Here is a 121,896-nt window from a genome sequence, read left to right on the forward strand (position 1 = left end):
GGTTGAGGATTGAAATTGAGGACATCCCACTGGGCACACACTGGTTGAATGAATGTTGTTTCCACGTAATTTCAATAAAATTACATTGAACCAACATGGAATAGATGTTGAATTGACGTCTGTGCCCAGTGGGATGTGGGTTCTTTCTTTATGATAGCCTGGAAATTAATTTAGAATCAGTATAAGTGAGGAAGAGGAGCACCTGCTCGTTACCTGGGCAACGGAATGGTCGGACGCACCTTTCTCTTAATCTGAGGGAGATATGACGTACTGAGAGAGCGGAGTAGAGAAGTGAGGAGGAAAGGAAGGAGAGAGGGAGGTGGAGGGCAGGGATGTTTACAGATGGAAATGTACTCTTGCAAAACACATGCACCCTCCGTCAGCCTAGAGGGATTAAATAAAATAACTGAGGGAGGGAGGGAGGAAGAGAAAGGAAGGGAGGGAGGTAGGGGAGATGTATGACTGCTCCCATTTCTTACTTGCTGTTGAACTCCGCTGATGTGGACAGTCTCCCCAGAAAGCCTCAGCAGCCCCTAGCTAGCAGGATGTCACAGAGAAAGAGGAGCTTCACTTTCGGAGCATATGGAGGGTAAGGTTGAAGCCCATGCGGACAAAAGATAACATTTACTCATGTCTGTCTCTCTGCATGCTAGAAATAGCCGGTGGGGGATAGTAATGGGGAGATGTTACAGACAGTAATACCTGGTATGGAATTCACTCCATCACTGAAGAATTGATGAGTACTTAGGCCTGAGATCTAATGAGATCCCCTGTGGAATCATGCTTTACATCTTCAGCAGGCTAGCAGTGAAAGGATAATACCAAGGTCAGACAACAGTGTCTGCTCTAAACTACAGCTTGTTAGCGTCTATAGCTTGTTAGCGTCTATGATAGGTGCTGGAAGTTAATGAAGTGGTCTCATAAGGAGGTCAATGAAACATCATTAGCTCTTAAATGACTTTGTCAATGTTTTGGTCAAGCTGCCCCCTTTCCTAGGTTTTAAAGACAAGGTCAACTTTACCAAAACAAAATAGTCATGTGTAGAAGAATCTGTTTAATTTATGACCAACTAGTGAGTTTTATTGTTTTTATTCTCAGCACCACAAAGATAGGAATGGTGGAGGTGTGTATGTTTATTAGTTTGCCTTTGAGAGGTTCATGATAGGTTTTAGATTTGATTGTTTATTTGGAGAAATAAGTGCACTTCAACCTGTTGCTTTGGCTTTTTGGGGTAGAAGGATGCTTGGAATTTGTTGCATTGATGAGGTCAAGAGTTCAAAGGACGCTGTAAAATGGGTCTATATGTTATATACGGCTTCTGTGTAAAACACACTCTGATGTTCCAATTAATTCAATGTTATTGTGGTCTGTGGATAGGAAACAGTATGGTGTATGAAGAGGTTAGCTAGACAGTGAATGTGGCTCATGCATTATACGGGTCTATTTCTACTGTAGATGTGTAAATGATACACTTCAGCACAGCACTGATGTGCATTCAATGATGTATGATGCTGTGTAGACTAGTTGCATCGAAAACCCCTTGGGACTGGAATAACTATAACTTCCATCATTATGTTGACCCTGGCCTTGGGCACTAACAGCTACACTCAGGAAAACATCTCACTCACAAGACAGAGTACAACCTCACCACTTTGGCTGACCCTTAGGCACTGTGTGAATAGAACAGTACAGTATGCGTCGAGTTCCATGGACACTGTTTGATTCAGAGTTGGATCATCAAGGCTGATAATCCTCCAGACCAGCATCAACCGATTGTTCAGGCTCTACATGCTATGGTTGGCACTGTGGTGAATTCTATGGAGAGAGGGAGATTCTTAGGATGTTGAGTTTATACAGCTATAGACGTGGGGGAGGAACCACATTCACATGATGTGTTCGCCCACATACACACACACACACACACACACACACACACACACACACACACACACAGTGAGGATGTGCTCTGAACTGTGGAGCACATTAGATAGTCCCCTGACCGCCATATGCACTCTGAGAAATGGACCTTGTCTCCTCCAAATTAACATTTTATTCTTCTATTTAATTTTTCTGTCACATCTTTATAACTGCATGCATCTTTTCATACACAGCATCCCCGAGCACATAAATGTTTAATGGAACTCAGGACATAGGAGAAGAACAATACATAGGGAGATAATACTAATACAAAGAAATGTTGTCTATAAACAAGACATAAAACACAACAACACTGTTTAGGGCCTCTTTTCTCAGAGCCTTCGAAGCGTTAAGATCATCATTAGAACCTTCTTACGATGTATCTTTGGTAGCCAAGGTGTTTTCCAGAGCCTTGGTTAGTAATGTGGCTCTTAAAAACCTTTGTAGTCTACAAGTGATCCAGACCACTCGAAGAGCAGCCAAACGGCATCATTAGATGCCTTTTTTCTCTTCCGCATCACTTTATTCAGATCTCCGCTAAATGTAGAGTCAAGATGTTTAGGCTTTCTGTCTGACTGTGACTGCCGATCAACTCAGAATGAGGTTTACTCCAAATACAAAGTTGCCAAATTATTTGCAATTGTTACAAACAAGTGAAGCATAAAATGATGCTTCAAATGAAAACAGAGATGACGGCATTAAAAGATGCAAAGGCTACGTGGGTCTATATAGGCCATTTCAATTATATTTAAATCGATGTCATGTTCAATCAATTGAGTTATATTTTGGGATTTTTGCAGCAATATGTTTCAACGCATGCACAATGATGTACCCAATCTATGATTTAGTGCATTATTATTGGGTAAGCATAATAAACCGCCTCAATAACCTATTTCAGCCATTGGTGGTAATATCTCTCTAGGGGCTGATCCGTCATCAGTAATGTGGAATAAGTCTAATGTTAAGGTACGATTTGAATGGAGAAAGCTGATCCGAGAGCTGCGCTGCTTTTCTTACGATCCTATGGGTATGGACACATGATTTAACAATGCACCTAGCGAACGTTCTCTATGCGTGTTTCTATGGGAAACACTCTTAAAAAGTTGGTGGGTAAATAACGATGCATCTGATACGACGATCATTGTACTGCTTTAGTTACATTGCAACTGACCCAGTTCAGTCTCATGGTTCAAAAGCCTATACTCCACCCTTTTGCGTACACAGTGTGGGCCTCAGGTAAAAATAAGGAATACTGTATGTCATGGTGAAAAGCCATGCTGTCATAACTGTACTGTATGTACTTGTTCAGGCTGGACAAGGTTTTCTGTTTGTTTTCTTTGACTGTATGCTTTTAGTATCAAGAGAAATCCTTGAGAGGAGAAAGGCCCTGAAAATTCAACCACGGACATCTCAACCTTCAGTTTAGCCAATAGCTGTATTGGACTCCATTCTACAGAGAAGTGAAAAGACCCTGCAGGGATTGTTTTTTATTAATTAGAAATCCTTTGAACATCACTTAATTGACACTTAATATTGAGAAACTATATGAAGTAATAAGCATGGTCACTTTGCTTTAGGGATTGTCCATTCCTAACATAGACATAGGCTACACATTAAAAGGTTTGTTTGTGTCTTTGTTTGTGACTGCACATATTTCAATTAGATCTTTAGTTTTATTCAAGGAGAAAATAGGAAGACTGTTGCTGTGACAATGCCCCAACTTTCAAAAGAAGCTGTGAAAGGAAATTACAACAAATAGCCTAGGCGACAAATGCATTGCTGTCAGGAATAGAATTCAGGCAACAAAATCATTTATCTTTATGTGTTCTGTCTTTGCGGAAATTACTTTGTCACACGTACACAAAAAAATAGAAATTGCCATTAGTAGATAATGCTTCCTACAGCATGTTCAAAACTGTAACACATGCCGTAATTTCAAACCGGAGGATTTAATCAATGTGAAACTAGAAATGCATGACATCTATTTGGGCCACGCAAAATACAATTTTTCATATGGCATTTTATGCTCTGTTTTGATGGTATAATTTAGCACAGGCAATAATTTTGAGTAGATGAAGATGTAAAAGAAAATGATCAATATTTTAAATGGGAGGAACCGCATAAACACCTAGTATATTTAAGGAGTGGTTAAAGATTCAGCACAGGGGATGTCAAAAAAACTCATCTTATCGAAAACTATCCTTTCATCTCTGACATTTGAATGTTATTGTCGGTTTACACTTTATAGTACCACACCCTCTCAACACAGAGAGGTTAGAGGGGAGAATATGAGGACATTGACCTCTTGCACATACAGAAAATAGCTCTTTGATGCAGGTTAGGTGTGTATTCTCCATTCAGTGAATAGGGCTGGAGTTGTGTTTGTAAACTGAACATTTGGACAAGTACACTAAATACTGGTGCGTGTGTTGACATCACTGTGTAAGCTGTTGGCTACTGAAAACGGTCATTGTCTAGCCAAGTGCAAGTACACACACACACACACACACACACACACGCATGCATGCATAAACACACATGCACGGACACATACAGTTGAAGTCGGAAGTTTACATACACCTTAGCCAAATACATTCAAACTCAGTTTTTCACAATTCCTGACATTTAATCCTAGTAAAAATTCCCTGTCTTAGGTCAGTTAGGATCACCACTTTATTTTACGAATGTGAAATGTCAGAATAATAGTAGAGAGAATTATTTCTTTCAGCTTTTATTTCTTTCATCACATTCCCAGTGGGTCAAAAGTTGACATACACTCAATTAGTATTTGGTAGCATTGCTTTTAAATTGTTTAACTTGGGTCAAACGTTTCAGGTAGCCTTCCACAAGCTTCCCACAATAAATTGGCTGAATATTGGCCCATTCCTCCTGACAGAGCTGGTGTAACTGAGTCAGGTTTGTAGGCCACATTTTCTATGGGATTGAGGTCAGAGCTTTGTGATGGCCACTCCAATACCTCGACTTTGTTGTCCTTAAGCCATTTTGCCACAACTTTGGAAGTATGCTTGGGGTCATTGTCCATTTGGAAGACCTGTTTGTGACCAAGCTTTAACTTCCTGACTGATGTCTTGAGATGTTGCTTCAATATATCCACATAATTTTCCTGCCTCATGATGCGAATCTATTTTGTGAAGTGCACCAGTCCCTCCTGCAGCAAAGTACACCCACAACATGATGCTGCCACCCCCATGCTTCATGGTTGGGATGTTGTTCTTCAGCTTGCAAGCCTCCCCCTTTTTCCTCCAAACATAACGATGGTCATTATGGCCAAACAGTTCTATTTTCGTTTCATCAGACCAGAGGATATTTATCCAAAAAGTACAATCTTTGTCCCCATGTGCAGTTGCAAACCGTAGTCCGGCTTTTTTATTGCGGTTTTGGGGGCAGTGGCTTCTTCCTTGCTGAGCGGCATTTCAGGTTATGTCGATATGGGACTCGTTTTACTGTGGATATAGATACTTTGTAGCTGTTACCTCCAGCTTCTTCACAAGGTCCTTTGCTGTTGTTCTGGGATTGATTTGCACTTTTCGCACCAAAGTACATTCATCTCTAGGAGACAGAACATGTCTCCTTCCTGAGCAGTATGATGGCTGCGTGGTCCCATGGTGTTTATACTTGCGTACTATTGTTTGTACAGATGAACGTGGTACTTTCAGGCGTTTGGAAATTGCTCCCAAAGATGAACCAGACTTGTGGAGATCTACCATTGTTTTTTCTGAGGTTTTGGCTGATTTCTTTTGATTTTCCCATTATGTCATAATGAGTTTGAAGGCAGGCCTTGAAATACATCCACAGGTACATCTCCAATTGACTCAAATTAGGTCAATTAGCCTATCAGAAGCTTCTGAAGCCATGACATCGTTTTCTGGAATTTTCCAAGCTATTAAAAGGCACAGTCAACTTAGTGTATGTAAACTTCTGACCCACTTGAATTATGATACAGTGAATTATACGTGAAATAATCTGTCTGTAAACAATTGTTGGAAAAATAACTTGTGTCATGCACAAAATAGATGTCCTAACCGACTTGCCCAAACTATAGTTTGTTAACAAGAAATGTTTGGAGTGGTTGAAAAACGTGTTTTAATGATTCCAACCTAAATGTATGTAAACTTCCGACTTCAACTATATACTGTTTACATGCAATTTTGCATACGCTCACATGTAAATGTGTTTTATCCATACATTTACAGACAACAACACACTAACATTTAAACAAGGTCATTTGCATAGAAATACATGCTCCCAATGCCAACATACAGCAGTCAGACACAAGAGAGTGAACACACTCACTCACACACACACACACACACACACACACACACACACACACACACGAAAGATAAAAGTGTCATGCAAGACACAGTTTGATTCCCTAGACGAACCTCTAGGCTTTGCAGGCTTTAGATATCACTGTCTAAGATATGCTCGTTGCCATTTATTTGATGAGACATAAATAAATATGTTTTTTACTCTTATGGTTGGTTTGATACCATGTTCTGTATATTTATTGTTGTTTTGATCTTTTATTGTTATGTTGGCTGCCCGGTAACATTTACAGCCAGTGTGTTATGGTTCATTATTTTGCCATTCAGTAATAGTAGTGTATTTAAAAAGGGTTGACTGTTCATAGTATATGAGTAGGCCTACATGCATGTACCGTGGTATTATGTTGTGACATTGTTTTTGTGTATGCGTGTTTTCCACTGTGGAATGTTAACACCAAAACAGAGGTTATCCTCAATCAGCAGAAAGTAGAGCAGAGAGACCCCTGAAAGACAACCTGATATTTTTATTCCTATCAGTCAAACACAAAACGGGAGAAAGAGCATGGCCATTTCCTGTTGTCACACATGACGAGGTGGGACGACTTGTTCGTATGATCAACTAATGGTACGATCCTGCAAGGTTTGTTTAAGAAATTACACAGTTGGTTCTGGTTATTGGATTGTTAAGCAAATGTTGCATTTTTTCACATTACTTATCTCATACTACAAGTAGTAAGTCTCTCGGTAGTTCCTCTTCTCCTCAGCCATAGTTACTCATAGCCATTTAGAGACAAAAAAGAGATCCCAAGGGAAACCATGGCTCTTCTCTACAGACTGAACCTTCAGCTCTACTGAGCCATCCAGTAGCACCAATACATCTAAAGCATGTTGCACCACTCAGAATTTCTCTGATTCTTTCCGTCAGAGACGGCTGGGTATTTGATTGCCTGTTTGTTATTTTCCATGATGGATGGCTTTCATTTGAGTTTGATTTGCTATGAATGACAATGTAATTTGTTTGATTGGCTTAGTATTCAGGGGGGCAGGGATAAGTGGTGATTAGCAGTTGATCGATTGACCCATTTTTAGCATTTATTCAGCATCAACCCCACGACGGCTCCTGTGATTGATCCAGGCAGAGCATTTGCCAGTTTGATTTGTATGCAGCGCTGTAAATGTAGTCAGAATTTAAACCGCTCTTTTCCTACGTGCAAACACCACAAACAAATCCATGGAAAATTTGCCAAGATGATAAAACAGGATGTTGCTCCCTCTATCTCATCAACCCTATTCGCTATGGCTTTTCTCATATCTTGGCTGGGTGGGCTACGGCTGAAAACACTTTCATTTGAAGTGTGCCGGTATTACTGAGTGGGCTAGTGTAATGATGTGCCAGCCTGCTCAGGGTATTACAGTGGGCTCTGACTGTCTGACTGGCACCTCAACCAGTCTGCCTACTCACCTAGGAGACTGTGTCAGCCTCGGCCTGAGAGCGTGCCCATCGGCTGGTTGTCAGGCAGAGGAGGGAGTGAGGGAGGTAGAGATGGAGGGAGAGAGAGAGGAGAAGTGAAAGGTGCGACTAGACGAGCAGAATGATTCTGCAGAATCATCAGACGGTAAAATTTGGCCCGTACTTCTGCTGAACTGAATTAAGAAGGAATTGGGGGTTCATTCTGTGCCGTGTTCCAAACAGGTCTGTAGCGCATGCTAATGTAGCGGGAGACCAAAGGGAAGCCCTCTGAACAGGGCTCTCGCTGCACGTCATTATGTACTGGTGAATACTATCAGCCTTTACGTACAGGCAGATGAAAATCCCAAAGTCATGAAAGCCTTGTTTTTTTAGGTTTGTGTGTGAGAATTTCTCTTATTTCTTAAAAATGAAACTAACATTGATCTGTTTTTATTAAATTCATTCATCACTGCTATCAATCATTTAGAAGGGCATGTTTGACTTACTAAGAAGGGGTTTAATCCTCAAGTCATAGGAAGGATGTCCGGACTCCATCTACATTATACAGGTCTGATAGGTGTCACTGTGTAAGACTAGCAGCTTTTCGGTCAGATTTACGATAGCAGGTCTAAATCAGACACAGTATGCCATCGCATCCCTCTTGAATCCATCATAGCCTCAGTCATCCTCTCTCAGCAGCCGGCAAAGTGTGTGTGTGTGTGTGTGTGTGTGTGTGTGTGTGTGTGTGTGTGTGTGTGTGTGTGTGTGTGTGTGTGTGTGTGTGTGTGTGTGTGTGTGTGTGTGTGTGTGTGTGCTTTTGTTATTATGGCAGCAGTGATATTGGTGGATCGTTCCGCAAAATGAGTGCCTTTTTGCGTCCCTTTGATATTGTACGGTGAAATTGTGCACAAATATTGCACTTTAAAAGCATGTTATATTAAAAGAAGTGCCCTTTAATATTAAATGAAGTGCCCTTTAATATACCACATGAAAATTCAATAAATCAGATTTATTTATATGAATAAAGACTTGCTAATGTGCCAAAGAAAATTGTCCAAATATAGATTTTGCTATAGCCGTGTTCTGTTCAATGTCCTCTACATACACTACAATGTCCAAAAGTATGTGGACAACTGCTGGACACCTCCACTAGTCTGTGGAGACTTGCTTCCATTCAGCCAAAAGAGCATTAGTGAGGTCGGGCACTGTTGGGCGATTAGGCCTGGCTCACAGTCGGCTTTCCAATTCATCCCAAAAGTGTTTGATGGGGTTGAGGTCAAGGCTCTGTGCAGATCAGTCAAGGTCTTTCACACAGATCTTGACAAACTATTTCTGTATGGACCTCGCTTTGTGCATGGGGGCATTGTCATGAAAGAGGAAAGGGCCTTCCCCAAACTGTTGCCACAAAGTTGGAAGCACAGAATTGTCTAGAATGTCATTGTATGCTCTGGTGTTAACCATGATAAACAGCCCCAGACCATTATTCCTCCTCCACCAGACTTTACAGTTGTCACTGTGCATTGCGGCAGGTAGCGTTCTCCTGGGATAGGCCAAACCCAGATTTTTCCATCGGACTGGTGATTGATTCATCACTCCACAGAACGCATTTCCACTTCTCCAGAGCCCAATGGCAGCGAGCTTCACACCACTCCAGCCGACGATTGGCATTGCGCACTGTAATCTTAGGCTTGTATGCGGCTGCTCGGCCATGGAAACCCCTTTCATGAAGCTCCCAGTGAATAGTTATTGTGCTGACGTTGCTCCCAGAGGCAGTTTGGAACATGGTAATGAGTGATGCAACCAAGGACAGACAATTTTTACGAGCAACACACTTCAGCACTCGGAGGTCCAGTTCTGTGAGCTTGTGTGGCCTACCATTTTGCGGCTGAGCCGTTGTTGCTCCTTGACATTTCCACTTCACAATAACAGCACTTACAGTTGATCGGGGCAGCTCTAGCAGTGCAGAAATGTTATGAACTGACTTGTTGGAAAGGTGGCATCCTATGACGGTGCCACATTGAAAGTCACTGAGCCCTTCAGTAAGACTATTCTACTGCTAATGTTTGTCAATGGTCATGGATTGCATGGCTGTGTGCTCACTTTTACACACATGTCAGCAACGGGTGTGGCTCAAATAGCTGAATCCACAAATTTGAAAGGGTGTCCACATACTTTCAAATGTGTGTATACAGTGCATTCGAAAAAAAAGTATTAAGACCCCATGGCTTTTTTCAAATGTTGTTACATTACAGCCTTAGTCTAAAATGGATTAAATAAAACATTTTCCTCATCAATCTACACACAATATCCCATAATGATGAAGCGAAAACAGTTTATTAGAAATGTATGCACAGATGTGGGGAAGGGTACCAAAACATTTCTTCAGCAAAAACACAGTGGCTTCCATCATTCTAAAAATGGAAGATGTTTGGAACCAGCAAGACTCCTCATAGAGCTGGTCGCCAGGCCCAACTGAGCAATCGGGAGAGAAGGGCCTTGGTCAGGGAGGTGACCAAGAACCCAATGATTACTGACAGAGCTCCATAGTTCCTCTGTGGAGATGGGAGAACCTTCCAGAAGGACAACCATCTCTGCAGCACTCCACCAATCAGGCCAGACGGAAGCCACCCCTCAGTAAAAGGCACATGACAGCCCAGTTTGCCAAAAGGCACCTTAAGGACTCTCAGACCATGAGAAACAAGATTGTCTGGTCTGATGAATCCACGATTGAACTCCAAGATTGAATTCAAATTGCCCTGGATGGTGCCCTGGCACCATCCCTACAGTGAAGCATGGTGGTTGTAGCATCATATCTGTCTAGCAATGCTCCCAATCCAACCTGACAGAGCTTGAGAGGATCTGCAGAGAAGAATGGGAGAAACTCCCCAAATACAGTTGTGCCAAGCTTGTAGCATCATACCCAAGAAGACTTGAGGCTGTAATCGCTGCCAACGGTGCTTCAACAAAAGACGGGGTCTGAATACTTCTGTAAATGTAATATTTTCTTATATATTGTTTTAGGAGATGGATCAGGTTTAATATTGTAGGTGGATTGTTGCTTCCATCAATGTAATTGTCTGCATCATTTCCAAACCCCCATATATTTTTGGGGTAAATATGTATATCCATATACATACATACGCATACCCATAAACAGTTCAAGTCGGAAGTTTACATACACCTTAGCCAAATTCATTTAAACTCAGTTTTTCACAACTCCTGACATTTAATTCATGAAATTCCCTGAAATTCCACTTTATTTTAAGAATGTGAAATGTCAGAATAATAGTAGAGAGAATGATTTATTTAACCTTTTATTTATTTATTCACATTCCCAGTGGGTCAGAAGTTTACATACACTCAATTAGTATTTGGTAGCATTGCCTTTAAATTGTTTAACTTGGGTCAAACGTTTCAGGTAGCCTTCCACAAGCTTCCCACAATAAGTTGGGTGAATTTTGGCCCATTCCTCCTGACAGAGCTGGTGTAACTGAGTCATGTTTGTAGGCCTCTTGCTCGCGCGCACTTTTTCAGTTCTGCCCACAAATTTTCTATGGGATTGAGGTCAGGGCTTTGTGATGGCCACTCCAATACATTGACTTTGTTGTCCTTAAGCCATTTTGCCACAACTTTTGAAGTATGCTTGGGGTCATTATTCATTTGGAAGACCCATTTGCGACCAAGCTTTAACTTCTTGACTGATGTCTTGAGATGTTGCTTCAATATATCCACATAATTTTCCTGCCTCATGATGCCATATATTTTGTGAAGTGCACCAGTCCCCCCTGCAGCAAAGCACCCCCACAACATGATGCTGCCACCCCTGTGCTTCACGGTTGGGATGGTGTTCTTCAGCTTGCAAGCCTCCCCCTTTTTCCTCCAAACATAACGATGGTCATTATGACCAAACAGTTCTATTTTTGTTTCATCAGACCAGAGGACATTTCTCCAAAAAGTACGACCTTTGTCCCCATGTGCAGTTGCAAACCGTAGTCTGGCTTTTTTATGGTGGTTTTGGAGCAGTGGCTTCTTCCTTGCTGAGCGACATTTCAGGTTATGTCGATATAGGACTCGTTTTACTGTGGATATAGATACTTTTGTACCTGTTTCCTCTAGCATCTTCACAAGGTCCTTTGCTGTTGTTCTGGGATTGATTTGCACTTTTCGCACCAAAGTACGTTCATCTCTAGGAGACAGAACACGTCTCCTTTCTGAATGGTCTGACAGCTGCGTGGTCCCATGGTGTTTATACTTGCATACTATTGTTTGTACAGATGAACGTGGTACCTTCAGCCGTTTTGATATTGCTCCCAAAGATGAACCAGACTTGTGGAGTTCTACAATTTTTTTTCTGAGGTCTTGGCTGATTTCTTTTGATCTTCCCATGATTTCAAGCAAAGAGGCACTGAGTTTGATGGTAGGCCTTGAAATACATCCACAGGTACCACTCCAATTGACTCAAAATGTAAATTAGCCTATCAGAAGCTATCAGAAAGTCATTGGATTTAGGTTAAAAGTTGTGGGGGAAAAAGTTCCTTTACGTTGATATGATATATACCATTTAGCAGGTGCTTTTATCCAAAGCGACTTACAGTCATGTGTGCATACCTTTTACATATGGGTCCCCGGCGGAAATCAAACCCACGAGCCCTGGCGTTGCAAGCACGATGCTCAACCGACTGAGCCACACAGTACACGTTGATGACTTGCTGCATATCCTGTCAGTTTTTCACATCGATTCAACATCACATAAATCTTTTTTGTTGAATTGAAATGCAAACAATGTTGATTCAACCAGTTTGTTCCCAGTGGGTACAAAGTAAACCCCATCCACCTTGGTTCATCCCTCAGTGTATGTGTGGTAAGTGCCCTCTAGTGGTTCATTATCAATCATCTCCATCTCAGAACGTCTACCCCTCAATAACTGTTTTGGGGTAAGCCAACATACTGTATATCTTACAGAATTCTTTCAAGATGTTGAAATTCTAACAACATAATGTTCTGTAGTGAAACAGTTGTCAACTTTATTACTCTTGATTATGGAACCGCTTACCCTCTAAATCTTTTTCACTGCCATGCTGAAAATATAACCATCTCGACTCTTCTGAATGTCATGACATTTTTAGAGTTAGTCTTAGCTGTGCTTTTGGAAATAACACTTCCCCAAGGACATAACCCAGCTATAAGCAATGGCAAGAACTTTGTCCTCAGTGTGTGTGTGTGTGTGTGTGTGTGTGTGTGTGTGTGTGTGTGTGTGTGTGTGTGTGTGTGTGTGTGCATGCTTGTGTGTATTTGCAAGTCAATGAGCCCTTTGGGTATCACCACTGACTGCTGCCAAAGCCTTGTTCCCGTTCAGACCCCAGAGCGCTGTGTCATGAAGTCATGAAGTACTTGTCAGTGGTGAGTGATGAGGAGGACTTCATTAACAGGATGTTCCTCCACTCCACCCTAACGCATGTAGGTAGTAGCAGCAGCATGTCGTGAGGGAAAAGCTGAACTGTGTCACAGTGTGTCTCACCTGTTAAACTGCTCTCTGTAGTCCCCTTGGCATCTTTAATGGCACAGAATGAAGAGGAGGACGGAATTTGCTCATTCAATTGCTAATGGGAGTGCTTAGGATCCTGATTACTTGACTGATTCTGATTATGCATTGGAATGGGGTCTGGTTATTTTGGGTACTGTAAGTCACTGAGCATGTACTCTTGGCCTCATGAGGACAACAGAGAAAGCTGAACATTCACTAAGCATTCAGTTTGTCTAACTGGTGATCCAGACGGGTGTCGTGTCTACACAAGTTAGATCGAACCCATTCTACTGTATGACCTCCATTACCACGAGGGGACACTGGTGGAGATTGTACACGCTTAGAAAAAAAGGTTTCCAAAAGGCTCATTTGCCTCGCCCCATAGGATAACTTTTTTTGGTTCCAGGGAGAACTTTTTTTAGTTCTAGATAGCACCTTTTTTACTAAGAGTGTGTCTTTACACTTCACTTTTAGTCAAAGTGCCTTTTCTGTTTAATGCATAGTAGAGAGCAGGCAGCTGGAGGCACACACACACATCCACCCATTTCCAGATTTGTAATTTACAAAAAAATAATGTCCCACCCCCACAAGTATGAAATATTATATGACCAACTTGATATCCCCCATCTTCCCTGCTATAGTTGTATAGGCTAATGTAGATACTATAGGGGAAAACTCCCCTGTCCTCAGCATTTGTCTCCACCGTAACACTTACCTTAATCATTGCAATAAGAGAAATTAGAATTTAATTGAAATCATCATCTACTTACATCATCACATCTTTAGGAAGATGATGTGTTGAAGGGTGACAAAGGAAGGGAGCTGTCTAATGCGATTTCCCTCCCCATTCCTTTTAATGACTCAATGCCAATCCATCACATTACCTCTCCAGTTTCCCCCTCATATCTGATGACATGATAATGCATGGGACTGTGAATACCATCCAATCATGCAGGTAAATGTTTCTTTACAGTGCCAACTGTAAAGTTTGGTGGAGGAGGAATAATGGTCTGGGGCTGTATTTCATGGTTCGGGCTAGGCCCCTTAGTTCCAGTGAGCCAGGCCTAATCGCCCAACATCACTAGTGCTCTTGTGCCCGCAGCGATGTTCCAACATCTAGTGGAAAGCCTTCCCAGAAGAGAGTAGGCTGTTATAGCAGCAAAGGGGTGACCAACTCCATATTAATGCCAATGATTTTGGAATGAGATGTTCGACTAGCAGGTGTCCACATACTTTTGGCCATGCAGTGTATGACTAAGAAATGCTTCCTTCGCGTGTATAGTTGAGTGGATTGAAGAGGAAACTCATTTCGCGCATCAGTGTGTTCTGTCCTCTTCATCACCTCCCTTCCATCCGTAGAGGCTTGTTATGAATTGTGTTGATTTGCGGCATCTTTCTGCATTAGCATGTGAGAGTGCATTCACTTAGCTGTGATCTAGTTAATCAGTCAGAGTCTCTCCACTAAGGTTCCATACATTCATGCAATTAATCGATTAGATGAAACTCATTGAGGGAGTAATGTCCCCTGCAGTTGTGAGCCTTCCCTATAGTCATTCTCATCTAATCAAGGGTTGTTGTAATCTGTTTAGTATGAGCTCAGGGGATTGGCTAAAGGAGCTGCCGCTAGATGAATTGAAGTGTGTGGGCTACCTCAATGAAGATACAAAGGGAATGTCAATTTCAACTTGTTATTAGTGCGTTGTCATGCCTTTGTCATTCACAGACTAATTAATGCGTCAGTCAGAAGGATCTGGCCTGGTTTGACGCAGTTTGAAGAATGTTGTCCACCCACTTATAAGTGGAACAATGAAATTAAACTATTCACAGTTCTTATATTGTTCTTATTCAAATCTCAGTGCTTTGGGCATTGTGTGCATCAGCATAACAATACCTGAATGATTCAGATCCATCTCCAACAGTTCTTTTGAAGCCATTTTCTATATTTAACTCTGCTGCTTTCATCTGGTGGTATATTCATGGTAGAATAGCGTATGGCTGGCCTTGCTGTTTGCTGCTGCTGTTGGAGTTTAATGCACTTTAGTCAGCCACTGAGGTCCACCTGGAGCACCTGCTGAGACCACTGGCTGTCCACTTAATGACAGTAATCACCCAATTAGTCACCTTGTCAGCAGAGGAAAAGCCACATAGCGAAACATCTGAGCGTAGCTCCCCCTGGACCAAGACCAGTGAAGAGCAGAGCAGAACAGTACACTGAAGCACACGGACAAAGGATCACCTGGGTTGGGCTGGGGCTCATTACGGAGCAGAGCAGCCTCGCTTCATCCCCAGAGGTCCGGGTGACTGGAGCTGACACTGTGAAATGAACCAGGATGCTGCTTCCTGCCTGTGTGTAATCACGTTGAGCTGCAGGGAACTGGGGAAATGGGCAGCATTCTGGTCTGACTCCACACTGTGTTTCCAGCACAGGGCTGCCAAAATCAATGGAGGTAGAGTTCCAAACACAATGTAATTATGAGAAGCAGAGGAGGGAGGCAGGGTTGACAGGGTTCTCGTTTGCTGTGCGGCAAGCCATATGTAGTCCTAGTCCCAGCAGACTCAGAGGGAACGATGAGTCAGAATCCCACAGCCCCAGGACAGGCCAGACAGGACTTACTTATTCTGATAAAGTTACTCCTTCAGTCACACTCAGTGAGGAGGCCATTGCCCCTCTCCTCACCCCTCTCTGCACCATACTCAATATAGTGTCTGTGCCTCCGGTAACAATTTATTTGAATAAATCAAATAAAATTGTATTTGTCACATGCTTTGTAAACAACATTTGTAGACTAACAGTGAAATACTTACTTATGGGCCCTTCCCAACAATGCAGAGTGAAAGAAAATAGAGAAATAGAAAAAAAAAGTAAAACATGTAATAATAAATACACAATGAGTAACAACAACTTGGCAATATACACGGGGTACCAGTACAAAGTCGATGTGCAGGAGTACGAGCTCATCTGGAGATGCTTCTACAGACTATCAGTAACATTTCAACTAACTATCAACTAACCCAAGCCTCTTATCCTAACCGTAATTTAAACCTACCTTAACCCCTATCCTAAACCTTATTCTCACCCTTTTGTAGGATCAATCCCCCCACAATCTTTTTTTAAAGATTTATAAAATTGCTAAATATTCTCTCCGTCCCATGGGAAAATGTGTAGAATTGCAGGAAAATTTACTCTAAAACATCAATTGTTTTCTTTTCGCTGTCAAATTATTTTGCTTGCAAGGTAGAGTAGCAACAAATTTTCTTTTAAAGCCCTGTCATGCCAAATAGTGTCCCCCTGCCAAAAATTATGCAAACAAAGCTGATTTCAGTGACAATTTCATGTTTAAACAAGTTTTTTGTTCAGCTAATATCATGAAAACATTACGTCAAGCTACTTGTGGGTACCTTGTTATTATTTTAACAACATGAAATACATGTCTTAAACGTTGCTACATTTTGGAAATAGCAAAGAAAACGTGTAATCAGCTTGACACATTGTTACTTACCTTACAGATCACAAAGTCAGTGAGTTTCCACACCATCCATATGCAAATACATTTCATTCATACACTGGCGTGTCTGGCTAGCATGTTTTTATTTTAAGCTGCCCTTCCCTTATCTACACTGAAATAGTATTATTTCAGTACTCCTCTATTATGCTGCATTTTCTTTCAATCTCTCATATCTCATTAGTACCCCCTTGTGGTTGAATATGTGCATTCGGAAAGACCCCTTGAATGTTTCTCCTCATCGATCTACACACAATACCCCAAAATGACAAAGCGAAAACAGATTTTTAGAAATGTTCGTAAATGTATAAAGAATTAAAAACAGAAATACCTTATTTACATAATTATTCAGACCCATTTCTATGAGACTCGAAATTGAGCTCAGGTGCATCTTGTTTCCATTGATCATCCTTGAGATGTTTCTACAACTTGAACTAAATTGAGCCGACATGATTTGGAAAGGCTTACACCTGTCTATATAAGATGGCGCCGGAGAAGAAGGCTGACGTTTTACGTGTCCCCAACCGCTACTGTTTCTTATGACTGAAAATAACTTCAGCACAACGATTACTCACCACGGACTGGCAGAATCCTTTTTTTCCTTTAATCCTTTTTTTCCTCTGACGAGCCCGATGTGAATGATATACTGCTCTCCCGGGACAGTCCCAGATCCCCGTGATTTGCGTGAAGAGAAGGCGGAGATAAAGGGGCCAAAGGGTGGGCTGCCTTCTGAGAATTCGTAGGCGATTGAATAAACTCCCACTCCCTTCCATTCTGCTAGCAAACGTGCAATCTTTGGAAAATAAAATAGATGACCTACGCGGAAGACATTCAAAACTGTAATATCTTATGCTTCACGGAACCGTGGCTGAATGACGACACGATCAACATAATGCTGGCTGGTTATACGCTGTACCGGCAGGATAGAACAGTGTCATCTGGTAAGACAAGGGGCGGCGGACTATGTATTTTGTAAATAACAACTGGTGCACGATATCTAAGGACGTCTCTAGCTATTGCTCATCTGAGGTAGAGTATCTCATGATAAGCTGTAGACCACACTATCTACCTAGAGAGTTTTCATCTGTATTTTTCATAGCTGTTTTACATACCACCACAGACTGAGGCTGGCACTAAGACCGCATTGAATGAGTTGTATTCCGCCATAAGCAAACAAGAAAACGCTCACCCAGAGGCGGCACTCCTAGTAGCAGGGGACTTTAATGCAGAGAAACCAAATTTCTATCAGCGAGTTAAACGTGCAACCAGACGGGGAAAAAACTCAGGACCACCTTTACTCCACACACAGAGGCGCATACAAAGCTCTCCCTCGCCCTCCATTTGGAAAATCTGACCATAATTCTATCCTCCTGATTCCTGCTTACAAGCTAAAATTAAAGCAGTAAGCACCAGTGACTCGATCAATAATAAAGTGGTCAGATGAAGCAGATGCTAAACTACAGGACTGTTTTGCTATCACAGACTGGAATATGTTCCTGGATTCCTCCAATTGAATTGAGGAGTACCACTTCATCAATAAATGCATTGATGACGTCTTCCCCACAGTGACCGTATGTGCATACCCCAACCAGAAGCCATGGATTACAGCCAACATCCGCACTGAGCTAAAGGCTAGAGCTGCCGCTTACAAGGAGCGGGACTCTAACCCGGAAGCTTATAAGAAATCCCGCTATGCCCTCCGACAAACCATAAAACAGCCAAAGCACCAATACATGGCTAAGATTGAATTGTACTACAACTGCTCTAGCGCTCATCGGATGTTGCAGGTCTTGCAAACCATTACAGACTACAAAGGGAAGCACAGCCGAGAGCTGCCTAGTGACACGAGTCTACCAGACTAATTAAATAACTTCTATGCTCGCTTCGAGGCAAGTAACACTGAAGCATGCATGAGAGCACCAGCTGTTCCCGGAAGACTGTGTGATGACACTCTCCGCAGCCGATGTGAAGAAGAACTTTAAACAGGTCAATATTCACAAGGCCGCAGGGCCAGACGGATTACCAGGACGTGTACTGCGAGAATGTGCTGACCAACTGGCAAGTGTCTTCACTGACATTTCAACCTCTCCCTGTCCGAATACCAACATGTTTTAAGCAAACCATCATAGACCTTGTGCCCAAGAACACTAAGGTAACCTGCCTAAATGACTACCGACCCGCAACACTCACGTCTGTAGCCATGAAGTGCTTTGAAAGGCTGGTCATGGCTCAAATCAACACCATTATCCCAGAAAACCTATACCCACTCCAATTTGCATTTGCCCCAACAAATCCACAGATGATGCAATCTCTATTACACTCCACACTGCCCTTTACCACCTGGACAAAAGGAACACCTATGTGAGAATGCAATTCATTGACTACAGCTCAGTGTTCAACACCACAGTGCCCTCAAAGCTCATCAATAAGCTAAGGACCCTTGGACTAAACACCTCCCTCTGCAACTGGATCCTGGACTTCCTGACAGGCCGCCCCCAGGTGGTAAAGGTAGGTAACAACACGTCTGCCACGCTGATCCTCAACTGCCTGCTCAGTCCCTACCTGTACTCCCTGTTTACTCATGACTGCACGGCCAGGCACTACTCCACCATCATTAAGTTTTCCGATGACACAACAGTGATAGGCCTGATCACCGACAATGACGAGACAGCCTATAGGGAGGAGGTCAGAGATCTGGTTGTGTGGTGCCAGGAGAACATCCTCTCCCTCAACGTGATCAAGACAAAGGTGATGATTGTGGACTACAGGAAAAAGGAGGACCGAGCATGCCCCCATTCTCATCGGTGGGTCTGTAGTGGAGCAGGTTGAGAGCTTCAAGTTCCTTGGTGTCCACGTCAGCAATAAACTAACATGGTCCAAGCACACCAATACAGTGGTGACGAGGGCACGACAAAACCTATTCCCCCTCAGGAGACTGAAAAGATTTGGCATGGGTGCTTAGATCCTCAAAAGGTTCTACAGCTGCACCATCGAGAGCATCCTAACTGGTTGCATCACTGCCTGGTATGGCAACTGCTCGGCCTCCGACCGCAAGGCACTATAGGGGGTAGTGCGAACGGCTCAGTACATCATTGGGGCCAAGCTTACTCCCATCCAGGACCTCTATACCAGGCGGTGTCAGAGGAAGGCCCAAAAAATTGTGAAAGACTCCAGCCACCCTATTCATAGACTGTTCTCTCTGCTACTGGATGGCAAGTGGTACCGGAGTGCCAAGTCTAGGTCCAAGAGGCTTCTGAACAGCTTCTACCCCCAAGCCATAAGACTCCTGAACATCTAATCAAATGGCTACCCAGACTATTTGCATTGCCCCCCCTCCCCCTTTTCACCGCTGCTACTCTCTTTTGTTATCATCTATGCATAGTCACTTTAATAACTCTACCTACATGTACATATTACCTCATCTAGTCGGTGCCCCTGCACATTGACTCTGTACCAGTACCCCCCTGAATATATTGTTATTTTACTGCTGATATTTAATTACTTGTTACTTATATTTCTTATTTTTATCCATATTTTTTAAAACTGCATTGTTGGTCAATAAGTAAGCATTTCACTGTAGATCTACACCTGTTGTATTCGGTGCATGTGGCTAATACCATTTGATTTGATGAGGTAGAAAGAATTGTCCGTAGAGCTCCGAGACGCGATTGTGTTAGCACAGATCTGGGGAAGGGTACCAAAAGATTTCTGCACAATGGCCTCCATCATTCTTAAATGGAAGAAGTTTGGAACCACAAAGACTCTTCCTAGAGCTGGCTGTCTGGCCAAACTAAGCAATTGGGGGAGAAGGGCCTTGCTCAGGGAAGTGACCAAGAACCCAATGGTCACTCTGACAGCACTCCAGATTTCCTTTGTGGAGATGGGAGAACCTTCCAGAAGGATAACCAGCTCTGCAGCACTTCACCAATCAGGCTTTTATGGTGAGTGGCCAGACAGCAGCCACTCCTCAGTAAAAGGCACATGACAACCCGCTTGGAGTTTGCAAAAAGGCACCTAAAGGACTCTCATATTCTCTGGTCTGATGAAACCAGGATTGAACTCTTTGGCCTGAATGCCAGCGTCACATCTGGAGGAAACCTGGCACCACCCCTACGGTGAAGCATGATGGTTGCAGCATCATGCTGTTGGGATGTTTTTCAGTGGCAGGAATTGGGAGAGTGGTCAGTGAGATCCTAGATGAAAACCTGCTCCAGAGTGCTCAGGACCTAACAGGACAACGACCCTAAGCACGCAGCCAACACAACGCAGGAGTGGCTTCGAGACAAGTCTCTGAATGTCCTTGAGTGGCCCAGCCAGAGCCCAAACTTGAACCCAATCGAACATCTCTGCAGAGACCTGAAAATAGCTGTGCAGTGATGCTCCCCATCCAACCTGACAAAACTTGAGAGGATCTGCAGAGAAGAATGGGAGAAATTACCCTATTACAGTTGTGCCAAGCTTGTTGCGTCATAACCAATAAGACTCAAGGCTGTAATCACTGCCAAAGGTGCTTCATCAAAGTATTGAGTAAAGGGTCTGAATTCTTATGTAAATGTGATATTTTGTGTTTTTTATAAATTTGCTAAAATTTCTAAAAACCTGCTTTTGCTTTTTCATTATGGTGTATTGTGTGTAGATTGACTAGGGGGGGAAAGGCTGTAACTAAGCAAAATGTGGAAAAAGTCAAGGGGTCTGAATACTTTCTGAATGTACCATACGTATCTATTGTAGGTGTTAGGATACAACAATGTATAATTTTGAACTAACAAATACCATCAAGGGATACCTTATAATTTGCAACAATGAACACCATCTGAAACAGCTGTGAAAACCAACCTGGCAATATTTAAGATTTAAATATATAAACATTGATCTTTTTTTGGTTCAGGTGTGTCATTATTTTATGTTCACAGATTTTTTTGAACACTTGCATGGCAAACAGAGACTGAAACACTGAATTATGGTGTGTGGAATAGAGAGGAGGGTGGGTGCTGTGTGGGTGGGAGGTTCTGCCTGTCATTTGTTCTCGGAGACTGCGAAGTCCAGGCACTGCTGCTCCCTTTGTTCTGAGTGTTTGCAATTCTAGTGTTTTTAGTTCATCTTTGTATCTCTCATATTATGTGCCCATTATGATAGACCAAGAAATGTTCCAAGCAGATAATGACAACATGACAACAACAGTAGCTGTTAATGATGTAATGAAAAGTTGGAGGGTGGTTGGTAATGGAGGACATCAGGTGGATCCACGTCTGGGTGTTAGGCAGAAAGCCTAGGTCCTGGAGAACAGGAGCAGAGTTAAAGGGAGTTAAAGGGAACCGGTTAGGAGACAGAGACATAAGATCAGGTATGTAAAAATACAGGTATTGAATTATTGAATTTAAATTAAATGTTAGATTAAACTCTGGGGTGGTGTCATGATCACTGGAATCATACACCATAACAGTACTTACCTGGCAGCGGAGGTTACTTAACGTGACCCAGTGGTTAGCCTTTAGATTCACTATCTGACAAACCCCTGTGCCTTCCACCTCCAATCTGACACAAGCCACCTGTGAGAAAATTTGATGGATTAGTGCAGTGTTATAACTGGGAGATATGTACTTTTCAACAGTTTTTGAAGGTATAGCCTACCTCAAGCTGGTCCCCCTCCGGCTCTTAGCTCAGAGAATCAGACTAATCTTAACTCACTGGCTCTGATGGATGGGACACCACATGGGGGGTTTGGACACCCGATGGTCCTAAAGTCAATTGAAGAGTTAAATTGAAGAGGTACATAATGGATGGTGACCTCAGCTTGGAGTGAAAGAGCAGCGAGGTTTCCTAGGTCTTGCCTTCCTTTCGTCCTTCTTCCAAACCGTCATTCGCCCGGATGTGGAAGCACTTGGTCCCCATCTTGATTCTCCTCTGGTATCTCTCCTGTTTCTCCTGCACCTTGTCGATGTTCAGTCTCACCTTGATTGATAACAGAAATAAATGCAATTATATTTAATATAATAAATATCTTTCATATCTCTTGGAGATAATAAATTTATAGCGGACAATCATTTTTACCTGCTCCAAAACCTCCACATCCTTCTTATCCCATGCCTGAAGATGGTTCTTGAAGGTGTTCTGATCTGGTTCGACAACCTTGAGCACCACCGGTGGAGTTTCAGTGATCTGAAACTATTTTATACAAAAATAGCAATAGACAAACAACAACAATAATTCAGTAAATCACAAATTACAGATTGCTAATTCTGATTACTAATAAAATGGCAAATTACTAATTCAGTAGTTCACAAATTTGAAAGACAACAGAGACGATATACAATAATTGTATATACAATTGCATTGTTTACCTCAGTCAACAGCTGCGGCTCCCGTCCATACAGCAGGCGATAGGGCGAGTACTTGGTGGAGGCCTGGACGCTGCGGCTGAGTGCAAAGAGAATTACCTTCAGTTTGTCTTCCTGGTACCCATCAAGGGACTCGCCCATGGTATTCTTGAGGGTTTGGTTGGGCCGTTCATCCAAACCTGGAGGAGGGGGTAGGAAAGGGATATCTATTGACACTTTTTTTTTTTTTATTGAACTTTTATTTAACTAGGCAAGTCAGTTAAATTCGTGTTTACAATGACGGCCTACCGGGGAACAGTGGGTTAACTGCCTTGTTCAGGGGCAGAATGACAGATGTTTACCTTGTCAGCTCGGGGATTTGATCCAGCAACCTTTTGATAACTGGCCCAACACTCTAACCAACCAAATATGTCTGACTAACGGAAAAACTAAAACAAATTGTGACAAAAAAAACACTCCCAAAAAAACATTGAAGACAGAATATGACCTACAGTTGAAGTCGGAACTTTACATACACCTTAGCCAAATACATTTAAACTCAGTTTTTCACAATTCCTGACATTTAATCCTAGTAGAAATTCCCTGTCTTAGGGCAGGTAGGATCGCTACTTTATTTTAAGAATGTGAAATATCAGAATAATAGCCTAGAATAATGCTTTTATTTCTTTCACCACATTCCCAGTGTCAGAAGTTTACATACATACACTCAATTAGTATTTGGTAGCATTGCCTTTAAATTGTTTAATTTGGGTCAAACGTTTCGGGTAGCCTTCCACAAGCTTCCCACAAGAAGTTGGGTGAATTTTGGCCCGTTCCTCCTGACAGAGCTGGCGTAACTGAGTCGGGTTTGTAGGCCTCCTTGCTCGCACACGCTTTTTCAGTTCTGTCCATACATTTTCTATGGGATTGAGGTCAGGGCTTTGTGATGGCCACTCCAATACCTTGACTTTGTTGGCCATTTTGCCACAACTTTGGAAGCATGCTTGGGGTCCTAGTCCATTTGGAAGACCAGTCCCTACTGCAGCAAAGCACCCACACAACATGATGCTGCCACCCCCGTGCTTCACGTTTGGGATGGTGTTTTTCAGCTTGCAAGCCTCCCACTTTTTCCTCCAAACATAACGAAGTCATTATGGCCAAACAGTTATTTTTTTGTTTCATCAGACCAGAGGACATGTCTCCAAAAAGTATGATCTTTGTCCCCATGTTCAGTTCAGCAAACCGTAGTCTGTCTTTTTTCTTGACGTTTTGGAGCAGTGGCTTCTTCCTAGCTGAGCGGCCTCTCAGATTATGTAGATATAGGACTTGTTTTACTGTGGATATAGATAATTTTGTACCTGTTTCCTCATCTTCACAAGGTCCTTTGCCATTACATCATTTTTGGGAATTTTCCAAGCTGTTTAAAGGCACAGTCAACTTAGTGCATGTAAACCTCTGACCCATTGGAATTGTGATACAGTGAATTATAAGTGAAATAATCTGTCTGTAAACAATTGTTGGAAAAATTACCACCCAAGGCAATCGAACTGTTTCCAGAGGCTGACCCAAAACAACATTGCCGCAAGAGAGGTAGACAGAGCGGCCTTCTAGGCAGATTTTGGAGGCGCACACACCACCCATCGCTTCCAAGTATTTTACTCGCTAATGTCCAGTCTCTAGTTAACAAGGTAGACGAAATTAGGGCTTGGGTTGCTTTCCAGAGAGACATTCGGGATTGTAACATACTTTGTTTCATGGAAACATAACTCTCTGGGGACATGCTGTCAGAGTTTGTACAGTCACCTGGATTCTTTGTGCGTCACGCCGACAGGAATAAACATCTCTCAGGGAAGAAGAAAGGCGGGGGTGTATGTTTCATGATTAAGGACTCATGGTGTAATTGTAACAACATACAGGAACTCAAGTCCTTCTGTTCACCGGACCTAGAATTCCTCACAATCAAATGCCGTCATTATTATCTCCCAAGAGAGTTCCCGTCGGTTATTGTCACTGCAGTGTATATCCCCCCCTAGCTGACACCACGACGGCCCTCAAGGAACTCCACTAGACTATGCAAACTGGAAACCATATATCCGAAGGCTGTATTTATTGTATTTAGGGATTTTAACAAAGCGAATTTGAGAACAAGGCTACCTAAATTCTATCAGCATATCAATTGTAGTACCCGGGCTGGCAAAACTCTGGATCACTGCTACTCTAACTTTCACAATGCATACAAGGCCCTCCCCCGCCCTCCGTTCGGGAAATCCGACCTCAACTCCATTTTTTTTCTCCCCCACATAGGCAGAAACTCAAACAGGACGTACCCATGACTAGGACCATTCAACGCTGGTCTGACCAATCAGAATGCTTCAAGATTGTTTTGTTCACGCGGACTGTGTTCCGGGTAGCCTCAGAGAATAATATAGATTTGTACGCTGATTCAGTGAGTGAGTTTATAAGGAAGTGCACAGGAGATGTTGTTCCCACTGTGACTATTAAAACCTACCCTAACCAGAAACCGTGGATAGATGGCGGCAGTCGAGCAAAACTGAAAGCGCGAACCACCGCATTTAACCACAGAAAGATGACCAGGAATATGGCAGAATACAAACAGTGTAGTTATTCCCTCCGCAAGGCAATCAAACAAGCAAAACGTCAGTATAGGGACAAAGTGGAGTCACAATTCAACGGCTCAGACACAAGACGTATGTGGCAAGGTCTACAGGCAATCACAGACTACAAAAAGAAAACCAGCCACATTAAAGACACCGACGTCTTGCTTCCAGACAAACTAAACACCTTCTTTACCCGCTTTGAGAATTATACAGTGCCACCGACACGGCCTGCTACCAAGGACTGCATACCTCCCCCTTCTTGTCCCTGACCGACGTGAGTAAGACATTTAAACGTGTTAACCCTCGCAAGGCTGCCGGCCCAGACGGCATCCCTAGCCGCGTCCTCAGAGCATGCACAGACCATCTGGCTGGTGTGTTTACGGACATATTCAATCTCTACCTATCCCAGTCTGCTGTCCCCACATGCTTCAAGATGGCCATTGTTCCTGTACCCAAGAAGGCAAAGGTAACTGAACTTAATGACTATCGCCCCATAGCATTAACTTCTGTCATCATTAAGTGCTTTGAGAGACTAGTCAAGGATCATATCACCTCCACCTTAGCTGTCACCCTAGACCCACTGCAACTTGCATAACGCCCCAATAGGTTCACAGATGATACACAATCGCCATCACACTGCACACTGCTCTATCCCATCTGGACAAGAGGAATACCTATGTAAGAATGCTGTTCATTGAATACAGCTCAGCATTCAACACCATAGTATCCTCCAAGCTCATCATTAAGCTTGAGGCCCTGGGTCTCAACCCCGCCCTGTGCGATTGAGTCCTGGGCTTCCTGACTGGCCGCCTCCAGGTGGTGAAGGTAGGAAAAAACATCTCCACTTCGCTGATCCTCCACACTGGGGCCCCACAAGGATGCGTGCTTAGCCCCCTCCTGTACTCTCTGTTTACCCATGACTGTGTGGCCATGCACGCCGCCAACTCGATCATCAAGTTTGCAGACGACTCAAGAGTAGTAGGCTTGATCACCGACAACGACGAGACGGCCTACAGGGAGGAGGTGAGGGCTCTGTGAATGTGGTGTCAACAAAACAAAGGAGATGATTGTGGACTTCAGGAAACAGCAGAGGGAGCACCATCCAATCCACATCGACGGAACAGCATTGGAGAAGGTGGAAAGTTTCAAGTTCCTCAGTGTACACATCTCGGACAAACTAAAATGGTCCACCCACACAGACAGTGTGGTGAAGAAGGCGCAACAGCTGAAGAAATGTAGCTTGTCACCTAAAACCCTCTCAAGTTCTACAGATGCACAATTGAGAGCATCCTGTTGGGCTGTTGCCTGGTACGGCAACTGCACCGCCCAGCACCCGATGTCACAGGAAGGCCAAAATGATCATCAAGGACTACAACCAACTGAGCCACTGCCTGTTCACCCCGCTACCATCCAGAAGGCAAGGTCAGTACAGGTGCATCAAAGCTGGGACCGAGAGACTGAAAAATAGCTTTTATCTCAAAGCCATCAGACTGTGAAACAGCCATCACTAACACAGAGTGGTTGCTGCCTACATACAGACTTGAAACCATTGGCCACTCTAACAAAATTATCACTAGCTAACCTGCTAACCATGTGTATGTAACCAACAAAATATTATTTGATTTGACATTCTATAATATTTAACTCTGCTGTGGTCAAATAAAGCAACCATTACAAAAAAAAATGTATTAGGGCGAAATATGAATTGTGACACTTTTTGATGGGCTTCAACTACAGCGCCACAGTCTTCACTCACTCAAACTTCTAGCAGGCTAGAGAGGTACCGACCTTTAGCCACAGTGACAAATTTAAACATTGTGTGCTCTCTGATATGACATTCATTGAAATCAAATCATTTCAGATATAATGCAATGTGATTGATAAACAAAAGGCTATTTCACTTGCCCAGCTATCCACATCCTTGACAATCCCACGCCAGAAGATGCGTAGGTTGATTTTGGCAATCATGTGCTTCACTCCCAAATGGCCAGCATGCTTCTCGGTCAGCACGGCCTCCTTCTCTTCAGTGAAAATAACCCTCCGGTGTGGCTGGGTATCCTTTCCAAGGTAGATGTTCAAAGACAAGCGTTTTCCAAATACTCAAGTCTAAGTACATTTGCACGGATTTTTCTCTCTGTTTCTCTCTCTCTATCTTTCACTCTTCACACACCTCTCTCTCCCTCTCATCCTTTCTTTCTCACTTTCTTCCTCCTCCCCCCTCTCTCTCTGTCGGTGTCTGTCTAGCCAATATACCTAGTTAAACAATGTTGGAATTACCATAATTGCTTACACCTATCCATTTGATTGATCGGGGTTAAGTTATAACTAGATACCAGTACCTCAATATGACATACATACAGTGCCTTGCGAAAGTATTCGGCCCCCTTGAACTTTGCGACCTTTTGCCACATTTCAGGCTTCAAACATAAAGATATAAAACTGTATTTTTTTGTGAAGAATCAACAACAAGTGGGACACAATCATGAAGTGGAACGACATTTATTGGATATTTCAAACCTTTTTAAAAAATCAAAAACTGAAAAATTGGCCGTGCAAAATTATTCAGCCCCCTTAAGTTAATACTTTGTAGCGTCACCTTTTGCTGCGATTACAGCTGTAAGTCGCTTGGGGTATGTCTCTATCAGTTTTGCACATCGAGAGACTGAATATTTTTCCCATTCCTCCTTGCAAAACAGCTCGAGCTCAGTGAGGTTGGATGGAGAGCATTTGTGAACAGCAGTTTTCAGTTCTTTCCACAGATTCTCGATTGGATTCAGGTCTGGACTTTGACTTGGCCATTCTAACACCTGGATATGTTTATTTTTGAACCATTCCATTGTAGATTTTGCTTTATGTTTTGGATCATTGTCTTGTTGGAAGACAAATCTCCGTCCTAGTCTCAGGTCTTTTGCAGACTCCATCAGGTTTTCTTCCAGAATGGTCCTGTATTTGGCTCCATCCATCTTCCCATCAATTTTAACCAACTTCCCTGTCCCTGCTGAAGAAAAGCAGGCCCAAACCATGATGCTGCCACCACCATGTTTGACAGTGGGGATGGTGTGTTGCTTTTACGCCAAACATAACGTTTTGCATTGTTGCCAAAAAGTTCAATTTTGGTTTCATCTGACCAGAGCACCTTCTTCCACATGTTTGGTGTGTCTCCCAGGTGGCTTGTGGCAAACTTTAACCGACACTTTTTATGGATATCTTTAAGAAATGTCTTTCTTCTTGCCACTCTTCCATAAAGGCCAGATTTGTGCAATATACGACGATGATTGTTGTCCTATGGACAGAGTCTCCCACCTCAGCTGTAGATCTCTGCAGTTCATCCAGAGTTATCATGGGCCTCTTGGCTGCATCTCTGATCAGTCTTCTCCTTGTATGAGCTGAAAGTTTAGAGGGACGGCCAGGTCTTGGTAGATTTGCAGTGGTCTGATACTCTTTCCATTTCAATATTATCGCTTGCACAGTGCTCCTTGGGATGTTTAAAGCTTGGGAAATCTTTTTGTATCCAAATCCGGCTTTAAACTTCTTCACAACAGTATCTCGGACCTGCCTGGTGTGTTCCTTGTTCTTCATGATGCTCTCTGTGCTTTTAACGGACCTCTGAGACTATCACAGTGCAGGTGCATTTATACGGAGACTTGATTACACACAGGTGGATTGTATTTATCATTATTAGTCATTTAGGTCAACATTGGATCATTCAGAGATCCTCACTGAACTTCTGGAGAGAATTTGCTGCACTGAAAGTAAAGGGTCTGAATAATTTTGCACGGCCAATTTTTCAGGTTTTGATTTGTTAAAAAAGTTTGAAATATCCAATAAATGTCGTTCCACTTCATGATTGTGTCCCACTTGTTGTTGATTCTTCACAAAAAAATAGAGTTTTATATCTTTATGTTTGAAGCCTGAAATGTGGCAAAAGGTCGCAAAGTTCAAGGGGGCCGAATACTTTCGCAAGGCACTGTAAATGCAGAGCTAGCAACATGTAGATGTTGGGTGGTGAGTGGTGGGACACAATGCAGATAGTCCGGGTAGCCAATGTGCGGGGGCACTGGTTAGTCGGGCTAATTGAGGTATTATGTACAATGTATTATGTACATTAATTTATATTTAAAGTGACCATGCATATATGATAAACAGAGAGTAGCAGCAGCATAAAAGAGGGTTTGACCCAATGCAAATGGTCCAGGTAGCCATTTGATTACCTGTTCAGGAATCTTATTGCTTGGGGGTAAAAGCTGTTGAGAAGCCTTTTGGTCCTAGACTTGGCACTCCGGTACCACTTGCCATGCGGTAGTAGAGAGAACAGTCTATGACTGGGGTGGGAGGGGTCCTTTACACTTTTTAGGGCCTTCCTCTGACACCACCTGGTGTAGAGATCCTGGATAGCAGGCAGCTGAGCCTCAGTGATGTACTGGACCGTACGCACTATCCTCTGTAGTGCCTTGCGGTCGAAGGCCGAGCAGTTGCCATACTAGGCAGTGATGCAACAAGTCGGAATGCTCTCGATGTTGCAGCTGTAGGACCTTTTGAGGATCTGAGGACACATGCCAAATCTTTTTAGTTTCCTGAGAAGGGAATAGGCTTTGTCGTGCCCTCTTCACGAGTGTCTTGGTGTGTTTGGACCATTCTAATTTGTTGGTGATGTGGACATCAAGGAACTTAGAAACTCTCAACCTGCTCCACTACAGCCCCATCGATGAGAATGGGAACGTGCTCGGTCATCCTTTTCCTGTAGTCCACAATCATCTACTTAGTCTTGGTTACGTTGAGGGATATGTTGTTATTCTGGCACCACCCGGCCATGTCTCTGACCTCCTCCCTATAGGCTGTCTCATCGTTGTCGGTGATCAGGCCTACCACTGTTGTGTCGTCTGCACACTTAATGATGGTGTTGGAGTTGTATGGGTATGGTGGTCTGCTTGAAACATGTTGGTATTACAGACTCAATCAGGGACATGTTTAAAATACCAGTGAAGACTCCTGCCAGGTGATCAACACATGCCCAGAGCACAAGTCCCAGTAATCTGTCTGGCCCCACGGCCTTGTGAATGTTGACCTGTTTAAAGGTCTTACTCACATCGACTATGGAGAGTGTTGCTTGCCTCGAAGCAAGCATTGAAGTGATTTAGGTCGTCTGGTAGGCTCTTGTCACTGGGCAGCTTGCGGCTGTGCTTCCCTTTGTAGTCTGTAATAGCTTGCAAGCCCTGCCACATAAGACGAGCATCGGAGCGGGTGTAGTACAATTCAATCTTAGCCCTGTATTGGCGCTTTGGCTGTTTGATGGTTCTTCAGAGGGCATAGCAGGATTTCTTATAAGCTTCCAGGTTAGATTCCTGCACCTTGAAATCGGCAGCTTTACCCTTTAGCTCAGTGTGAATGTTGCCTGTAATCCATAGCTTCTGGTTGGGGTATGTGCATACAGTCATTGTGGGGACAACGTCCTAGAGGCACTTATTGATAAAGCCAGTGACTGATGTAGTGTACTCCACAATGCAATTGGAAGAATCCCGGAACATGTTCCATTCTGTGATAGCAAACAGGCCTGTAGTTTAGCATCTGCTTCATCTGACCACTTTTTTATAGACCGAGTCACTAGTGCTTCCTGTTTTAATTTTTGCTTGTAAGCAGGAATCAGGAGGATAGAATTATGGTCAGATTTGCCAAATGGAGGGCGAGAGAGAGCTTTGTATGCGGCTCTGTGTGTGGATTAAAGGTGATCTTATTTTTTTTCCCCCTTTGGTTGCGCATTTAACATGTTGATAGAAATAAGGTTAAACGGATTTAAGTTTCCCTGCATTAAAGTCTCCGGGCCACGAGGAGCGCAACCTCTGGGTGAGCAGTTTCCTGTTAGCTTTCCCACTGGCCTTCTCCGGATCCTTACGAGGCACCCCACTCTGTGTCCTCTGTATCTGCGTCTCTTTCTCTTGCCAATAACGGGGATGTCGACCTTGTCAGGTGTTCGCAGTGTATCCTGTGCTTCCTGCTTGTTGAAGAAAAAATCTTTGTCTAATTCGAGGTGAGTGATCGCTGTCCTGATATCCAAAAGCAATTTTTTTGCTGTAAGATACGGTGGCAGAAACATTGTGTACAAAATAAGTTACAAATAACTCACAAAAAAACACATAATAGCACAATTGGTTAGGCACCCGTAAAACTGCCTAAATGACTATCGACCCGTAGCACTCATGCCTGTAGCCATGAAGTGCTTTGAAAGGCTTGACATGGCTCAGATCAACACCATTTTCCTCGAAAACCTAGACCCACTCAAATTTGAATTCGCCCCAACAGATCCACAGATGATGCAATCTCTATTACACAGCCCTTTCCCACCTGCACACCTATGTGAGAATGCAATTAATTGACTACAGCGGAGCATTCAACACCATAGTGCCTTCAAAGCTCATAAGTTAAGGACCCTGGGACTAAACACCTCCCTCTGCAACTGGATCCTGGACTTCCTGACGGGCTTCCCCCAGGTGGTGAGGGTAGGTAACAACAAATCCTCCACTCTGATCCTCAACACAGGGGCCCCTCAGGGGTGCGTGCTCAGCCTCCTCCTGTACTCGCTGTAGACCCATGACTGCGTGGCCAAGGACGCCTCCAACTCATTCATCAAGTTTACTGATGACACAACAGTAGTAGGCTTGAATACCAACAGTAAAGAGACAGCCTACAAGGAGGAGGTGAGGGCTCTGGGAGTGTTGTGCCAAAAAAATTACCTCTCACTCAAAGTCATCATAACAAAGGAGATCATTGTGGACTTGAGGAAACAACAGAGGAAGCACCCCCTTATCCACATCGCCATCAGTGGAGAAGGTGGAAAGCTTCAAGTTCCTTGGCGTACACATCACTGACAACCTGAAATGGTCCACCCACACAGACAGTGTGGTAAAAAAGGCGTAACAGAAATGTTGCTTGTCACCTAAAACCCTCACAAACTTTTACTGATGCACAATTGAGCATCCCGTCTGGCTGTATCACTGCCTGCTATGACAACTGCACCACCCGCAACCACAGGGCTCTCCAGAGGGTGGTGCGGTATGGTCAATGTATCACCGGGGGCAAACTACCTGCCCTCCAGGAAACCTACATCACCCGATGTCACAGGAAGGCCAAAAAGATCATCAAGGATAACAACCACCTGAGCCCTTACCTGGTCACTCTGATATCATCCAGAAGGCGAGGTCAGTACAGGTACATCAAAGCTGAGAGACTGAAAAACATCTTCTATCTCAAGGCCATCGGACTGTTAAATTGCCATAACTAGCACATTAGAGGCTGCTGCCTATATAAATAGACTTGAAATCACTGGCCACTTTAATAATGTTTACATATCTTGCATTACTCATCTCATATGTACAGTTGAAGTCGGAAGTTTACATACATTTAGGTTGGAGTCATTAAAAGTAGTTTTTCAACCACTCCAAAAATGTCTTGTTAACAAACTATAGTTTGGGCAAGTCGGTTAGGACATTTACTTTGTGCATGACACAAGTTATTTTTCCAACAATTGTTTACAGACAGATAATTTCACGTATAATTCACTGTATCACAATTCCAGTGGGTCAGAAGTTTACATACACTAAGTTGACTGTGCCTTTAAACAGCTTGAAAATTATAGAAAATGATGTCATGGATTTAGAAGCTTCTAATATGATAATTGACATCATCTGAGTCAATTGGAGGTGTACCTGTGGATGTATTTCAAGGCCTACCTTCAAATTCAGTGCCTCTTTGCTTGACATCATGGGAAAATCCAAAGAAATCAGCCAAGACCTCAGAAAAACAATGGTAGACCTCCACAAGTCTGGTTCATCCTTGGGACATTTTCCAAACTCCTGAAGGTACCACGTTCATCTGTACAAACAATAGTAGGCAAGTATAAACACCATGGGACCACGCAGCTGTCATATTGCTCAGGAAGGAGACACGTTCTGTCTCCTAAAGATGAATGTACTTTGGTGCGAAAAGTGCAAATCAATCCCAGAACAACAGCAAAGGACCTTGTGAAGATGCTGGAGGTAACAGGTACAAAGTTTCTAGATCCACAGTAAAACGAGTCCTATGTCGACATAACCTTTTACGCCGCTCAGCAAGGAAGAAGCCACTGCTCCAAAACTCCATAAAAAAAGCCAGACTACAGTCTGGAACTGCACAGATCATACTTTTTTTTCAGACTACGGTCTGGAAAAAAGATTGTACTTTTCGGAGAAATGTCCTCTGGTCTGATGAAACAAAAATAGAACAGTTTGGCCATAATGACCATCGTTACGTTTGGAGGAAAAATTGGGATGCTTGCAAGCCGAAGAACACCATTCCAAGCGTGAAGCACAGGGGTGGCAGCATCATGTTGTGTGGGTGCTTTGCTGCAGTAGGGACTGGTGCACTTCACAAAATAGATGGCATCATGTGGAAAGAAAAGGATGTGGCTATATTGAAGCAACATGTCAAGACATCAGTCAGGAAGTTAAAACTTGGTCGCAAATAGTTCTGGACAAATGGACAATGACCCCAAGCATACTTCCAAAGTTGTGGCAAAATGGCTTAAGGACAACAAAAGTCAAGGTATTGGAGTGGCCATCACAAAGCCCTGACCTCAATCCTATAGAAAATGTGTGGGCAGAACTGAAAAAGCGTGTGCGAGAAAGGAGGCCTACAAACCTGACTCAGTTACACCAGCTCTGTCAGGAGGAATGGGCCAAAATTCACCCAACGTATTGTGGGAAGCTTGTGGAAGGCTACACGAAACATTTGACCCAAGTTTAACAATTTAAAGGGAATGCTACCAAAAACTAATTGAGTGTATGTAAATTTCTGACCCACTGGGAATGTGATGAAAGAAATAAAAGCTGAAATAAAGGATTTTCTATACTATTATTCTGACTTTTCACATTCTTAAAATAAAGTGGTGATGCTATCTGACCTAAAACAGGGAATTGTTACTGGGATTAAATGTCAGGAATTGTGAAAACTGAGTTTAAATGTTTTTGACTAAGGTGTATGTAAACTTCCGATTTCAACTGTATATACTGTCTTCTACACTATTCTACTGTATCTTAGTCTATGCCACTCTGAAATTGCTCATTCATATATTTATATATTGTTCATTTCATTCCTTAACTTAGATTTGTGTGTATTTTGTATATGTTGTAAAATTGTTAGATATTACTACATTGTCAGAGCTAGAAACACAACCATTTCGCCACACAACATCTGCTAAACACAAACTTTGAAAGTTACTTCATGTGAAGTCGTAAAAACCATTAAGCGCTATGATGAAAAGTGCTATGATCATGAGGACCGCCACAGGAAAGGAAGACCCAGAGGATAAGTTCATTAGAGTTTCCAGACTCAGAAATTACAGCCCAAAAAACTCCTTCACCGAGTTCAAGTAACAGACACATCTCAACCTCAACTGTTCAGAGGAGATTGTGTGAATTAGGCCTTCATGGTCCAATTGCTGCAAAGAAACCACTACTAAAGGACACCAATAATAAGACGAGACTTGCTTGGGCCAAGAAACACGAAAAATGGACATTAGACCGGTAAAAATATATCCTTTGTTCTGATGAGTCCAAATGAGAGATTTTGGGTTCCAACTGCCGTGTCTTTGTGTGACACAGAGTAGGTGAACGGATAATCTCTGCATGTGTGGTTCCCACCATGAAGCATGGAGAAGGAGGTGTGATAACACTGTCAGTGATTAATTTAGAATTCAAGGCACACTTAACAAGCATGGCTACCACAGCATTCTGTAGCGATATGCCATCCCATCTGGTTTTCACTTAGTGGAACTATAATTTGTTTTTCAACAGGACAATGACCCAACACACATCCATGCTGTGTAATGGCTATATAATCAAGAAAGAGAGTGATGGAGTGCTGCATTAGATGACCTGGCCTCCACATTCACCCGACCTCAACCCAATTGAGATGATGGTTTGGGATGAGTTGGACCGCAGGGTGAAGGAAAAGCAGCCAACAAGTCCTCAGCATATGTGGGAACTCCTTCAAGACTGTTGGAAAATAATTCCAGGTGAAGCTGGTTGAGAGAATGCCAAGACTGTGCAAATTTGTCATCAAGGCAAAGGGTGGCTACTTTGAAGAATCTAAAATCTAGTTTGATTTGTTTAACACTTTTTGGTTACTACATGATTCCATATGTGTTATTTCATAGTTTTGATGTCTTCACTATTATTCTACAATGTAGAAAATAGTAAAAAAAATAACCTAATTGTAGGTGTGGTAACTTTTGACTGGTACTGTAACTAAATCCTTCCAGTTATCTAATGTAAGTTAACTGCTTAATGTTAACCTGAATTGTGAATTTCTCAGCCCTCTTTGAATGTTGCGCCTCTTGTCGAGATCAGTGGTGCCTTCATAGTACTTTGTCTAGTTGGAAGATAGAAGAAAATCTTCTCAAGGTATGCCATTGAAGTGCAAGCTACATACAAACAGAAAGCTACAATAACAGTTAGCTAGCTAGCTAACGTTAGCTAAATACAACTGTCTGGCTAGCTAGCTGACTAGGCAGACTGAGGTAAATAAGTACAGTAGCTAGCAATGTCAATCTAAAAACAGCTTAAATGATTTATTCCTATTTTACAATATTTTCTTATGTAAAGACCGATATATGGTAAAGAAAGAGTGTTCTCTTTCCAGTCTTTTCGGTCTTCTGAAGCAGTAGGTAGTCAGCAATTAGTCACCGTCAAAAATGCTGTCCTTGGATAGCGATTATGAGGTAATAATTTTGTGACAACTAAGTGGGCGCTTATGTAGTGATATAGAACTAAAACTGCTAGGTAAAATAAAGCCAAGCAACCAGAATAGCAACGTACGCTTTACTTCATTACGTAGGCCGGTCAGAATTTTGAAACCCTAGCAGCGGAAGCTAGAACTCATCAAATCCCATTGTGAGGCAGGGAAGGACACTTTTTGTCAGGGGGACACTATTTGACATGACAGCCCCCAAAAGGCTAGGCCCGGCTCTGAGTGCATGTGTGGGGATGGATGTGGGTACGCTGACCCGAAAGCCACTGCAACCTCTCATGATGAGTTCAGATTTTTTGTGGCCCTCGACCCCATCAAAGTTGCCCATACTTGTTCTAAATCTAACCCTACAGATGGACTATCCAGACTATCCAAATAAAGTGTGACTGTGCTTCCTCCTACATAGTCATTGTTAGTCTCTCAGCATGGAGTGAATTATCTGCAGTATGACAGTGTGTAAATGTAGAGTTTAGCCTAGCTGCCTCCACAGTTGACTGCAGGGACTGAAAAGACAGTGACAAAGGGATAGGGAGTGAACGGAAAGGGAGAACATGAACAGAGGGATGAAAATAGAAACTGACGGGAGAGAGAGGGAGACAGTAATCTCCGGTTTAATCTCCAGTCAAATGGGGTATTGTACATTCCTTTAATTAGCAGCACAGTCCAAAGAACATACGTTTTCTAAATGTTCCTCAAATACATTTTGTGGATCCCTGCCTGGGCTGACAATGAGAGTGATTTGGGATATTGACTCCCCATGAGCTGGTTTGACTCACTCATTCCCTCTGTTTGGAAACAATGATCCCCTGCTAATCCTATTGCAGCCATGCCAAAATCTGAGAGGCCCAGATTGAGATGTGTGTCTAGCCTCACACACCACGTGCCTCATCAGCCCATCCAGGCTGCCTGAGAATTGGTCTGGTCATTGTCTCCTGAGAGGAAACGTTATCTGTTTGCGTGCCAAAGTAGTTAATCTGGGAGAGAGACAGGGGGAAACCACCGGCTGTTAAAAGCAAATTGTAAAAAAGTTTTGAGAGGGGTATTCTGGATGTGCTTTAGGGAGTTCTGGACTGACTTGTAAGAATATACTCTGAACTTGGTGTGGGCAGGAGTAAGACCTAGATTCAATCAGATCAAGCATCAACTGCCGATAGCAGACACCCACATAGTGGATGTTTTGCCGGTGTCAGGACTGCATTTGAGTCGTCAAATCAACCGAGCAGCTGCTCTTGCAATCATTTTCAAGAAGCCACATCTACCCCACTCGTGTTAGAATTTAAAAATGAGACAGTGTAGGCTATATATAAGAATAATTATGCTCAAATTGAAAAATCATTAAATGAAATAATGACGATTTCTATCATCCTAATCGAAGTGTAGATTAGTTCTCACATTCCAGTGTTTGAACTTGTAAACAAGGCTGCATGGAATTTCTGTTAATGTGACTCCATGCAGCCAATGGCAATGTCCACTTTAGTTATAATGCCAGGAACAGCTTGTGGATTGACAGCTTCAATGCAGTTCCACATCTGACACCCCCAAAACAACCGCTATGCGGATGTCGGCTAAAGTGGATCTGATTGAAAAGTGTCTTCTTTCCGTCAATGTCCTTTGGTTTCCCTAACAATGGGCATCCACCATGGTCCTTTGTCTAGCTGAGTTTCAGTGGTCCAGGCAGGTCCAGGTGGACCCTCCTCCAGTGTAGAGCTGCAGCAGGCAGCAGCCAGAGATCATGCCTCAGAGCAAGAGGACAGGAGCAGGCACCATGGGCCTTGGAACCAGGAGAGGGAGCTTCTCTGATACTATCCTCTGTAAGTTGCAGCCCATCTGGTAAGGATTGATAGGGGAGGTGGAAAGAGACATCAGTCTGGCTCAGTGGGGGATGAGATAGGTTTCTAGACCTGGTAAACATAGTAGTTTAATGATGATGCGATAGAGTGAATGAGAAAGAAGATAGCGGGAGAGTGAGAGAGAGAATCTGGAGGGTCCTTTGACCTTGAGAAAGAGGAGAGAGAGATAGAAAGGAGAGAGGAGAGAGTGATAGAAAGGAGAGAGAGGAGAGAGTGAGAAAAAGAAGAAAGAGAGAGGGAAAAGAAAGTGAGCAGCTCAATGCAGAGCTGTTCAAAATCGATCCAGTATTGGCTGCAAACATCCTTTTCCCACTCTTCACTAAGATCTGGATGAAGGGAAAGATACCTTCAGATACCAAGGGTACCTAAGAAGGGCACACTATCCGATTGCAACAACTGGAGGGGCATCACACTGTTATCTGTTCCCTGCAAGATCTTTTGCAAGATGATCGTACAACAGATGTCTTCCTCTGTAGACAAAATGCTTAGGAATGAACAAGCTAGTTTTAGGGGAGGTAGGAGCTGTACAAACCAGATCTTTGCCCCTCAGGAACATAATTTAGCAATGTAGTGAGTGGCAATGGAAACTCTACATCAACTTCATTGACTTGCAGAAGGCTCTTGACAGCATCCACCGGAAAGGTTTATGGAAGATCTTGAGAATTTATGGATCCCTACCCATGTTGTTAACATCAAGAAACTGTTCTACAGCAACTTTTCATGCAATGTGGGAACGAGCGACATGAGCTTTGCTGTGAAGTCTGGAGTTCGTAAAGGTTGTGTTTTGTCAGCTGTACTCTTGTGGCGAACAGAAGATCAGGCAAGAGGAGAACGATGGACCTTGTATTCTACTCTAGAACACCTTGACTTCGCAGATTACCTGGCTCTTTTATCACACACCAACGTCTACAAGACTAAACTGACAGAGTCCAGTCCTTTGGCTAGCAAGTCAGCCTGGTTATCAACTGCAGCAAGACAAAGGTCATATCCATCAACATCAACACAGCAAAAGCAGTCAAAATCAAGGAACAGGACCTGGAGTTCACCCGCAGTTTTACTTACCTTGTTAGCACAATATGCAATAATGGAGGCACCAGCAAAGACATTTGCACCAGAATCAATAAAGCAAAATATATTTTTATGAAGTTTTGGAAATCTGGACCATACAGCACAAATAAAACCACAAAATATACCAGAGCTGTGTACTGGCAACTCTACTTTATGGTTCAGAATGCTGGAAAATAACAGAAGCAGACCTGAAAAAACAATCTTTCACACAACTTGTCTCTGGAGAATCATGCACATCTTCCGGCCAAACACAATATCAAAAATACTTAGACAAATGAAGCAGGAAGCCATGGATTCCATACTCAAGAGATGCTGCTGGAGCTAGATTGGACACTTCATGAGAAAGAGTACAGACTCTATCCCAAGAATAGCTGTCCTTTGGACTCCAGAGGGCAGACGTAAGAGTGGGAGGCCCAAGACAACGTGGCGGAGAATAATCGAGATCGAGCTTCAACAACATCAGCAGAGCTAGAGAAGATGGCCGGAGACTGGAGTGGCTTTGTTGCTGCCCTATGCGCCAGCTGGCGCAGCAGGGATGAGTGAGTGAGTTAGCACTTCACATCATGAGTCTCCGCCACTCCATACACCCACTGCACTCTCGTCACTCATATGAACATTGCCCTTTTATCGAGGAGTCAAAGTGAGAGGAATGCTAAATGAACCAATAACTAACAGCTTGGATGGACATGCTTCTCCATCTCCCTTGTTATAGTTAGAGAAAGGAGAGAGAGAGGGGGAGGGGGAGAGAGGGAAAGAGAGAATATGTGCATGTGTTGTGTGTGTACATGTGAGAGTGCGTGAGGAAAGAGAGAGAGAGGGATGGAGAGGAACAAAGAGAGATAGGGAGTATATGTGTGAGAGGAAGGTAGGGGGAGCTTTCCACAGTATCCTCTGACAGGAGAGGCTGAGCTCTGACAGCAGGTGTCAGAGCACTACGACTGAGTCAGACAGAGAGGTAGTGTCACAGAAGGAAAGAGAGAAAGTGGGAAGACATTTGGTGGTGAGGGATAGTGAAAGACCACTCTGTGAAGCAAGTAAGTAAAAGAGGGAGGGAGAAACTAAGAGCAGGTGAAATACGGAGAGAGCGAGAAGGAGAGAATATAGGTGTCTCCAGCACTTTCCATCAACGGTCTCCTGGCTAGGTTCTGCTGCATAGAGCAGTGCTGATCTTCAGCTGATTTCTTCATCCGATGCTGGACCCTGCCTCTGCGCTCTGCTCTCTGCTCACACACTGATGCCTAGAGTAAGTAACTCTGCTTTCATTGTGCATTAGCTGCTGCAGTTGATTTGATTGCCTCCTGTCTGTTTGTGTCCTGGCTGGCTGGATTGGCTGGATAAGCTCCCGGTAACTATAATGTGTGTGTGGGTAGATGACCAGTGGAATGGGGCAGAGGGAAAGGAAGACAGCAACATTAACTCTAGCTGTTGTTAGCTTTAAGATGGCAGGGGATTACTGAACATGTTGGCGTAGTAGAGTGGTTGTATACATGATAACGATCCAATAATCTGATGATAGTGCATGGATTCATGGTTTTATGTCTGTAGGCTACGTTTGCAATCTAGATGAGATAACAATTTGTGTCAGTGACACATTCAATACCTTTGAATGTAAATGTTTTATACTCTGTGTCTTGATTATGCTTTTACTATTATGCTTTGATACCTCATTCATTAAGTACATGTTGGTATCAAACTTTATAATATAAGCACTCCTCAACAGACTTGATTTTGCTGCTGAAGTTAATCACTAGATCAAATTGAATTTTTACCATGGTATCCATCTCTTGGTTGCACCAATAATGAGTGAGAATTTGCCCTCCACATTGCAGGCGTATCAATGGACTGCAGGATATGTTTATACAGTATGACTGGTATGGATTATACCCAACTGCGAGCCTTGGACTGAGGATATTGAGCTATTGTCTTGGCGCAAACATGTTCTTGCTCACTTTCTTTTCCTTCTCTCTTTCTTCTTTTCCTCACTCTCTCCTCTCTCCTTTCTATCTCTCTCTCTCCTCTTTCTCAAGGTCAAAGGACACTCCAGATTCTCTCTCTCTCACTCTCCCGCTCTCTCGCTATCTTCTTTCTCTTTCACTCTATCGCTGCAGCTCAGGGACCAAAGAAATGAATGTCGTTCCATTTTGTTGTAATACATGCAAACCTGTCCAGTTAATTTGTATTTCCAGGTGTACTCCACACCCATCAGGGGAGGAGAGCGAGCTAATTTGCATTTTCTTCTCAGAGCCCATGACCCAGCAGTACTGTGAGGAGGAAGGCTGTCCAGGTTTAAAATGCTCTCCTGACTGGAAGTTTCCACGGTCGGTGTGGGACACACAAACAAACACCCACACATAGCATTCATGGTAGTAGTGGCATCTTAATCAGTTGTGATTGAAGGTTGGTGACCTCTTGTCCTCTTCGCCTGGGGTTATTTTTGGACAGCTGTATTATGTAATGGTTGCATGACTCATTCTCTGTTTCAGTTCCCCAGATTAGCCCTGGACCAGGACATTCCCTCTGTCTGCCAATCACTCCTCCGTTAGAGAATGTTAACTGAGGCACGCATGGATGACCACCAGCACCAATCTGTCAGTTAGGCCAGTGTCACTATTAAATAAAAATAGATTATATAGTGCTAACTCAGAGGTGCGAAAAACCATTGATCTGGACTTGGTGTATCAGTGTATTTTTTAGAACATTCATCGTATGGTAGGTGTCCTGCTAATTGGTATTGTGATGTGACACATATAGGATAGTATTGGTGCTGTCATCAGTCACACTGTGAGACCATCATCTCTTATCTCTGTCAAACTCGCCTTCTGTTAAAACTCACCCTTAGTGAAATGATGATGATACACTCCCTGTATGTGTGCGTTGTTAGGTGGCTTTTAAGCTGCCATTGATAGGCACGCGCACGCACACATTCTGCTCCCGTTATCAGAGCCATTAAGCAGGCTTTGTGTGTTCCTGGGGTGAGGTGACAGGATTCAGGCTGATCCTTCTAATCGCTCCGTACCTGTAGTGACTCCCTGTGTATTAGTGCCTGGGCTTTACCCAGCCGCTATCTAAACCAGACTAATACCTGATGCCAGCGTGTTGCGCTGTTGTTGGTTGGCATAAGCGCAGCAAGACCCTGCTTTTTAATGGGACAGTATTATGACGGCCATGTTTTTGGTTTAGAAAAGCTTTTGACATGAGCTCTCTGTCTTTCTACTGTGTTTTCATATTGAATCTATGAAATAATTATAGTAAAGGAGCATTTCTGTCTAGGCCTGCCTAGGGTGACATAGAAACTGACAACCACTTTCAGCCATCTGAAAATACTATAGAGCCAAAATGAAAGAAGCAGGCAAACAAATAGCATCATAATTGCTGTAATAGGGTCATCCTATGTTATAAGAACTACTGTTCATGAAATCTCTTGAATGTCCTCTGTTTACATAGGACAATGTGAATCACCAATGCATTCTAGCCAACTACTACTATACTACCCATGTTCACTTCTGGCAAGTTTCTTCCCTGCCCCCTAATTTTGGCAATGAATGAAATGGCCTAGACATTAGTAGATCATATTCTATCCCAAAAAGATCAGACTACAGCAAGTATGCCAATAAAACCAAAAGAGATATGCATCATTTTTCATCAAGTGGTGATTGAATCCATTATACGATTGATTGGCATTATCTAATGCAACATTTACTAATGTAATGTTAAAGAAAACAGAGTATACAATTAACTTTATTTACAGGATGATCTATAATGATGCATAAACCAAACATGGGATGACTTTATGAAATGTGAAGGTGTAGAGCGAAGATGTAAAGTGAAGATGTCTCTGTTTCCACCCCTCTCTCTACCCTGGTGCACTGGAACAATGATGTATTCTGGATAGCTGAACTCCTATAAATAGTGAAAGGACATTTAGATGTCTATGGAACAGTTTTCCAACCATAAAACTGTAAAACACTCACAGTGGGCTATGAGTTTTTCTAAATCTTCTGGACCCTAGGGAGGATGAATAGGGACACAGAGATAACAACTGCAATATAATAGAGAACAAATAGGGCTGAGCTTGCTTTATGCAGGGTTGCAACGTCTAAGCACCTATAATTAAAAAGTTATTCACACAGTCTATGTCATCACTATGTTGATAAATTAATTTCAGTCAATAATTTGGAATGAAAATGTCTAGGCAGCCTAACCAGCCGAAGCTGGTAAAATTGATCACATTCACAATTTGTACCGAAATCAATGGGCTTATATAGCTAAATGCGTGATGTAGCGGCTTTGTTTTCCCGAGGCAGAGGGGACAGGGCGCATAGGCTGTAGGCTACCTGTTGTTAATCAGTAGCCTACAGTTTGTCACACTGAAAAGGATTTATCCATTGTGCCCATGTTGGGCAGAGGTGTGAATGGTATCAAGGAAAGACATAAAGGAAAGGGTTGCATTAGCTTGTGCAAGCCGGAACGGCTCATAGGATCTACTCCTGTTTCTGTAGCGTCAGGCAGCTTGATGTACAAGTATAACCCCTGGATAGGACAATAGTCTATCGCAGGGCCTCACCCCCAATCTATCTTCTTAATACTGAGTGCCAAGCAGGTCCCATTTTCAGTCTTTAGTATGAATCAGCATACTGAGAACCACAGTTAGCTATCTATATCATAATGTATCAAGCAAACACTTTGCATAAAAAGCAGTTCATTTAGAAAGCCAATCAAAAAGATGCATTGAAATCTACCAAGGTCGCACCTAACCTTCTGATCCTTGCAACAGCTTGCTCTAATGTTGTCTTGGCACACCACAGATAGCTGTACCACAGATTATCCATTATATTGACCAGATACTCAAGTGGCCTCTCATACAATTAAAATAGCAAGGCAGTCAGGAAGAAGCAAGGCAGGTGGGACCATTCTAGCCAATGAGAGGGCAGATATGCATGTGAACAAGAGGAACAACTCTGATTTAATGTGTTTTTTCTTAAAGTTGCCGGGATGTCACGTCCTACTTGTAACAACCTTAGCATTACGAAACTTCTATTCGATCAAATAAGCCTCAATTCACTAGCTAACAATCGCTAACTAGCTAGCTAAATAATGGATTTGAGCTGTCCAATTAATTAATTCACTCTGGCAGCTAACATGTTATTGATGTGTTCAATAACTTTAGCTAAATAGTAATTACATCTTCAAAGCTGACATCAAATTACTATTACTATTATTTATTTATTTTTTGTGGAATTTTTACCCCCTTTTTCTCCACAATTTCGTGGTATCCAATTGTTTTAGTAGCTACTATCTTGTCTCATCGCTACAACTCCCGTACGGGCTCGGGAGAGACGAAGTTTGGAAGTCATGCGTCCTCCGATACACAACCCAACCAAGCCGCACTGCTTCTTAACACAGCGTGCATCCAACCCGGAAGCCAGCCGCACCAATGTGTCGGAGGAAACACCGTGCACCTGGCAACCTTGATTAGCGCGCACTGCGCCCAGCCCGCCACAGGAGTCGCTGGTGCGCGATGAGACAAGGACATCCCTACCGGCCAAGCCCTCCCTAACCCGGACGACGCTAGGCCAATAGTGCGTCGCCCCACGGACCTCCCGGTCACGGCCGGTTACGACAGAGCCTGGGCGCGAACCCAGAGTCTCTGGTGGCACAGCTGGCGCGCCACCCGGGAGGCCCCCCTGACATCACATTTTGATAATATGCACCGAGTGTAGAACAACTTTGTGACAGACAAGTAGATAGCTATTTTCCAGTGTCACAGGAAGTAGGCAGACTGGCTAATCGGAATGTGGAAGTGCTGCCAAAAGTGGGCGTAGCTAAAGGCTATAGAGGAGATTAAGAAATGTATTCACACACCTCTGCTCCAGGTCAGCAGTGTATTGTCAGTGATGTTCAGTGGTGTGCACTGAGGGATGCAACAGGGTTAATGGACAGGGAAACCTTCAGAGTAGAGCTGCAATTTGCAGATAAAGTATTTCTGAGAAACAAGACCGCTTGGTAAATTGGCTTATTGAACCTCCAAACCACCCCCTGTGCCATGTGATGGAAATGTGTGTGTGTCTGTGTGTGCGTTCGTTTGTGTGTGTGTGTGTGTGTGTGTGTGTGTGTGTGTGTGTGTGTGTGTGTGTGTGTGTGTGTGTGTGTGTGTGTGTGTGTGTGTGCGTGTGCGTGCAAACGGAGTGTGTTCATGCATGTGACCGTATGTGCTGTGAGTGTGTGTGTGTGTGTGTGTATTTGTGTGTAAGTGGGATTTATATATTAGCAGCTCACCTTCCCATGCCAACCAGAGATTGGTTGTTACAATTGGTTGTGACAATCCTTATTCCTTAACTTTAACCCTTTTCTCAACCGGCTGGTAGAGCATGTTTTGACAATGGATTTAGAAGTGGATATGAAAAGAATCTTCACTTGAACTTGATTCGTCAATTGATTCGTAAACTCCCCCAGCACTCCTGCATCAATGTATATATAATTTGTATCCTTTTGGGTTGTTGTAGTTCAGTGTTGTGGCACTCTAACTTTGCCCACTCAGAGGACTGTAAGAACTCAGTCACCAAAGATATGAGCTAAATGGCAGGAATTAAATTGGCGAGTATTTTGCATCATTTCTGTTAGTAGAGACCTTGAAGAGTAGGAAAATGAAAATAAATAGTTAAAATGTAAAAAGGCTAAAAAGCAATAATTTTGCAAAAAAGTGTTCAACCAGGTGGTTGGTATGGTGAAAAATATGATAACATTTTTGACAACACACTATATTGGGCAACATAAATTGGTTTCATGACCCATGGGGTCAATTAATCAATATTCAGACTTAAGGTTAGTAGTAATATAAAACTGCTCTTTGTCATATATTATCTCACAATGTGGGAAACATGGTTTAAGAACATGGATCATTTGAAATTTAAGAAAAGCATTTTGAGGGACATTCCATTTGGGATGTGACAAATGGACAATTTTGCTTAATGTTTAAACAGCCATTTTTTTGTATTGTTTTCCTTCCTATTACGTATGTATGACCGCGAAAAGTTATATTTAACGCAGTCATATAACCCTGAAAACACCTTGGCTACAACATGTTTGTCTATAAGGGTACACTACGGCTTTTTAAATGCAGACATATAACCTTTTCTGGAGATACAATGCATTCGGAAAGTATTCAGACCCCTTGACGTTTTCCACATTTTGTTATGTTACAGCCTTATTCTAAAATAGATTAAGTAGTTTTTCCCCCTCATCAGTCTACACACAATACCTCATAATGACAAAGCAAAATCAGGAATTTAGAAATGTTTGCAAATGTATAAATAAATAAAAACTGAAATGTCACATTTACGTAACTATTCAGACCATTTACTCAGTACTTTGTTGAGGCACTTTTGGCAGAGATTACAGCCTTGAGTCTTCTTTGGTATGACACTACAAGCTTGTCACACCTGTATTTGGGGAGTTTCTCCCATTCTTCTCTTCAGATCCCCTCAAGATTTTTCAGGTTGGATGGGGAGCATCGCTGCACAGCTATTTTCAGGTCTCTCCAGAGATGTTCAATCGGGTTCAAGTCCGGGCTCTGGTTGGGCAACTCAAGGACATTCGGAGACTTGTCCCGAAGCCACTCCTGTGTTATGTTGGCTGTGTGTCGTTGTCCTGTTAGAAGGTGAACCTTCGCCCCAGTCTGAGGTCCTGAGAGCTATGGAGCACGTTTTCATCAAGGATCTCTCTGTACTTTGCTCCGTTCTTCTTTCCCTTGATCCTGACTAGTCTCCCTGTCCCTGACACTGAAAAACATCCTCACGGCATGATGCTGCCGCCACCATGCTTCACCGTAGGGATAGTGCCAGGCTTCCTCCATACGTGACACATGACATTCAGTCCGAAGACTTCAATCTTGGTTTCATCAGACCAGAGAATCGTGTTTCTCATGGTCAGAGTCCTTTAGGTGCCTTTTGTCAAACTCCAAGCGGGTTGTCTGGTGGATTCCAATGAAGTCGTAGAATCATCTCAAGGATGCACCTGAGCTCAATTTCAAGTGTCATAGCAAAGGATCTGAATACTTATGTAAATAAGGTATTTCTGTTTTTTATCTTTAATATATTTTTTCTTTGTCATTATGGGGTATTGTGTGTACATTGATGAGGGGGCAAAATAATTTAATCAATTTTAATATATAGGCTGTTTTATATAATAAGGCTGTAACGTACCAAAATGTGGAAAAAGTCAAGGGGTATGAATACTTTCCGAATATACCGTAGTTTTGAAGTGCCACTGAACTGGCATTTTACTTTTCTGTAAAAGAATGCCGCTTCTGAAGCAGGACTAACATCCATCACTAGGCATCCAGAAGTCAAGCAACTAATCTTGAGCTGCCTACACTCTCCTAAAAACGTACTTTAAAATGTGTTAAATACCGTGACTTACCAAGCTTTTTAGTAGAAAAATAACGCGTCTTCCGCTAAGAATCGACTCCTAAGATTCAGTATTTTTGGAACGGAGGAGACTGATTAGTACTTCAGAGAACACAAGCACTCGCATCTTTCATAGTGAGCTAGCAAGGGACGGAGAGAGTGGGGAGGGACACACTATAAGCATGTCAGCCACCAGGCAGATGGATTCAGAACTGTGCAGTAGGCCTATCTTCTGGCAATCTTGCAATGGAATGCTTTTTTTCATAATTTCTTGGCTTACAATGTCTCGCAACTTCAGTAAAGCAGGGCCTGTTATCAAAGAATAGGCTAGGATATTCTATACGCAACAGACCGAAGACTGAACACACACTCGCATCATTAGCAAAGAGAAAAAGCAGGCGAGCCAGCTTCACTGTGATTCAAATTTTGTGGGGGAAAAAAAAAAAAAAATATTAACGTTAAAGATCCCAATTTCGTTTAAACGTTATAACGTTAAAATATTTGTACCTCTACATTGCACTATACACCACCTGATAGCATTGCTGGTGTGACCTTCTTCTAACTGATTAACTGCCTGATAGAACGTTGTTATTGCACCAAAAAAACATCAAGATGCAAAAAAGAAATGTTGGAAATTCTTATTTGAGTTGTTAGAAATAGGAATTTAAGGTGAAATCATTTTTTCGACATGCTTTTCAAGAAGAGACAGCTAAAGTTAATAGAGCGCTTCCAGCTTAAAGGCTCAGTAATGGTGCCCTCTGCTCAAGGTTTGTGTGCAGAATGCAGAGAGGCTCATTCATTGATTGTATATGGGCCGTTGAAAGCCTGACTGCCAGTCAATCCAGCAGTTGACTGCTTTGTGAGACGTTGTGTGAAGTAACATGTTTTGACTCAGTATACAGCTCTGGCCAGGATGCTAATAAGATCCTGTCACCAGAGAAAACGTGCACAGACAGAGGGAGGGAGTAGGAGATCTTAACCTCCCTTTTCCCTCTGTGTTGTTCAGAAAATACAATTAGAATTACTTAGTAGTTATTTTTCAATGGTTCAGACATCCCAGATTCCTGACAGCCCTAGTTATAGCCTGTCCTCACCACTTCACAGGCTCAGGAAACAATACTGTGGGCTAGTGGAACAAGGCAGAAAAACAAGTCTGGTTTAACCCCAAGTATTTACTGTTGAGAGACTGGAAAGACATTCAGCTCAGTCACATGATCCACGGTGTTAGCATGTTCCTCTCTCTAATGTGGTGAGGGCAAAACTTGGAACTCTATAATGCCAGAATTCACACTACCATATATGTGATCTCTACCAGATATTTTCCACTCAAAAGCAACCTAACCTGATTTTTCAACTGTAATAGACTAATCGTACCCACATAAAGTCATGATATATAAATGTCAATGACTCTGACTTTTCCTCTGTGCCCCACAGGAAAGAGGATGGAAGGATTCCTCATATCTCTAACACACTAGAGCCCTCGCTGTCTCACTCCCGCCCTTCGTATCGCACTCGCTCGTTATCAAAGGTAAGAGGGGGGTCCAAACCGCCCACTGCACCCACCCTGTCAGCTCTTCTATTCAGCCATGACTTCTTACCTCTCTTCACAAGCCTCTCTCTTACCTGTCTCTTTATCTCCTGTTTTCTATTCATCCCCACTCCTCTCTGTGTTGTGTTCCCTTGTGCTGCTCTGTGTGCAGGTGAAAGGTGTCACCAATCAGATCGCTCCAGATCCAGTCTCATGGACAGTCTGCTCTGATATTTTTTTTCTTTCTTTTTTTGTTGTTGTTTCTTTAACCTTTACCATTTAACCATTTACCATTGGATCCCACGAAATTGGTAACATTTTTTAAATAAAAAATAAATGAAAAAGTATATACATATAGAAATACATATTTCATAGCATACTGTTTTGGCTCTCGGATCCCAGCTCATCACAGGCACATAGCTAGAGTCTCATAAAGAACATCTGTCTCTCAAAGACCCACACATTACAGAACTAGAGTGAGGTAAACAGTTCCAGTGGTCTAGATTCTAGTGGTCCTTCCTCAACCTCTGCAAACCCGCTGTCACTCAGTTGACTCACTCACTCTCATGGTGATTTATTTATGTTGCTCTATGAACACAGGTGCTGTGACTCATTTGGACATGAGGAACACTCACTGATTAGGTCTGCAGTAATGCGCACGTTTATAGGTGAGTGACCTCGTCAAGAAGCTGTCCATTATAGTCATGCATGATGTCCATGATTATGCATTGCATCCTTATATAAAACATATTCGGCAGAATCACAGAGTACTTCAGTAGAACTGTATCCGGTAAATGCTCTTGGTCTAGACTGTATTGTGTCTATCGGTCCATATTCCCACTGCTGTGTGCTGGGGCACAATGCCTCAGCCTGCAGATGTCTCTCTGGTGGTGTTGGTGGTCCTGGAGACACTGCTACCCTCTACATCAGTCAAGCCCTCTGATGGATGGATGTGTGAAGAGCAGAGGAGAGCAGACCAGAGCAGATGCTGCAGTGGAGACTGAGGTCTCTTTGTGCTCCTCAGCTCGGCTAGCCAGAGGAAGGTCATGTGGGAATCTGCTGCTGACAGCCACAATGAATGGATCCTGATGCATTTTCTCCGGCCCGTGCCAATTGGCTTTTGTGCACAATTAATACTCCTTTAGTCAATCAGAGAGCATGATTGCAGAGAAGTGGACGGAAGAGTAGCGTGGCCAAAGCATTGTCAGGTCTCTCCACAGGTCTGGGATGGGAAGTTCAGGGATCTGGTGTTGGAATAAGTGGTGGGAGTGAGCTGAAAGTTGTGATGTGAGCTATGGGTTACAGTGGTGATGGGGGATTCAGGTCCATCTTTCTCAGCCCAGTTTGTCTGATCTTACCAACATCCCTGTTCATGTCCTTGTATGCAAAAGCCTTGTAGCGATTGTAGTCATTGATTCATGGTCAATAGGGTCAATGTTATTGCTGTGTAACTCATTGGTATCAGATGAGCCACAGCGAATCGTCTCTCCCTCAGGCCCTGGGCCTATCAGGCGCCTTCTAACTGAAGCTTTGCCACACTGTTATATTTAGGGTTGGAGGGAACATCATTGCACTCACACAGAGTAGCTCTGGTAATCAAGTCAGAAAACAAAAATGGGTAGCGTGTAGACCCCCAGGCAAGGGAGGGCAGTGAGAGTGCATCAGTGGGAGAGAGGCTCCTTATTGCATCTATCCTAGGGCACTAACCTAGAGTGCTTAAAGGACTTGTAAAAGGAAATAAAGGTAAAGTGTACTTGGACTCTCAATATAATGTTGGAGCTTGAGAAAGAGAGCTCTTATCTATTCACTATGCTGGTTATTACTTTTCTACAGTATTTCCCTTTTATCATTCAGCCCACATCCCTTCTCTGTGTGTATGCATGGTTTCCACATGGTTTCCATTGAATGCTACTTGTATTTGACAATGAGCTAAGATTTTAACAGTTTTGACAGTTTTGACAGTTTTGTTTATTACATTCACTTCCCACATCCAGGGTGAATTCTAACTTCCACTTGAGTTTAATTTTTTACTTATAATTGATTCCATTGTAAATGGAAAGGAAAAGTGTTATGCAATGACCACATACAGTGCATTCGGAAAGTATTTCCACATGTTGGTACGTTACAGCCTTATTCTAAAACTGATAAAATTATTTTTTCCCCCTCATCAGTCTACACCCAATACCCCATAATGACAAAGTGAAAACAGGTTTTTAGAAATGTTTCCAAATGTATTAAAAATACATAAGTATTCAGACCCTTTCCTATGCGACTCAGAATTGGGCTCAGGTGCACCCTGTTTCCATTGATTATCCTTGAGATGTTTCTACAACTTGATTGGAGTCCACCTGTGGTAAATTCAATTGATTGGACATGATTTGGAAAGGCACACACCTGTCTATATAAGGTCCCACAGTTGACAGTGCATGTCAGATTAAAAACCAAGCCATGAGGTCGAATTACAGAGGGTAGTGCGTAGGGGGGATAGTGTGCACGACAGAGGGTAGTGCCTGCGGCCCAGTACATCAATGGGGATAAGCTGCCTGCCATCCAGGACATCTATACCAGGCGATGTCAGAGGAATGCCCTAAAAATTGTCAAAAGACCCCAGCCACCCCAGTCATAGACTGTTCTCTCTAAGCGGTACGGAGTGCCAAGTCTAGGACAAAAAGGCTTCTCAACCGTTTTTACCCCCAAGCCATAAGACAGGTATGAAGGTATGAAGGTAAGACCCAGATGCAGACCATGTTGAGGAAACAATAGTTTAATATTCCAACAGGGGCAGGCAATAGACAGGTCAAGACAGGCAGGGGTCAGTAAACCAGAGGTGAGGCAACGGTACCGGGTGGCAGGCAGGCTCAGGGTCAGGGGCAGGCAGAGTGGTCAGGCAGGCGGGCTCGGAGTCAGGGTAAGGCAGAGGTCGGTAATCCAGAGGGGAGCAAAGGTACAGGTCGGCAGGCAGCTCCATCTCTGTACCACACACATACAATTATCAGTAAGGTCCCTCAGTAGAGAAGTGAATTTCAACGACAGATTCGACCACAAAGACCAGGGAGGTTTTCCAATGCCTCGAAAAGAAGGGAACCTATTGGTAGATGGGTGAAAATACAAAAAAGCAGACACTAAATGTCCCTTTGAGCGAGTGAAGTTGTCAGTTACGCTTTGGATGGTGTATCAATACACCCAGTCACTACAAAATGCAGGCGTCCTTCCTAACTCGTTTGCCGGAAAGCAAGGAAACCGCTCAGGGATTTCAACATGAGGCCAATGGTGATTTTAATACAGTTACAGAGTTTAATGGCTGTGATAAGAGAACATTTAGGATGAATAGTTACTCCGTAATACTAACCTAAATGACGGAGTGAAAGGAAGGAAAAATATTCAAAAACATGCATTCGGTTTGCAATAAGAGGAATAAGAGGAAAATCTGGTTCAGTCTTGCTTACCAAGAAGACATTGAATCGGTTTGAAAATCTATGGTAAGACTTGAAAATGCCTGTCTAGCAATGATCAACAACCAACTTGACAGAGCTTGAATTTTAAAAAGAATAATGGGCAGATTTTGTACAATCCAGGTATGCAAAGCTCTTAGAGATATAGCCCAAAACACTCACAGCTGTAATCAATGTCAAATGGGATTCTAACATGTATTGACTCTGGGGGTTGAATACTTAGCTAACCAAGATATATTAGATTTTATTTTTCATAATACAATTCTTTTTTTTTTATTCTTCCACTTTTACATTACAGAGTATTGTGTGTGGATTGTTGACAAAAAAGGACAATTAAATACATTTTAATCCCACTTTTTTACGTAACAAAATGTGTAAAAAGTCAAGGGATGTCAACACTTTCTGAAGGCACTGTATTACCCTGTAGCCTTGCGTCTAATAATAATACACTGATATGTTCTCAGACATTTGCACACATCTTTACAATATCGACAGGGTTGACCTTTTTTAGGATATTACTGCTGAACCCAAGTTTGGTTATTTAATATAAAGTCTGAGTATACAGACTGACAAATGAGATGTAATACATTCTAAAGAGCCTATACCAGAGATGGGCAACTTCATTGGTTGTGGGGCCCACAAAAAGACTGCATTTTATAACTAATTTCATGCAATGCAATAGCTGACATGGGCTAATTGAGTGACTGCTTATGCACAACGAAATGTTGAAATTGCACCTGATGTATTCTACTACTCTAACTCCCATCAGTAAGTAGATACTCAGTCTGAATTTTTTAAATTGTATTTATAGGTCCGCGGGCCGCCAGTTGCCCATCCCTGGCCTGTACAGTGTGTTCTCCTACAAAATCCAACTTTATCTGCTGCCATTAATGCAAATGTACGCTTCGCTCAAAGCTCTTCCTACAGTACAACAGTCCTTCACAGTAAAGTGTCTCCATTTTATTTAAAGACATCAATCGGTATTAGAGGTTTAATGCTGCATACATAGCCTCCTCATCATAGAAACTCAGAACTCTCCCCTCTAGTGTTTTGTCCATTGATTTTCTCTCTGCAGAAATGTATTTTGGTGGATGAACTGACAGTGTTCATATTCTTGTACAACTGCAGCGCCATTAGAAAATTAACCCAATCAGTTTTCATTGAGAGGTTTCTGAAATGTGTTTCCCTGTGGCAGGAAGTAGGTTGGTTGTTGGTTGGTTGTAAATTAGTAAGTAGGTTGGTTGTAAATGTGATAGTGGGAGAGTACCAGAGAGGAGGAGTTCCATAAAATACACAAGTGTACACTTTCACACAATAATACAACTAGACTCTTTCCCTTTCTCTCCTCCCTCTTTCTCTTTCTCTTCCTCTTACTCACACATACAACCCAATATACTACAGAATGTTTACCCTTCTTGTTGTTCTGAAAGTTGAAGAGATGAGATGTTGATACCCTGATCTCAGACCCTGGACCTTGCAGAATCAGCAGACCCTCTTTGGGCTCATGCAGCCTGCTGAGTCATCTGAGACCAGGCCCATTAAAACTTTCACAGGGTCAATAAAGGTCCCTGGAGAAAAGGGCTGTGTGTCAATACAGAAAGAAGGAGGGTCTTACTGTAACATCAAGAACCATGGTCTTTACAGAGCACACCAATAAATTGAGCATTTGCTTCTTCAGTTCATGGAAGGCAGTTTATACACGTTATTCAGACTGGAAGGTAGAGTTACTTTACAGTGTAAATAAGCTAGTTTTGAGCACAGACTACTGTATGTACAGAATGTATATTTATGATATGTGTTTAGCTCAGAGGATGTGTGGACTATGGCACTTGTGGACTGTATGTTTGCATAGTTTGACAGCCGTGTGTATGATAGTTTAGACAATGTGTATTCTTGTTATATTCAATATAGTGTTTATTTTACCTTTATTTGAACACGGAAGACATATTGATACCTATGTCTCAATTCCAAATGCGCTCTGTATAATACTATATCAATATTTGAAATGCATACACATTTAAATACAAAAACACAGTCATTGTTAGCACAAATAAAACATCACAAATCACCAGTGTGATAATTAATTTAGCTAGACCATTTGACTTTGTAGTTGTTTGTAGTGTATGGTGGAGAAACAAGGTTTATTTGAAGTGCATTTATTGGGGAAATGCTGTAGAGTGGGAAAGGCCTCTGATGATTGTTTATGAGTTCATGGTGCTTTTGTCCTCAGATGAGAGAGAGAGAGAGAGAGAGAGAGAGAGAGAGAGAGAGAGAGAGAGAGAGAGAGAAGAGAGAGCGCGAGAGGACATTTGAAATGGCTCTATTCCTTTGGAACTTTTGTGAGTGTAATGTTTACTGTTCATTTTTTATTGTTTATTTCACTTTTGTTTATTATCTATTTCACTTGCTTTGGCAGTGTAAACATATGTTTACCATGCCAATAAAGCCCTTTGGATTGAGAGAGGGGGGGGAAGAACAGAACGAGGAAGACAGTATTTTCACCATATGAAAGGGTAAAAAGAGAACTATACAAAGCAAGAGAGGCAGGGCAAATAAGCCAGAGAGAGGCATAGTTATTAACAGTGGGAGGTGGAGAAACGCAGTGCCTCTCTCTCTCTCTACTTCCTCGAGAACAGACAGAGTGTGTGAAAAGAGGAAGAGAAGGGGAGGATCTTTACAGTCAGGCACATGCTCACACAAATATAGTACATACAGATCTATACCCACAGACACACCCATGCATTCTAATGGGCAAGCAGAGCTATTTAGTCATGAGACACAGCAGCAGTTCCTGTAGTGTTTTTAGATGCAGTAGAATGCAGAGTGTAAAGTGACAGTAGTAGTCAGGCTTCTGACCATCTGGTCACTACACACACACAGAGACAAATATACCAGTACACTGTTTTTTGGAGTCTGAGTTTTGAAGTTATGACTGACTTCAGGATGACTAAGAGTGGCCATGTGTTCCTCAGTCCTGCGGTTATTACACGGGGCCAGAGGAGACGACACAGCGATGTAAGTATTTATTCTTACTGTTGTAAATGAGTAAGAGACTGAGTGATACTGTAGTGCAGATCACTGTGATCTTAGATATCTTTCAGTGTAGTGTTATTCTAAATGCATATCTGATCGACATTACTCTGTAGCAGTCAGAACAGCTGTTCTCACTTGAAGGCACAGCTGTGTCTTATCATTCATATTAATTTGTTGATTTCTCATGTGCACAGAGATTGGTTGAACATGACAGATGTGTGATCAACTCATTTGGTTTGCTTGGTTTTGATAGGACAGTTTACAGTAGCCACAGACAATTGAGAGTCTAGTATAGGAGGCCATTAGGTCAGGGTTGGTCTTTAGTGCAGTTTCCAGTCCCATCACTGTTACTCATTATCATGTCAGCACCTCTCAATGGTCTGTTTTTGACTGGCAGATAGTTCAGTCGTCCTGCACGTGCAGGCTAGGTTATTACTGCACAGTCACAGATTTTGAGGTGAATATTTGTGCATGAAAAACAGTAATATCTTAGTTTTGGGTTCCGATACACACTGGCAATTTGATCCATGTTGGTTTGCACTTATGTTTGTTTTCAAGGCGGCAGTAGGATCTGCCAGCGTATCATATGACACTGTTTGTTCACACAGGGAACAATGGGTTGCACCCATGGCTAAATTGAGACAAGACAATGTTGGTCAGTATGTGTGTATGTGAGTAGTGTGTGTATGCACCCTTTTAGTAAGTCCTGGTGTGCCCATAGTAAATGTATGTTGTCATGTGGAAACATCAGCTTGACACCTCATTCCACGTTTGTTACATGGTACAGAGAGGGCCTCTCTGCACAACAATCTGGGCTATCATTGGCTATGTGACACTCATCATTGGCTATGTAGCTCACAAAGTGTTTAATTGGTAACTCCCCTAGCCGATGCGTTGTGGTCAGGGTGGAGCTGCCCAGCATCAGGGTAGCAGGTTCTGTGGAGAACAACTGCCTGGCTGTGGGTATTACTTCTCTTACTCTATATGAATGTCTCTTATCTGGGATAGAATGGATCCTGCAGTTAATGGGAGCTGATAGTGAATGGAGTTTGTAAAGAGGTTACAGCATTGGTGTTGATTTTTGGTTAGAGGAGTATGAATCTGATGGATCTCTGCCTCACTTCTTGCAGGAGTTGTACAGTAGACTTCTATTGATTAGAAATGAACAGGGCTGGCAGACGGAGGGTAATATTAGAACCAGTTTGTAAAGCCAGGTATCTCATTTGTTTTCAGTTGCTGACTTATATCTACTCTCCCCATTCCATGTTGATCTAATGGGCTAAGTGTATTACGGTCACTCATCAACACACCTTGAGTGTCCAGAGTTAACACACAGTGCCAGGAAGTCAGCTGAGGTGGTTAGTGGCTGTTTGCAGCCTTACTATTCGTCCACCGCCTTTAGAGGCTCTGGGCTGCACTCCTTCAGAGGAATATATATGTGTTTCCAGGAGATTGTTTTCCAGTGTGGAGGAGCAATTCAGTGAATACTGAATGGTGTCTCAGTTGGGCTGGTGTTGTGCTGGGGTGGTGTGACAGGCCTGGGAAAGAAGTGCAGCACATCGATGCCATGGAGGAGTCAGAGGCCGGTTGTAAATAAAATAGGACTTGGATCAACAGAACTCCCAGCTCCATATCCACAAATGGGTTGGGATGAACACAAGAGAAATCTCATTTGAAGAACATTGCAGAGCCAGCATATTTTACCAGTCAGTAAACCACTCTCCCTATTCGATTTGTCTCTCCCTCAGACCTCGGACCTATTTGCAATGATCGAGAGGATGCAGGTACAGTAAGTGGTCTGAGAGCTCTGCTGTATACTATCCTCACTGCTTTGTCTTCTTTGTAGTTTCTCCTCTGTGCTCTGAGAGGCCGAGATGGAAAGTGTCTTCGTCCTGTTTCCTGTTTACAACATTTGTGATTTATTTGTTGTGTAACACTGTTAGGGTTTAGGAGACAAAAGCAGCTCATATTCTTATTTATTTGATGAGCACAGCGTAGTAGCGTATATAAGTGACACAGATCTTAGATGGTTTGATGAATTATGAGTGCTACTACTATACTGCATACTGGGTCTTTGTATTGGAATATTCCCTCTTTATCTACGTTATCAGCTCAAAGAGCTATCAGCCTTTGAGAGCCTATCAATATCTCTATCTCTATGTGTAGCAAAACTAATTCTAAGCTATAAACTGTCCCTGTTGGAACAGTGACCAATTAGCTCCTTGTGTGAAGCACTGGGCCTTTTAACTGCTTCTGTTTCAGTTACTTTACTCACTCTGATTATCTCAATGCTGTGTGTTTATATGTATCTCCATTAGCTGTTGCATAAGCCCCAGCTACTGTATTCTTCCTGGGGTCCACAAACATAAAAACTTTCAAAATAATACACTATAAAATATGAAAAGATAATAGAACATAAACAATTACATATCATACATATTATGCAAATCCAAAACCAACTATATACAGAAAATGCGGGAAGTTAAGGTAGTTTGCTGTGAGGTGCTGCTTGATTTGTCTTTTAAAGCTTATCTTGCTGTTCGCTTGAGCAAGCTGCGACGGAAAAATGTTGCATGCCACCACTGCTCTATATAGTACTGTTCGATGCCCTAAACACGTTCTGAACATGGGTACTGTGAATAGACCCCTGGTCTGTGTAGTCTGGGATCTGGCTGTTGATGACACCTTCCCTGTTGTCCCCTCCCCTGTCTTTCACACTGTCACTCCTCTGCTTCAGTTGCTACCCTCTCTTTTCTCTTCCACTTACATTTGAATTCTCTCTGCCTTTGTTTCCTCGTGATGCTACGTATGTCTAGTTGATATGTTGAAACAATGTATTGCCCTTCATCTGAAAGCTTCTCATGTCTCTCTTTTCCTTTGTACCTGTAATGCCAAGGTTCGTTATAGAGGAATATTTGATACATTATGAACTTGAATATTACATTTTTTTTAAGTGGAATTGGAGTAAGAAGTCTAATATTTTGTGCAGATGTGTGAGTGTGTGTGTACTGTGTATATCACCTGTCCCCTGGCATGCCTCTATCTCCCTCCACAGGGCAGTAGAATGGACGAGCAGAGATGCATCCTCCCTCCACCCCTCAAAGTGAGTCTAGGAACGGTAGACTTTGTAACATATCCTCAGCGGGTTGACAGTCTGTATCCAAACAAAGGGATGCTTGCCAAGGCGGCAGGGTAGCCTAGTGGTTAGAGTGTTGGACTAGTAACTGGAAGGTTGCAAGTTCAAACCCCCGAGCTGTCGTTCTGCCCCTGAACAGGCAGTTAACCCACTGTTCCTAGGCCGTCATTGAAAATAGAATTTGTTCTTAACTGACTTGCCTCGTTAAATAAATAAAAAAAATAAAGGCCCTGAGTGTCACAATAGGGGATAATTCAGATGTGAATACATTGTTAAGTTTATTGTGTTGGCCACTCTAAAAAGGGAGCTGCTTTAGTTGGGTTGCACACTCAGAGTTAAAGTGGTTTCAGTCTCTGATGTAATGTAGGTTCCTTTCATTTAAGTAATGGGCATTGTAGATTGAGCATTTGTATATTGATTGATTGTGCTTTGAACACATAAGTCACATGCTGCATTTATGAGGGCACTATGATGGGAAATAGAACAATGTTGTTCATAAGTATGACATGTGATTTTCTCTGCAGACAGAGGAGGACTATATCCCTTACCCCAGCGTTCACGAGGTACAAACAATCTGAAACTGAAATCTGTCTCGCATATAGAGCTTTGTGATACGTCATAAACATTCTGTGTGAACCCACAGTGTGGTAACCCTTTATATGCTGTTGAATTTAATTCCATGTAATGGTGTTTATTTTCATGTAACCATTAACCTGTGTCATCATGGTTGATATCAGGTCCTGGGCCGTAGGAGCCCCTTCCCCCTTATCCTGCTGCCTCAGTTTGGAGGCTACTGGATCGAGGGGACCAATCACAAATCCAGTGCCACACCTGGGCCTGAGCAGCAGCCATGTGCTTCCTCCCACATCAAGCTGGAGACCAACAGCATTGCCAAGATCTACAGGAAACAGTTCATGGGCAAGGTGAGCATAGTCTTATAGGCAGCATTCTGCTACCCGTGTTTTTCTGGAGTATTCATTCTAGCTGAAATTGGAATAGATTGAAACTGAAATGGGAATAGAAGGAAGTATTGTTTTTTGCTCGCTCAGATTCCCTCAGGTTGCTTACATCACAGGGTGAGCCTACATCCATTCATTCTCCTGGGGGGAGACTGTGTTTCTAACAAATTAAAGTATTTTCTGTATTTACCACTGTTAGGTTAGCTGGAGGAGCTTCTGTCTGTTTGAGCAGTGGAGCTGAGGGGGACTAGGCCAGTCAGAGAATTAATGAACAAGTGCCTGAGGCATGGATGAGTTGTAATCTGAGGGGATCTCCTGGTAATGTCTCTATAGGAACACTTTAACTACTATTCCATGGACACTGCCCTGGGCCACCTGGTCTTCTCCATGAAGTATGACGTCATCGGGGACCAGGAGCACCTCCGCTTGCTGCTAAGGTACCAATTATCTTTATCTCTCCCCTGCCACCTCCCTCTCTACACATTACCTCCTCTCCTGTTTCTTTTCTCTATTGCCCACTGCCGTTCTCCCCCATTCTCTTCTGTCTCCAGCACTCTCTTTATTTCTCTCCCCATGTGCCGCTCTTTTCCTCTCTCTCTTTCCTTCTATTTCTTTCCCATGAACCTCTCTCTGTCTCTCTCGCTCTGTGTATCTCTCTCTCTCTGTGTGTATCTCTCTCCCTTTGTGGCCTCCTCTCAGGCTCTCTTCACCTAGTGTGCAGTACAAATACTGTTCCAGGACAGTATAGTCAATAATGGACTGCAGGCGCTTGACCACCATGTAGTGCTCAATAACACCTGACCCAGAGTAGAGGAGAGGGCATCGGTCTGCTTCAGCCTCTAAGCAGTCCTGTCCACATTTACATCCCTATCGAAGTCCACTATGTGGTCAGAGAGAGGTTAATTTAGCTCAGGGTTAGCACTCTAGCCTTAAACACAGGCCACTGAAATTCTCAACTCCTCCCCGTTATAACACTAATGATAAAGTAGCAAGGCGGGAGGCAGCACTCAACGCTCCATAAAAGCTGTGAATGAATTTTACGACCCTAGAGAGAGGACTCCAGCAGTAGCGGCTGTTTATCCTCCTCCCACTTGATGTAAGAAAGAAGCTGGCGAGCGGGTGGCCCACCTGCTGTCTAATGATCAGCTGGGCAGTTTTCATGCTTCTGGTACAGTCACCACCTCAGTTACGTCAAATACCAACATTCACTGAGGTGGCTCAAGACCTATACTGAGCAATGACCCATGAAGACAGAAAATATTGAGACAAGGCTCTCTATTCCAATGTGGCCTGAGTTTGCAGGTGGTGTATGGCTGAGAGTAGTTGTGTTAGTTAGTGTGCTCGGTTTGCAGGTGGTGTATGGCTGAGAGTAGTTGTGTTAGTTAGTGTGCTCGGTTTGCAGGTGGTGTATGGCTGAGAGTAGTTGTGTTAGTTAGTGTGCTCGGTTTGCAGGTGGTGTATGGCTGAGAGTAGTTGTGTTAGTTAGTGTGCTCAGTTTGCAGGTGGTGGTGTTTCACAAACACTAATATATTAAGTCCAGCATAAGAAAATGGCAAAGATCAACTTAATTTTATCAAATCTAGAACTGATATTGTACATTAGATCTATTTCTGATGAGTTACTTTTATTGATCGTGTCTTAGTGTTAAACATGGCTTTACATATTTAATCACTTTACATTTGTATCCAGGAATTGTTGAGCACAGTGCTCATTCCACTAACACTAATTGGAGGTAAAGCTGAACGCATTGTAGCTTGATGTAGTTTCCTCTGTCAAAAGTGGCTCGCATGATGTTACTAATTGTGAGAATGGGTGGTCTCATCATTGATTGTCAATTTCCCCAACGGTTTTGATATCCGTGCATCATGATCCATTACACCTCAAAGCATATCAAATTGTTTGATACTAATATAGAAATGTGCTTTTCATTCTTCAAACATGCATACAACATTGTGTAAAAGTATCGTAAAGTTGAACAAAACAAAATGACCCACAATCCTCTGAAAACAGAGCCACATGGCAAGTTGTTGGAAGAACTTAAAATTCCTAAGATGAAAGGAAATATTATGAAAATTGAGTAAGTTAAACACAATTTCCCTTGTAGTTGTTTTTACACACAAATAGTTATTTATATTATGCGTTTATCTTATGTTGAAATCATTTTTTTTTTTAGGTTGGTTGAACAAATGACGTAGAGTAAATTACTAATTATATTCAAGTAAATGTTTTTATGGCAAAATAATGATATTTTCAAGAATAATTTACTAACCACCTGAATAATTTTGTACAGTGCCGGTCTGAACAGTTTGTGTTGCTCATAGTTGGCTGTGGCAAGGCAGGCTATGCAAATCACCATTGTGTCTCCACAGCATTCAAGGGAAAATTCTCTACAATAGTTCTGCATCACATTTGCATCAGCAGGGATGTCAACAAAATGGGAAGGAAACAGATTTGAAATGGCACCAAAGTGTTGAAGGTTCTTTACATGGAAAACAAATATAATCCCCTCTATAGAAACAGAATGGTGAATATCTATGTGACTGTTCTAACATTTTGTCTTTTAGGACCAAATTAAAAACCCACCATGATGTGATTCCTATCTCCTGCCTGACTGAGTTCCCCAACGTGGTCCAGATGGCCAAGGTAGGATGACAGAGCCCAGAGGGCATGTTGTGGACAATGGTTGGAAAGGGACTTCTTAGATGTGGAGTTGAAACAAAAGATATTGTATAAAGTTGCAATGGCCGGAGGAAAAGTTGAAAGTACATTTTTATTTTGCAGCTGGTGTTTGAAGAGGTAAACGTGGACAGATTTTACCCAGTCCTCTACCCGAAGGTAGGCTCTGTATTCATCGTGAAATGTTCAATGGAGTAGCAAACTATTTTATTACTTTTTTATTATACACTAATATTTTGGTCCAGCAAGGAGCATTTATTAATGTTGTATTTCTCATCTATTTATGGTCCCCCCATCACTGCTCTACATTGATTCTACACTATTAGAAAAAGAAAAGGTGCTACAGTATCTAGAACCTAAAAGGGTTCTTCTTCGGTTGTCCCCATAGGAGAACCCCTTTGTAGAACCCCTTTTGGTTTCAGGTAGAACTCTTTTTGCTTCCATGTGGAACCCTTTCCACAGAGGGAACCCTTTTTTCTACGAGGTAGTCACCTTCACCTTTACTCTGCTAAATGTACTATCATTTTCCAGGCCTCAAGGCTCATTGTCACCTTTGATGAGCATGTCATCAGCAACAACTTCAAGTTTGGAGTCATTTATCAGAAGTTTGGCCAGGTGAGTGGTATATACCCTGTGGTAGTAAAATCATATAAAGTCATATATGCTGTATTTATAACAGTTGATGCGTTTCTGAATTTGGAGTATTATTATGACTGTGCTACTCATCATTGCATTGCAGCTTGGCCACTTTTAATAGACTATATATAGGTGTCTGAGCTTCTCCCTCCCCAAACTAAGAGGACTTTCTGTGCTTCCTCCTATGGAACTGTTGAGTTCAGATGTCTTACTTCCTCTTCATGGCCGTGTATTTCTCCCTGCAGACCACTGAGGAGGAGCTCTTTGGGAACAGCAACGAGAGTCCTGCTTTTGTGGAGTTCTTGGAGTTTCTGGGCGACAAGATTGAGCTCCATGACTTTAAAGGGTAAGAGTGGGCTTGCAAAGGCATTGGCATGGCAGACGATAGACTGGTCATGTCTCTTATTGATTACAATTTACTTTGACATGACTCCCTGGGTGATGACACTGCAGTCTTTCAGCCATGGAAATAATACATCTATGTTTATTACTGTAGTTCTGCTCTTATTCTCTCAATTTAGAGCAATATAATATTCTTAGTGATACTGACATTATGATTAAGTGGAAGGGAATAAATGCCCTTTGCATTTACTGCATGATGGATGAGACAGAGTGGTGTGGATGGGCTGTCTGGTTGCACAAAGACTGAGACTACCTGTGCTGCTGCTGTAACAGTCTGGTTCACACTCTGGCTCTGCAGGTTCAGAGGGGGACTGGACGTCACCCATGGCCAGACAGGAACAGAGTCAGTCTACACTAACTTTCACAACAAGGAGATCATGCTCCATGTGTCCACCAAGCTGCCATACACAGAAGGAGACACCCAGCAGGTAACTGTCTCAGTCAACTCACAGGCCCTATCCTGTCTGTCATTATGTCTGTCAGTAGCTGTAGATCGACTGTAGATTCTATCTACTTAATTTCTATTGAGTAACATAACTGGGTAATAAGTACCGGTTTGTAAAATCTGTGGAAAATATTTTTTGCCCGAGGGACTAGCCACCATGAATTATTATGCTTTTTTACTGTTATTCTTTTCTCCTGTTGGTGTCCTCAGTGACCCTGTCTGCTTTGACCTGAAAGGGTTATTTTTCATGACAAGTTGTAACTTCCGTGAAGATGGGTGTGGAGTAGCTAGGCATGAGCAACATGTAGTTTCCAATTTGATGACAGTCTGGTGGCTTAATGCTTTATCCTGCTGTTTTGAGTGATTTTACCTACCTCACCTGCCCCCCTGGGAGAATATTCCCAAGGAGAGTCCATATTCTCAGCAGACGAATGAGCAACAGAGCTGAGCCATGTGGGCACACAGAAGATAGCCTTGTAGGCAAAGACGAACAGGGATTCAGTGTGACACCAAAGAGATACAGGCAAAGATGAACAGACACAATGTGTTGAGAGGAAGAGGAAGGAAAACAACTAGCAGTCCAAAGTGGAGGTTTACTTGGCGTTGAGCCTGTGTTGAGATCATTATTGAGTGTCTGTGTTTCACCATGGTTATACATGACAGCGCTCACTCCCTTGTTGTCCATCTGCCCTCATGCATAGTAGCTGTTCTGGTACCATCTGGCCCCTACTGGCCCCTGTGTGTGTGTGTGCATGGGATTATTGAATAGATATATAGCCTCTGATAATAACAACAACATCGTCCTTATTTCTTTAGAGCTTGAAACAGATGGTTGATTGTTCTCATGTGTAAAACACAGTGTCAAAACACAGGACTATAAAGCAATTCAGCAGCTAAAGCCCTAAAAATAAATATTTGCCTTACTGTTTTATGCATACAATCAATATGCTCTGTGCTATTTTATGGCAGAGCTTAGCTCTGCAGTGAATGTCATTAATCAACAGGTGTCATGAATATCTCCCCAATGTTCACAGGGGTGTGCAGAATAACATGTCAAACTGGTGACTGAACAGTGAGTCAACACATGTTAGAGAGCAAGTGCTAAGCTGTAGAGGCCTATAATCACAGTGCAGGGAAATATGATCATCCAGTGACCAAAATGAGGTTGAAAAGAGGCCCAAAAAATTGTCAAAGATTCCAGTCACCCTATAGGCACTGTTTTAGGTGGATAGGCACTGTTTTAGATAATGAATTGTCTCTAAATTATTATTTTACGTTGATTTTAATTTCTGTGGTAATTGGCGCATGTGACAAATAAAATTTGATTTGATTCAATTTCCAGACGTTGAAATTAGGTTCATTTTTGGTTCTGATTTACAGTTGAAAATAAGTATTTTACAGAGATTGAAAATACGTAATTTACGGACTTTCAAAATATGTATTTTACAGATGTTAATTTTTTTTTTTTTTTGCGGACATTGAAAATACGTCTTTTACATTTTTTCTTATTATTGTAATGAGCTCCACTCCCAAACAAGACCAATTTTGGTCGGTCCGGACCGGAAGTCTATGTGTCACAAGTTTGTACAGCACAGTACCGCACAGTACAGTACAGCAGAACACAGTAGAGTTTAGTTCAATACAGGAGAGTACAGTACAGTAGAGTTTAGTTCAGTAGAGTATAGTACATTAGAGAACAGTACAGTAAGGGACAGTAGTGCTGAGAGATTACTACTTTTTAAGGTCGGTTCAGTTTCGGAAAATTATCACAGTTTTCAATTTTGGTTTCGCAAATGTTGTTTTAACATTAATTGTACTATGCATTATGTGGGTTGAATACTGTAACAACACAGAATAAAACAATTAATAAAAGTCCCATGATGGTAGTGACTGCCCATTACTGCTTATCACTTATTAAGCATAATTTATCACATTACTTTTAATATAAATGTTCAATTGTTGTTTATATTACATTTATTTATTTTATTTGATGAATGTATTATTTCATTCCAAATCATCATCATCTCTCTATAGGGCTGCTGCCTATGCTGTCTGACAAAATCACTATTTTAGTCGTTCTTCGAAGTAAATAAGGCATACTTTTATGACTGCTGAATACCAACTATCAATCATTTAGATCATGTATTTTCAGGTAGAGATACCTTGTGAAGCAACTGCTCTCTATCCCTCTCCATCACACTTTCTTCTGTCTCTTCTCTCCCTCTCCATGTCTGCCCCACACTAACGTAGCAGGCTTAAAATAAACATACAGACTGGACAAGTAGGCATGCAATGGATTATGGTCATTGAAGTTAATTACCACATTTTCTGCACCAGACTATGTAGAATATGTGCCTGTTGGAATCTACAACTCCCTACTGCATGGCACAGTTCGAGCTTGATCTAATTTACCTCTAGAGAAACTACGCAATGAGCGCATTGAGCTCATAGAAAAAAACTGAACGAAATGGAATTCAAATAATTAATCCGACGTCGATCAATTAGTTGTTTAAAATAACCGAAATGTTAGTAATCGTACTCTGCTGTGCTGTACTGTACTGTACTGTGGTGTACTGACAGTCCAAACTTCTGAAACCTAGACATCTATGATTTGTTCAAATTTGGTCCGATTCAGATTTGAAGGGACGTCTGTGGACATTGAAATCAAGGCCAGTCAAGGTCTTTTCAAAGTCCATGGACACCAGACGGTGCTCACTGGGCTGTCCCTTTTAGTCTCCACTCACTGAATGGGCTATAGGCTGCCCTATGCCTTTCAATAAGCATCACATGACTGCAATTGTTACTTGAAAACTGCTTTTAGAGAGATGTTTCATACTTACAATTAGTAAGCACAAATTGTTTCTGTACTATGCATTTAGTGGATTTTTTACCTGTTTAATTCATCAAGGTGTTCTTTGCTGATCTTAATGCAGTGGTAAAGTTTATGTCCATAATGGTGACACGGTTGTTTGTGCTGTTGTGTTTGCAGCTGCAGAGGAAAAGGCACATAGGCAACGACATCGTGGCCATCTTGTTTCAGGAGGAAAACACGCCCTTTGTGCCAGACATGATAGCCTCCAACTTCCTGCATGCCTATGTGGTGGTGCAGGTGGAGAATGCCTGCTCAGACACCGTCACGTACAAGGTACTATAAGCCTAGGGACACTCCTCACAGTCTATAACCCTGCTCAAGCCTGCTATTTCAATACATAGAGACTCGGCCCAAGGCAACCTACATATGCCTTACTAGATATCAATCAGTAACTGCCCATTATCTTCCTCATAAAGGTTTTTAGGGGCTAGCCAGTGTTATGTGATTTAGTGATAGCATAATGGGCTGTTGTCATTTGGATACATTTCACCGCTCTTCTTCCCCTCCAGGTGTCTGTGACAGCGAGAGACGATGTGCCTTTCTTTGGACCCGCTCTACCGGACCCGGCCATCTTTAAAAAGGTGAGAAGTCATGAATCTAAGTAATGCATAAACTAGGTGAGCCCATGAGAGGGACAACATATTCATGTAGCCCTTCCTCCTCCCCTTCCTCTCTAGGGACATGAGTTCCATGAGTTCCTGTTCACGAAGCTGATAAATGCGGAGTACGCCTGTTACAAGGCTGAGAAGTTTGCCAAGCTGGAGGTGAGAGCATGAGCGTGCCACGGCATGCTGTGCAGTGTGGGGGCGGAGTCACGCGGCTCTCGCTGCACCACTTTACTATGACGTCTGTTTGTGTGTTTGTAGATGCTTTATGTGATGATGAATGACTGGATCGTGTCGGTTCACATACTCATTACAAGTGTGTGTGTGTGTGTGTGTGTGTGTGTGTGTGTGGTGTGTGTGTGTGTGTGTGTGTGTGTGTGTGTGTGTATTTGTGTGTTGAACAAGTGCACAAGTGTTTACATACGATTGATTTCTATAGTTCTGACTGGCGTAATGTGTGTTGTTGTCAGGAGCGCACACGGTCGGCCCTGTTGGAGACACTGTATGAGGAGCTACACATCAACAGCCAGTCCATGATGGGCCTGGGAGGGGACGAGGACAAACTGGAGAATGGGGGTGGGGGGGGGGGGGGCTTCTTTGAGTCCTTTAAGGTAACCCTCCACTATACGAGGTGCAAGCTTAATCGGGCACATGACATGCATGAGAGAGGTTGAATATTATTTCCTGGAAGGGATTCTGGGTATTCAAACATGAAAAATAATGCACAGAAAAGAAAGTGCTCTCTGGCAGTGCCCTGGTGCTGTTGAAGATTCCATAATTAGCTGTTACCGTATCACATCTCACTTTTAGTGTCATGTGACTAGGCGAGGATCAGGGAGTTGGGAGCATCCCTGTCAATGTGCATCCTGCAATCTGACTCTATGTCCTTCATCAATGACCATTAGGGTGGCTGAGCGTGGAGTGTGGGCAGGACAGTGTGCCATGGCAGTGGAGGAGCTGTGATTATGTGTCTCTGAAGAACACTGTAATGGACTCTCATTAGCGAGCTGATGACGCTGCTCGCATGGCAACCCATGTGCCAATATGCTCTTTTCTTCTCTGGCTCTGTCTTGTCTTGTCTGTCTCTTTCTTTTCTCTCTCTATGTCTATCCAGCGCCGCACATTCTATATTACTAGGCAAGTCAGTTAAGAACAAATTCTTATTTACAATGACAGCCTAGGAACAGTGTGTTAACTGCCTTGTTCAGGGGCAGAACGACAGATTTTTACCTTGTCAGCTCAGGGATTCGATCTAGCAACCTTTCTGTTACTGGCCCAAGGCTTTAACCACTAGGCTACCTGCCACCCCACATCATTCATGGATGAGTCTACTGAGCACCTGCAAGACATTGAAGGATTATATCACTCTCCTCTGAACACCCACTCTCTGACCTCAGACTTATTTTACACTTTCCTGTCAGTGTGAAGCACTGGAACTGTCTTACACTAATAGACATCTTCTCTCTTTTGGCCTCTCTTTCCCTCTCACTTATCTACACTGCCCCCAAGTGTTCAAATACGGTCCTGCATGATCTCCATCACTGGTTATCATTAGAATCAGGGTTAGTGTGGTTAAGGCGAGGGTTAGGGTCCATACACACTTACCGACCGTGTCTCCTCGTCTCTCTCTGTACTCTGTAGCGGGTGATCCGCAGCAGAAGCCAGTCTATGGATGCCATGGGCCTCAGTAACAAGAAGCCACACACTGTCTCCACTAGTCTCAGCGGCAGCTTTACCGAGACCCCCAAAACCCCAGGGATAGTAAGTAACCCTTTTGGTTTTACCAGAGGCCCACGTGGGCCTAAGTACTGACTCCCCTGTAGTAAACACTGACCCTCCCCTAACAACACTCAATACATTCATACCCTATCCTCTCAGCCCTGTGGGATTGGCCTAGACTGTCTGTAGCAAACGCCTTATTCCTCCCATCCTTGTCTATCCTACCTGTGCTCAAACCCCTTTATTTAACACACTGTTTCATATATGTGCTCCCCACTTTAAACCTCATATCCGTCACCTCTACAGTTTGCCATTTTCCATGACTTTTTCCATGGCCTTTTTTAAATTAACCACTGTTAATTCCACAGTAATGATTGTCATTTTCATATCATGATAATGTTATACAGTCATGCTTAATCTCAAACCATATTTATTTTCATATTGTGAAACCCAGTTCCCAGATCTGTTGAGGCATAAAAAATAGGCGCTATTGCACCTTTTAAAAAGTTTTTCTTATGCGAATGATCCCTTTCTGCCCTTTTACAGACTTAGTGGGCTTTTGACTCAGACTCTCATAACATTTTGAATCCAGATCTGACAACCTGAGAGCCAGTTGAGAAGAGATGAGTTGAGCTGTCTGACTACCCAGAGTCCCTCCCTTGTTACCTTGCTGGAATGAGTGTTGCATGTGCTGATGTAGCCTCTTTATGCAGCCTAGCATTGTCGCTGCATGAAGCCTATCCTGTATGGAGCTGTGCCTGGTGGCCAGTTGTGAAGACGAGAAGTTAGTACACAGTCTCCTGTATGAATGCACCCACCTATTTCCACTTTGTGACACACACTGTTGCAGAATACTCTGACTGGCAATCCAAAGAAACAGCTGCTGTTTTTCAAATAGTTCGCCGAAATAAATCTGCCCTTTCACATACCAACTTTTTGGATTGTGGCAGACCCTTCTGTATCTCTCTCTATCTGTCATATTTTATTTTAAAAAGCAGGATACGTTTATAGCATTGTGCACCACAATGTTTCCCTTAAAACTAGTACTTTGAATGTTGTTCCATTAACGATCGGTCATATTAGCAAACTGATTTGATTTTAAACATCACACTTCTCTAGTTAAGGCTACTTATCGTAGTGAACAATATCTGCAAAATGTCCACGATAAGCTGTCGGTATGGTCGGTGTCGATACCTTTTGGTTTATCATCCCAGCTCTACCAAATACAGTACGTTATGCCCCTCTGTGGTCTCGGACTCTAGTCAAGCTTTCAATATGAATGGCCTTCCAATGTGTGTTCAATATGTCGCCTGTCTTCTCTGTCCTATGGTATACTGTGAGCTCATGTTCTAATTTGCAACTTGCTGTTCCAATGCTACATGCTGCATGAAATCTCATGGTGACTTCGTTTCTCTGCAACTCTCAATCTCTTTCTATTTATCCCTCTTTCTCTTTCTCTGCTTTCTACTGCCCTGTGTGATTCAGTCATTACTTGTCCCAGGGAAAAGTCCCAGTAGGTATCATGGACGTCGCGGCAGTGCCATAGGGATAGGAACAATAGAAGAGGTTCATGTATAATTCTCACTTCTAATTCGCTGTTTCTCTGCTTTTTTTCTTTGCTTATTTGTCTGGTTATCTGTCTCTTTGCATAACTCAATTACTGTTGCTTTCTGCCTCAACCAATATTTTTAGTTTCATTTATGAAGCAATCATTTTCAACATCTCAAGTGTGGGGTAAAACCACTGGGTTATTATAAAGCTATAATTTAGGTAATAAAGAGTTTATGAAGAATATCCATCGCAAAAATGGAAAGGTTTGTGAGAATACTTACTGGTTTATTACCTTACTCCGTGTATCAATTCCTCTCTTTCACTCATGATGAAGTGATGGACTATCTCAAATTGTCTTTCACCAACATGCTGCTGTCACTTCATTTTAGTCCCCCCATAACGTTTATCATGTGTTGTAGGTAGCAAGTATCATATACTGAAGGCATTTGAGTCATTGTGCAGACTCTCAATGACATTTAACAAATGCCTTTCACTCATATTTGAATGGAATTCACGTTTTCACTGGCTGTAAAACAGGCCAAGTAATATCTTAGACAGTGTACTACAGCCTCCATGTTTTACTATAAGTCATGCTAGAGGAATATAGTGCTGTGGCTGACTAACCTATCCACTACTCCCCAGTCTCTGATCATTCCTGGGAAGAGCCCCACCAGGAAGAAGTCTGGGCCTTTTGGCACCCGACGGAGCAGTGCCATCGGGATCGAGAACATCCAGGAGGTGCAGGAGAGGAGGTGAGAGGAGGGCTTGGGCTACCTGGAGATAAAAGAGGAAAATGGGAGTGTCAGAGAAAATAGATAGAAAGAAGGTGGTGAAATTAAACATATCAGAAGTGTGGGCCAATACCACAAGTCACTATAAATGGCTGTCAGTTGTTACGTGGTTGCATTTTACAGAAGTGTTTCAGTTGCATTAGCATTAGTGGCTAACGGTAGATTAGAGGTAGGGATAGGTTAAGGCTAGTGTTGGGTTCATGTTAGGGTAGGGTTAGCTAACAAGTAGTTGCAAAATGCTATGGTTGTGTTTAGCTACATTTTATAATTAGCTAAGATGCTAAGGTTGTCCCTGAGAGGATTCAAACATGCAACGTTTAGGTTGCAAAACATTCGCATTTTACGCCTACCTATCCTCCTCAACAACCTCCTTACTTTTGTTTCTGTCTAAAGTACCTCCCACAACATCAGCTTGCCTAGTGTTTTTTTTTTTTGCCAATGCTATGACGGTTACAAACTAGTTTTTTTTTGTCCTGCGAATTAGCACGGTTTTATGCCTCAAGAGATGGGAGACAACGGGTAAAGAGAGAGATGAGGAATTCAAAGATACAGGGCTGCCAACTTTTGAATAAATCTTGGAGTGAGATTTGTTATGTGAATTTCATTGCCCCCCTGGCCCTAGAAGGGGGACTGGGAAAATTGTTCTGTTTTAAAGCTAATTTCCTGCAAATCTACGTATTTTGACAAGGCTTAGATTTATGACCAGAGTGGAAAATAACAAAATAAAAACCACAGGTCAGGTGTATTCAGGATGCTTTGAACATTAAATGAACACTCAAAATTCGACAACTTTGTTACTTTGAGATTTTGGGTGGATCCATTTTAAAGTATGCTAATATCTTTTTGGGGGCGGTATTTTTTAGGTGGTTTGGCACTTCATTCAGATAGTAATGAAATGAAATAGGTGACAGGCAAATGCTAGAAACAGTGGGAAGGTTGGATTGATCCCTGTTCTCAGCTAGAAAGTTATATGCAACATGTGCCATGGAGTGTTACCACTACACCAAGACTCTGCACAACAATTGTGTTATATTAATGGTTGATGGCAGAAGGTAACCAAATCATAGATTACAATCTCTGTCACGTTCGTGTGGAGAGACGGACCAAGGCGCAGCGTGATTGGAGTTCCACATCTTTATTTTTAGTGAAATTTAAAACAAACCAAGAAACAAACAATGACCGTGCAGTACTGAGGTGACATGAATCTGCCCCTACACCCTAACCAAATTATTCATCAATTTTCTCCCCACTCTAGAATCAAATGTACACTTTTGGGATCACAACCTGTTTGACAAAGTTATTTTCACAGTTACGAATCAGGTCACCCTACCAAACTTCCCTGCTAAAACATAACGTAGGTCTGCTGCCTTTTTTTTGCAAGTGTGGATTACATCGATTTTAGTACATGCTGTCAAAAGGCTGCATTCTGCAATAGATTTATGGACGGGAGTAACAGCAACCTAAATTTGTTCACAACATTTTACATAAAACAGTGCCACCATGCTACTCTTTTTACAGGTAAAATATCTTGAAATAATATAATTTATTTGTATTTAGCCTGTTTTAGGTAAAAATAAGACAAATATAAAATCAGCGGAGAACGTTCTCAACCATTCAGCGCCACCCTAATCTGAGAGGCATTTCTGTAAAACGTGCATCCAATCAACTTGATCTCTCACATAACTAGGCCAATCATGTGCTTTAATGTGCCGCTTTTCAGAGTGCTGTGAATCGCAGGAGCAGATGGTTTGATTTCAAAACGATTTGGAGCACAGTTGAAAAGTAAACGCGCTAATGGACTAATTAGAAAAATAAAAGCAGTAGTTTTCAATAAGTGACATATAAGGTGTGCCGTGAGAGCATGAGGGTCAAGTGCGTGTGTCTCACGGCCAATGTGTATGAGTTGGCAGCTCTGAAGATATGTGAGGTCACTGGAGAGACATGTTGGTGTTTGACTCTTCCAATCAACAAACCGATAGGCTTTAGCATCCTGATCTCAATTCAAGGTGCTTTATTGGCATAGGAAACATATGTTAACATTGCCTTAGCAAGTGAAGTAGATAATAAACAAAAGTGGAATAAACAATTAAAATTAACAGTAAACATTACACTCACAGACATTCCAAAAGAATAAAGACATGTCAAGTGTCGTATTATGTATATACACTGCTCAAAAAAATAAAGGGAACACTTAAACAACACAATGTAACTCCAAGTCAATCACACTTCTGTGAAATCAAACTGTCCACTTAGGAAGCAACACTGATTGACAATAAATTTCACATGCTGTTGTGCAAATGGAATAGACAACAGGTGGAAATTATAGGCAATTAGCAAGACACCCCCAATAAAGGAGTGGTTCTGCAGGTGGTGACCAGACCACTTCTCAGTTCCTATGCTTCCTGGCTGATGTTTTGGTCACTTTTGAATGCTGGCAGTGCTTTCACTCTAGTGGTAGCATGAGACAGAGTCTACAACCCACACAAGTGGCTCAGGTAGTGCAGCTCATCCAGGATGGAACATCAATGCGAGCTGTGGCAAGAAGGTTTGCTGTGTCTGTCAGCGTAGTGTCCAGAGCATGGAGGCGCTACCAGGAGACAGGACAGTACATCAGGAGACGTGGAGGAGGCCGTAGGAGGGCAACAACCCAGCAGCAGGACTGCTATCTCCGCCTTTGTGCAAGAAGGAGCAGGAGGAGCACTGCCAGAGCCCTTCAAAATGACCTCCAGCAGGCCACAAATGTGCATGTGTCTGCTCAAACGGTCAGAAACAGACTCCATGAGGCTGGTATGAGGGCCCGACGTCCATACGTGGGGGTTGTGCTTACAGCCCAACACCGTGCAGGACGTTTGGCATTTGCCAGAGAACACCAAGATTGGCAAATTCACCACTGCTGCCTGCAACATCCTCCAGCATGACCGGTTTGGCGGTGGGTCAGTCAGGTGGCATTTCTTTGGGGGGTCGCACAGCCCTCCATGTGCTCGCCAGAGGTAGCCTGACTGCCATTAGGTACCGAGATGAGATCCTCAGACCCCTTGTGAGACCATATGCTGGTACGGTTGGCCCTGGGTTCCTCCTAATGCAAGACAATGCTAGACCTCATGTGGCTGGAGAGTGTCAGCAGTTCCTGCAAGATGAAGGCATTGATGCTATGGACTGGCCCGCCCGTTCCCCAGACCTGAATCCAATTGAGCACATCTAGGACATCATGTCTCGCTCCATCCACCAACGCCACGTTGCACCACAGACTGTCCAGGAGTTGGCGGATGCTTTAGTCCAGGTCTGGGAGGAGATCCCTCAGGAGACCATCCGCCACCTCATCAGGAGCATGCCCAGGCGTTGTAGGGAGGTCATACAGGCACGTGGAGGCCACACACACTACTGAGCCTAATTTTGACTTGTTTTAAGGACATTACATCAAAGTTGGATCAGCCTGTAGTGTGGTTTTCCACTTTAATTTTGAGTTTGACTCCAAATCCAGACCTCCATGGGTTGATAAATTTGATTTCCATTGATAATTTTTGTGTGATTTTGTTGTCAGCACATTCAACTATGTAAAGAAAAAAGTATTTAATAAGAATATTTCATTCATTCAGATCTAGCATGTGTTATTTTAGTGTTCCCTTTATTTTTTTGAGCAGTGTATATACACAGTGTTGTAACGATGTGCAAATGGTTCAAGTACAAATGGGAAAATAAATACACATAAATATGGTTGTATTTACAATGGTGTTTGTTCTTCACTGGTTGCCCTTTTCTTGTTGCAACATGTCACAAATCTTGCTGCTGTGACTGCACACTCTGATCTCTCTCTCTCTATTTCCCTCAGTCGGGAAGTGTCCCCCAGCACACAGAGGACCCCAGACAGTGGACACATCTCCCAGGACCCCAAATCAGAGAACTCATCCAATCAGAGCTCACCAGAGATGCCCACCACAAGGACCAGGTGAATAGACAGCACGCAAAAGGGCTCAGTTGAACCCAGGCTGAAGAATGTGTTTATATAAAATCATTTATAATATTTCAAGAATTTTTCAAGATAATTTACCTTCATATGATGATTAAGGTCAAATATCTTGAAATAATATAATTTATTTGTATTTAGCCTGTTTTAGGTTTAAAAAAAAAGATTATATGACAATGACGATAGATAATTTAGCTTGATAAGAAACAACTAGAAAAGGGAAAAAAGTGAATTATCACTCAATATAAGATTTTTTGGCTTGTTTAGTTTGTACTTTTTGCAATGTGTATTAGAGTGGTCATTTACATTTTAGTCATTTAAGCAGACTCTCTTATTCAGGAACAATTCGGGTTAAGTGCTTTGGTCAAGGGCACATCAACAGATTTTTTTTACCTTGTCGGCTCGTGGATTTAAACCAGCGACTTTTCAGTTACTGGCCCAACGTGCTTAACCGGTAGGCTACCTGTCACCCCAGAGTGACCCAGGTGTGTAGTTCCGCCATCTGTTGCAGGGCTCCATACATCCCTGAGGCCCAGGACCTGTCCCGCTCCTCATCCAATGCTAGCAGCTTTGCCAGTGTGGTGGAGGAACACGATAATGTGTGCATCGAGGAATACAACACTGGACTGGTAGGTGCCACTGTTTTCCCACCCACCCTCACTCACTAACATACAACACACCGTAACATAGAGGTTCATGTCTATATAATTGTGACACACACTCGAAAAAGATCCTGACTGACATTTGCTCTTGTGTTTTTGTTTGTTGCAGGAGAGTCTATGCTCTTCTGGAACACCACACAAGAAGGACTCATTTGCGTACGTCTCCTGGGTAGAGGATAGTATGCGCAATACTAGTGCAACCAGCCAGGTCAGCTCTCCAGGTGAGGTTTTTAATAGTGTTTTCAATACTGCCATAAGGCTTCAAAAGTTTAGTTTGTCATGATGGCCCATCGTCTGCCCCTCCCTGACAGCACCTGCACTGCCCCATCAGACTGAGGGGGGCAAAAGGGTAGAGCTCAAAAGGGCAGAGAGCCGAGACAAGACAGAGAGGTCACAGGATAAGTCATCATCGGTAAGATTGGTTATACTATTTTAATAATCAGATCCACTGTAACATCTACGCTCGTTCACTGTACTAGATGTGTACAATGGAAAACAATCAAATACAGATTTCATTCTGCTAACATACAGCACAGGAGGTTGGTGGCACCTTAATTGGGTTTGTGGTAATGGCTGGAGTGGAAAAAGTGAAATGGTATCAAACACAAACACATGGTTTGATGCCATTCCATTCACTCCTTTCAGGCCATTATTATGAGCCGACCTCCCCTCAGCAGCCTCCACTGACATACAGGTATATATTGGTGTTAATAAATGGGCTTATAAATGTATAAACTTACCCTTCATTGTTGTTCAGTAATTGTGGTCTTTGTTAACCTTGTCATTCTCTTTCTGTGTCTGTCTGTGTGTCCAGAATTGTTAGCCTCTCCCCATTGATCACTACATGGGTGTCCATTAGCAGGTACCTGGAGTTTTCCAAGTCAGTAGATGTAACTAACCATGTGTTACTCATGTCTGTTTTTGGATTGGTTATGTGTGATGACCAGATAGGGTCTGACCCCAGTCTCTCTCTCCTCTCACAGCATTCCCATAAGAGGCACCCCCTGCAGGAGATGAAGCAAGCACACGTGTTTTCCACCACAGACGCAGAGGAGGATCAGAGCTAGTTGCTGGGACAGGCAGACCTGGTGTAGGCTGGTCTAGTCTGTACAGCCAGGTCCATGGACATGCACTTACAGCCCTCCCTCATTCCAACTCTATGTGGCTGACTCCCAGCATGCCTCGAGGGGTGAAGGAGAGGAGTGTCCCGCACCCCACCCAAAAGGAATGCCACTCACACAGCATCGCCCCTGGCTGTCGTCTGTTGGCTCGCTTAGCCTGTATCTGTTCATGTGGTTTCTCATTGTATACACTCCCTTGTCTTCTCAATGGCATTGTTGATTGTTTTGAAAGTCGAAGCAGGGGTGGATCTTATGCGTTCAATAGATTGGTTTTGCAGGAGAGCCGTTGACCATGTGTGAGGTACAACAGGACATTCTGTTAGGCTAAGGAGGAATGCATGAGGAGGATATAAGGGTGTTGTCCTGTTGCCATTGTGGGAAGAAATTACATTATTGCACCCATCAACCTCACATTCCACCATGATACTGTACATGTGTTACTCTTGGTGTCCTGGATCCTTTTTTGTCACATCAATCCTTGTGTTTCAATTATGAGTGTAATGGTGGGTGTTGACTAGAAACTTTTAGTAAATGTTACATGTTTTTAATAGAAGGTACTTTTGTCATCATGCTGCTGCTGGTTTCAATTTCACTACTTCCCCTGACAAACTGTACAATCACAGTTGATGTTGGAAAATGGAAAATCTTTTACTGACTCAACAATTATGCTCATCCTATTTCATGCCATTTAAGCTGAGCAAAAAACATGAAGTATTGAATTACTGGATAAGGTCCAGTGTCCAAACTAAATGAGTCATCAGTCTTCGTCCCTGTTCCATACTGTAGATAATACCGCACAGACATTCCACCAAGGTGACCTAACCAAAGCAGACAGCCTCCAAAGTCAAGCTACTGTCCAGTGACTATAGTCTTCAGCTTTTCTTTAAATCAAGCTTGTGGTTTGGAATAAAGTATGTGTTTGGATGTGTATACAACTGTGCATGGTGTAAATCTGCTTGCAACCCCCAGTCAACTGGTACCATGCTCGAAATAGGTGTTGTCCCTGGACTGTTCCTGTGATGTGTTACTCCAAACCAGTCAAATCAGTCAACTTCTCCAAATTCAGTGCACAATGCAGATATACAATCACTTTATCAGTTTCATATAGGTTTTGATTGAGAAAGATGGGGCTACATTGTGTAGATGTGGAAACCGGCACTACGTTTTCAGATTGCTGATAGTTTGAAAATCTGACTTATTTCTAAAAAGAATTACACTGTGACAAGTCTTGAAGTTGCCTTTTTGATGATTGTGCTAAGCTGCTTTGTAGGAGGGTAACCCCCTTCATATAAGGAATCTATCCAACGGTGGACTTTGCCAACTGGAATCTATCACCAACTGGTTTGAATGTAAAACTAAACAGATGTCTATGAATTTGTACATATCTGCTCTCTATGAATGGAACCTGGGTCTCGTGAAAGATCTAGACATTTTCCCTCTGATGTATGTGATGAAAATAACTGATATGAAGGCATGGTTTTCATCACTTTTTATTTCAATGAAATGAAGAGCCAATGTGGAATTTAGTTGTGCTTTCTCTGTTGTGACATTAGTACATTCGGTTTTCATACAATCTTTTTGAAATCTTTCAGTTGAATCTTAAGGATCCCTGTCTAAGTAACACTACACCAAAATACAGTTAGTCTTGCATTTAATCATAAAAACACCATTCTGAAGATTACGATGAAACACTATTAATTGGAAAGTCATTGGAAAGATGATAAAGTTTCATCATGTTAACAGAGCCTTTGGAGTCAGTGTGTATTGCACACAAACTCAAAATATATTTAAAAAAAACTTCATCACAAAGGTCTCACTGGTCTTTGTAAAATGCTTGAATACCAGTAGTTGGATTACACCCTCCGGTGGTTCCAGATTATATTTGCACATTTCTCTGTGGTCCTGTTCTGTTTGTACATGCAAGACATTTGGATTGAGCCCCCAGCCAATTCAAACAACAGATCTAATTTGCAATGTGCTTGATTCAGGTGATTGTATTGCTCTTCTCGTTGACAGTCCGCTTAAGCCCTTGTTCAAGTTCCAAAGTCTTGTTTGTAAATATTGCTTTTCACCCTTTTGTAAATTAAGCCAAATATGTTTAATAAAGACAAAGGTGTAATACCATTGGAGGACTACTGTGGTTGTTTGAAGGCAACTGCTGCTGGTGATTGTTACTGCTGTTTATTTCAAGCACTTCTAACTACAACCGTTCCTTCCCCCCAAATCCTTCACATCTCCAGGTTCCACCACTTGAAGGAGAACGGTTCCCTGCGGACGTTGGAACCACAGTGAACCTCTCCCAGCAGTTTGTGGTAGGAGGCAAAGTCATCAATGTATGTGCAGCTGAGTCCAAGGCCCTCCATGAGGGAGGTCATCTCTGCCTCCAGGGCACAGCGGCCATCCACCTTGGGCCCAAATGGCTTAGGGATGCCCAGGTTCTTTCCCAACACAATCATGTTTACCTGGAGGTAGAGACATACGCCTCATTTAGGAACTGCCTCTTGGGTAGTAGATGACTTGAACATACTCCTTAATCACATGTAGAAAATCATCAAAAGAACTACAAAGCTGATTTGGCAGCATTTTTGAGAGGTTTGCCATTCTGTAAGAATAATAGGTCCCAAAAATAAAGTAAGAAGTACTTTGGGTCTGGGTTAGGGGTCAGCATGAGGTGTTCTAGTGTAGAACCAATGTATTCTCACCATGTCTGGGTAGTAGGCCACTGCCCTGTTCTCCATCACATGGAAAAGGATGGGCAGGTCAATGATGTCATCGTCGTCTAGACCCAGCTCCCTCTTCAGGACATCCCTGTTCCAGTCTATACAGCTCTGTAGGGTGGCAGCATGGTTATTATACCAAGCCATGCAAAGCTCTGCTTGTAACTAGTCATTCTGGCCTCACCTGGACATAGTTGTTTTCTGCCTTGAGTTTCTCGTCACTCAAAATCTCATCTACTGTAATCTCTTCTGCTCCAAGACCTGTGGGATCGAAAAGCTCAAGTTGGTGTTGATGAGTGACAAATACAATTATTAATACAGTGAAACACACACAGACACGCTGAAATGAGTCCCCTAACACAGTGGTTCCCAAACGTTTTATAGTCCCATACCCCTTCAAACATTCAACCTCCAGCTGTATACCCCATCTAGCCACCAGGGTCAGCGCACTCTCAAATATTGTTTTTTGACATCATTGTAAGCCTGCCACACACACTATACGATGCACTCATTCTTATGTTTAATAAATGTGTTTGTCACACCCCGCTCGTGGGAAGTGACAAAGAGCTCTTATAGGACCAGGGCACAAATTGTCATGTTGTGTCTTGTCTCTGTCCTTTCCCTTCACCCTGTCTCCCTCTGCTGGTCGTTGTTAGGTTACCTTTTCTCCCCCGCTTTCTCCCAGCTGTTCCTTGTCTCCTCTAACTACCCATTCACCCCGTTTCCCACCTGTTCCCTTTTTCCCTCTGATTAGGTCCCTATATCTCTCTCTGTTTCTGTTCCTGTCCTTGTCGGATTCTTGTTTGTGTTTCATGCCTGAGCCAGACTATCGTCATGTTTGCTGTAACCTTGTCCTGTCCTGTCGGAATCTGCCGGTCTATCTGAGCCTACCTATGTTTGGTTATTAAAGAAGCTCTGTTTAAGTTAGTTCGCTTTTGGGTCCTCATTCACTCACCATAACAGAAGAATCCGACCAAGAATGGACCCAGCGACTTCGGATCCTCTCCACTCAGCCGTCGGGATCCAGGGAGCGATGCTAGGCAGACACGAGCAGGAAGTGTCTGCTGCTCGACATGCCGTTGAGACCCTGGCCACCCAAGTCTCCAACCTCACAGAACAGGTTCACCATCTCCGCCTCGATCCACCGGCCACTTCCAGGGCTTTCGAATCTCCGGAGCCCAGAATCAATAACCCGCCGTGTTACTCTGGGGAGCCCACTGAATGCCGCTCGTTCCTCACCCAGTGTGATATTGTGTTTTCTCTCCAGCCCAACACTTACTCCAGGAGCACTGCTCGTGTCGCCTACGTCATATCTCTCCTTATTGGACGGGCTCGTGAGTGGGGCACGGCAATCTGGGAGGCAAGGGCTGAGTGTACTAACCAGTATCAGGACTTTAAGGAGGAGATGATACGGGTTTTTGATCGATCTGTTTTTGGGGAGGAGGCTTCCAGGGCCCTGTCTTCCCTATGTCAAGGTAATCGATCCATAACAGACTACTCTATTGAGTTTCGCACTCTTGCTGCCTCCAGTGGCTGGAACGAGCCGGCTTTGCTCGCTCGTTTTCTGGAGGGTCTCCGCGCCGAGGTAAAGGATGAGATTCTCTCCCGGGAGGTTCCTTCCAGCGTGGATTCCCTGATTGAACTCGCTATTCGCATTGAGCGACGGGTTGATCTGCGTCACCGAGCTCGTGGAAAGGAGCTCGCGTTCTCCGTTGCCCCCCTCTCCGCATCACTACCATCTTCCTCTGCCGGCTCGGGAGCTGAGCCTATGCAGCTGGGAGGTATCCGCATCTCGACTAAGGAGAGGGAACGGAGAATCACCAACCGCCTCTGTCTCTATTGCGGTTCTGCTGGTCATTTTGTCACTTCATGTCCAGTAAAAGCCAGAGCTCATCAGTAAGCGGAGGGCTACTGGTGAGCGCTACTACTCCTGTCTCTCCTTCAAGATCCTGCACTACCTTGTCGGTCCATCTACGCTGGACCGGTTCGTCAGCTTCCTGCAGTGCCTTAATAGACTCTGGGGCGGAGGGCTGTTTTATGGACGAGACCTGGGCTCGGGAACATGACATTCCTCTCAGACAGTTAAGGGAGTCCACGGCCTTGTTCGCCCTGGATGGTAGTCCTCTCCCCAGGATTCAGCGTGAGACGCTACCTTTAACCCTCACTGTTTCTGGTAATCATAGCGAAACCATTTCTTTTTTGATTTTTCGTTCACCTTTTACACCTGTTGTTTTGGGCCATCCCTGGCTAGTTTGTCATAATCCTTCCATTAATTGGTCTAGTAATTCTATCCTCTCCTGGAACGTCTCTTGTCATGTGAAATGTTTAATGTCTGCTATCCCTCCTGTTTCCTCTGTCTCTTCTTCACAGGAGGAGCCTGGTGATTTGACAGGGGTGCCGGAGGAATATCACGATCTGCGCACGGTGTTCAGTCGGTCCAGGGCCACCTCTCTTCCTCCACACCGGTCGTATGATTGTAGTATTGATCTCCTTCCGGGAACCACTCCCCCCCGGGGTAGACTATACTCTCTGTCGGCTCCCGAACGTAAGGCTCTCGAGGATTATTTGTCTGTAGCTCTTGACGCCGGTACCATAGTCCCCTCCTCCTCTCCCGCCGGAGCGGGGTTTTTTTTTGTCAAGAAGAAGGACGGGTCTCTGCGCCCCTGCATAGATTATCGAGGGCTGAATGACATAACAGTTAAGAATCGTTATCCGCTTCCTCTTATGTCTTCAGCCTTCGAGATCCTGCAGGGAGCCAGGTTTTTCACTAAGTTGGACCTTCGTAACGCTTACCATCTCGTGCGCATCAGGGAGGGGGACGAGTGGAAGACGGCGTTTAACACTCCGTTAGGGCACTTTGAATACCGGGTTCTTCCTTTCGGCCTCGCTAACGCTCCAGCTGTCTTTCAGGCATTAGTCAATGATGTCCTGAGAGACATGCTGAACATCTTTGTTTTCGTTTACCTTGACGATATCCTGATTTTTTTCACCGTCACTCCAGATTCATGTTCAGCACGTTCGACGTGTCCTCCAGCGCCTTTTAGAGAATTGTCTTTTTGTGAAGGCTGAGAAGTGCACTTTTCATGCCTCCTCCGTCACATTTCTCGGTTCTGTTATTTCCGCTGAAGGCATTAAGATGGATCCCGCTAAAGTCCAAGCTGTCATTGATTGGCCCGTCCCTAAGTCACGCGTCGAGCTGCAGCGCTTTCTCGGCTTCGCGAACTTCTATCGTCGTTTCATCCGTAATTTCGGTCAGGTGGCCGCTCCTCTCACAGCCCTTACTTCTGTCAAGACGTGCTTTAAGTGGTCCGTTTCCGCCCAGGGAGCTTTTGATCTCCTCAAGAATCGTTTTACATCCGCTCCTATCCTTGTTACACCTGACGTCTCTAGACAGTTCGTTGTCGAGGTTGACGCGTCAGAGGTGGGCGTGGGAGCCATTCTTTCTCAGCGCTCCCTCTCTGACGACAAGGTCCACCCATGCGCGTATTTTTCTCATCGCCTGTCGCCGTCGGAACGTAACTATGATGTGGGTAACCGCGAACTGCTCGCCATCCGGTTAGCCCTAGGCGAATGGCGACAGTGGTTGGAGGGGGCGACCGTTCCTTTTGTCGTTTGGACTGACCATAGGAACCTTGAGTACATCCGTTCTGCCAAACGACTTAATGCGCGTCAGGCGCGTTGGGCGCTGTTTTTCGCTCGTTTCGAGTTCGTGATTTCTTATCGTCCGGGCTCTAAGAACACCAAGCCTGATGCTTTGTCTCGTCTCTTCAGTTCTTCAGTAGCCTCCACTGACCCCGAGGGGATTCTCCCTGAGGGGCGTGTTGTCGGGTTGACTGTCTGGGGAATTGAGAGGCAGGTAAAACAAGCGCTCACTCACACTCCGTCGCCGCGCGCTTGTCCTAGGAACCTTCTTTTCGTTCCCGTTCCTACTCGTCTGGCCGTTCTTCAGTGGGCTCACTCTGCCAAGTTAGCCGGCCACCCTGGCGTTCGGGGTACGCTTGCTTCCATTCGCCAGCGTTTTTGGTGGCCCACCCGGGAGCATGACACGCGTCGTTTCGTGGCTGCTTGTTCGGTCTGCGCGCAGACTAAGTCCGGTAACTCTCCTCCTGCCGGCCGTCTCAGGCCGCTTCCTATTCCCTCTCGACCGTGGTCTCACATCGCCTTAGATTTTGTCACCGGACTGCCTTCGTCAGCGGGGAAGACTGTTATTCTTACGGTTGTCGATAGGTTCTCTAAGGCGGCTCATTTCATTCCCCTTGCTAAGCTTCCTTCTGCTAAAGAGACGGCACAAATCATCATCGAGAATGTTTTCAGAATTCATGGCCTTCCGTCAGACGTCGTTTCGGACAGAGGTCCGCAATTCACGTCTCAATTTTGGAGGGAGTTTTGCCGTTTGATTGGGGCTTCCGTCAGTCTCTCTTCCGGCTTTCACCCCCAGTCTAACGGTCAAGCAGAACGGGCCAATCAGACTATTGGTCGCATCTTACGCAGTCTTTCTTTTCGCAACCCTGCGTCTTGGTCAGAACAGCTCCCCTGGGCAGAATACGCCCACAACTCGCTTCCTTCATCTGCGACCGGGCTATCTCCTTTTCAGAGTAGCCTCGGGTACCAGCCTCCGCTGTTCTCATCTCAGTTCGCCGAGTCCAGCGTCCCCTCCGCTCAGGCTTTTGTCCAACGTTGCGAGCGCACCTGGAAGAGGGTCAGGTCTGCACTTTGCCGTTATAGGGCGCAGACTGTGAGGGCTGCTAATAAGCGTAGAACTAAGAGTCCTAGATATTGTCGCGGTCAGAGAGTTTGGCTCTCCACTCAGAACCTTCCCCTTAAGACGGCTTCTCGCAAGTTGACCCCGCGGTTCATTGGTCCGTTCCGTATTTCTCGGGTCATTAATCCTGTCGCAGTTCGACTTCTTCTTCCGCGATACCTTCGTCGCGTCCACCCGGTCTTCCATGTCTCCTGTATTAAGCCCGTTCTTCGCGCCCCCGCTCGTCTTCCCCCCCCCCCCCCCCATCCTTGTCGAGGGCGCACCCATCTACAGGGTCCGCAGGATTTTGGACATGCGTCCTCGGGGCCGTGGTCACCAGTACCTTGTCGATTGGGAGGGGTACGGTCCTGAGGAGAGGAGTTGGGTTCCCTCTCGGGACGTGCTGGACCGTGCGCTGATCGAGGATTTCCTCCGTTGCCGCCAGGTTTCCTCCTCGAGTGCGCCAGGAGGCGCTCGGTGAGTGGGGGGGTACTGTCATGTTGTGTCTTGTCTCTGTCCTTTCCCTTCACCCTGTCTCCCTCTGCTGGTCGTTGTTAGGTTACCTTTTCTCCCCCGCTTTCTCCCAGCTGTTCCTTGTCTCCTCTAACTACCCATTCACCCCGTTTCCCACCTGTTCCCTTTTTCCCTCTGATTAGGTCCCTATATCTCTCTCTGTTTCTGTTCCTGTCCTTGTCGGATTCTTGTTTGTGTTTCATGCCTGAGCCAGACTATCGTCATGTTTGCTGTAACCTTGTCCTGTCCTGTCGGAATCTGCCGGTCTATCTGAGCCTACCTATGTTTGGTTATTAAAGAAGCTCTGTTTAAGTTAGTTCGCTTTTGGGTCCTCATTCACTCACCATAACACAAATAATAATATAATAATCAATCATTTTGCTCTTTATTTAGACATCTTATTTATAAAACCTTATTTGTTCATCGAAAAATGTGAATAACTCACCAAAGGTTAATGAGATGGGTGTGCTTGAAAGGATACATATAATCTACAATGTTGGGTTGTATTGGAGAGTCTCAGACTTAAATCATTATCCACACACAGTCTGTGCCTGTATTTAGTTTTAATGCTAGTGAGGGCCGAGAATCTACTCTCCCATAGGTAGGTGGCTGCAAATGGCATCAGTGTCTTAACAGTACGATTTGTCAAGGCAGAATACTCTGAGCACAGCCCAATCCAGAAATCTGTCAGTAGCTTCTGATTAAATAAAATTTTCACAGAACCGCTTGTTGCAATTTTGATGAGACTTTTTTGTTCAGATATCGGTAATTTGACTGGAGGCAGGGCATGAAAGGGATAACGAATCCAGTTGTTAGTGTCATCCTTTTTGGGAAAGTACCTGAGTAATTGCGCACCCAACTCACTCAGGTGCTTTGCCATATCACATTTGACATTGTCCGTAAACTTGAGTTAATTTGCACACAAAATATCATACAGCGATGGAAAGACTTGTGTGTTGTCCTTGTTAATGCAGACAGAAGAGCTCCAACTTCTTAATCAGAACCTCAATTTTGTCCTGCACATTGAATATAGATGCGGAGAGTCCCTGTAATCCTAGATTCAGATCAGGTTTGCCTGTCCTAGCCACTCGGTAGCTCACCATATAAGACGCTTCTAGCTCCTTCTTATTAATGGTATCTGTTGCTTTTATACATGTCTTACTACTCGAAAGTCATCTTAATTCTTGCTCAAAAAACTCCTGTTGCTTATTTTTCAAATTGGCATGTTATGTTTCTAAATGTCTGCGCAAGAGTGAAGGTTTGTTAGATAGTACTTTTGCACATATTACACACTGTGGCTGAGGAAATGCACTACTCCCAATATAAGTGAACCTCAAATCAATGTAGTTTTCATCATATTTGCGCCTCTTCGTTGGTCCAACGTCCCGGTCTGTTGTTCGGTGCTTTCCTGGGTAAGGGTGCAGTAGCTCTTCGGCTGCATCAGATTCACAACTGTCAGTGTCCATGCTAGCTGGGCTAACAACAAATGTTGAATTACTGATGATAGCATTGGATGTGCTCGTGGAAGCAGAGCAACTTGTGTCGTCGACAGGTGCTTGTAGTAGCAGTACTACCAGTAGAGCAGGTATGTGTCTCTATGGACACGGGCCTTACTTTTTTAAACCATTTATCATTTTTTTAGCAAACGGAATGAGCAGCAGCTACGTTTGGCTACATACGGACCGTTAGTGGAATTCCCGCAAGAGAGTAACGGTTAATGTGATTGGATGTTCATTATTTGACTGGGCTACCTTTATTTGACATTGTGGTGTTATTTCTCTGAACACTAGATGGTTGAATTTTATTTTTGGCAGTGAAATGAGGCTACTCAAGCGAGAAAAAAACCTCACCCAAATGTTTAGCCCTGTTGGAAAATCTAAATGGACTGTTTGAAAATGTCGGCGTACCCCCGACGGCAGTGCGCGTACGTACCACAGTTTGGGAATACCCGCCCTAACGAAAGGCCTACCATCAAACATTTTGGCTTGTCCATGCCCGCCATTCTGTAAGCCCCTGAATAGTTTGTAGCTTGCATCGGGGCTGGCGAGCAGAAGCCGGAATCCCTGCAAAGAAAAGGGAGACAAAGACAACATTGGCAATGCCCTTCCTTTGACAGCCTGAGAGCTTTACACTATCACATAACCACAGGGCAGCCAAAGTCTGTGTCATGTCCAAGTGCAAATAGATGGGATGAACAATTCTGGTGCTCAAAGGATCTCACTAATGTCTACTCTAGATTACAGAGCAATGTCATTTTACTAGAATTCTTTGAAAGAGTGAAAAAAAAAATCCTTGAGAAGATTTGTACCTTTTTGTCCGGAGCTGGGACGAAGGTCATGAATTCATCCACATGCCCAACCAGGAGCCAATCAGAGAACAACGCAATGGGCTCCTGGACTTTCTGGGCCCACAGGAAGTCTTGCACTACTTTGGTCATGTTGCGGCCCTTAGTAGCCCTGAAAAGTCAAACAGCCTTATCACCACTGGCTACAGACTTATTTGAATGTTCCACATACTCAGAATAACAATGAAATCCAAAATTAATCCATCTTAGGTCATAAGAAACATAAGTAATAAAATGTATTTTCAAAAGAATAGAATGGCAAATTTTGAGTTTAATTATGTTATACTGGTCTGTGTAGCCTATATACTACATGGCTACGCCATGCATGAAATCAATATTTATTTTGTTAATTAAAACAGACACTCTTAGGCTACCCTAATCACAGTCATCACACATAGGCTATTGTATAGTAAGCTAAGAATATAATGAAATACAACACAATAAAATACAAATAACATTTTTCCCACACAACTTGCTTCAAGGCAACATGTGGAACTGCTGTCATATAAAAAAAATAAAACAGATATTTTGAAACAGAGCCCAAGGCAAGCCAGTGCTTTTTAAGCCATGCATCATCTGTCCTACCCTCATTCCGCGTTGTTAGAGAGCAGGCGTAGGGTCTTACATTGAAAGTAGGCCATCTTCATATGATACTGATAGAAAATAATAGCAATCTGGTTTTTCAAAAGCATGAGAGCCTCAGGATCCTGAGAGAGCCTTCAATTGCATTAGCGTATTTTATCCCAGAATTTTCGTCATTTAGGAATATTTATTCCCACAGTAATTCTTTATGAATCAATCCAGTGGTGGTTAAGAAAACAAGACATGTGTTGAGCTATGCATAGAGATGGGTGAAGTGACATGCCTTAGTACATTTCAAGCTAAGCCATAGGCAGAACTTTACCACAATCATGGCTAGGTCATTTGGCGGAAATAAAAGTAGAGGCTTTGTCACCGGCAATACCTTTCATATATAAATAAAAGTATGCAAAACGTTGGTAGGATGCTAAAGTTGGCGGGAAAATGTATTGGTTTGAAAAGTGTATTATGTTACACTCACGTAGGGAAGGCCACTCCAATGATGATCCTACCCAGAGGGTAGTTCTTTCCATTTACAGTGACTGGAGGGCTAACCTCCAGGTTACCAAACGAGTCTAGGCTGCTCACTTCTTTGCCATATGCTGTCCTAGTCACATAGCCAAAGTCTTGGCCCTGAGGGCACCAGATAGAGAGCGGTTAAGACACAGGTCCACCACACCGCTCACATTTCAGAGATAAGAACATTTTAACTCTAGGTGTTGTGAATGCCTTTTCTTACCAGTAGCACATCATAAGGGAAGTCCTGTAGGTCTCCGTCTCGGGGGGAGTCCAGAACAACAGGGAAACGTTGGTGAGGAGAATCAATGTAGCCAAACTCAATCTCATCCTGAGAGAGAAACCTCCATTACATGTCTATACATTTTTAGTGCAGTTAGAAACAAGACACTGGTCTTTGTTCTGATGTCTTTCATTTAAAGAAGAGGGTATCTAGAATTTAAATTGACACTGGTTAGCAAACATATGGAAGACATTTTGTTTTGATTAAAAACAGGTTGGAATTGTAAAGTGTTCAAATGACAAAGATTTCAAGCACAAAACGACTTGAAAGATTACAAGCTGAATCACACGGCTTACAGTACCTGCATCCAACGGTCTCCTCTGTTCATATCCTCAGGGCAAATCTTCAGTTTGCACCCACTGTTCTTCACCAGCCTCCTCATTCTCTTTAAGAACGGGTCATTATCAGTTGTGCTGGGTTACCAATGCACAAAAACACTTGTCTCAGTACGTTTACAGCTGGCATCATTATTTCCATCAACATCAATGCCATCATCATCATTTTCTTCATCGTCATCATTGCCTCTCACCTGCAGACAAAAACCTCTACAGGGTCGAGTGTGTTGGGTGTCATGATCCAGGGAGCCACTCGGAACACCACCCTGTCTGTAAAGATGGGCGTCTCAGGAAAGCCCTGGCAAAAGAAAAGAAAAAAAACAAGAGTCCAGGATAGAGATATATAACCTTGGAAGTTTTAAACTAGAAAATGTCATTTATTGAAGTAAATGTGGTGTGCTTGCTAGTCAAAGTATTTATGGTTGTGAAATGGTAGTAATAGTGGTAGTGATGGCAGTAGTAATAGGCTGTGTCAGTTATAGTGACCTATTTTGGGGTGGTTTGTAAGTGTGGAATTATTATAGTAGGTTATAGTGGGCTAATATAGTTGGCTAGGGTATGTACTATATCATCACACACCAAGTGTTTTTAAGCTCTCAAAATATTTTAGTTTGAATATTCTGAGAGTTTTGTGGCAGTGATTTCAGTTTAGAATATTGAAGCCTGCATTCCGCCATTTAAATGAATGGGGTTACAACAAGCATTTTAGTTTATGAAGTAGGAATGGTAGCAATAAGCTGTGTTGAAGAAATCTAAGTTCAGTCAGTCTACCCATGCTAACATTGGGGTTGTGTTTGTAGCTTTAACGGTTAAAGAGCAGAGGCGAATCCAAATACTTCCTATTCAAGCCTATGGAGCTTTTAAGTACATAGAAAATGGTTATAGTTCAAAAGCATAAATGGTGTCAAAAAGCTGTATACAAGCACACTATTCCAGATCGGTCTGCACCTTTTAAAGTTTGAATGGTGTTCCTAGGTTAAACGGTAAAGACTAGTTATGACCTGAATTTTTCCCATTCGAGACTATGGCCATTAGATAAGAAGTATGAACAGTTTCTAATGTTGTGCTTTGCTTTCAGCAAGCACACCTAACAAACAAACAATAAAAGTGTTAAATTACACCGTACCTGAGAGCTCGGCTCCAGCATGCTGAGGTTGATGCTGATTAGGCCCTCAAAGTCTTTGTCAGGGAACCTCAGGCCTTCAACGTAAAAGTTCATCTCAGCGTTTCCCCAGAGGCAAGGTACCTCCTTGGACAGATCCTCACCTCCCACCACTAGTGGGTAGTCCTTCACAAAGCTCTTGTAAAACAGGTTTTCTGCTGCAGTAAAAAATGTTTTAAATGTAAATAATAGGGCTGGCATAAAGCTGCAATATGTAACACTTTGTATGAACTGACAACATTAACATAGAAATGTGAGTTAAAGATCTGTCATTCTCATTAAAAGCAAGTCTAATAAGCGGTAGATCAGGTCTATGTGCGCTATTTCTATGCTTCACGTTTTAAAGTTTAGTTTTTGCATCTTTTTCTTTCAGTTTTGTACACCAGCTTCAAACAGCTGAAACAACAATATTTTTGGTTATGGAAAATATATTTCACAGTTGTGTAGATGATACAAGGATTCTCTACACTATACTTACTTGTTTTGCCACATAAACTGAAATGAACTATTAGAATATTAGCAACCAGGATATGGCATAGTGATCTTTACAAATGCTATCAAGTTAATCACAGGACGGCATGTAGCCTAGCGGTTAGAGAGGCGAAGCAGCAACTGTAAGTTTGAATCCTGGGTCTGACAGGGATGTGAGCTGGCAACCAGAGCGTTGCTGGTATCAAAACCTAGATACTGTTGAGCCTTTGAGCAAGGCACTTAAACCCCCCCCAAAACCTGCTACACAGGCACCCAGTGTGGTTCCAACATGTATGTGTCTCTTTCAGAGACGGAGGGATCAACAAAGAAAAATAGGTTGGACCTGAACTCCATCGCAAATTCAGAATTTGCTCCAATTAATCTGTAATTTAAAAATGTTTATACAAAAAACATTGCAAGAATATTGACATCTTGATTTTGTCTTAATTGTCTTAAGTAACGTTTAGAAAATTGGGGTAAAATGATAAAGCACACTTTCTTTAACCTCTAACCTCCGATTAATATAATATTCAGCCATAAAACTGTAATTGTACATCACGTGTCCAACTCATTCCACGGAGGGCCGAGTGTCTGCGGATTTTTGTTCCTGCCTTGTACTTGAATTATGAATTAAGGTCACTAATTAGTTAGGAACTCCCCTCACCTGGTTGTCTAGTTCTTTAAGGAAAAAAATAAAAGCAGCAAACAACAGGTCCTCCATGGAATGTGTTTGACACTCCTGTTGTACATGCATGGACAGCCACACACACCACATACAAGATCTGAACAGACTGGATTCATTACATAATTTATTTGACTCACTCAGGGTTTGGTGCATGCCTGCTGTGGACCTGAAGACCCTCACACACTCTGCATCACCCTGGGAGATGTGCATGGTCAGCTTGTAGCCTTCTGGGAGCTTGGCAGGGCCACTGGTCCGCAGCACCATGGGGGACATATCTTTAAGATCTGACATATCGAAATATTGGAATTATTGTACATCAATTGTCAACCCATCAACCACACAAGACACAGGGATCCATCTAATCAAACAAGACACTCCTAGCTCAGGAATTTTGTATTTAGCCAACACAAACATAACTGCTGCTCCTCTCTAATGAATTCACACAAGAGACCTGCAGCCTTTAAATGTGTATTTATTGCAATGCCTGCAGCACTGTCAGCAAGGCTGTCAGCTCAGTAGACCAGGATGACTTGGATGTTGTTATACCTGAGACTCTGGTGACCTCAGCATGCTCACTGTCCAGGCTCTTCCGACAGGTGTGTTCTGAGTCACAGTTGACCAGTAGGATGGCACCGTGGCCATTAGGCCCCCACATCCAGGATCCCTGAAGAGAGATGAACAATCTCATTCAGGGACAAACAAACACTTCCCTGTCAAATTAGCTTTTCCCAATTTGTTTGCAAGAGGTTAGATTACATTTACAGCTGAGTGGAAAAGTACAACGTTTTAATTTCCTATGAATACATTGAGAATCTTCCAGGATTATAGCATGAACACTAGTCTTCTGACATGCCTATTCATGTTAGAGTGTCTCCTGTGTCCTGCTGTGTTAGGAGGCAGAGATAGTGACATCTGTGCTGAAAGCAACCAGCCTGGACAAACCCTGCAGATATAACTAACCTTGTTGGGGTTGTTCCTCTCCACCTGGCCATCTCGATCAGCATCAACATCCAGGGAGATCTCTGTAAGATAGACAGGGCCTCTGTGCCATTGAAGCTCATAAGCTGCTTTGGGTCTAGAATAGACCAATGAAATATACCTTAAAGGGGCCATCTGCAGTTCAAACAAGGCCACTGGTAAAAAGTTGAGGGATGGGGCTAAAGAAATGTAACCACTAGAGAAATGTAACCACAAATTCATAGGGATGACCATCCATTATATCAAATTATAGTTTTAACCATGTTTTGAGACCATAGAGTGTTCATTTACGTAGCTTACAAACACTGGAGCAAAACAAGCTTATATTTTGGGTTCTGATGTAGTACGATAGTAGACCTACGCTAATGAGGTTATATTCTTCAAGAATCGATGGATATACAGTATATCATTATTTTAAAAGATCCATAAATGGATGTAGCAATCGAAGATTTTCTCTAACACGAAAATGTACACCCGACAGATTTACAGTACAAAAGGTATGGTATTAATGGGGTCAGAGTAGTTTATATGTGTTTGCTTTCCGGTCATCAGCATGACATACCAAAAGCAGTGAGGTGAACGACAGCTTTACCCAACACCTCCTTCTTCTTTCCATAATACATGACCGATAGCTGCAACAAAGGAGAACATTTACAAAGTCACAGGTAAAGTAATAACATCTCTAGACCAAAGCAGTGGTTGTGTTTTGATGGGGGTCTTCAATGTTATATTCCTGTCCAGATATGTACAGTACATTACTTCAGTGGAGAATCTGGACACCCGGCCCATTTTGGAACTGGCACTGGCTTAACATAACCCTGGAGTCCCTTATCACCCTCTGAACCTTTCACCTATTACTTACTACCTGTCAGGGCAAGGAGATTGAGGTTGTAACCTCATATCAATATCTTGGAATTTTAATTGATGACGGCCTCTCTTTTAAATTGCATATTCAACAACTTACAAAAAAATTGAAGCTGAAATTGGGATTATATTTTAGGAATAAGGCCTGTTTTTCTTTTGAAGCCAGAAGGAGGCTAGTATCAGCTACATTTATGCCTTTACTAGACTATGGGGATATTTTATATATATCTTCCACTCAGTGTTTGAGATCAATTGACACTCTTTACCATGGCACTTTGAGATTTATTTTAAACTGCAAAACCCTTACGCACCACTGCACTTTGTATACCAGGGTTGGCTGGCCTTCTCTAGTCACTCGTAGGCTCAGTCACTGGTATACTTTTATTTACAAAGTTATTTTGAGTTTACTACCTTTTTATTTGTGCATTTTTATTGTTCAGAAGTGTGGTGGGTACTCTCTTCGTTCACTGGACTTTATCCTGCTAACTGTTCCAAATGTCCGAATTGAATTTGGTAAAAGGGCTTTTATGTACTCTGCGCCATCATCTTGGAACGCCTTACAAAATATTTTTAAACTGGAAGAACACCTTACAAAATACTTTTAAACTGGAAGAAATTGTGCCGATTGGTGTTTTTAAATCGCTGATGAAGGATTTTGAGGCTGATTCCTTAACCTGTTGATGTTTTTAATTTGCTGTTTTATGCTCTTGTGAATTCAATAGTTTTTACTAGATTACTTGTAGTTTTTCATGTTGTCTGTCTGTAATTTTTTTGTAATGACTTGGTGCTGCCTATCTTGGCCAGGGCGCTCTTGAAAAAGAGATTTTAATCTCAATGAGCCCTTCCTGGTTAAATAAAGGTTAAATAAAAAATCAATAGGATTGGCACTGTGGTGTACCACTTCACTTTCCAACGTTTGACATTTTCTGGTATCAAGTTGAGACAGGGCCATATTGGCATCATTTCCATGTGGTTTGCACGCCACTCTTGAGGAGCTGCAGATACTTGTCTTAATTAAATACTTCCCTGCAGCGTGTTCAGTCACAAGAGGGAATAGTCAACTCTGGATTCTTTTAATATGATTTCACATACTGACGTCTCAGGGTAGTTTTCATGGCTGTGCCTGTGGCCTACTTTACCTTGCTATCATTTTCCACTTCGCTGGCAGTGTCCATGGTGAGAAGAAGCACTGTATTCCCATTGAAAGGGGTGGGGATTGGTCCACTCTTCGCTGGGGGTGGGGTAATCCTGTACTGCACGTTGTGGCTACATTTCACAGAGAAGTACGTGGAGCTGGGAGGGGCACTCCTAGGGGAAAAACAAATACACGTGACAGTTACACGTCACATCCTGATGCTTTGCTTGCACAAATCTATAGCAATAACAGAGACAACACAATTTATTTATTTTTGATTTCACCTTTATTTAACCAGGTAGGCCAGTTGAGAACAAGTTCTCATTTACAACCGCGACCTGGCCAAGATAAAGCAAAGCAGTGCGACAAAAACAACAGTTACACACAAACAAATGTACAGTCAACAACACGAAAGAAAAGGAAAAGAATATAAGAGAACAAGTGCAGTGGACCACCAGCAGTGAGTACAGTTCATAATCTCCTATTTCCAGAGGCAACGGGTGGTAGTGCTAGTTCTACAGTCATCGTAGAGGTATGATGTCGTCTACATCCCTCTAAAATGAGTAACATAGAAATACTAGACTGTCAACCTACACTAGTATAATTTCACAAGAATACTGGCAATAAGGATGTACTTACAGTATATATATCTATGTATCAAACTACATCTCAAGGTGTTTATACTAAGTATACACCTGTTTATAAACATTAAGCTTGGGCTGTAAAACCTAATACCTGAAGTCCAGGGCTCCAGGCTGGACCAGGGAGATGGTCCATGCTAGAGGTCGACCGATTAATCGGAATGGCCGATTAATTAGGGCCGATTTCAAGTTTTCATAACAATCGGAAATCGGTATTTTTGGACACCGATTTGCCCATTTAATTATTTTTATTTTTTTTACACCTTTATTTAATCTTTATTTAACTAGGCAAGTCAGTTAAGAACAAATCAAATCAAATCAAATTCAAATCAAGAACACATTCCTATTTTCAATGGCGGCCTAGGAACGGTGGGTTAACTGCCTCGTTAAGGGGCAGAACGACAGATTTTCTCATTGTCAGCTCGGGGGATTCAATCTTGCAAACTTACAGTTAACTCGTCCAACGCTCTAACCACCTGCCTTTCATTGCACTCCATGAGGAGACTGCCTGTTACGCGAATGCAGTAAGCCAAGGTAAGTTGCTAGCTAGCATTAAACTTATCTTATAAAAAACAATCAATCAATCAATCATAATCACTAGTTAACTACACATGGTTGATGATATTACTAGTTTATCTAGCGTGTCCTGTGTTGCATATAATCTGACTGAGCATACAAGCATACAAGTATCTGACTGAGCAGTGGTAGGCAGCAGCAGGCTCGTAAGCATTCATTCAAACAGCACTTTCGTGCGTTTTGCCAGCCGCTCTTCATTGTGCGTCAAGCATAGCGCTGTTTATTACTTCAAGCCTATCAACTCCCGAGATTAGGCTGGTGTAACCGATGTGAAATGGCTAGCTAGTTAGCGGTGTGCACGCTAATAGCATTTCAAATGTTACTCGCTCTGAGACTTGGAGTGGTTGTTTTCCTTGCTCTGCATGGGTAACACTGCTTCGAGGGTGGCTGTTGTCGTTGTATTCCTGGTTCGAGCCCAGGGAGGAGCGAGGAGAGGGACGGAAGCTATACTGTTACACTGGCAATACTAAAGTGCCTATAAGAACATCCAATAGTCAAGGTTAATGAAATACAAGTGGTATAGAGGGAAATAGTCCTATAATAACTACAACCTAAAACATCTTACCTGGGAATATTGAAGGCTCATGTTAAAAGGAACCACCAGCTTTCATATGTTCTCATGTTCTGAGCAAGGAACTTAAACGTTAGCTTTCTTACATGGCACATATTGCACTTTTATTTTCTTCTCCAACACTTTTTTTTGCAATATTTAAACCAAATTGAACATGTTTCATTATTTATTTGAGGCTAAACTGATTTTATTGATGTATTATATTAAGTTAAAATAATTGTTCATTCAGTATTGTTGTAATTGTCATTATTACAAATACAATTTTTTTATATTTTTTATAAAAAATTAAATCGGCCAATTAATCGGTGTCGGCTTTTTTTGTCCTCCAATAATCGGCATCGGCGTTGAAAAATATATATTTTTTAAAATCTAATAGAAATGTCCCTTGAGAGGAAGCATTTCGTTTTTACACACACCATTGTTATGAAACCATCTGTATCTGCTGTGTAATAATATATTGTGGAGTCTCCGATATACTAACCACAGCCTCAGAGGCACGACAGTTCCACAATATTGTAGCGACCTTAACTCAACACCTAGCAAGCTCATCAACAGGTTCTTACCTCTTGGTGTAACGGTTAACGTGTTGGCTTGACAGTCGCTGGACCTAGATTCAAATCCCAGTTGGAATTCCCTACGATAGGTTTATTTCTTCAGAATGGTGGTTTGTGTTGGGCTTAACACTCTTTTCTATCCTGTTAACGTCAAAATCATAGGCCATAATTGTTCATAACACGTCTAATTCAGTTGCACGGTATCTTTGCCCTTGATTGGCAAGACTGGTGTCATATGAATTGGTAGCTTGTAAGAATAACAAAAGAGTCTGTTGACTAATAGAAATACATCACTAATGCAGACTCCCTCTTAAGAACATGTGGTCCGACTCCTCCGCTGAATACAAATGCCATCCACAAACAGTACTTTCAGTGCAATAGAGGGAATGATCCAACTATTTATGCAGTTGGAATATCCCAAATATATGACAACAAAATCAGTTGATCATGTCGCCTAATTAGTCATTTGAAAAAATATCATCATCATTTGATATAACTTCTCAGGCTAAGGAAATGTAAATAATGGCACCACCACTTTACATGAGACTAATTGTCTATAGTAACTATTACAATCTTGTGTGCCATCTTAATTTTACTCATAGCTGAATAATAAAACAAATGGGATACATTTTTCCACAAACAATAACAGAGATTATTGTATATTAGCCTCAAATCAACCATTTTTACCAACGCATGACATTAGTAAATATTTTTAATCCAATTCAAATGAATGAATAAATAAAACACGACAACCCATATTTGAGCACATGGGCAGTTCGGTGCAAGACGACCTTAGAGCCGATGACGTGTTAGACCCGAAGACGTGCTTCTACGCATGAGTTTAACTAGCCAAAGTCACCATGACATTACCTATAAATGTGATCAGGGATTTCTATTGGAGAAGCAGTTTTAGCCCACATTCATACTGTACTGTCTTTGATTGTATCTTAAAGCTACAATACGTAACTTTTTGGGTGTCCCGAACAAATTCACATAGAAATATGAGCTATAGATCTGTCATTCTCATTGAAAGCAAGTCTAAGAAGTCGTAGAGCTTTCTCACGAGCTTCAAAAACAGCTGAAAATAAAATATTTTTGGTTATGGAAAATATATTTCACAGCTGTTTGGATGGTACAATGATTCTCTACACTACCCATATGGGAAAGTAATATGGCAATATGTATATTACTTATACTGTATGTTTTATATTGGCATATATTGTGGAAACATATGCCCATATATGCTTATATACTGTATGTATTGTGGCAGACAGCAGTGAGAGGAGAGGAGAGTGGTTATTGAGGGGAGATATTTTGCAGCCCGCTAGCTCCACCCCCGAGCCTTATATGGACTTCCTGCCTCAACAAGGCAAGGATGTCGTTCGTTAAGCCAGGGAGTGCTTGGGGATAAAGGAGGAATCAGCCTGAACAAAGTGCTATATGAAGAGAGGGAGTAGAGAGAACAATATCTGTGGGATTACCTGTTGTGACCTGGACTGTCTGACTATTTGGGCTGCAATCTGAGGCTGGTAACTCTAATGAATTTATCCTCTGCAGCAGAGTTAACTCGGTCTTTCCTGTGGGAATCCTCATGCGAGCCAGTTTCATCATAGTGCTTGATGGGTTTTTGTGACTGCACTTGAAGAAACTTTCAAAGTTATTGACATGTTCTGTATTGACTGACCTTCATGTCTTAAAGTAATGGACTAATTTCTCTGCTTATTTGCCATAATATGGACTTGGTATTTTACCAAATAGGGCTATCTTCTGTGTAATACCCCTCCCTACCTTGTCACAACTGATTGGCTCAAATGCATTATGGAAAGAAATTCCACAAATTAACTTTGAACAAGGCACACCTGTTAATTGAAATGCATTCCAGGTTGAGAGAATGCCAAGAGTGTGCAAAGCTGTCAAGGCAAAGGGTGGCTACTTTGAAGAATCTCAATGTTTTGATAACACTTCGGTTACTACATAATTCCATGTGTTGTCTTATTTTCTACAATGTAGAAAATAGTACAAATAAAGACACCCTTAAATGAGGTTTCAACTTGACTGGTACTTTTTTTTGTATGGGAGTGTAAAATGTGTTAAAATACATCACATTTAAAATGTTTCACGTTCATATGGTTTATAATTATATCACATGGCCACATTACTTTTCCGTATGGGTATACTTGCTTGTCACAATTTCAATGTCTGAACTGAAACCATTTTAGCAACGAGGAAATGGCGGCACGATCTCTGTATAGTGCACCTTTTAATTGCACCGTAGCATAGCCATATAGCCTACAATTTCGTTAACGAAATAAAGCAATGCGGATTTATGCCACGTTCATGTGATAGTCGGAACAAGGAAACCGGGGACAAACTGGGCTACTGTTAATTCAAAGGTAATCAAATGGTCACATGCGCCGAATACAACTGGTGTAGACTATACTGTGAAATACTTGCTTACCAGCCCTTCCCAACAATGCAGTTTAAAAAAATTAGTGTGTTTAATGTCAACTTGTCTCCTACACTAGCTAACAATAATAGGGCTACCCAGCTACTACCGCCTGAAGAGACAATTCTGGGTCGGGTAGCATGGACACATACCTGTTCAGGTTCACTTTCAACACTGTGCCGACAACGTAAAGAGCCCTCAAAGTTTTCTCAGTGTCGAGGCGAAATGTCCGTTGGTACATCTGGTCTACTGGCTTGTTGGTGGCTATTCTATTAAAGTGCTGAAAGAGATTAGGGTGCCCGGTCAAAGAAACTTGCTCCTGGGAAACATTCATGGTGATAGGCTACGTTGCAGTGAATCCGAATTATGGAATGAGACATGGCGGTGTAGTGTATACAGGTCTAAGGATTGGGGGTGTTTTCCTGCATGTAATTTGAGGCAGATGAGGCTGCAAATCAAACGTATGCCAATTTGCATGAATCTTCTAGAGTATGATGGCATACGCAACAATTGGATGTGCGTTCCACCACCTACTGTGCGGGTGGATAATAAGGATCCCAAAAAGGAAATTAATGTGGCTAAAATTGCATAGCAATCAAATTGCATTTGTCACATGTGCCGAATACAACAGGTGTAGTAGACCTTACAGGGAAATGATTACGTACAAGCCCTTAACCAACAATGCAGTTTATTTATGTATTTTTTATTTCACCTTTATTTAGCCAGGTAGGCAAGTTGAGAACAAGTTCTCATTTACAACTGCGACCTGGCCAAGATTAAACAAAGCAGTGTGACACAGAGTTACACATGGAACGGAATAAACAAAAAATACAGTCAACACAATAGAAAAAAAGATGTCTATATACAGTGTGTGCAAATAAGGTGAGATAAGGGAGGTAAGGTAATAAATAGGCCATAGTGGCAAAATAACAATTTAGCAATTAAGCACTGGCGTGATAGATGTGCAGAAGGTGAATGTGCAAGTAGAAATATTGGCGTGCAAAGGAGCAAAACAATAAATAACAGTATGGAGATGAGGTAGTTGGATGGGCTATTTACAGATGGGCTATGTGTACTGGTGCAGTGATCTGTGAGCTGCTCTGACAGCTGGTGCTTAAAGTTAGTGAGGGAGATATGTCTCCAGCTTCAGTGATTTTTGCAATTCATTCCCGTAATTGGCAAGCAGAGAACTGGAAGGGAAAGCGGCCAAAGGAGAAATTGGCTTTGGGGGTGACCAGTGAAATATACCTGCTGGAGCGGGTGCTACGGGTGGGTGCTGCTTTCCTTTAATTTCTTAAGGTATGTATAGACTCTTTTCCTTTCCTCTTTTCCTGTTAAGACCTTTTATGTTGAATGTGACATATTTTAGTGGATTAAGCATAGGTTGGGTTTCAAATATGTAACCGAATGGAAATCTCTCATATGTAAATAGTCAGGAAATATTTAAACTTTGGTTTGAACACAGAAGTGACCTATGTGTCTCTTTAGGAAGGAAACAACAATAAACATAGACATTTTTTTTTTTAAATCCCACCCACCCCGATTGTCAGACTAAAACAACAATCCCAACAATCAAACATGAATACACTTGTAGAGATACATTGGTGCTCGCTTTCCATCATGCTCTTACTAGCTAAACCTGGGTGTAAACTAAAACCTGCGAGCTCTCTAAGTTGAAAACAAAAGTTGTGAATAGACATTTATGGCTGAATATTTAATGCCCATGGTAAGGGCTGCTTAAGTATCTTTTCAGAAGAGAAACATAAATGGCGGGGAAAGTAGTCATATCCGGGAAAAAGCTGACCCTCTTGCCATCGATGGTTATGTCCCCTTTGGCGCTTGCGAGTTGCAGTATCTTCTCTCTGTCTTGGAAACGGAGGAACCTGATCAGGACGGCCCGTGGGGGCTCATCTGGCCGGGGTTTCGGCGCTGATGTTCTGTGGGCGCATTCGATTTCCAGCGGCTTGGTGAAGTTGATTATGCCTAGGACATCAGGGATCCATTGAGTGAAGAAACGGACCGGGTCACGGCCCTCGCTGTCCTCTTTCAATCCAACCACACGGATATTACTACGTCTGCTCTGGTTCTCCATCTGGTCTACCTTGTTTTGAGGTAGGCAATGTCCTTCTGCAGTTGTATCAGAACCTGGTCACGTCGAGCGACGGTATCTTCAACTGTGCTAATGCGCAACTCAGCCTCAGTCGTTCTCAAAAGGAGATCATTCATGGAGGATTTTAGGTCGTCAATGGAAGAATGGAGTTCAGCCGATTTCTTGTCAATTTTCATAGAAAGACCTTTGTTACCATCCTGAATTTCCCGGAGGAGAGTAGCCAGCATGTCGGCAGGCTCGCAAGAGTCTGGAACTGTCGTCTGAGTTATGAGGGCTAGTGCTAATCTTGCTAGCTGTAGCGTTATCATTATCTTAGGAATCAACAATGTTTTGGTTGTCCTTCTTGCCTCACGGTAGGAGGTCCATGGCTCTTTGGGAAGGTAAGTACTTGACAATTTATCAGCCGATGTTAGAATATTGTTTCAACGTTGTTATTTAGGTAATAATAGAATAACTTTGAAGAGCTCGGTTTGTCAACGTCTGCTCAGCGGTGTCCACATATTCTAAGTCAGTACCGTCCAGAGTAGTGATAATGGACGGGCAGACGGGTGCTGGTAGCGATCGGTTGAAGAGCATGCATTTAATTTTACTTGCATTTAAGTTAAGTTGGAGGCCACGGAAGGAAAGTTGTATTTATTTTTATCTTCATTTAACTAGGCAAGTCAGTTAAGAACAAATTCTTCTTTTCTATGACGGCCTAGGAACAGTGGGTTAAATGCCTTGTTCAGGGGCAGAACGACAGATTTTTACCTTGTCAGCTCGGGGATTCAATATTGCAACCTTTCGGTTATTAGTCCAACGCTCTAACCACTAGGCTACCTGCCGCCCCAAATGGCATTGAAGCTCGTCTGGAGGTTAGTCAACACAGTGTCCAAAAAAGGGCCAGAAGTATACAGAATGGTATCGTCTGCGTAGAGGTGGATCAGAGAATCACCAGCAGCAATAGCGACATCATTGACTTATACAGAGAAAAGAGTCGGCCCGGGAATTTAACCCTGTGGGAAAACCCATAGAGACTGCCAGAGATCCGGACAACAAGCCCTCCGATTTGACACACAGAACTCTGTCTGAGAAGTAGTTGGTGAACCAGGCGAGGCAAGTTAAGAAAATACCAAAAAAGTAAGAGGTAAGAATAACAAATAATTAAAGAGCAGCAGTAAATAACAACAGTGGGGCTATATACAGGGGGGTACTGGTACAGAGTCAATGTGCACGGGCACTGGTATGAGGTAATATGTAGGTAGAGTTATTAAAGTCACTGCATAGATAGCAGTAGCTGCGCGGGGGGGGGGCAATGCAAAATAGACTTATGGCTTGGGGGTAGAAGCTGTTTAGAAGCCTCTTGGACCTAGACTTGGCACTCCGGTACCACCAGTCTATGACTAGGGTTGCTGGAGTCTTTGACAATTTTTAGGGCCTTCCTCTGACACCACCTGGTTTAGAGGTCCTGGATGACAGGAAGCTCAGCCCCGGTGATGTACTGGGCCGTATGCACTACCCTCTGTAGTGTCTTGCGGTCGGAAGCCGAGCAGTTGCAATACCAGGTAGTGATGCAACCTGTCAGGATTCTCTCGATGGTGCAGCTGTAAAACCTTTTGAGGAGCTGAGAACCCATGCCAAATCTTTTTAGTCTCCTGGGGGGAATAGGTTTTGTCGAGCCCTCTTCACAACTCTCTTGGTGTGCTTGGACCATGTTAGTTTGTTGGAGATGTGGACGCCAAGGAACTTGAAGCTCTCAACCTGCTCCACTACAGCCTCGTCTATGAGAATGGGTGCGTGCTCGGTCCTCCTTTTCCTGTACTCCACAATCATCTCCTTTGTCTTGATCACGTTGAGGGAGAGGTTGTTGTCCTTGCACCACACGGTCAGGTCTCTGACCTCCCTATAGGCTGTCTCACCATTGTCGGTGATCAGGCCTACCACTGCTGTTTCATCAGCAACTTAATGATGGAGTTGGAGTCGTGCCTGGCCGTGCAGTCATGAGTGAACAGGGAGTACAGGAGGGGACTGAGCATGCACCCCTGAAAGGCCCCAGTGTTGAGGATCAGCATGGTGTATGTGTTGTTACCTAATATTTACCACCTGGGGGTGGCCCATCAGGAGGTTCAGGATCCAGTTGCAGGGGGAGGTGTTTAGTCCCAGGGTCCTTAGCTTAGTGATGAGCTTTGAGGGCACTATGGTGTTGAACGCTGAGCTGTAGTCAAAGAATAGCATTCTCACATAAGTGTTCATTTTGTCCAGGTGTGAAAGGGCAATGTGGAGTGCAATAAAGATTGCATCATCTGTGGATCTGTTGGTGCTGTATGCAAATTGTAGTGGGTCTAGGGTTTCTGGGATAATGGTGTTGATGTGAGCCTTGACCACCCTATCAAAGCATTTCAATGCTACAGATGTGAGTGTTGGTAGTCATTTAGGCAGTGTTCTTGGTCTGCTTGAAACATGTTGGTATTACAGACTCAGACAGGGAGAGGTTGAAAATGTCAGTGAAGACACTTGCCAGTTGGTCAGCGCATGCTCGGAGTACACATCCTGGTAATCCGTCTGGGCCAGCGGCCTTGTGAATATTGACCTGTTTAAAGGGCTTACTCACATCGGCTGCGGAGTGGGTGATCACACAGTCGTCCGGAACAGCTGATGCTCTCATGCATGCTTCAGTGTTAATTGCCTCGAAGCGAGCATAGAAGTTATTTAGCTTGTCTGGTAGGCTCATGTTACTGAGCAGCTCTCGGCTGTGCTTCCCTTTGTAGTCTGTAATCGTTTGCAAGCCCTGCCACATCCAGTGTAGTACGATTCGATCTTAGTCCTGTATTGACGCCTTGCTTGTTTGATGGTTCATCGGAGGGCATAGCGGGATTTCTTATAAGCTTCCGGGTTAGAGTCCCGCTCCTTGAAAGAGGCAGCTCTACCCTTTAGCTCAGTGCGAATGTTGCCTGTAATCCATGGCTTCTGGTTGGGGTATGTACGTACAGTCACTGTGGGGATGACGTCCTCGATGCACATTGATAAAGTCAGTGACTGAGGTGGGGTACTCCTCAATGCCATTGGAAGAATCCTGGAACATATTCCAGTCTGTGCTAGCAAAACAGTCCTGTAGTTTAGCATCTGCTTCATCTGCCCACTTTTTTATAGACCGAGTCACTGGTGATTCCTGCTTTAATGTATGCTTGTAAGCAGGAGTCAGGAGGATAGAATTATGGTCAGATTTGCCAAATGGAGGGTGAGGGACAGCTTGGAACACGTCTCTGTGTGTGGAGTTAAGGTGGAATGATGACTTTTCCTAGATTGACCCAAACATTTTGGGTTTGATAACCGTGAGTCAAGACCTGCAAGATGTTTGAGAGACAAACTGGAGGCAATAAGAGAGGTCTGGACGAAGTGGGTGGAGCATCTGCCATACCTCTACAACCCTGTGCTTGAACTAACAGTGGATGAGCAACTGGTTTCATTCGTAGGAACATTTTTATTTTTCATATCTGTAATGTAAGTGATTTGCACTGTTAATTGTATTATGTATTGCTGTAATATCATTGATTTATGTGATTGTTTTCTGTGACACTGATACTAATTACTGATAGCAATCTCTTTTGTCAAAAGGTCGCTGTCCTTTCCGGCAGTATATGCCCAGCAAGTCATTAAAGTATGGCATCAAGATATGGGTGGCCTGTGACACACAATCCAGCTACGCTTGTAAGATGCAAGTCTACACAGGGAAGCCAACCAGTGGAGGCCCGGAGAAGAACCAGGGGATGCGGGTTGTGCTTGATGTGACAGATGGACTGAGGGAGCACAATGTCACGTGTGACAATTTCTTCATCTCTTATGAACTCGGCCAGCATCTCCTGAAGAGGAAGATCACCATGGTTGGCACAGTTAGAAAGAACAAGCCTGAGCTCCCCCTGCACTCCTCGCAACAAGGGGTAGAGAGGCCTTCTCATCAAAGTTTGCCTTCACCCCCACCACCACTCTAGTTTCTTACCTCCCAAAGAGGAATAAGAATGTGGTCCTCCTGAGCACACTGCACAAAATGGCTGAGATCAGTGATCGTGAGGATAGGAAGCCAGCCATCATCCTGGACTACAACCACAACAAAGGAGGAGTGGACAACCTGGACAAGGTGATTGGAACTTACAGCTACAGGAGGATGACTGCCCGCTGGCCCCTGGTCATCTTTCATAACATCATTGATGTGTCCTCATACAATGCCTTTGTGATATGGAACAAGATCAACCCTACCTGGATGCCTGATAAGCGGAACAAGAGGAGGGTGTTCCTGGAGCAGCTGGGAAAGGCATTTGTAACTCCACACATTCAAAGAAGGGGGCACCTCCCCCACACAGCAGCTTCTTCAGCGCTTGTGAAAGCTGTTCAGGGGGCTGAATCTTGTCCTGATCCACCCGAGGCTGCAGCTGTGCCAGGCAAGAGGAGGAGATGCCAATTCTGCCCCCCCCCCCCCAAAGAAGGACTGTAAAACAAATGCCATGTGCTACACATGTGAAAAATACATCTGCAAAGTCCATGCACACACACTTACATACTGTCCTGCATGTGCTAATTAGAGTTGATTGATTTATGTTCTTCACATTTTTGTTTTGTATCTATTATCTTATTTTATTCTTATTTATTGTTGTTGTTTATACACCTTGTGGGTGGGGGCAATAGTTAAGAAAATGGGAGAAGACTAGTATTTTGTAGATGAATTCATCATTGTACAGTACATAAGAATATATCACTATGTTGCCAAAAATGTTAGACTATTATTGTTTCCCTTCAATAAAATGCATTTCTGCTACTTTCTTAGGCTATACAAGTGCTATCTATTGCTAAAGAAATTGTTAACACCTATGCAGTACCTTTAGCAATAATAATAATAAACCTCTACTTTAGTAAAGAAAACAATTATCACAGGTGTGTTTTAATAAAAACATGTGGTGTCCACTTGCAGTCTTTCTGTATTGTGAAGAGGGAAGACCCAGATATTCACAAAGTTTGTGATGAATGGCTGGTTGTTCCTTCATGCAAAATAGTTTAAAATTCAATTAAGCTGCTTTGTTTTAGGGGTTTAGTGAAGGAGGGTATTATTTTACCATTGGGGGAGTATACAGAATGTTAGACTACACAAGAGTTAAGTTTCCCTGTATTAAAGTCCCTGGCCACTAGGAGCGCCTCCTCTGGATGAGCATTTTCCTGTTTGCTTATGGCGGTATACAGCTCATTGACTGCAGTTTTAGTGCCAGCTTCGTCTGTGGTGGTATGTAGACAGCTATGAAAAATACAGATGAACACTAGGTAGATAGTGTGGTCTACAGCTTATCATGAGATACTCTACCTCAGGCGAGCAAAACCTTGAGACTTCTTTAGATATCGTGCACCAGCTGTTGTTTGCATATATGCATAGGCCCCTGTCCCGTGTCTAACCAGAGGCTGCTGTACTATCCTGCTGATAGAGTGTATAACCCGTCAGCTGTATGTTCTTAATGTTGTCGTTCAGCCACTACTCGGTGAAACATAAGATATGACAGTTTTTAATGACCCTTTCGTATGATATACCTGATTTCAGTTTGTCCCATTTATTTTCCAGCGATTGAACGTTAGCTAGCAGGAATAAAGGCAAAGGCAGATTAGCCACTCGTCATCAGATCCTCACAAGGCACCCTGATCTTTTCCCGCTAAATCTCAGTTTCCTTCTCCAGGGAATGACGGGGATCTGGGCATGGTCGGGTGTCTGTAGTATATCCCTCCCGTCCAACTCATTGAAGAAACACTCTTAGTCTAATCTGAGGTGAGTAATCGTAGTTCTGATGTCCAGAAGCTCTTTTCGGTCATAACAGACGATAGCAGCAACATTATGTACAAAACAAGTTATGAACCATGCAAAAAAAACTAACAAAATAGCATAGTTGGTTAAGAGCCAATACGACGGCAGCCATCCCCTCCGGCGCCATCTTGCAACAGGACTATACTAAGCCAATACATTTAGTTGTCACACTGACTGCCCATACCGATTTTTTTTTTTTTTTTAAGAATAATATTATACACAGTGGGGCAAAAAAGTATTTATTTAGTCAGCCACCAATTGTGCAAGTTCTCCTACTTAAAAAGATGAGAGAGGCCTGTAATTTTCATCATAGGTACACTTCAACTATGACAGACAAAATGATAATTTTTTTCCCCGAAAATCACATTGTAGGATTTTTAATGAATTTATTTGCAAATTATGGTGGAAAATAAGTATTTGGTCACCTACAAACAAGCAAGATTTCTGGCTCTCAAAGACCTGTAACTTCTTCTTTAAGAGGCTCCTCTGTCCTCCACTCATTACCTGTATTAATGGCACCTGTTTGAACTTGTTATCAGTATAAAAGACACCTGTCCACAACCTCAAACAGTCACACTCCAAACTCCACTACGGCCAAGACCAAAGAGCTGTCAAAGGACACCAGAAACAAAATTGTAGACCTGCACCAGGCTGGGAAGACTGAATCTGCAATAGGTAAGCAGCTTGGTTTGAAGAAATCAACTGTGGGAGCAATTATTAGGAAATGGAAGACATACAAGACCACTGATAATCTCCCTTGATCTGGGGCTCCACACAAGATCTCACCCCGTGGGGTCAAAATGATCACAAGAACGGTGAGCAAAAATCCCAGAACCACTCGGGGGGGACCTTGTGAATGACCTGCAGAGAGCTGGGACCAAAGTAACAAAGCCTTCCATCAGTAACACACTACGCTGCCAGGGACTCAAATCCTGCAGTGCCAGACATGTCCCCCTGCTTAATTCAGTACATGTCCAGGCCCGTCTGAAGTTTGCTAAAGAGCATTTGGATGATCCAGAAGAAGATTGAGAGAATGTCATATGGTCAGATGAAACCAAAATATAACTTTTTGGTAAAAACTCAACTCGTTGTGTTTGGAGGACAAAGAATGCTGAGTTGCATCCAAAGAACACCATACCTACTGTGAAGCATGGGGGTGGAAACATCATGCTTTGGGGGTGATTTTCTGCAAAGGGACTAGGACGACTGATCCGTGTAAAGGAAAGAATGAATGTGGCCATGTATCGTGAGATTTTGAGTGAAAACCTCCTTCCATCAGCAAGGGCATTGAAGATGAAACGTGGCTGGGTCTTTCAGAATGACAATGATCCCAAACACACCACCCGGGCAACGAAGGAGTGGCTTCGTAAGAAGCATTTCAAGGTCCTGGAGTGGCCTAGCCAGTCTCCAGATCTCAACCCCATATAAGATCTTTGGAGGGAGTTGAAAGTCCATGTTGCCCAGCAACAGCCCCAAAACATCACTGCTCTAGAGGAGATCTGCATGGAGGAATGGGCCAAAATACCAGCAACAGTGTGTGAAATCCTTGTGAAGACTTACAGAAAACGTTTGACCTCTGTCATTGCCAACAAAGGGTATATAACAAAGTATTGAGATAAACTTTTGTTATTGACCAAATACTTATTTTCCACCATAATTTGCTAATAAATTCATTAAAAATCCTACAATGTGATTTTCTGGATTTTTTTCTTCTAATTTTGTCTGTCATAGTTGAAGTGTACCTATGATGAAAATTACAGGCCTCTCTCATCTTTTTAAGTGGGAGAACTTGCACAATTGGTGGCTGACTAAATACTTTTTTGCCCCACTGTAAGTAGATCAGTCAATTGAAATAAATAAATTAGGCCCTAATCTATGGATTTCACATGACTTGGAATACAGATATACATCTGTTGGTCACAGATGCCTTAAAAAAAGGTAGGGGTGTGGATCAGAAAACCAGTCAGTATCTGGTGTGACCACAATTTGCCTCATGCAGTGTTGCACATCTTCGCATAGAGTGCGAAGTTGCTTGATATTTATTTTAATTTTATTTAACCTTTATTTAACTAGGCAAGTCAGTTAAGAACAAATTCTTATTTACAATGACGGCCTACCCCGGCCAAGCCCGGAACAACCCTGGGCCAATTTTACTCCGCCCTATGGGACTCCCAATCACGGCCGGATTTGATGCAGCCTGGATATTGGCAGGAACTGGAAAATGCTGTTGATCCAGAGCATCCCAAACATGCTCAATGGGTGACATGTCTGGTAAGTATGCAGGCCATGGAGAACTGGAACATTTTCAGCTTCCAGGAATTGTGTACAGATCTTTGTGCAATGGGGCTGTGCATTATCATGCTGAAACATAAGGTGACGGCAGATGAATTGCATGATAATGGGCCTTAGGATCTCATCACGGTATCTCTGCACATTCAAATTGCAATCAATGAAATGCAATTGTGTTCGTAGCTTATGACTGCCCATACCATAACCCAACCACCACCATGGGGCACTCTGTTCACAACGTTGACATCTGCAAACCGCTTGCGCACACACAACGCCATACACGATGTCTACCATCTGTTGTCACAGTTGAAACAGTAATCCATCTGTGATGGGGACACTTCTCCACTTCTTCTCAGGCCAAGACCCTGGTGAGGACGATGAGCATGCAGATGAGCTTCCCTGGGACGGTTTCGGACAGTTTGTGCAGAAATTCTTTGGTTGTGCAAACCCACAGTTTTATCAGCTGTCCGGGTGGCTCGTCTTAGACCATTCCACAGGTAAAGAAGCCTTATGTGGAGGTCCTGGGCTGGTGTGGTTACACAAGGTTTGCGGTTGTGAGGCCAGTTGGACGTACTGCCAAAGTCTCTAAAACGACCTTGGAGGCGGCGTATGGTAGAGAAATTAACATAAATTCTCTGGCAATAGCTCTGGTGGACATTCCTGCAGTTAGCATACCAACTGCATGCTCCCTCAAAACTTGAGACGTCTGTGGCATTGTGTTGTGTGAGAAAATTGCACATGGACTTTTATTGTACCCAGCAAAAGGTGCACCTGTGTAATGATCATGCTGTTTAATCAACTTCTTGATATGCCAAATCTGTCAAGTGGATGGATTATCTTGGCAAAAGAGAAATGCTTACTAACAAATGTTGTGCACAAGAGAGAGAAATAAGCTTTTTTGTGTAAAGAACATGGGATCTTTATTTTCAGCTAATGAAACATAGGACCAACACTTTACATGTTGCGTTCATATTTTTGTTCAGTAAACTTACAAAAAGTGTGCTTCTAATGAAGAGCTACAAAGGTAAATAGCCATATTAGACTGAAAGATATAAGGTCATTTCGGCAAATGTGTGAGGCTCTCCATGCTCATTAGTTGCTCATTCAACATATTTGCTGCTACTTCACTCAATCCCATATTAAGTCTCCCTTCTTAACTGTTTTACATTCTAGACCAACCAGAAATGTTTCCTTGGCTAAATATTCCAAGATTTCCCAGATTACCAGATATTCATAAAACAGCCACACGTGTCTTAATTTAAAGTTAGGTATAAGGTTATCAGTGTGGTTAAGATTGGGAATAAGGTTAGGTTTTAAATATTGTAGAAATAGGTGGGGTTTAGCCATAGTTATGACCTCGCCCTAGAGAAAGAGGTAGGTGAAAGGAAATTAGCTTGGTTAATTGGAAATGGTAGATTGTTCATATTTTGTGGTAGCCAGGCTCAGCAAGAGAAGATTCTGAAAATGGAAAAGCTTAATGGGAAGAAGATTAAAAGCCATGTCCCTGGTGCTTATGCTAGATTGGGGGGAGTCATTGCTGGGGTCCAAATATCTATGTAAATAGATGATATTAAAAGAAAATGTGAAGGGGGGAAGAGGGATGAAGCCAAAAGGTTGATCAGTCGAAAATAAGGTCAAAGAAGTGAAAGCGTATCAGTGCTTCTGAGGTTTGAGAAGGTTATGCCTGGGAAAGTACATATAGGATTCCTTAGTTTCAATGTCAGAGAATTTGTCCCATCCTCATTGCAGGGTTTTAAATGCCAAAGCATGGGGCATGTAGTTGTTCAATGTAAAGGAAGGGAAAGATGAGCCAAGTGTGGAGGGGAACATGATTACGGTGAATGTGTTGTAATTGTGGGGGGAACACAGTGCATCATTTGGTGGATGCCAGGAGCAGAGAGAGGCTAGAGAGGCTCAGCGATATAGAATTAGTCATGATGTATCGTATCTAAGAGGCTGTAAGACAGATCGGTGGAACTACAGTGTGGAATAATGGTGCTTCTATGGTTACTCCTGTGGTAAGTGGGCTTAATGTCTGGGATGATGTTTCTGCTGGTCCTGGCATGGTTTGGAGGCCTGCTCAGAAATATTGAACTCATGAATGTGTGGTGTCAAAGGACACTTAATAAAGTGGACTTCATAGCTTTTATTGGTAAGGTTATCAATACTACTCGGGTTGTGGTAAGCAGAAATGGCAGGTTGAAGGTTATTTTAGAGATGGCAAAAGAGATATTGGGGGTATCAGATGCTACTGTTGAAATGGTTGTTGATATGCTGAACAATCCTAAGGGTGGATTGTTTGAGCATGATATAGACTACGTTTAATTAATGGGGTAGGTGGGGATGGGGAGGGGTGGTAGAAGTTAGTAGGGATTTATTCGTTTTTTATTTTATTTTCATGGTAGTACAGAATTGGGCAGATCATGATTGATCGTACATTCCAGCACAGTAGGTGGCGGCATGCACTTAAACGATTGTTTGCGGACCATAATATCATAGACGAAGAAGACGATAGTTAGGACTTTGTGGCTGTGGTAACTAGTGACGACGGAACGCAAGGCGCCTTTGTTGTTCCTTCGATTAAACAGAAGTCGGGGAAATCATGTCTACTTGGTAGCTAGCGATTTATTGTGGTAAATTAGCTAGAACACTATGCACGATCCAAATACGTTTGATACGAAGTAAACTTAAAACTTGGTCCGTGGAAACATCGACGGTCTTGGTTACTTGACGAAAGCTAGCTAGGAGTTGTGTTGATATTGGAAGCGGAAGGAAATTCGAAGGGGAAAGAAGGGAAAAATCGGTGGTAGGACGTGGGATGCATTGCGCAAGTTGGAAGAAAGACTTTCCCGATGTTATGCGACAAATGGGTTTCCCAAGTCGTGAAAGCGGGGGGTTATTTTATTAATATCAAGTTATAGGAATCGGTTGGTATTGTTGTTGAGACATATTTCATAATTGTCAGAAGCGAGCCACGTAAAGTAGCTAGCTACAGTACTGTAGGCATTGATAGTTAGCTAGCTAGACTTTTAAAATGGCGGAAGCCTGGCCCAGACCCCCGGCCCTCTTTTTGTTGTTGAGTTTGAGTGCCTGCTGGGAAGTGGATTCCTGCCCTGCTCCGTGCTCTTGTATGAGGGGATCAGACGAAATCCAAATCCTGGATTGCAATAGGAAAAGGTTGTCCTCGGCCCCTCTGGATCCACCTCACGGGATTACTCATCTGTAAGTAGCTAGCCTAGTTAGCTACTAGCTAACGCCTTAGCTAACACATTTGTTGACAAGCAACAGTGGGTTTCCCATGTTCTCTGTGGTGGCTCCTTACCTTAGCAAGCCACCTGGCCTTGTTAGCTTGCGAGCTAAGTCTGTCAGTTGTTTAACTCACTAGATACTAGTATCTGGATGTGATCATTTGAGATTTTCTTGTAAAGATGTAAAAACAAATACTACATCCACTGTAGTGGACTACCTGAAAGGTGGCAATGGAATTCTCCTGTAGCATTATTTATTACATAAAGTTATCTCCTTTTCAGCACTATGAATCACAATGATCTGACAACTGTGCCATACCTTGGAGAAGTTACCTCAAACATCACAACACTCTTATTGTAAGTCAAAACAAATGTATCCTCTAAGTCTTGCATGTTGTGCAATAACCAATGTGATTCCTAGATGTCCTGTAGTATGATAGAGAAGTGTTAAAGAAAGGAATCACTTGTCTTCCCGGCCTTAGTCATAGCTAAGGTTTATTTGGGTCATCACATGTTCACATTGATGGTGTCATGTACATAATTATCAACATGGATCTACATTACTGATCATTGTGCACAGGGTCCACAACCTGATCTCAGAACTGTGGATGCATCAGCTGCAGCTGTACATCTCCCTGGAGACACTTGATCTGTCATCTAACTCGATCTCGGAAATCAAGGCTGGAGCCTTCCCACCAATGCAGCTGAAATACTTGTGGGTCCTGCCTGTAGCATTGTTTTCCAACTATAGTAAACTAGTTCTAATGAGGGAAGAGCTGGTCATTAAAGTCATAACCCAGTCTTTGGCTATTACCCAGAAGGGCATTCTACTGTACTTGTTGTCATTGGGTTGTTAATTTTGTGTTTCTGCATCTCCCAGGAATTTAAGCAATAACAAGATCAGTGTCCTTGAACCTGGCTGCTTTGACAACATCTCTAGTTCCCTGCTGGTCCTGAAGCTGAACAGGAACAGAATAACACTGCTGCCATGCAAAGTATTCAGGCTTCCCCAGCTGCAGTTTCTGTAAGTTAATTTAATCTTTAGTTAATCCATTACCGTAGTAATTATGAGCAGTTAAATATTTATTTTCAAAAGTTTGCATTCATGACTGAATTTTTAGATTTCACAGATTCGATGTTGCACTACTTTCAAGTAGTTAAAACAAATGGTTCTAAACTGCCTGTCTGACTACCCTAGGGAATTAAAGCGCAACAAGATCAAGATAGTGGACAGTCTGACCTTCAAAGGGATGGACTTACTGAAATCACTGAAGATGCAGCGGAATGGCATAACTAAGCTGATGGATGGTGCTTTCTTTGGGCTCAACAACATGGAGGAGCTGTGAGTTATTTTTTGTGATTGTCTTCTATTAGAACAATCATTACAGTATGTGTTTATATGCATGTAGGACTAGGAGTTGTGATACCCTGTATTTTTAATACCCCATCCTTTGTTTTCTAATGTATTCAGAGAACTGGAGCACAACAACTTGACGGAGGTCAACAAAGGCTGGCTGTATGGCCTGCACATGCTGCGTGTGCTGCGGTTCAGCCAGAACGCCATCGGCATCATCCGACCAGACGCCTGGGAGTTCTGCCAAAAGCTGGAGGAACTGTGAGTGTTCTCTACCTAACCCCATCCCCATGGGAGTGCATCTGCACATTTTTTGCATAAGAGCCATTTGACCCCTTTTATGAAGCTGAAGGACCAATATCTAGTTGGGACTTGGGTAGGGTGTATTGCAGATCATTTTATGTTTCACATGTATTCTTGCTGATTCTTAAGGGTCCAGGATGTTTTGGTAAAGTTTGATTGCACAAGACCATTGTCCAAGCTTGTCTCCTGTGGATGTCCTCCTTAGAGATCTGTCCTTCAACCACCTGACCCGGCTGGAGGAGACAGCGTTCAGTGGACTGGGTCTTCTGGAGAACCTGAATCTGGGAGATAACTCGGTCAGCCACCTGGGAGAGGGAGTCTTCAGCAGCCTGGCCAATCTGCGCTCACTGTAAGGATGTCACACCTCACTCTTAGAAACCTGTGCCTTTCATTCACTCATTATGCATTCACAAAACACAATAAACACTAACATGTTTTTGACACCTCTGCATTCTGATGAAGGCTGCAAACAGTAGGTTTGTGTATTTTTTTTAAACATTTGTTGATTTGTCCTGGCTTTGTTTTGTTTATTAGACTGTTGTATGGTAGACCACTAAACTGTAGTATAGTAACTAGCACCTTTATGTTCTCATCGTCATGTAGTATAGAACCACTCTTTCCATTGCTTAGTTGGACTGTGTAGTGAATAATGCAATAATGACAAACATAGACAACTCAATTGTTTTTAAAGACCTCTGAGACAGGAAGAATAATGTTGAGTACAAAATAAATAGTGAATGTAGCCTCCAGCCAGTAGATTGGCTCAATTAACCAAATACTTTGCAAAATCGCTCTGGGAAGAGAAGGGGCACTAACACAATTGATGTGCTGAGTTCCAAGAAGGCATTGAGCTGCAAAGAGAGGGAGGTCAGGGCTCGGGTTCAGCACACCTCCCTGGGCCCTATGTGGCAGGGGGAATTAGAGGGTTAAGGCCCTTTTGAGAGCCACCCAGGCATGAGGAAGGAGAAACAAAAGCGCCCATGACCTGTCCTGTAAACACAAGCCCTCTGCGGGTTTTAGAAGGACCCGTGAACCGTTAAATGCTTAACGCAGCCAATTAATCCCCTCATCAGAACTGCAGGAGCACTGAGCTATGACACTCTGTAAAGTATGCCGCTTCACATTTGCCAAATTAATCAAATTGGCTTAGACGCACAGAGCAGAAATGAACTTATTTTTTCTCACCAAGCAAAGAGGCTCAGTGAGCTTTGTGCTTCTGATTCTGGGGAAAGTATTTTTTTGTCTTACATACTGTATTTCTGTTTGCATTTCAGAGACATACGGGATAATGAGATCTCTTGGGCCATTGAGGACTCCATTGGTGTGTTTGTTGGAATGAAGAAGCTGAACACCTTGTAAGGGCAAGGGCATTCTGCATAATATATATTCATTTTGTTGCTATGGATACTGATATCAGCAGAATATTTGTAGGCAAATTTCATCTGAGCGTTTATCCCCCAGGATTCTCCAGCAGAACAAGATCAAATCTATCACAAAGAAGGCCTTTGAGGGTCTGGAGGCGCTTGAGCACCTGTAAGTACCACTACAGCAAACCCACTCTGAGATGGTTGGTCTCCATTAACAGACGATTCAGCAGCTAATACTTCAAGCCCGAGACAGATGGTTCTGATTACCCCAGTGCAGCGGTTTTATTGTGCTAGTATCATAGGAAACCAAATGATAATGTCATGATGCTAGTGCAGCACTTCATTCATATTTATTTTTGCCAACAGAGACCTGAGCAAGAATGGGATCATGTCCATCCACCCTGATTCTTTGTCTCACATGAAGCTGAAAGTGTTGTAAGTAGAACCTACTAATGTCTGAGGTGGTGGTCTTGAGTCCTTGTAGCAGAGGCTACAATATTTAGAAATTGAAGAATGCTGGAATCATTTCATAATATTGTGGCTGTATGTCCTGTCCTCAGTGTCCTGAACACTAGCAGCCTGCTTTGTGACTGCCAGCTGCAGTGGCTGGGCCCGTGGTTGACTGACAACCACTTCCTGCAGTCTGTCTCAGTCATGTGTGCCCACCCTGCCAGCCTGCTGGGCCGCAACGTTGTGTCTGTCAGCCTGGAGGAGCTCGTCTGTGGTTAGTCACCTAGCTACCTACCCAGCTGTATTTAGTCTGGACCAGATCTCACTAACCAGGTTTCCATCCAACCTTTCTATGTGAGTAAAGTACATGTCAGATAAAACATTTCACAACAGGCCTGATGGAAACAGCAAATTAGTGGGATCTTTTTTTGCCAAAACCAGAGTGGGCACATTCCCTTTATAAAACCATCAGGAGAGTTTAACCGTAAATGTTATTGTATGTGCACTGTTATTGCGCACAGCCTTTTATCTGCAATTTGATGAAAGCACGTTGTCTTGTGGGAGAATGCGCATATAGTTTTTAATCAGGCAAATATTCAAAAATCGGCATAATCTGTCGCCAATTGGATGGAAACCTAGCTACTGACTGGGACAATTATCACACAACCTTTCTTGAAGTTTTTTAATTAACTCATGGCCCTCTCCCTCCACTCTTCCACAGATGACTTTCCAAAACCCAGGATCACAGAGCACCCTGAGACTGCCACTGCCCTGCGTGGGACCAATGTGACTCTGAGCTGCCTGGCGTCCAGCAGCAGTGACTCCCCCATGACCACGGCCTGGAGGAAGGACGGGGAGGTGCTGTACGATGCAGAGGTGCAGAACTACGCCCGCTACCAGGAGGGAGAGTTGGTCTACACCACCGTGCTGCACCTGCTCAACGTCAACTTCACAGACGAGGGACGCTACCAGTGTGTAGTTTCCAACCATTTTGGTGCAAACTACTCCAACCGGGCCAAGCTCACAGTCAATGGTGAGGAGGCTTTACATTTTTCTCCCCCAAGTTTTTTATTTATTTTAAATACATTTACAAACTGTTATCATGACTTGTTTCTTGGTAGGCATTGAGCTGTTAATCTAAGTTTGAGCTGGCATGGTTGGGCTTCCATATCAAGGCATTGCCATCTTCAATATTTTTCTCTTACTTTCCTCTCTCAGAGCTACCATCCTTCCTGAAGACTCCCATGGATCTGACCATCCGTACAGGCACCATGGCCAGACTGGAATGTGCCGCCGAGGGTCACCCCTCACCCCAGATTGCCTGGCAGAAAGACGGGGGCACAGACTTCCCTGCTGCCCGGGAGAGAAGGATGCACGTCATGCCTGACGATGACATCTTCTTCATTGCCAATGTAAAGACGGAGGACATGGGTGTGTACAGCTGCACAGCCCAGAATGTTGCAGGAAGCCTGTCAGCCAACGCTACACTCACTGTGCTAGGTAAATTGCCATCTCATGATCAATTATCTGGTCAAAACATACAGTTTTATGTGTTCATAATTTGATTGGTAATTTATAATGTAAATCTCTCTGCTCCCAGAAACGCCGTCCTTAATGCGTCCCATGGAGGACAGGACAGTAGCTCGTGGGGAGACGGCGGTGCTCCAGTGTATCGCAGGGGGCAGCCCTGCGCCCCGTCTCAACTGGACCAAGGACGATGGGCCCCTGGTCCTTACCGAGCGCCACTTCTTTGCTGCTGCCAACCAGTTGCTCATCATTGTGGACACGGGGCCGGCGGACACTGGGAAGTACACATGTATCATGTCCAACACGCTGGGCACGGAGCGCGGACACATCTACCTCAGCGTGTCGCCATCGCCCAACTGTGACACGGCCGGCGGCTACGACCAGGACGGCTGGACCACAGTGGGCATCGTGGTGATCGTAGTGGTCTGCTGCGTGGTGGGCACCTCGCTGGTCTGGGTCATCGTCATCTACCACATGCGTCGGAAGAGTGAGGACTACAGCATCACCAACACAGATGAGCTGAACCTGCCGGCAGACATCCCCAGCTACCTGTCCTCTCAGCGCACACTGTCAGAGCCTCAAGAGGGATACAGCAACTCTGAAGCAGGGAGCCACCAACAGCTCATGCCACCACTGTCCAACGGCTACGTCCACAAGGGCACTGACGGTAACCTTACTATACTGACTCCCTAGATTCAGTCTCATTCAGCTGAGGCCCTTTGACATGAATGTTTTTTCTGTTTTTGCACTCTGTCACTAAAGACAGTTTGCTCAAATTTTGATTGACTGACCCCTGGTGAGCAGAAAGATGAGTCCCCATCCTGTTTGTGTGTTGTCCAGGTGTGTGTTATGGTGACACAGGCAGCGAGGTGGACACTGAGGCCAATGGGATGCTCCACTGCCGCGTGGGCTCTCTGTTTACGGGACGGAGCAGCTTCCATCCTGGGGAGCCTCGCGAGGGACTGGCTGGGGTGCCTACAGGTGGGTTTAGTCATTAGAACCAACCAACAATACACGATCTCCTAAACAACACTTTTACAGCACAGTTTGTTGAAAGGCCTGTCTGTCACAATCCGATTGTGTGGATTTGTTTCAGAGTAAGATTTTATAGTTGACTGTCCTCAACAGGTGGTGCAGGGCCGCTGGTCATCTGCTCGGACTGCTACGACAACGCTAACATCTACTCTCGAACCCGGGAGTACTGCCCCTATGCCTACCTGGCTGAGGATGACTCCCTTGACAAGAGTCTGTCAGGCATCATGGCCCACTTTCCCAAGGAGTCCTACAGGGAGCAGCACACCCAGCATGAGGACACAGCCCTGGAGAGCCTCATCAACAACCAGGACTCCTCAGTCTTCCTCACCAGCCACGACCTCACCAAGAGGCTGAGCACAGCCCTCAGCCCCCCAGAACAACACTACAGCACCGGTGAGAGACCAGCTACAGACAGGCTCTGACCTCCGTGGCATGCATGTCAACAATGAGTTCACAGAGATGTGTTTAGACAGTGATTTCACAGATGGGTTATCTAACAGTGACCTCAGACATTAATTTTAAGTCCGATTAGACTGTGCCAGAAAACTATGAGCTCCTATGGATGCAAACCCTTTTTGTTGAGTAATAATGTATGTTTGGTCTCTCTGCAGATGTTCCCTCCAGGTTGTTTTGGGGCAAAGGAGAGGACCTGTCTACAGTGCCCCAACCAGGTCTGTCTCAGCAGCCAGTGAATGTGCACAAGACTCCCCTCGTGTCCTCAGTTGGCATGGGTGGAGAGGAGAGGAGTGGAAAGGGGGATGCCTCCCTTTCCCAGAGCACACAGGACCACATAAGTGCCTCTTATAGGACTAAGCCTCAAGAGCACACCCACTCCCCCACATAAAGCCTCTTCCCTATACACCCAGTCATCCTCTCCCACTTTGTCCTCTGCTCCAGCCACTACCTCCAAAGAGACGTATCACTTTCTGCCAAAAATGCTTTCTTGTATGTTTACATTACTTTCAATCATGCAGAGACAATTTGTTCCTATGAATTTGAAAAGGGACTGAACAGGTGACTGAACAGGTGACTAACACCCCCCCCCCCCCCCCCCCCAGATTCCCTCCACCTCCCTTTCCTCCCACTCCCTCTAGAGGAAACTGAATGTATCCATCAAAGAGCCATTTTGGATGCTTCCTTTTTGATTTTTAAGACATCAGAAGTTTGAAACTGTCCTCTGTACAGACGTAGGGCATGGCAGCAGTGTTGGTAGATCTCCTGAGCGTTGTGCTTTACACTTGCAGTTAGTTGCCACATTATTTCTACAGTCACTTGTTGGAGAAGCCTTCATTATTTAAGGTACAAGTCCAGGACCACCTCTGCTCTCTCGTCCAGGACTAGAGGGGCCAGAGACCCCAGTCGTTGCTTGTTCAGCAGTGAGTGGTACGTACCTAACAGGGCCTATAGGTCAAGAAGGACCCTCACTGAATGGATCCCACCTCTAGCCATCTGTATTGACTAACAGTCTGCTATTATACAAACTCAGAGACTGACTACAGACATGGTGTGTCTATATGCAATATTATTTTCCCCTATTCTCATCAATGTATCTTAAGCTCAGATTGTTTTCCTGTGTGTCAAATGGAGACAGTCGTACTAAAATTTTTATTTTTTTATTTTTAATGAAAGCGCGCTGTCAAAGCAAAGAAAATATTCGGTATTGCACATTTGACAATCATGGTTTCGGTTGCCTCTTTGTGATGGTTCTATCAGAGGGTTTTCAACAGGCATTCTAAGTAACGCTCCATCAGGTATGGTTTCTCGTCACCTATATGCACTGATCATATTTTCCTCAAAATATTATTTTACAGGCACTTACCTCTCATGGTGGTATGTTTTATTATGCAGTGTGCATGCCATTTTAGATTCATAGAAGGATAATATGCCGTTACCCCCAATTTCATCAACCCTAGATACTGACCAGATTTTACCTTTGGACTGTGAAGAATGTATTATGTGTATGTGTACATATGGTCATTAATCTATTCAATATTATGTCCTTCAAGACCTAAGCAGAATAATTTTATTCCTAAACTGCAGTAAGTTTGTATTTTATTTGTTGCATGTATATGTGTCTGTCAGTATTATTTTTGTAGTTACTCCTGGGTGAATCCTAACTTGGTATGGGAGGTTTCCACAACATTGCTGAAAGATTTGGCCATAAATGTTGGTACTAATTTCAACAAGCTTAAACAAAGGCTTTTAATAGTAGTTCTCTTTATATCAAGTCTACCTGTTTCCTTTGCTCAAATAAAATCACTGAATCATTTTGGCAATGGAGCATGGCTACTTCAGAATAAAATGTAGGCTATAAAAACACATTGCGTAAACATAAGTGTTTGTCACATGCTCTTTATTTAACTGTTACATAATGCATTCCCGCTTGAATCAAAACTTTTAGACATTCCATGGGGCATTGCTTGATAAAGCATCTGGTACAAAACCATTCCAAGCCCATGCCACTGCATTCAACATTAGCTTAAATAGGGGTCACAGATTACGCTCTCTGCTGGGTAATTAAGGCAGGTAGTTATTGTAGCTGATCGCTTAACCATCACACATTTATGACTCACTTTTTACCAACACATCTTAGTGTCTGCTTTGTGTTGCTTTCAGAACATCTTGTTTTTGTCATTCTATCAAAGTTCAGCAGTAATGCTCTGGCAATATTTACAATGCTGCTTGTTTTCTGACTTGTTGAAGTTTTGCATCTTGACTTACTTGTACATTCTGTAAAGCATGTATAAAGAACATTTTGTTTCTTGAAATGTAGCTGTAATTAAAATAATCACATTCTGATAATTCTGACCAGATGTGGTTTAAAATGTATTTTGTGTAAATAGGCTTTAAAGAAGTTTTGATCACGCGGCCTGGGACATGTTCCAGGTTGCCTCTGAGAAAAACATTGACATATACATGGACTGTGACTGAGTTCACCGGGAAGTGTATAGGGAATGTTGTTCCCACTGACAATTTTAAAGCCTAACAAAACGTGGATGGATTGCAGACGAACCA

General features: G+C 43.0%; 3 protein-coding genes across 11 annotated transcripts; 2 read left to right on the forward strand and 1 right to left on the reverse strand.

Annotated features, from left to right (window-relative positions):
- Window positions 1–40,182: 40,182 nt before the first annotated feature.
- On the forward strand, window positions 40,183–79,396 carry LOC139413432 (rap1 GTPase-activating protein 1-like). Of its 8 annotated transcripts, none has more exons than XM_071160810.1 (23): window positions 40,183–40,558; window positions 49,155–49,248; window positions 58,789–58,836; window positions 59,394–59,432; window positions 59,607–59,792; window positions 60,162–60,265; window positions 62,393–62,471; window positions 62,610–62,663; window positions 63,036–63,119; window positions 63,386–63,486; window positions 63,841–63,970; window positions 66,977–67,132; window positions 67,369–67,440; window positions 67,537–67,623; window positions 67,935–68,075; window positions 69,106–69,225; window positions 71,377–71,486; window positions 75,355–75,471; window positions 75,983–76,118; window positions 76,261–76,372; window positions 76,463–76,563; window positions 76,966–77,013; window positions 77,135–79,396. In XM_071160810.1, exons 3-22 carry the CDS (start codon window positions 58,798–58,800, stop codon window positions 76,972–76,974), a joined length of 1,977 nt encoding a protein of 658 aa, XP_071016911.1. In that variant the 5' UTR covers window positions 40,183–40,558; window positions 49,155–49,248; window positions 58,789–58,797; the 3' UTR covers window positions 76,975–77,013; window positions 77,135–79,396. The 8 variants fall into 8 exon arrangements, with proteins under 8 accessions (XP_071016911.1, XP_071016910.1, XP_071016912.1 ...); XM_071160811.1 differs by lacking the exons at window positions 40,183–40,558; window positions 76,966–77,013 and adding exons at window positions 57,482–57,517; window positions 70,669–70,749 and having other exon boundaries at window positions 49,160–49,248; window positions 77,135–77,353; XM_071160807.1 differs by lacking the exons at window positions 40,183–40,558; window positions 49,155–49,248 and adding exons at window positions 55,359–55,715; window positions 57,482–57,517.
- LOC139413434 (protein-arginine deiminase type-2-like) lies at window positions 78,750–99,793 on the reverse strand. Of its 2 annotated transcripts, none has more exons than XM_071160814.1 (16): window positions 99,536–99,793; window positions 94,600–94,768; window positions 93,159–93,228; window positions 92,579–92,640; window positions 92,165–92,282; window positions 91,756–91,902; window positions 90,427–90,620; window positions 89,495–89,598; window positions 89,267–89,378; window positions 88,906–89,013; window positions 88,648–88,799; window positions 87,552–87,699; window positions 87,213–87,306; window positions 80,174–80,250; window positions 79,975–80,100; window positions 78,750–79,734 (listed from the first exon to the last, which is right to left on the reverse strand). In XM_071160814.1, the coding sequence occupies exons 1-16, from the start codon at window positions 99,715–99,717 to the stop codon at window positions 79,501–79,503; spliced, it is 2,097 nt and encodes a 698-aa protein (XP_071016915.1). In that variant the 5' UTR covers window positions 99,718–99,793; the 3' UTR covers window positions 78,750–79,500. The 2 variants fall into 2 exon arrangements, with proteins under 2 accessions (XP_071016915.1, XP_071016914.1); XM_071160813.1 differs by having other exon boundaries at window positions 90,427–90,617; window positions 99,536–99,731.
- Window positions 99,794–112,086: 12,293 nt separating this feature from the next.
- Window positions 112,087–121,683, forward strand: LOC139413435 (leucine-rich repeats and immunoglobulin-like domains 2). The gene is made up of 17 exons (XM_071160815.1): window positions 112,087–112,819; window positions 113,128–113,202; window positions 113,426–113,560; window positions 113,726–113,869; window positions 114,044–114,187; window positions 114,317–114,460; window positions 114,708–114,851; window positions 115,777–115,857; window positions 115,964–116,035; window positions 116,236–116,304; window positions 116,430–116,593; window positions 117,041–117,352; window positions 117,538–117,819; window positions 117,920–118,513; window positions 118,687–118,827; window positions 118,975–119,274; window positions 119,493–121,683. The coding sequence occupies exons 1-17, from the start codon at window positions 112,632–112,634 to the stop codon at window positions 119,723–119,725; spliced, it is 3,222 nt and encodes a 1,073-aa protein (XP_071016916.1). The 5' UTR covers window positions 112,087–112,631; the 3' UTR covers window positions 119,726–121,683.
- Window positions 121,684–121,896: the final 213 nt, after the last annotated feature.

Source organism: Oncorhynchus clarkii, chromosome 7 (genome assembly GCF_045791955.1).
Source record: "Oncorhynchus clarkii lewisi isolate Uvic-CL-2024 chromosome 7, UVic_Ocla_1.0, whole genome shotgun sequence".
Classification (NCBI taxonomy): domain Eukaryota; kingdom Metazoa; phylum Chordata; class Actinopteri; order Salmoniformes; family Salmonidae; genus Oncorhynchus; species Oncorhynchus clarkii.

What these genes read in the sequence shown, in the direction of transcription:
- LOC139413432 (XM_071160805.1), top strand. Translation starts at nt 55,629, where the DNA reads ATGACTGACTTCAGGATGACTAAGAGTGGCCATGTGTTCCTCAGTCCT. An exon ending in GAGCTCCATGACTTTAAAGG is followed by an intron (nt 63,487 to 63,840) that starts GTAAGAGTGGGC and finishes CTGGCTCTGCAG; the next exon opens with GTTCAGAGGGGGACTGGACG. An exon ending in CAGCCAGGTCAGCTCTCCAG is followed by an intron (nt 76,373 to 76,462) that starts GTGAGGTTTTTA and finishes CCTCCCTGACAG; the next exon opens with CACCTGCACTGCCCCATCAG.
- LOC139413434 (XM_071160814.1), bottom strand. Translation starts at nt 99,717, where the DNA reads ATGAATGTTTCCCAGGAGCAAGTTTCTTTGACCGGGCACCCTAATCTC. An exon ending in GTAGAGGTTTTTGTCTGCAG is followed by an intron (nt 89,379 to 89,494) that starts GTGAGAGGCAAT and finishes TTGGTAACCCAG; the next exon opens with CACAACTGATAATGACCCGT. An exon ending in ATTGGAGTGGCCTTCCCTAC is followed by an intron (nt 87,700 to 88,647) that starts GTGAGTGTAACA and finishes TTGACTTTTCAG; the next exon opens with GGCTACTAAGGGCCGCAACA.
- LOC139413435 (XM_071160815.1), top strand. Translation starts at nt 112,632, where the DNA reads ATGGCGGAAGCCTGGCCCAGACCCCCGGCCCTCTTTTTGTTGTTGAGT. An exon ending in CACATGAAGCTGAAAGTGTT is followed by an intron (nt 116,305 to 116,429) that starts GTAAGTAGAACC and finishes TCCTGTCCTCAG; the next exon opens with TGTCCTGAACACTAGCAGCC. An exon ending in CGCTACACTCACTGTGCTAG is followed by an intron (nt 117,820 to 117,919) that starts GTAAATTGCCAT and finishes CTCTGCTCCCAG; the next exon opens with AAACGCCGTCCTTAATGCGT.